Source organism: Balaenoptera acutorostrata, chromosome 8, assembly GCF_949987535.1.
Source record: "Balaenoptera acutorostrata chromosome 8, mBalAcu1.1, whole genome shotgun sequence".
NCBI classification, from domain to species: Eukaryota; Metazoa; Chordata; class Mammalia; order Artiodactyla; family Balaenopteridae; genus Balaenoptera; species Balaenoptera acutorostrata.
The window spans coordinates 86,849,720-86,992,038 of NC_080071.1; the positions used below are offsets into that span (position 1 = coordinate 86,849,720).

The following is a 142,319-nucleotide window of genomic DNA, read 5'->3' on the forward strand; positions in this document are numbered from 1 at the left end:
GGAAGAGCCAGTTGGGAGGCCTGGGGGAGGAGGAAAGGGGCAGGGGAGAGAGAGGGGGAGGGGAGGCTGACAAAAGAGACCAGCTGCTGTTTGCACACAAACCCCAAGTTGATAATGAGCGGAGGGGCGGGGGAGGGGCGGGGAAATGTCTTGGCAGGAGCCTCTGCCAGCTGAAGAGTCTGCCCAGCATCATCGTGCCCCTCCCTCCACCGCCCCCCACTCTGGGCCCTCGCTACTCTCGCTGCTCCTCGCACCCAGCTGTACATCTGCTCCCAGGACTGCAGCAGGGGAGGGAGGAAGGGCCTAGTGTGGGTGATCTGGGCCCCTCAGCCCAAGGCTCAAATCCTCCCCCTCAGCCCACACACACCCTGAGAGCAGCCCTGGGGAAGCCCACAGGAAGGGCTGGAGCCCAGGGGAGCCCAAGGGCGCCCAGGGACTCAGAGCAGGCCCAGACTCCCAGTCTCTGAGCTCCCGGTCAGAATGAAGACCCTTAGAGGAGCTCTGAGAGCCTGGAGCTTGGAGAGGAGAGGAGGCTCCCAGACGTGATGCCTGGAAGAGTTCTCTGGCCCTGGGGCCTCCCCACGGGGGCAAATGGTAGACCAGGGCTGGGGGGAAGGCTGGGAGGCTCCTGGCAGCTCCCTGGCCCCCAGTAATGCCAGGAGGGCCCCTGGGTGGCCCATCAGACAGGGTGCAGATAAACAAGGCCCGAGGAAGACCAGCTGGGACCCTGGGTGTCAGGAGTGGGAACCCCTACCAGTGACCCACGCCTGAAGGGTCATGGAAGGTCCCTGCTCCATCGGCACCCAGGGTCTGGCTGGCCTGTTGGCCTCTCCCCAGGGTGAAGAGCTGCCCCCTCCCCACAGCCCCCTCGTGCCATGTGGGCTGTGGGTGCAGCTGACGTGCTGTGCCTGTACAAGTGTGTGTGCCAGCCTACCAACAGCTCCCAGGGGCTGGGAAAGGCAGCGCCAGGAGGGGATGGCAGCTCCCGTGCACTCCCCTCCACTCACCACTCCTCTTTCCCCCGATGCCTGAGCTCCCTGTCAACACCTGCTCCAAAAGAGGGTCAGCCTGGCGCCAGGCTCCAAAGACAGAGGCAGGATCTGGCAAACTGCACAGCTTGGGGCCTTGGGCTTCTGTGGGCGGCCGGTCCCTAAGGAGCCGGGGGCCGAGCTTCGCCGGGAGCAGCCTCGAGGAAACCTCCACCCTGTGGCCAGAACACAGCTGGGGTGAGGACGGTTCCCATCAGTTTCCTTCTCAGCGGTTCACTCTCCTCTCAAGGCTGGAATGGGAATGGATGCGGTGCAAGGGAAGAGAGGGCAGTGCAGGGAGGTGGGAGAGCAGGGCAAAGGCTTGGCAATGGGACAGGGACGAGCACTGGAGCACAGAGAGCAGGAGGCTTGGGCCCAGGCGACAGAGGGGCCTTGAAGGCCAAGGTGAACGAGGTGTTTGTTCATCCTGGAGTCCGTGAGAAGCACAGAGGATGCCGAGCAAGGAGCAGTGAGATGGACAGGGCAGTGGGGAGACGGCGACCGCAGTCCAGTGAGAGGAGGTGAGGTGGCTCTGGACGCGCGGGAGCAGTGGTCCTGGTGTTCGGATCACAGCAGGGGTCCTGGGTGTCACACAGGCCTGTGTTCCAATGCACACCTGGAGCCTCTCTGGGCCTCAGCTCCCTCAGCTGTAATCTGGGGGCACGATGAGGCCTCCCTTGCAGGTTAGTTGGGAGGGTTGGATGATGTAACGCACGCGGGAGCTCTCCTGAAAGCGAACTCTTGTCACTAGTGGGAGGGAAGAGCGGCTTGGATCGGGGCTCGGGCTCCTGAGTCACACCGCGGCCTCCACGTGGTCAGAGGAGCACGCCATTGCTTACTTCCCTTCCTGTGGGTGGGGAGAGAGGTGGCGCACACAGTGAGAATGTTGATGGGCTGCGGGCAGGCGGGGGGCGGTCCAGAAGTTCAGGCTGTGTCCCTGAGCCCAAGCTCAGCCTGAGCAGGGACGTGGCTGATCAAGAACAAGGGGTGTTGGAGTGGTGGCCTGCAGAGGCAAACCGCTTCCAGCTGCTCCAGGGCCCCCCGTGCACGGCCTGGGTGCCGCAGGGAAAAGGTGGGGTGGGATCAAGAAGGCAGCACCCCACCATGTTCTAGATGGTGAACGGGGCTTGACGTCAAAGGCTGTTGGAGGGCAGAGAAATAAAGCTGTTTTTCTCCCAACCCAAGTGTGTGCACAGGTGCCCGTTTTGTTGAGCCTGAATGAGTGTGTGTTCAGGGATTTCACAAGTGAGCACAGGACCAGCCTTGGCAGGGGGCTTCAGGGGCACCAAGCCCTAAGGATGGAGAATGCCCACAAGACCCCAAGGCCAGTGCTGAGAAGGCCGGCCCGGTGCCACCCCGAGAGGGGACCAGGCTGGCTGCGGCCCAAGCCCTTACCCGGCCCACCCTCCCAGGCCCAGGCCACAGAGGAGGCATTGATGGCAAAAGAGGCTCCCGGAGGCCTCTGCAGCTGGTGCAACGTGGGCACCGCTGGGCCTTGGACGGGGAGAAGGATGATCCCCGCAGCACTCAAGCCTCCATCAGACTTCGGGGCCCGAGTCTGAGCATTTGTGGTCAGTGTGGGTGCCCCAAGCATCCTCATCCTGAGATGCTTCCGTGTGGCAGGCAGGGGTGCCTGACTCAGGGCCCACACACCCCGGAAGGAAAAACCTTGGACCTTCCTTCCAGGTGTTGCCAGGAGGCAGAGGGCCCCCATCTACGCTCATAATGGACAGTCTCAACCTTGCCTAGACTCCTTCAGTGACCCTCCGCCACCAGGCAGAATCAGGGCACCTGTGCCCTGCCCAACTCTCAGGCCTTGCTTTTCCCACTGGACTCCCAGAAGAGCTTCCGCCTGCCTGGCACGCCCCCCGCCTCCCTCTCTGACTCTCTGCTCTCTGTGCCCTGAGCCCATTGGGCCCTCACAGCCTCACCCACCTTGCCTGCCATTCAATTCTCAGGCTTTACCTCCCCCTCAAGCCTCAGCTCAGGCTTGCCCTCCCCATGGAGCCTTCTAGGATTGCTCCAGGCCAGTGTAGGCCCTCCTGGGCTCTCCCTGCATTTTGCAGGCACCTCCAGTGTCCTTATCATCTTAATTATTATGCTAGATTATAATTGCTCACATGCAAAGCTCCTTAGGGACAGAGGGCTCAGTATCTTCCTCTCTTGCTCCTCGTAAGCACCGAATAAACATTAGAGTGGCCAGTGGCCCCTCCCAGCCTTCCGCTGATGCCCACATGAGCTGTCCACTCCAGGGACCACCTGGCCAGAGTGCTTTCAGAACAGGCAACTGCTTCAAGGCAAGCCAGGCTCCATTCAGCCGCACCTGAGCCCAGGGGGACAGACGTGTGCTCGGAACCACACCCTCACACAGACAGGCACCCACCAGACACAGAGACACAGGCCCACTCAGGCACGGACTCAGGCACTCAAACACACCTGCACACACAAACAAATACAAGCACAGGTGTGCACACACTGACACATTCTTATGCAGACACAGATATACACACACCTACACACATGCATGCACAAACACACACATATGCACACAGACCCATCTGCAGACACATGTGCACAAGACCCTCACAGACATGTACGTACACTTGCACACACAGAACACACACTGGGACCCACTAGTGCACACCCAACCAGGCCTTAGGGCAGGAGGAGGGACTGCTGATCTAGGGCCGCAGCTGCCACCTCCTTCCTCCCATAGCCCCCAGGCCGGCAGAGGGCGCCCGAGGCCTCTTCCCTCCAGACCCAGCCCTGGCAGGAGGGAGATTGCGGGGTTGCCACCCACCCTCCCGGGTTGCCACCCACCCTCCCAAGCTAGGTCGCCTTTGTTCCCCCACCCGGAAGGAGGCCAATGTGCCTGGGGAGCACCCAGCCACAGAGTCCTCCAGGCCCTGATCGTTCGCACTCATCTCGGCCCCTAAGATGAGCCTGGGGGGCCACCGGGCAGTGGGAGGACCGAGGCTCAAGGCCGGTGCTGGGCACGGAAACAGCAGTGACCACAAGGAGGGAGAGCCAGCCCATCGGCCACTGCCTGTCCAGGCAGGACCATGCAGCCCCCAGGGCCCGGCAAGCCCACACCCCTCACAGGCCTGCAGCCCTTCCTCCTGCCCCACTGTCTCCTTGAGTGTTTAAGTGTTCTCCCCTGGAGGGGGACTGCCCAGGAACACTGAAATGGGAGCAAGAATCCCAAAGGCAAGCCTTACACCCTCCCCTTCTGCCAGTGCCCAGCTCTTCTGGCCCCATCCAGCCACTGGTAAGGCCTTTGATTTCCTGAGGACAGACGCCTGAGGTCTCCCTCACCTCCCACCCTGGAACCCAGAATCCTGGAGCTGTGCTAAGTAGATTACACATGGGAGTCATTCAAGACCTGCCTCTGCTGCTTACAAGTTAAGGGCCTTGGGTGAGTACTCTACCCTTCTGAGCCTCAGTTTTCTCATCTGTAAAATGGGCATCCTTAACAGTTCGTACCTCCTTGCAGGTGGATGTGAGGACGAACAAGGCAGCAGAGCCCTGGTTTGGGGCCCAGCACACAGTGTGTGGAAGTTGGCTCCCTGCTGTGATTACTGTGTGCCGACCCCTTTCTGGCTGAGCCTTTGGGGCAGCGTTAGGACACCCAGCAGAGAGCCACGCAGCATGTGCTCACTAAACCCTGGGACATGAACAGGATGGGGGCAGCCTGAGGATGCTGCACCTATGCCATCAGCAAACAGCACATGTCAGGGAGAGCCTGGCAAGACGCCAGGCCATGTTTTTCAAGTGGTTGGTTTCTCGGGGAATGTGAGTGTCTATTCCTGGTGGGGCTGAGCTCTCAACCTGGTTCTTCCTCCTTCTTCTCCAGGAGGGGAGGGCTGCGCTGGGCCTCCCCATCCGCTCCTCCCCACCCCCTTCCCAGTTGTCCACCATAATTAGGCTCTTTGCAGCTCGGGAGAGGATGTCCGTGCCTCCCCTCCACTCCCAGACTCAGGCTCGCCCGGAGAAGGGGTCTCCTCTCCCTCAAGGGCAGTGCTCCCCCTTCTGCAGGCAGGTGGGGAGCCCTGGCCAAGCCTGCGGCAGGGGTGGGCCCTCCTGTGCCCTGCTGCCTGGCCCCTTGCTCAGCGGTCAGCCGTGCGTGGGGCTCGGCAGGACCCAGGCAGGCTGCTCTGAGCATTAGCGGCCGGCCTTGCTCCAAGTGAATTAGCTGGTCCTCGGGGAGTGCGCGCTGAGGCCTGCAGACTCCCGGCACTGGCCAGTGATTCATTGACCACAGCCTCACCCCTGCCAGAGGCCAGCAGAGTCCCTGCCCCCCATCCCACCGGCCTGACTGGAGGCTGGGGAGCGGGAGGCCGGTGCCCAGAGCAGCCCAGGCTGCCCGTCCGTCTACCCACCATCCTGTTAATCAGGCTGCTCCCCACGCCCTTGGGTGGCGCTTGCATCCATCCGTGGGCCCCTCCCACACGCAGGCCTGGTGGCCCTGGACCTGTGCCCGGCCCTGCTTCCGCCAACCTGGCCCACCCCACCAGGATCTGTCTCCTGCTCCCTTTGTCCCCGGGCACCTTGAGTGACCCAAGGGAGGCCTCCTCATCCTTTTTCCTCCTCCCTCTGTGCCTTCCTGCTCCCCTCAACCGAAGCCCTGGGATCCACTTAACTGGTCTTGATGAAAAACAGAGGCTCTGCCTATGTATAGGAGGCACCTGGTAACTGCCTGGGGCCAGTCCCTGCCAGCCTCAGGCCGGGGCCCTGCTTAGAACTAAGGTGGGCGGGGAAGGCACAAGCTTGGTCTCTGCCACAGAAGCCCTTAGGAGCCCACACGCATCCTCTGGTGGCCCCCCTCGTCACTGTCATTTACTCAACAGGAGATAGATGTTCAGAAGCAGGTGTTGCTGAATGAATGACTGCCCTCCCTCACGGCAAATGTGACTTCTCTTCATCAACGCATGTGACTCATATCTTGTCAAATCTCTCCGGCTTGAAAACTCCTACTGCAGCTACAGAGTGGAAAGCACCCACATTTCGTGGCCAGAGACCTGAATTCCGGGGCCGGCCTGTTGTCCATGAGCTGGCGGATCACTCCTCTGAGCCAACAGGTCCCCGTCGTCATGTGGGGCTGGTCCGTCTCCGGGTTGCCTGTGAGGATTAGAGGCGTTTTATCTTGTGCAGGGAATGCAGGGCATAGAGATACCACCCAAAGGCAGCCACAGAGGACTCACTCAAAGTGCTCTTCCTGGGGGGCCTCTCTAGCACATATGTGTGCAATTTCCCCTCTATTGTTCTATAATCCTTGATGGTTGCTCTGTAATTGCTCTCAAATGGTTTAATCGTAATAAATAGCATCTGCAGAGCAGTTTACAGTTGGCAAACTGTAACTTTTCCCTCATCCCCTTCCCACCTTTACAAAAAGAAACTGAGGCTCAGAGAAGTTAAATGACTTCTCTAAGACCACACAGTGAGCAGGAGGCCGAGCTCACCCCTCCCCAGGCCATGGGGCCTACTGGTCCCCAGGCCACTGTGTCCTCAGTTCCAGGCAGGGGAGGGAGGCACCGGGAGGGAGCTTGGCAGGAGGCAAGGAGGCTACCTGGGATCTGATAGCCGGTGGGGAGGTGGGCATTTCACTAGGTGCAAGGGCATCCGTGCAGGATTGTGTGCTCACCTGTGTGTGCAGGTAGGCATTCAGGCTGAGACCAGGTGATCCCTAAAGGGGGCTTATTTAGGGATCATGCTTCCCAGGGTGAGATGTGGAACTAGGTTAGTTCCACAGTCCCTTTCTGTTCTTAGGTTTAGGTGAGTCGGCAACTTCTAGAAAAAGACTGGGTCAAATGAAATGCTTCCACTGGAGCTGAGGATCCATTCTCACCCAGATACGCTGCATTATTAGCTGTTTGTTTGATTTGCTTGTTTGCTGTTGTTGTTTTGGTCAGAAAACCAAGGCACAAGGGAGGTACATGGACTTGTCCCAGAGGCGCAGTGAATGAGAATGGGAGATGGAGACAGCAAAACAAGGGGCCACAGGAGGGAGGGTTCTGCTGGAGGAAAGGGGGTGGGGCAGGGAGGAGCGATCAGCAGGGAAGGTCCCCAACCCACCCGGAGCAACCTCTTCATCTTTGAGTCCCAGCTCAGAAGATGCCTCCTCTGGGAAGCCCTCCCTAACTGCTCAGGCAGAGCTTGTCTGCTCTCTCTCCTGGGTTCTCACTGCTGTGGCCTTCGTCACACTCAGTGTGTACCTTCCCTTCTGTGCCTGCCTCCCTCACTGGGTGGTGACCAGGGCAGGGAGTGTGTGTGTGTGTGTGTGTGAATGCTAACAATTGGGAAGGTTTAAAAATACAGAAAAGTACAAAGGAAAATAAAGCAAACACCTGTGTACCTGCAGAGACCAGCTTTGTGCTCCAGCCCCTAGATGGGAGGGATGCTTGCATGACTACAAACATTGCAAGCACACGCTTATGTCTGCACACGTGTGAACACACATGTCTGGCTCACACTACGAAACATGTCACCAGACATGGCTGCGTGTTCACGGTTGCACTTAAAGGCACGTGCACACCCGTAATCGGGAGGTGGAAGGACTGGAACGGGGCCTGGTCCAGAGAAGAGAGAAGCTGGGCCAAGGCCAGGGGTGTGGCTGCAGCCTGCCTGCCATGCGCCTGTCTGCCGAGGGTTTCCAGGCCAGCACCAGGCCTACCCCCGGCTGCCCTTCTCACCCCGTGCTTCTGTCTTGTTAGGCAAGGCAGGCTCCCCCATCACCAGGAGCCCATGCGTAAGGCACCAGGGTTGGGGCTCCCTGACCCTATTTCTGGGGTTTCAGGCTGTGAGACTTCCTGGCCTCTCCTGCTGGCCCCTTTGCCTCCTATCCCCTCCAGCAGCCTGGAGGCAGCAGGCAGCCCTGGCTCCTGGTAACTTACACACGGTTGCAGCCAATGTGGACAGATAAGGACTGAGGTCCCCTGGGAGCGGGACCCCAGGGCAGGGATCAGAGCCTTCAGGGCAGAGCTGGGTGACCTTGGGGCTAACACCACCAACCTCATCGCCACAGTTTCTTAAAAGGCAACAGTCATGAGCTTTGTATGCCGAGAACAAAAATTACCACCAAGTAATAATAATAAAAGTTACCAACAAGCTCTAAATTGTGGGTTGCTTTCTTTTTTTTTTTTTTTTTTTTTTTTTTAAAGATTTTTTTTTTTATTGATTAATTGATTGATTGATTGATTGCTATGTTGGGTCTTCGTTTCTGTGCTAGGGCTTTCTCTAGTTGTGGCAAGTGGGGGCCACTCTTCATCACGGTGCGCGGGCCTCTCACCATCGCGGCCCCTCTTGTTGCGGAGCGCAGGCTCCAGACACGCAGGCTCAGTAATTGTGGCTCACGGGCCCAGCCGCTCTGCGGCATGTGGGATCTTCCCAGACCAGGGCTCGAACCCGTGTCCCCTGCATTAGCAGGCAGATTCTCAACCACTGCGCCACCAGGGAAGCCCCTGCTTTCTTTTTTTAAAAAATTAGTTTATTTCTGGCTGTATGGGGTCTTCGCTGCTGTGTGCGGGCTTTCTCTAGTTGCGGCGAGCGGGGGCGACTCTTCATTGCGGTGCGAGGGCTTCTCATTGTGGTGGCTTCTCTTGTTGTGGAGCACAGGCTCTAGGCGTGCAGGCTTCAGTAGTTGTGGCACGCGGGCTCAGTAGTTGTGGCTTGTGGGCTTAGTTGCTCCGCGGCATGTGGGATCTTCCCGAACCAGGGCTCGAACCCGTGTCCCCTACATTGGCAGGTAGATTCTTAACCACTGCGCCACCAGGGAAGTGCATGGGTTGCTTTCTTATTGAGATGTGAACAAAATGACCGCTGCCCAGTGTCCTGGAAGAGCTCAAATCCGCCCCCCCCATATTCTGCGAGCAATTCCGCTCTCTCTATCTGACCCCAACTCAGCTCCAGGCCCACGTGGGCACATCCGGGGCTTCACGTGCTCAGCTGGACTCAAGGCTCTGAGCCTCAGATGGCAGCTGGGAATTTGAAGAGTGTCCCCTCTGCATTTGACTGAGAATTTGTGAGCCCCTCGGGGTCCTGGGCCTTCCCCAGGAAGCCAGTTCAGGGAGTGAGGGCGAGCCAGGTGGGGAGGTGGCTCTTCCCAGCCTGCCTTTGGGTTCTCTGAGGGACCAGCCCAGGCTCAGCCAGGGAGCATTCAAGTTGAAAGTCCCAGGAAAGGGGCAGGGAGGCTGTGGGTGGCTCCTGTGTTCTGAGCTCCTGCGGCTTGTTCCTGGCAGGGTTGGACCACACTTCCTTGGGCTGAATAGCATGCCAGTATTCGGAACATTCCTGTCACGAGAGAGCCAAATCTGAGTTATGTGGTGTAAGTTCCATAGAGGGGGCCATGGAGAGGGGTGGCTGATTTTTCACTCATCCTTAAATAATGCAATGAATTTTGCCATTTCTTGGGAAGTCCCTCAAAAGACAAAAGAATGATAACAGGGAAATGGAGTGGGATGGAAGGGAAGTGTGAGGGAGGGGCAGAATCACCCAGCCACATCGGGGCAGGTAGGGGATGCTGGGATGGGCTGGAAGAGTTGGGGGCAGCTACATCTGGGGCCAGGGCAGGGGCCAAGGGAGGCTGGCACTGGGCGGCTGGGGTGATGTGGAATGACCTGTCTCTACCCCACCAGCGCCCTCCGGGGGCCTCCATTTCCTTTTCTGTATGATGGGGCACCTACCTGGATTGGTGTGAGGCTTAAAAGGCATAACCTGAGAGAAAGTGCTTTGGTATAAAGGGCTCTAGCTTGTTTAATTAGCATGTTAATTAATTTAGGCCTTGGTTCTAAAGTTCATAAAAATACCTAAAGGCCAACAGGAAAAAAAAATCACTGAAGAAGTTGGGCTAAGGGAAAATAGGGTAGGAAGTAAGAGGGGGTAGGGTTAGTTAGTCCCATCAACCTTGGGGTGGGACCCAGAAGTGCCCTCAAGGTGGGTGCTGGGCTTCTGGCAGCACAGACAGAGAAGGAAATGAGCTTAGTTATCAGACACAGAGGATCTATAAAGAAAAACTGAAGCAAGTTATTCGGGAGAAGTCTTTTTTTTTTTTGGCCATGCCCTCAGCAATGAATGGGAGGAGTCCTAACCACTGGACCACCAGGGAATTCCCCAGGAGAAGTCTTAGGAGGGTGTAATTGATTCCCATTTTACAGGTGAGAAAACTGAAGCTCATGGAGGTTAAATCGTGTCCAAGAACTCACGCTAAGCCACAGGGGCAGGAGAGGAGGAACCCTGGTCTGATGGGCTCCTGCCCCCCACAAAAGGACAGCAGGGGGACCTGGAGTTTGTGCTTCTAACCACCAGGCTACACTGCCCTGCTGAGGCCTGAGAGGAATTTGTCCCGTGGGTCGCTGTAAAAGGAACATTGTGCAATGTTGTGCTTCCACAGCCCAGAGCAAGGCCGTGGTCAATGGTAGCCTGGAGAACTGTTTAAGGCATTGTTGCCAGTTGTCTACTGATGTCATGAAAAAGCTCGATGAAACAGCCTGGGAGTACTTAGTTTTCAGCAGGCTAACTTTCTAGTGAGCCCTTGGCAGCAAACAGTTGCAAAACGCCGTTCCCCCCCGCCAGGTTATCATATCCCACCGGAAAGAATCTTGCCTCACAACCAGAAAGCACTCATCTGGGGAGGCTTCTCTGCTCCTTCTGCAACCTGAGAGGCATCTGCTGGGGGATAAGCGAGCGCCTCAGCTGGTGAAAATAAACTCCTTACCCATCGACAGAGGAAAGCCCAGGATCCTGTCCATGGTTCGAGGACGGGGGGGTGGGCACAGGCTGATGGGGGTAGGATTACCTGTGACCAGTGACTTTTCCCTTTGAAAGCTGGGGCTGCACCTATTTATAAATATACATATATATATATATATATAGAGAGAGAGAGAGAGAGAGAGAGAGAGAGAGGGAGAGAGAGGACACTTGTATTCTTTATTTTTAAAATTTTTATTGGAGTCTAGTCGATTTACAATGTTGTGTTAGTTTCTGCTGTACAGCAAGGTGAATCAGTTATACATATACATATATCCACTCTTTTAAAAATTTTTTTCCCATATATGCACCTGGTTTTAAAGCCCAGCTCTGCCATGTACTTTGGGCAACACCTACCCACTCTGTGCCTCAGCTTCCTCTTTTGTGAGGTGGGGATAACAAGCTGGATAGGATTGAATGAGTTACTGTGGGTCTAGAATTCAGAACAATGTCTGACCCAGACTTTGTTCAGTAAACAGGAGCTGCCTTTCTCACATGGCCTCTCTACCGCTTACACCTCAATGTGCCAGGGTTGCAGCTGTGTCACTTGCTCAGTCCCTGGTGCGGCAGGTCTTCAGGGTTCTAGCCCAGTAGCCATGCCCTAAGGTGGAAGGGCACATTTGGAATGTCTCTGCTTGGTTGGAGCAAGGCAGATTTCAGAAGTACCCTCTTCCCGGGAGGGCAGGAGTGGAGGGACTGGCTGGGTGTGCATCTGCTTATTTTGCAAAAAGAAACACGGAAAGGAGAAACCGTAAAGTGACACCTCAGATCTTTTCTTAATTAAGGTAAAATATGCATAAAATAGACCTTTTAAGCCATTTTTAAGTGTACAGTTCACTAGCATTAAGTATCTTCACACTGTTGCGCCACTGTTGCTACCATCCATCTCCAGAACTGTTTTCATCCCCCAGACTGAAACTCCGCCCCCAATTAAACAACAACTCCCCATTCCCCCTTCCAGCCCTGACAGTCACCATTCTACTTTCCATCTCTATGAATTTGACTACTATAGGTATCTCAAATAAATGGAATTATATTAAAAAAATAAAAATAAAAATAAAAATAAATAAAATAAAATAAAATAAAATGAGAAAAAAAAAAAAAAAAGAAGTACCCTCTTCCCTCTGACCCTCCTGCCCCATGTTCTTGTTCGTGTGCCTGTCTGGCTTGTTTCCATGTTGGAACTGCCCAGACTGTCTCGCCCCTGCTCCCTCCCTCACCTTTTACACCGACTTCAGGCTCTTGCCAAGCCCTACTTGCTCAAGGAAGCACCCCTGACCCCTCTGGTCTGCCCTGGCCTTTGGGTTTTTAGAGCTGGTGTCAGCCAGGGCCCGTCATTCATCAGAAGGAGGGTGGGTGGCATGGAGCCCTGGCAGCCCGGGCCAAGGGGGCTCTAGTCCTGGCCAGGGGCCACTCTGGTGGCAAATCGGGCTCCTATTCTGGGTCCCAGGGTCTCCATCTATAAAACGAGGCTCTTTCCCATCCTCTCCATCTGCAGGGGCGCTTGCCATAACTGTCTGAAGCGTGTTCAGTTTTTCTCTTCTCCTCTGGCACAGGGCAGGCATTAACGCCCAGGATCGGGGCTGGCTCAGTGGAACGTCGGGCCCAGTTCCATTTGATTCAGAGCAACTGAATGGTCATTTCTCGAAGTATAGCCAGATGTATAAGGCACAGGGCCACGCCAAGCGAGGACACAGCCAGACCTGCCCCTGTCACCCCCAGCCTGCAGGGAGGGGAATGTTTCCACAATATGCCCAGAAATCCCCTCTCATTTCAGCCCAGGTGATGCAAACAAGGTGGGGAGGGTAAAGGGACTTGCTTAGAACCAGAGTCCATCAAGCCTAGGAATGGACCCTCCAGCCCCTGGTGCGCCTCACTCCTACTGGTGGCCCCGTGAGGAAGAGAGGTAGGACTGAGGAGAGGAATCATGGAGAATCCCCACCACTGCCAGGTGACAGCCTTCCGCGAAGCTGAAAGCTTTAAAGTAATAAGAAGCTGGGGTTCTCAGCTAAGGATGTTTCTTAAGGCTTGTCCTGCCCTGCTTTGAGAGCTGTTTCATTTCATGCAGGCTCACTTATTAACGTTAATCATTAATTTCTAATTTCCCTTTTATCTGTTTCTACAGGTATTCAGAACACATTTTACTTCCATCATGGAATGCCCCTTGTTTAATAGTAGTGGTGGCTTCTGAAGAACATTCTGGAATACATTTTATCATCCTGAAAATCTTAATTGAGGAAGCCTCCAACATATCACATATGGCCCAAGAGGAGACTGATTACTACCAAGGTGATAAATACTTCAGGGGGGTCTCAAAACCATGTGTTGGCCAAGGACTTGCACCTCGGAGCACTGTGGCCCTGTGGACAACCCAGGACGGAGTGGGGACCAACAGCCGTGCTGTTCTCTCCCTGGGACCTGCACCATATTCTTCCCTCTGCTTAGCAGGTGGGAAAACTGAGGCCTTGCCAGCAGCCGGGTGGATGCGGAGATGTCTGGCCTATGCTTCTGAGGCAACACTCTTCAAGCACCTAAGCGGCAAGAGAGAGTGGCCTGCCCTGGAGAAAGCTGCTAAGAGCCAGTAAACGGTACAACTCCAGGCCTGGCCATGATGCAGTGTGTTGAGAACACACTGCAGCTGAGGAGGCCTGGGGAGCTCTCAGTTCAGGTGCGTGAGCTCTGGCTTTCCTCTCAGGCTTTAAATGCACGTGGAGCTGGCACTTCCCTAGAAAAGGTGCTGCCAACTTTCTTTCCCTTCCCTGGAGAGGTTTGAGTTTTGGGGTAATGGTTCATCCTGTTTTGAGATTTTCCTATAGAATTGTCCAAGTGAGAGCCTCACTTTTTGTCCCCTGTGAAATTCTCAGAAAACCTCTTGGAGGAGAGAACATTTTTTTAAAGGAGACTGAAATCTCCTCCCCCAGTTCTAGAGACCCTTGCTCCCACCTGGATCTGGGAACCAACAGATTCCTATGCTCGCGACCATCACTGCACGTGGCATCTGCAAGCTCTCCTGGGAGGGCGCGGGGAGTCCTGGTCCCAGCGTCACCAGCTTGCTCTGTGATCTTCCCTAAGCCCCTCAGCCCTTCTGCTCTACCATGTGCAAACCAAACGCTCCCAGCGTCACCCTGGCTTCTCCACGGCAGAGAAGCAGAATCCAAGCGGGAAGCTGTTTTGGGATTGAGGGCTACAGGACCCTTCTTCCTGACGGTGCATCATAGGTTTCTTGAGAAATGCCATACTTACCAGTGTGTGAATAAGGATCCGACCAGGGTAATCAGCGTGTCCGGTGGTGCATCCAGGAGTTTCCTGGTTGTAGCACTGAGAGTTCTGCCTCTCTGACAGTTGGTCACCCTGTCTGTACCCCCCTTTGGTGTGAGACAGTGAGCAACTCCAGGCTGGCGGTGGGTCCTCCATCCCTCATACCTTCTCCCCCCAAACAAGACTGGGGGGGCTCCTCCGCCAGGGGTGAAGGAAAGGTGGAAAAGACCCATTTGAGTGTTGTTTTTTTTTAATTTTTATTTTTTATTTTCGGCTGCGTTGGGTCTTCGCTGCTGCACACAGGCTTTCCCTAGTTGCAGCAAGCAGGGGCTACTCTTCATTGTGGTGCGCGGGCTTCTCATTGCAGTGGCTTCTCTTGTTGTGGAGCATGGGCTCGAGGCACGTGGGCTCGGTAGTTGTGACTCACAGGCTCTAGAGCGCAGGCTCAGTAGTTGTGGTGCACGGGCTTAGTTGCTCTGTGGCATGTGGGATCTTCCCGGACCAGGGCTCAAACCCGCGTCCCCTACACTGGCAGGTGGATTCTTAACCACTGTGCCACCAGGGAAGCCCCCCATTTGAGTTTAACAGGGAAGAGGAAAGAGGAAGGTTCAAGGTGTCAAAGAGCCTGCCTCTCCCAACTTCAAGCTTAACTGGACTGGGATTTCTGGCCTGGCCTAGAGCACCTAGACCCTCAGCTGGGGCCCGCTCTTGGCTCCTGTCTTGCTGGGTTTCCATGCAGGGATGGGTGGCAGGAAGGGACAGGTGTGGAGATGCCTCGTAAAATGCCTCCTCATGGTCACATTGAGTGTTGCCTCCTCACACGTGTTTAACCTTTCTTCAGGCGCACTGCTCTCGCAGGCATTCCCAGGCAGGACTACAGGGCGTGTGCCCACACACGTGCTCCCCCAGCTGGCACCTTCACCTGCCACCATGATGCTGGGCCCACGCACTCACAAACGGTACCCAGAGCTTAAGCAAAACACCCACTCGAGCTATGCAGATAGGCCCACACATACTCGATGGATGCAGGGAAGAGGGACTGGGAAATGGCACAGGCCAGCAGAAGATTCCTGGAGACACCATGGCATGAGCGTGCTCAGGGGGTGGCAGTGGCATTGTAGAGAGCACGCACACCTCCCCCTGCCTCCTCAGCTCGTCTCCAACCAGGACTCCAGTTTGGCATCAGTTTGGGAGCAGGCCCTGAACTTCAAGAGATGTTCCACCCTCTCCCTGCCAGGAAGGAGACTTCGGGTGGCCAGACCTGTGTGGGTACCAGGGCCTCCTGGCACGGCTCCCCAGGAGAACAGGCAGGCCCAGGCGTGCGGCACAAGAGAGCAGGCATGTGGGGAGTGCTCTTACACAATCCCATCTGGGCTCAGCAGGGTGGGAGACTTGAAAGGCCCCTGGAAGCTCCCAGGCCCTGATGCCTGGGCAAGGAAACCACAGCCTGAAACTCCTGGGTTTCTAAAGGCGGGATTTTTTCGAGGCCTGTTCCATTCAGGGTGCCTCTCAGACTCTGTCATTCCTCTGAGGCCAGAGGGGCTGCCAACACGTTGGGTACGGAATCATAGGCTTCCAGAAACTCAGCTAGGTTGGTGCCCTCATTGCCCACTGAGTATGGGAAGAATTTTCTGAAGACATTGTTCCTTTGTCCAGAGTCCTGCAAAAACTGTGAAACCAGCCCACTTAGGTACAGATGGCAGCTGGAAAATGGAATCCTGAGAACACTGACAGTTTTCCTGAATGTGCCAGACCCTATTCTAAGCACTTTCTGAATATTAACTTGTTCAGTTCCCACCATAACTGTGGAAGGTAGGTACTATTTTTGTCATCTCCATTTTTTAGAGGTGAGGAGGTAACTCTCCCAAATTCACACAGCTAGCATGTGGCAGGGCTGGGATTTGAACCCAGGCAGCTTTAACAGCATTTATATTCTTTCTGGTCTCTTGGGAATCAAAATTGTGAGATGAACAATTAGGAATATGTTGGAAATGGCTTAGGAGCAAGAATTGCAAACTTATGTGCCTACAGGGTCAGGCAAGGGAAATAAATGTGTGCCTCAGGCCTGCAGAGAGAGGCCTGTTGCCCAACTGAGAGTGTGTAGGCAACCAATCCAGAGGTGCCCCTCATGCAAATTCCCTAAAAACAAAACTTGCCTGGAGGCCATTAGGGTCCCCTGGCTTAGAGCAGCTCTAACCTAAGCCCAGTGCACCTCAGGCTGTAAACAGACCAGGGACAGGAAATGTGGGCTACCAGGGCATACCAGTTTGTCTTTGGGGTGGGGGGTGTTTGAAAGGCCACAGAAGCAGCAAAGGGCAGAGGTGCATCCAGTAAGTGAAAGTGATAGGGGACGGGAAGAACACCCTGTTCAGAAACAGCAAAGGAGGGCAGGGGTTGCCTGTCACTGGAGGAATGAGGCTCTTGATTAGCCTAAATAACTCCTTCACTTAGGAGCTGTCAAATACCACACTCCTATGGCAAGATGGAGGTCCAAGTCCACTTTTTTTTTTTTGGCTGCGTTGGGTCGTCGTTGCCATGCACGGGCTTTCTCTAGTTGCGAGCAGGGGGCTACTCTTCGTTGCGGTGCGCAGGCTTCTCATCGCGGTGGCTTCTCTTGTTGCGGAGCACGCTCGAGGCGCGCGGGCTTCAGTAGTTGTGGCACACGGACTCAGTAGTTACGGCTTATGGGCTGTAGAGCACAAGCTCAGTAGTTGTGGCGCCCAGGCTTACTTGCTCCGCGGCACGTGGGATCTTCCGGACCAGGGATCGAACCTGTATCCCCTGCATTGGCAGGTGGATTCTTAACCACTGCGCCACCAGGGAAGTCCTCCAAGGCCACTTCTGATCCATCGCTCATCTAACAACGCAGATTCCTTCATTCTAGGCTTTTAGCCTCAACTTAGTCACTGATTCACTTGGTTACTCCAGGTCCCTTGCTATAATCCCTTGGTCTGCTTTCCTTTTTTTTTTTTTTTTGGCCAGTCGCCTGGCATGAGGCATCTTAGTTCCCCGACCAGGGATCGAACCCGTGCCCCCTGCAGTGCAAGTGCAGAGTCCTAATCACTGGACTGCCGGGGAAGTCCCCCCTTGGTTGGCTTTCTTGACTTGTTAAAAGGAGAGTGATATCATATTAGAGGCTGAACCTATAAATTTGCCGATTTTCAACTGGTTTTGACCTATAAAAAACATCAATTTCATATAATTCAACCCTATAATTGTCCTACCTACTTTGGAAGGTGTGGAGAATAAATGAAAATGCTTGAAGCATGAGCCAAAGGCTCACTGCCGTGTACACACTAGGCAGTCAGTGAGTGCTCAGTGAAGGTAAATGCTGGTTCCAGAACCAGGTGGACATAAGCCTTCCTTACCCACTTCTAGCAAAGTCAGCTGCATAGGCACAGGGCCAGGCAAAGCTGTTTTTCGAGGGAAATTCACATTCATCCAGTTGGATCCTCCCCCACCCCTGGCCCCCCATAATGGCCAGAATCCAGAACAGTCATGTCCAGTTTTCAGCCGTGGACATAGAGAAGACTGCCCAGTGCCACTATCCAGAAAGGGAAGAAGACTCAATCGCTTAAATGCAGCACAGAACAAGCTCTCAATGCATCCGGGTTTTGTGGACCAAACAATCCCCTCCAGGGTAACCAGAGTTTAATGGTTGAGCCGCAGGTAAAAGGCGCTCTTCTACCCCATTTATGATACCGCACAATCCCTCCACTTCTCGGATAATGTGACACAAAGGAAGGGTCGCGGCTGCAGCGGCCAAGGAGAACCTTCCTCTTCTGGGACGAACGGCGGCCTCAGGTCCGCGTCGCAATGAAGGCAACTGACGGCGGGCGGGAGCGGACCGAACAAAAGGTTGGGACTCGTGGTCCTCACCATTGCGAGTCCCTTGGATTGGCGCGCGCCCGCCCTGGGGAAAATCCCACCTCCAGCCATTGGGGCGCCCTGGGGCAGGGCGGGAACCCGGAGGGCGCCCCCTCCGCTGCTGCGTAACCGGGACGGGATGGCGACCGCCAGGCAGCGGGAGGTGGCGCGGTGCCCCTGCCCTGTCCAGCACCTGCCCCACGTTTCTCCCCGCCAAAGGACAGGGAGCCCGGGCTTCTCTCTCCCTAAAAGACAGTTCGCTCGGGAAAACCCCGACAGGCCAGCGGCCAGACTGGCAGATGTAAAGGGGATGCGGGCCTGAGGCGCGAGGGACAGGCGGAGTGGGAGGGGGCCCAGATCCGGGTGGCGCCCCGGCCCTACGCGCCTGCTCGCGGCTGGGCAGCCGAGTCCGGGGCCTGGGGAAGCAGCCGGGAGAGTGCGGGGTGAGCTCAGATAAGGGGGTCTCGCGGTGGGAATGGGGCCAGTTGGCCCCTGACCTAAGAAAACCATGAAGGGCGACCCACTCAGCCTCTCCTCTCGCCCCCGACTTCAAGCACTGCAGGACTTGGCATCCGTCCCTCCTCCATAATACCACACTCCGGGTTTTCTCCATTCCCAAATCGGCGGCCCCAAGAGACAGACAGCGGAACCTGCCAATGGCAGGACGCAAAGCGTCAACTTTGTGTTCGCCCGCCACTCTCAGCCAGTGTGCACTCGCTTCTCCCGAGTCCCGCCTTCCGTGTCGGGCGCCCCCTTCTGGCAACACGGGGATGAACCCTATCTGTCGCCATCTTGTGTGTGGCACAGGTAGTTTCCTGGAACGTCTTTCCACTTATTCTAATCTTTCCTCCCACACAGCTGGTTTCTTAGTTCGACAGCCAAGTGCGATGGTGATAAGGAGAGTGTCGCCGACGTTTTTCAGATCGTCTGAGTGGGTTGGGTCGCCACGTCACGCCAGGCTTGCCGAGTCCAGCGCCATCTTGAGTGTGGCTTCTTAATGGTTCCCTTTTTCGGGCTCCGCGTGTTCCCTAAATGGCGCCCCAAACTTCATGGAGCCCCCAAGGACTAGATCAACTGGCCTAAGGGACGATTATTACCCCTCGAATAACCCCGCAAAGAAGAAGTTCATGTGCCCTTGGCAGAGTCTTAAGTGGGGTGGGAGAGCGATAGACTCGAAGGCCGGGCCCTGGAAGGATCCCAGTAGCTGTCGCGACGGCACTGAACGCTCGGGGCAGGCGCAAACCAGAAACCTAAAGTGCGGGGACCGTTGTGTGGTGCGACGCCCGCGGGCTGTCCTGTTCGAGGGCAGAGCCTACACAGGCGTTCGAGTCCCCTCGATGCACGAATCCCCGAGTGTGCGTGCTTGGCACGGAACTCACTCGTCGGCTGGCTTAGGCGGCAGACGCCGAGGCTGGGAGTGGCGACGGGGTCACCTCCCCAGACTCCGGGCGCCGGGAGCTGGGCAGAGGGGGTGGACGTGGTAGAAGACGGGGCGCCCCAAGTACGCGGGTCTTAGCCTCACGCACTCATCGCTCGTCGTGGGGCTTCCGCCGACTTGCGCTGGGACAGCTCATGGTGGGATGTGCCAAGGCGCTGGGGGTGGGCATACGGGCAATGTACAGGGCACCGCCCGGGGCGAGCACAGCCCAGCACCCGGCCTTCCCCTCCCCCTCGCTGGCAGCCGTCGTGTGGGCCGGCAGCCGCCTCCTCTTTCCTCCCCCCCTTCTTCCGAGCAAGCGCGGGGAGGGGTGAGGACCGGGGGCTGGGCGCGCAGCTTTGCCGCGCTTTAGCTTTCTGCGTCAGCAGCCCCAAGCAAAACAGCGGCGGGAGCGCGCGCCCCGAGCGCGAGCGCGCGCCCCTCCCCCACGGCGTTGGTGCCGAGGAGACCCAGCAAACTCAGGCCTTGAATGACAGTACGGCCGGCGACTGCGCAGCGCGGGACGCACGAAGGCACTGCCGCTTTAAGCACGCTTGCCCATTGTTCGGAATCGAGCCAATGAGTGAGCGCCCGCTCCCTGCTCTAAGCCAATAGCATTCGGGCAAGGGAGGCCGAGCGCCGCCCACTAATCTATATTAAAGGTTCTGGCGCCGCGTGAGTTCTCCACTGGCTGCTCTGAAAAGCCATCTTTGCATTGTTCCCGTGTCCACCTCACCGCTCGCCGCAGCCACCTCCGCCGCGCGCCTCCTCCGCCGCCGCGGACTCCGGCAGCTTTATCGCCAGAGTCGTCGAACTCCCGCTTTCTTTTTAATCCGTGCATCGGATCACCGGCGTGCCCCATCATGTCAGACGCGGCCGTGGACACCAGCTCCGAAATCACCACCAAGGTGAGGTTAGACGCCGCCCGCCCCTTTGGGGTTCGCGCGCCGCCACCACCGGAGCGGTGTTTGGCGCGCGGCACCTGGGTACCCCGAGCCCGCTGTTGCTCCCTTCTGCTGGGAGCCCGTCCGCCCCCAGCCTAGGCCCCCAGGCAGCCCACTCTTTGTGCTTGCGGGGGAGGGGGCGGGAAGCACCGTGGGCAAACGTAATGCCCGTCGGGGAGTGGGCCGGGGGCCCTCAGGGACCCGGAGGGGCTGACGCGCAGGCTGAGAGGCTCGAGGCGAGGCTGCTCCACGGCTCTCGAAACTTGTTTGTGACTCGTCTGAGTGGCGGCGGGAGGATAGGGGCCGGGCTGGGGGTCGTCGGCCCGCGGGGCGCACGGAAATAACTTTGAAACTCCAGCACGTTTGGAATCGGAAGTGCTGGGGGGGGGGCGCGTGTGCGGGCGCAGACCGGCTGCGGGAAGTGGCGGCTCCGCGGCGAGCGCCCGCCGGCGGCGCTGCTCTTTGTTCGGCGCCGGATCGCTGCGTTTCGCGCCTTGTAGTGGGTCCGAGAAGGCTTATCTGGACTAAGCTCTGATAAGGCGGAGTGGGGCGGCGGGCCGGCGGGCCGCTACGTTGGTTGTCTCCGCGGAGGTGTGAAGGTCTTCTCCATCCTGGGTGCCCTCTGGGAGGTGGGGATGGGCGTCCGGGGTTGGGGGCAGTGTGCCGGGAGCAGCCGCCCAGCTTCAATAATTCTCCAGCAATACCGGGCTTGACTGAGGAGGAGGCGAGCCCACGCGCTGGAGGGGAGGAAACGGAAAGTGAAGGAGCGGCGCGCCGGGGCGATGATGGGCGCCCCCCGCGGCTGCCCGGGGGCACCGTATTTGCGGCTGCTCCGGAGGCTACGCGGGCGAACAAAAGCTGCGGCCGCGACTGGCTTGTTGCGGGGTCGAACCGGGCACCAGAGGCTGCTGGGGCCCGGTGCTGCGGATTTACTGCCCTCGGTTTTGAGGTCCTGCGCGTTTGGCGCAGCTCCGCTCCTGCGCGCCGCATCGGTCCCGCTGCCTGCCCCGGGGAGTGTCTCCGCCCTCGGCGGGAGCACGGTACTTTCAGGAGGGACCACTTTTTTATCCTTCGGCCCTTGTTCGCGCCTCTGTCGTGCCCCTGCAGGGACGAGCGCGAGTCACCTTGGCGTCTCCTTAACCCCTGTGCCCCTGGCGTCACCTCTGGTTCTTTCCCAGGAGCGACTCCCCCGAAGGAGCGGAGATTGGGACCCGGATCTCCGCAGGGGCTTCCTCCGGTCCTCTCTGGGCCCAGCCGGGGAACTAGTTTGGAGGAGAGGGTCAGCCCTACCCAACGCGGGCTTTCGCTTTCCTCCAAGGTAATTTCCCGTTAAGAGCACTAAAGAGCCTTGTGGAGTGCGTTTCCGACGGCTTCGGGCTGTGAGACTGAAAAGGCCCCGCGGACTTCGGGGCAGCCTCCCGCGGGACTTTGCCCGCCAAATGCAGAGACTTAGATACCGCGCATCTAGGCCTGCGCGGGGAGGCGACGGGGGCGTCCAGAGGCCGGGAAAGACAGGAGAGCAACTGGCGCGCGCTCGGCGGTGCCAGGGCCGCCCGCGGGCGCCGGGTCTCCGGGGTCAGGGGCGCACTCGGCTGCTCCGGGCCACGTGCTCCGCGCGCGCGGTGCGTGCAGAGGCCCGCGCGCAAAGCCCGCCGGGCGGGGGTGCGCGCCTGCGCGCCGCGACCTCCCCGCCCCCACAGCTCCCCGGGGCTCCGGCCACCAGGGGGCGGGAGCGGGCGGCGCCGGGGTCCGCTGTGGGCTGGACGGGGAGAAGCTGGAGGAAGGTGCCGGCAGGTGCCCGGGGGCTGTTCGCAGGACGGCGGCTGAGCGCCCTCCGCTCCCGCGCCATTCGACGCCTGTTTGTGATGGCTTGTGATGGCGGCGGAGTCTGCCGCACTGAAAAAGTTACGGGGCTTCGGAGTGTCCGCGGCGGCGCTGCCTTTTGGAACCCGGGCCGTGGCCGCCTTGCGAGGCGCGGTCCGACGGACACAGAGCTGACTCGCGGACGGGCGAGAGAGGCAGGGGCGGAAATAGGGCGCTGCAGGCGGCGCGCCTGAGTGGCAAAAGGCCTCGCTCGGGCTCAGGAGAGCGTCCCCTGAGCCCGTGCCCATTTCCAGGCATCGGTCTGCCACCTCCTGGGACAGCTGTTGGGTATGGAGGGATTGGTGGGATTCCGGTTCCTTCAGATAAAAAAAAAAAGACAAAACGTGCGCTTGCCAGGTACTGCGTTACCGCGGGCTTGGAGCTCGAGCTCGGCTGCGGGGCCTCTGGCTGGTGAGGCGGCTTCCCCGGTTTTGCCGGTCAGCTCCCTCCCATTCCCTTCCCAGGCTAGTCCACCCGAGCGGGAGTCCTCCCGCAGTGTCAGGGCCCTCCCCCCATTGCCTTATTTATTTACGGCACATGCCTGGTGTCTTCCAAGAAGGATTTGTGAGAGGCGGAGCTCCCTCTGGTTGGAAACAAGTACGTGACGAGTGTGTGAGTGAAGTGTTCCCAGGCTCGTCCGCCCGGCCAGACAGGTTTCAGGCTGTGGTGCCACATGGCTCCTTTCCTAAGAAGCAGGAGTAAAGCCGCAGGGGGAACAGCCGTCGTGGGCCCTTTTTTTAAAGTGTGTTTGTTTTTAAGGGTTGAGAAGTAGGACGAAATCCTGACCGTAGACACTCAGTATCCTGTGCTCCGTCCACCTGTAACATTCAGCTTTTAGCTTTGGACATCCAGATCAGCACTGCATCCCTCGTACTTGAAGGCCTGGGCTCCTTTGGCAGCCCTGGGTTGCTCAAAAGACTGACTGGCTTCCTTTTCCTTTTTGAAGGACTTAAAAGAGAAGAAGGAAGTTGTGGAGGAGGCGGAGAATGGGAGAGAGGCACCTGCTAACGGAAATGCTGTGAGTGTCCACCTTGGACATGACCCCGTAGCAGCTCCTGGCTAAGATTTCTTACTTAGACTTTGGGCTTAATCCGGGGGGGGGGGAGGGGGCTGAGGCCTTGGACAGTTATGTGTCAGGATCTCTTGGAGCTTCAGGGGGCGTCTCTTAGGTGGTCTGGTCTGTAGAAGCATTGGGCAGGGTCTGGAAGAAGGGATGGGGCAGAGTGATGTTCTGTCCTCATCTGTAAGCTGGTCTGTTTTCTGTCGAGGAGAACGAGGAAAATGGGGAGCAGGAGGCCGACAATGAGGTAGATGAAGAAGAGGAGGAAGGTGGGGAGGAAGAGGAGGAGGAGGAGGAAGGTGATGGTGAGTAGCTTTGTCTCTTTTTTGGGGGGTACCTTTTTCTGTCTTCTCTAGCAGATGGGCAGGGATTGGGGGCTCCTCGGGGGTGGCAGATCGAATGGACCACCTATGACTGGGCTTGCACCTGCAGAGCCGGCATCTTTTTCCTTGCTTTAGGTTAGTGGTGTGGAGCTGTGCCCCAAACACCACGGTCACACTCCCACTGCAGAGTGCCGTCCACACACTGATGAGTTGGACTGGCTTCTCTGGTTTTTGCTTGCGTCTTCTTTTCTCTGGAGACAAGATGTCTGCGATGGGCAGTGTGGGTACCCTGACTGCCCAGTTTGTCAGGCAGCAGAGAGATCAGGGGCACTCCATCCTGCCAAGACTGTTACTGGGATATTGCCCAAGGAGCTGCAGTTTTCCTGTCCCCCTCCCCATTTCTGGCTGCCACTGCGGGGGAGAATACCAAGACCCTCCCTGGTTGGCTAAGGAAGGCAGAGTGCTTTACCTGGGCTTTATTCTTTGCAGGTGAGGAAGAGGATGGAGATGAAGATGAGGAGGCTGAGGCTGCTACAGGCAAACGGGCAGCTGAAGATGACGAGGTGGGTCTGGTCTGGCTTGACGGGGGGAGAGGGTTGGGATCTGAGGCACTAAAACTGGAGGGGCTGATGGGACTTCAGTAGTTGTAGTTGGCGTGGTGGGTGGTCCCGAGTGGTTCCCTTCTCATCTTGAGCAGGAACAGGAAGGAACATGGGCCCAGCCTCCCAGAGGCCTCTGGGGCTGCTTGTGCCCGTCTTGGCTCTGCCAGCAGGAGCTGAGGCAGTTGGTGGGTGGGCCCGGTGGGTTGAAAAGGGACCTTGACCATCTTTCCCTTCCCAGGATGACGATGTTGACACCAAGAAGCAGAAGACCGATGAGGATGACTAGACAGCAAAAAAGGAAAAGTTAAACTTAAAAGGCCACCGTGACCTATTCACCCTCCACTTCCCGTCTCAGAATCTAAACGTGGTCACCTTCGAGTAGAGAGTCCCGCCTGCCCGCCCGCCCACTGCGGGCAGCGCCACCGCAGATGACACGCGCTCTCCACCACCCAACCAAAACCACAACGCGAATTTGCAACAGGGGAGGAAAAAAGAACCAAAACTTCCAAGGCCCTGCTTTTTTTCTTAAAGTACTTTAAAAAGGAAAATTTGTTTGTATTTTTTATTTACATTTTATATTTTTGTACATATTGTTAGGGGGTCAGCCATTTTTAATGATCTCGGATGACCAAACCAGCCTTCGGAGCGTTCTCTGTCCTACTTCTGACTTTACTTGTGGTGTGACCATGTTCATTATAATCTCAAAGGAGAAAAAAAACCTTGTAAAAAAAGCAAAAACAACAACAAAAAAACAATCTTATTCCGAGCATTCCAGTAACTTTTTGTGTATGTACTTAGCTGTACTATAAGTAGTTGGTTTGTATGAGATGGTTAAAAAGGCCAAAGATAAAAGGTTTCTTTTTTTTCCTTTTTTTGTCTATGAAGTTGCTGTTTATTTTTTTTGGCCTGTTTGATGTATGTGTGAAACAATGTTGTCCAACAATAAACCGGAATTTTATTTTGCTGAGTTGTTCTAACAAAGCTGTCTCAAGCCTGGTTTTTCTATTTTGGTTTCTTTTGGTTTCTGTTTTTCTTCTTTTAGTTTCGGGGGCAAGGAGAAGAGGGGAGGATCTTGAACTCTGGCCCAGCTGTCCTTCCTGGGGACAGTGGATTTGAGGACACCAGTTGGGTGGGAGATGTGCCTTGGGCAGCAGGGTCTGGTGGGTGGCCCTGCTAGTCTAAGACTGAGCTGCAGTTGCCTGCCGGGACGTGGTGGGAGCACTGGGGCTATGGGCTGGAAGGGGAGCCGCTTCCCAGGTTGGTCCCTTCCTGCTGACTTGTACTGGGAGCCTCTTCTCAGGACCCTGTCATTGGGTGCTGCCATATTAACCCGGTTGCCCTGGCAGGAGGTGTATACATCTCCAGGCACTCTGGGGGAATGGGCTACAAGGGGGGCTGCCCTCTGTGGAACTAGGGGTGGGGTGGGGTGTGTGTGTGAGCCCAGGGCCAAAGATCCCAGAGATGTCACCTCCCAGTGTGGGCACCTGGTAGCTGTGCCCTTCACCTCAAAGGCCTCACTGGATTTTCCGGGCCACAGAATGGCTCCCCCTGGTGGTGACATGTGGTACCTTCTGGTCCCTTAGGACATATGTTCCAGGGCAATAATGCAGCCTTGCCCTCATTTTCCAAACTCTGGCCTCCAGGAGAAACAAATACCTTGGTATCTGGGGGAGCGGGGGCGGGGGGCAGCACCCTACCCCTTAAACACAGGGGTGGTAGGTGAGCTGTTTGATTTTCAGACAGGTGAGCCGTGAGTCAGGAGAGCAAACTGGAGGAAGTGTGACCTCAAACTCAGGCCCTCAGGGAGAGAGGTGACCAGAGCACTCTAAGAAACTTCTGGGGTCCACAGATGAGCTTCATGGGCTGAAGCCCTCTGCAAGCACCCATGGTGTGTGGTATGCCTTCTCTAGGGGTCAGGGAGGGTTGAAACCCCAGGGTTGGGGGAGCCTGGAATTTGCTTTGATGTTAAGGTGGAGATGCTGCAGGACCCACCTCTGCCGGCTGGATGACCCTGGCTGCCTCTTGTCCCTCCTGAATGCACTTTCTTCAGCCTGGAGCACCCGAGTCTGTCCTGCAGGCCGTCTGTCCTGCAGGCCGGGCTGACTGTGGGCAGAGGACGGGGTAGGGACCCAGAAGCTGCACACTCTCCCTCCTCACCCCTGCCCTCCGACACTGGCCACGTGGCGTTCCTTGCGTAGCCTTTGAGCTGGCTGGGGTGCGGGCACACTGCTTTATCTCAGGGGAGAGTCCTTGGGACCCCAGCGCCTCCTGATGGGAGGAGACATTGTGGGGTATTTCATCTACACCCTTCTCCCTCCCTCCCTCCCTCTCAGGCCCCCACCACTTGCATTAAGGAGTCATCTGTCTTCAAGACAAGTTGGTGGGGGGGTGTGAATGGCAGGGAGCAAATGTTAATAACCAGGTATCCATTTACAACTCTTTAAGATGGGCCATTGATACGGGTGCTCTGAGCACAAGGACAAGAGGAACTGACAAAGCAGGGAAGGCTTCCCGGGGGAGGTGGCATTGAAGCTGAGACTGGAAGGGTCAGGAGGATGAAAAAAAGATGCGAGGGGGGGGTGTTTTTTGTGGGGGAGGAGCAGTGTGTGGGCAGCCCTGATTCAGGAGGCCACAGAGGGCGCATGGGCAAAAGGGAGAGGCAGGGACAGGCAATCTGAGCCAGGTACGGAGGTAGGATTTGGGGAAGCATGGAGGTTTTAAATAGGAAAACTCCCTGGAAGCACTAAAGTGACATCTTCGGAGGTGGTGTTGGGGAGGGGACTGGATTAAGGGAAGGTGCTGGGAAGGAGAGAACCGGGTCATCATGTGGGGTAAAGCGTCTAGACTCAGGGATGAATTAACTGGATGTTTGACGCAGTTCCCACCAAGGATCCCAGGCTCAGGCCTGAGCCCTCTGGCACACCTGAAGGGGCAAGAACTGAAGGTCTGGTGCCACGTGGTGGCCTCACTGTGTTTGAGGCTGTTGTGTGCACAAGTCTGGAGGGCGGGAGAGAGGCCTGGGCAGGCCAGAGTAACCAAGGCTGAGGTGTGAACACAGTGGGCCAGGGCGAGGGCATAGCCAGAAGAGACAAGCCTAGTCACACCAGGGAGCCCACCAAACTGGGCACAGTCCCTCCCAGTAAGTGACTGCTCCGACACCAGGGCCACCTCTCCCTCTGCCCGGTGCCCGGCCTCCCTTACTCACCAGCCACATCAGCCTCCTTGTGCCCATGGCAAGCTTGGTCCTCCCTCAGGGCCTTTGCACTTGCTTTTTCCACTCCAGGAATGCCTGCTCCCAGACTTCTCACTACTTGCTCCGTGTTAGGCCTCAGTACTAACGTTATTTCCCCAGAGAGGCCTTCCCTAGTCCCCAGTTCTCTCCTTGGCCGCACAGCAATTCTCATACAAGCAATGTGAGCTTGTATATTTACCTGTTTGTGTGTTTTTTGGCTGTCCCCCACTGGGGTCAGGGGCCACTTCTTACTCACCAAGTTTTCCTGCACATGGTAAGTATTCTGTCCATTCCATTCATTTGTTCATTCATCCCTCCACTTGCTTATTTACCAAATGATCTGTCTGTGCCAGGCACTGTTCTAGGCTCCAGAGATCCGGAGAGGAGCAGGAAAGACAGAGCAGGACACCTCCTGGTGGCGGGATGGCATTCCACACCTCGTCTCTCCCACACTTGTGGTTTCTGCCAGGCACCCATGTTCTGGGAGGGCCTCGCCCTTCACAGGAGCTGGAGCCTGTGGAGTGTGGAGTGAGGATGCAGTGTGGAGGCCCCAGGCTGCCTGTGTCCCCCTGAGCTGTCCCCTAACTGCTGAGTCAAGGCCAGACCAAGGCTTTGGTACCAGGGACCCTCTGACCCTGTGTGCCCATCCCACGTGCCCTGCCAGGCTGGGCTGCTGGCCCCTCGAGGCAAGACCAGATGTTCTTTGTCCTGCTGCCCAGGGCGGCTCGTCCTGCGGATGTTCCCAAGGCCCTAGAGGGGTCCTAGAGGCGGTCTCCAAGGCAGGGGAAGGGGTCTAGGAAGACCACATAACAGATGACATATGGAGCTGGGATCAGGTGTAACCCAGTTTGGAACTATAACCCCCAAACCCCCCAGAAAGGAGGACAGAAGCTTAATTAGCCCTGTCCAGACACAGACGTGCAGCCACGTTCGTATGGAGCAAGTAACTGAACTCTGTTGGGCCTCTATCTCCTCCTCTGCAGGAAGGGAATAATAGCATGAGGCATGTGCCATGGCCCAGAGCTGCCTTTCTGAGGGTCTCACGTCTGCGCTGAGCTCCCGGCACCCCCTTTCCCATCTGCACTGCCTCATACCTCCAAAGGTTTGGTCTGGAACAGCCCTTGTTGCCTTCAGCAGAACCCACTTTTCTCTAGTCCGGAGCTTAGTACACCATTTATCACTACCTGGGACCCTCAGGGTCCAGGGTCACCTTGATCCTACTCCTAACGTCCCCTCCAAAGGCAAAGACAGGGCGCCCAAGGAGCCCAAGTTGGAAGATTTGTGAGGAACAGGCGCCCTCTGGTGGGCATAGGGAACTGCATGCGGCTTCCCTGCGTTCTGCTCAGTCCAGGAAAGAGCCCTTCAGTGTGGCCCCTGGACCTAGGAAACGCAGCCACAGCAACTCCCAGCCCCCAACAACAAGATCTTCCTCCCTCTCTGTTGCTGGCACCTCAGTCAGACATGAAAGTCAGTGCTCATTTCCCAAGCCTTCCCTCTGGGCAGCTGATGGCCCACCTCAGGGGTCTGGTCCTTCTTTTCCTGGAAGGGAGACCCCAGGCCTCCCCAGACAGAGCCAGAGCTGAGGCCAGGGTTGGCTCCTGTGGAGCCATGGACCTTCCCTGGGTTCTGGACCCCTGGGCTCCCTCTTGTTTAGTTCTGTTCAAAGGCTTGGTGTGCAGAGCACCCTCCTTGGGCAGGCCCAGCTCTTGGCTGTCTCTGGGCCCTGTGGTAGGACTGCTCACAGTGGCTGCGGCCCTGAGCGCAGCCTTAGGGCCTTCAGCTGCTTGCAATTGGGGGTGGGGATCGGGGCTTCCCAGCTGCACTCCCTGGAACTCTGAGCTGCCTGCAAGTCTGCCCCAGACCTGAGTGTCAGCATCTGGTGTCGCCTCTCCACAGCTCCACTGCTGGCCCAGGGGCCCAAAGCCCTCCTAGATCCAGTCCTACCAGGACCCTGATGTCCAGCCTCCTCTGTGGCTTCCTGTGTCCTGGACGCAGGCCAGCCCTGCCTGCCTCAGGGCTGTGGTTCCTGTGGTTCCCTCCTGGCGGAAGCTGCTTCAGGAGGATGAAAACCCTGGTAACAGCTTTACTTGGGGAAGTCCAGTTCTGCAGTGTGGCTGCTTGTCCCTCCCAACCTCAAGCCTTTGAAGGCAAGGGCAGGGCTGTCCTCAGGTACCTCCTCTCCAGAGACCTCAGCCTGGGTCTGGTCTGAGCTCAGAGAGGTGATGAAAGCTCAAATTAGGAAATGCAGCTGAAACATTCTAAGGCTGCCTGGGACATTGACCTTGTATACTGGGTGAATGATATGTGCATTATTTATGGAGAAGGCCTAGCAGCCAGTGGCTGGTGTGGATTCCATGAAGTCCTGGGCATAGCCAAGAACCCAGCTTGGAAGGGTGTATGCCCTCATGAGCTCTCCATCAAGCCTGCTGCCCATGGCAACAAGAAGTGCCAGGTGGTCATTTGAGACAAGCTCATTTCACAGGCACCCATGCTGGGGCCCAGCTGTGAGGTTCTTGGCAGGGAGCAGATCCCTTGCAGGAAGCAGATGCTGGTGAGAATTCCAGAAGGTACTGGGGACATCTGTTGTTTTTGCCACCAGCAGCCTTCACCCTTCTCTTGGCAATAATTTCCTGAAACTGTCCAGTTTGCCTCCTGGAGAATTTCCTCTCCCCCAATCTTAAGCCCCACAGGCAGGATGTGACTCAGTCCTGGCCAATCAGTACCTGAAGCCTTCCCACGCGCCCCCCCCCATGCCTACTGATTGGCTCAGAGCTGGCACACGACCCAAGTTGATCCAATCAGAGTGAGCCCTGTGATTTTTGATTGAGTTGCTGGGAAGGGAACAAACTCGGGCCTGAGCCTTGAACTTAGGCAGCTGAGTGAGAAGCTGAGGCTGCAGCCCACACAGATAGGAGCAGAATTGAGCCAAGAGGAAGAGGAACCCTAAGTTCTGATGACATCGCTTGAGCCCGAGTCCAGCAATGCCTGAAGCTAGAACAATCTCTGGACTTTTTAATTATACAAGTCAGTAAATTTCTTCCTAGCTTGGGCTGGTTCAGAGTGGGTTTTCTGTGGTCTCTGAGTCATACTAGGAAACAGGAGAATACAGGGCTCCAGGTTCCAGTCTCCAAGGCCAACCAGGCCTCCATGAACAAAGACAGCTTGAAGAGGGAGGAGCACACATGTGCGGGGGATCGCTTCTCTGGTGTGGTTTCCAGGTTGAGAGGGAACAGAGGGAGGTGAATCAGCCGCAGAAGAGGCTGTGATGCTCTCTGCCCATTGCTCAGCAGGACTGCGGAGTACTGCCCCACTCATGCCCAGCCGGGGGGAAGGGAGGGCTCAGGGTCATCTGAGCTGCCCCTCTTGCATCACCAGCCTGGAGCGCCCCCTCCCCTCATCTCTAACCCCAGTACTCTCTGGTCCTCTGATCTCCCAGGGACTCATTGAACTTCCAGTGTTCCCAGCTGTGCCTCATAGCCAAACAGTCTCATTGAACTAACTCAATTGCTCTGGGAGGCTCCTGGATAAGAGGTGAGACCCGTCATCTTTATGCAGCCTGGTGCCTCCCAACTGTCTCTCTGCCCCAAGTTGTGCCTGAGAGGTGAGATCCCCTGTTTGGAGAAGTGGTGGGCTAAACAGTGTTAAAAGTGTCTTCTTTACACGGAACTCACTGGGTTTTTAATATAGGAGTCGTCAAGAATAAGGTTTAGCATGCAGCTCATCCCAAGTTTTTTTGACCTGGATTTTTTTCACAGAAAGCCTATTAACATATTGAAGGACAGTCATGTCCAGAAAACGCTGATCTTGCACAACAAGGACCATCACCAGGGCTCAGGGAATATTTGCTGAACTAAGCAGACTTTGGGAAAGGATTCTTGGGAAGCGGTTCCACAGCCTGGCTCTTAGAGGCCTGCATGAGCCTCACGCAGGCTCCCTCGGCTGCAGGTGGTCAGGTGGTTGGAGGCCCTGTGCTCATGGCAGTGCCCTTTGTCAACACAGCTCAGGAGGTGACTGGTATCTGTAGGTTGAGGGACAGCAAAGGGTGGAAACTGGTACAAACCTTTCTAGAAAGCATTTGACCCTATATATCAAGATTCACAAAATATGTACGTACTTTTCTGACATAGAAATTCAGCTTCAATGCCATTCTGTATCCTAGGAAAACTTCTACCCCTTCTCACATAGTTATTCTCTGGGTCCTTTTTGCCACTCTCCCTCCAATGTCCCAAGTCTGACTCTTGTGGTTTCCACTGGAGCCCGGGGCCGTGACCTGCTGGATAGCGATGCTGGGCAGTCACCTAGCCTTGAAGGGGCTGAGGAAGGGTGGGTTCCAGTCGCAGGGGGAAGTGACAGTGGCTTCTACAATTCTGACCCCTCTGTCAACATTGTCCCCGGTGAGCTGCTCTACTAGTCAGCCTCGCAGTGAGCGTCTCTCCCCAGGAGAAGCTCATTCCTTTCCTTGGAGACAGTGTGGTCTGAATCCATTTTAAAGAAAGAATATTAACTGATCTTGGCACCAAACGTGTCCCAGTATTAGGTGGGTGGGCTTTCTGTTATTTTCCTGCTCTGCTCGGGGCGCCTGCCAAAATCACCAACAGTGACTTGACTTTTTTTTTGTCTGTGTTGTGTCTTCCTCGCTGCGCGCGGGCTTTCTCTAGTTGCGGCGAGCCGGGGCTACTCTTCGTTGTGGTGCGCAGGCTTCTCATTGCGATGGCTTCTCTTGTTGCAGAGCACAGGCCTTAGAGCGAGCGGGCTTCAGTAGTTGTGGCACGTGGGCTTTAGTAGTCGTGACTCGCGGGCTCTAGAGCGCAGACTCAGTAGTTGTGGCGCAGGGGCTTAGTTGCTCTGCGGCATGTGGGATCTTCCTGGACCAGGGATCGAATCCACGTCCCCTGCACTGGCAGGAGGATTCTTAACCACTGCACCACCAGGGAAGTCCCTTGACTTTTGAATGGTAGTCTCTTGTTATGCAATGACATTTTTCAGTGGGCACTCCCAGTGGCTACTTGACTCTCCGGGAGGCGGAGGAGGTGTTTGTGGACAGAGGCAAGGTTTTCCTCTGCAAATGATTGTGTGCCTCCTTCAAAACGCCACCAAATCCACAACTGAGCTCCCAGAATTCTGTGCCATAATGATATCATTTGAGCCTGGAAACGCTTGAGGATCACTATGGTCATAAAACCATTTCAATATCATAAAACGTCTACTTTTAAGTAAATGTGAACCCTCCAAGAAAAACCTTAGCCTAATTCTACCAGATGCATTATAGATCGTTGCTGAATACAAGCCAATTAAAAGAGTAATAATCAGTAGACAATCTGCCAGAAGAGATAATGTGGATTACAATTCTGGCCAAGGGTTGGGCCCCAAGTAACCAATACGTATGACCAACAATGTACCATGAAAGAAAACCAATGACTATTATCAGCTTCTGTAATAACACAAAACAGTGAAATGAAATTCCAGTTCTGTAAATAGGTAGACCACTCCAGTTCTGTAAATAGGTAGACCAATCATGTACGACTTGATTATACAGGGGTGTCCTGTGCACCATTCAGAGAGCGTACTGTATAGCTCAAAATACACACTTTAGCCCAACACAAAAGTAATAATTATAACATATATGAAACATTCAAGTGACAATAATCTTGCTTATCCTCTTGTAATTGAGAAGAGTTATTTGGGGGATGATTTGAATAAACCAAGTCACTTATGAAGTCATTCTAAGAAATTTGAGTAAATGCCTTTTTTTTTTTTTTTTACTTTGAATACATCTCCTTCAATAAGTGCAAGAATTTAAAAGCATTCCATGGTTGGGGACTTCCCTGGTGGCACAGTGGTTAAGAATCTGCCTGCCAATGCAGGGGACACAGGTTTGATCCCTGGTCCGGGAAGATCCCACATGCCACGGAGCAACTAAGCCCATGCACCACAACAACTGAAGCCTGTGCGCCTAGCGCCCGAGCTCCGCAACAAAAGAAACCACCACAATGAGAAGCACGCACATCTCAACGAAGAGTAGCCTCTGCTCACCACAACTAGAGAGAGCCCGCGTGCAGCAACGAAGACCTGACACAGCCAAAAATAAATAAGATAAAAAAAAAAAAAAAAAAGCATTCCATGGGGGACTTCCCTGGTGGTCCAGTGGTTAAGACTCTGTGCTCCCAATGCAGGGGCCCTGGGTTCAATCCCTAGTTGGGAACTAAGATCCCGCATGCTACACAGAGCAGCCAAAATAAATAAATAAAATTAAAAAAAAAAAAAAAAGCATTCCATGGAACCAAAGGCTGTCTCAGAGTTCAGAGCTGGGTGGTCCATATGCATTTGATGCTACTGCTGCACGTGATGTTTGTGTGCGTGTGTGTTTCTTTTCTTTTTTAAAAAAATTTTTATTTATTTATTTAATTCATTTGGATGTGCTGGGTCTTAGTTGCGGCATGTGTGATCTTCATTGCCGCATGCGGGATCTAGTTCCCTGACCAGGGATTGAACCCAGGCCCCTGACATTGGGAGCACAGAAAACCACTGGGAAACCAGGGAAGTCCCTGCATGGGTGTTTCTAACCCTCTGAAAGGCATAATTTTAAACTAAGGGCTTTATCAGAGATCCCCGAATGCTCTTTGTTTACAGTAATCTTTGTGTCTCAGCAATTTTTTTTCACGGTGCAACTAGGTCAAAACAAATAACTAACAATTCTATTTATTAAGTAGTTAGGTCCAAACAACTTATTAAGTATTTATGTCCTAACTTAGTAGCTGTCGTATTATTTTGGAAAAAGAAAAGCCACATAGATTGAAAGAAAAAAATATTTTTATTTCATTTATCATCACAGTGACTTACTAATGGAGTGTGTGTGCCTGTTGGGCACTGCACAGCTTCTCAAACCTGGAATCAGATTGGACACCACTCCCCTCATTTCCTGTTCACGTTGATTTTGAGCAGTGTTCGACAGATGTCCCGTATCACTGCATTTCCTTTAAAAACTAAAAGATCCTAGGGCACCCCTGTGAACTTGCTGCAGTGCCCTGGGGTGCCTCAGCGTATGGTTTGGGAACCAAATATATTTACCAGATTTCTGCTTCTCAGTCCACTGTATTGCATCCCTCAGTTTATTCAAAGTTATAGTTGAAGCTGCTCAGTTTCAGACCAAATAAAAGCACCAAAAAGAACTGCTAAGCCATTTAATGTTTTCACTTTGAGGACCATTTTAACAGTGCATTTTGAATGCTGCAAAACAATTACCAGGTCACTAGCAAGAAATTCTAAAAATAAACTCGACAATACCCAGGAATTGGTGAGCAGATGCACATCCTGGGGCTCTCTCTGGTTGTGATGTGAAGGATAAATCACAAGGGGAGGCCATGCCATCAGCTGGACCGGCCCCAGATGGTTATAGGAACTGCGGCCGGGGTGGTAGGGATGGAGGACACGATGGGGGAGATGGTTATGAAGCTAAGTGAACAGGCCTCTGTCTACTGGATTGCGGGGCAGCCGACCCTCCCCACTAACCTCTAGGAAGTTCTCATCTCTCCCCCACACCTGGGCAGATGTTTCTATCCAGCCTTTCCATCCAGGCCTGAGGGGTGGAGGAAAGCAAGGACATCAGCACTGGGCCTCTTTGCCCTGCTTCCTCCTCTCCATCCTTCGCAGGGTGGAAGGGGAGGCTGTCGCTCCTCCCGCAAGGCAGGGCCTTCCCTGTCACACCCCGAGTCCTTTGTAGTATCAAGTGTGGCACATCTGGTTCTTACTTTGTTGATGATAGGTTAAGGGATTTAAAAAATCTTTTCCTTTGAGTAAATCCTGGCTTTCCAGACTGTTGGCTTGCTGGGGACTCGTCAATCCTGTTTTGGGGTCAAAAGCTGAATGCTGACTTCTTTCCGTTTCTTCACCTCCTCATTTCAGACATGCTGCCCTTGCACTGTCCTGTTTTCTTCAGAGCACTGATTACTATCTGAAATTATCTGCTTTCTGTCTCCTCTCATTAGAATCTAATGGTAGGGACTTCACTCATCTTGTCCAACAAGTGTCTCCACCACTTATAACAGTGTCTGGTACATAAAAAGTGCTCAATAAATATGCATGCAGTGAATGTATAATGCTTAAAGAATTTGCACAAGTGGGAATTCCCTGGTGGTCCAGTGGTTGGGACTCTGAGCTTCCACCATAGGGGGCATGGCTTTGATCCCTGGGTGGGGAACTAAGATCCTACATGCTGCGAGGTGCAGCCAAAAAAAAAAAGAAGAAGAATTTGCACAAGCATTTTCTCAATATATAATAGCTAAAAAAAAAAAAATCCCAAATCCACCAACAAACATTTTAGGGACAAGGCAGCTGGAAGAAAATGAAGAGCCTGCAAAGGGGCAAGGAGCAGACACTCAGCAAAGGGGCTCCCAGAGTTCCAGCAGATAAAGCAAGAAGGACTGGACGGGGGCAGTGGCTCAGTGGAGTTCACTGACGCCTCGAAGGAGAGGAAGCCACAGGCCAGAGCCACAAAGCCGTGGGTTGAGGAGTCAATGAGAGGTAGGGGGTGCAAAGAGTGAGTGGAGACAATTCCGAGAAGTTTGAATCTGTAGAGAAAGAAAAGGAGGGAGCAGGAGCTGAAGGCCACGCGCGATTGAAGGAAAGCCTTATTTATAAAAGTTTATTTTTTTTTAGGGCAACTTGAACATATTTTGTAGGCTGAGAGTTGAAGGATCCAGAGAAGAGAGGGCTTTCCTGATTTTTCTAGAACTGCATGTAATCTCCTCTTCCTTTAAATGCCCACCTTGTCCTTCTCTTATGGCAGGCACTTATAATTGCTCAACTAGGGACAAAGCTCAGGAAAGGCAGGCCTGTGCCTCACACGACATCTTACTGGTACACGTAACAGGCCTGTAAGTGTGGCCTGAATGTGGCTGGATCCTCTTTGGTAGATTGTGATTCCTCCACACCCTCACGCCCAACCAGGGCCAGACTCAGCACACTGGCCGGTAACACAGATGGGAAGATGGACGAGACTGTTTACTCACATCACACAGGAAACCTTAACCAAAACTCTCTAAATAGAAATCTATGTTTGACAGATTCTCTAAGTTCTCCCAAGTCTTTCTCAAAGGCCATGCTGCCTGGGATTCTTCTGTCCTCTCCTCTGAAGACTCTAAAGTTCCTCTTGATTGCCCTGAGCAACTGAAAGCTTCCCCTCACTGGCACAGGTCAGAACTGGGACCACCCTTTGTTCCTTAAGCATGCTTGGAGATCTCAGTTTATCTTACGGCCACCAGTGTACACAGGTATGTCTCTAATATTCACTAAATGCCTCTACCAGTATTTCAAAATACGGTCCACAGAACACCTGTGGCAGAATCACTTGGGGTGCTTCCACAGGCAGATTTCTGGGACCCACACATACTGAGTCAGAATCTCTGGGTGTGGGCAGGTGCCATAAATGTTTGAGAACCGGTGGCTGTACACTGTGCCAGGCCTGATCTGTATGCGTCTCCTTCCAATAACATCTTGTGGCCTCTAATATAGCCACAAACCCTCCAGATTTTCAGGCATTTGGACCAGCACCCACCCTACAAGGGCTGACCTTAACCTACCTAGGGCCCTGGTCCCTGCAGCTCCCGTGTCCTCCCTCTCCTTTTGCCTGACTTCTTCCCTGGCCTGTACCACTTCCCTTCTCCTCCCACCATAGCATTCAGCCATCCTCCCCATCAGCTCAAATCCCACCCGCGCTTGGAACCCCTTCATCAGTACTGTGCCTGAAGCACACGCTTCTCTTGCCTTGCTTGTTTCATGATAAAATGAGCAATATTGCCTGAGCACACGTACCTGGAGAGATGGCAAGCTTCTGAGAACGACTGGACTACGATTCTTTCTGTTTTTCTCAGAGCGGCTAGCAAAGAAGTGTGTCCCTGACTGTTGGCCGGGTGAGTGAGTGGAGAAGGGCAGTGAAGGAGGTCTAAGCGGGTGGAGAAGCCTTCCCTGGGAAGTCCTTTCTCCATCAGAATGTATCCAGGCCCCTGACAGCCTTCCCTGATGGGACTCTGGGGAGAAGATATAGTCCAGGAAAAGGGAAGGAGACAGGTTCACTCTGAGAAAAGACATGGCAGTTTTGGAGAGCAAAAGAAAAGCTTGATTCACTTTTACCTTGTTTTTCTTTTTTTTAATCCAACCTTTGGTATTAAAAAATTAGCTTTTGAAGATAACAGATCTAATGTGAAGAATGGAGTCATCACTGAAAGACGGCAATAGTATACTAAAAATGTACTGCTTCTCCTCCCCACCCACATATGCAAACAGGCCCTTTGCGGTAACAGATGGAAGGAGAGCAGGAATCTAGGAACAGGGGCTACACCAAGGAGAGCCCATCTCTTGGTGTATTTTCCCTCGTCTGGCCTCAGACCTTACTACCGGAGGAACCAGAAAACTTAATTGTTGGTATTTTATAAAGGACAGTGAAGGCTACCGGTAGCTCAGAGGTAAGTTCCTGAAAGAGAGCCCTTTTTAGTTTTCTCTCTATTGTCAGACTTGGAAGCACTGCAGATATAACTACTTCTCTGCTACATGGGCTTCCTCTGACCACTGGTTTTAAGGCCTCTCAGCATCCCACCCCATCCTGGATGCCTTCCCATTGTTCTCCAGTTGAGTTTAGGGAGATCTTTTCTTCATTTTGTAACTTCTAGTTTCTCATTTAGGAATAAGAGTCCTTACTCTACCAACTTAGAACTTCTAACCTTTCTGGAAATCTCTTGAACAAATGCACATTATAAAAGAAGGGAAAAAGTTAAAAACAGTACAAACAAGCAGAGGGTGCATGTATGTTGTGGAAGAGAACCACGAAATATCACATCTAAAAGACAAATGTCAAGGTCATGGGTCTTGTTCAGGTATGTTGTACCTTCTTGGAAAGCAGCAACTGAAGCACTCAGGAACCACAAGATCTATCAGTCGATCTCTGGAGTAAAATATAGCTGTGATCCTACAGTCTGGTCTGTTAAATGTCTTTCTTCCCATCATGGAGCCAGGTTCACATTCCAAAAAAAGGATAGATGAAAGCAATGCCATGCTAAAGACATAGGAATATTTTAATTCATATGTTTTAATTCACTATGTAACAATAATATCACAGTCTATTTTACAAGTTAAATGTATGAGAATGTATGAAATAGAAATGGTAGGAAAAAACTAAATGTGGGTCAGGAACTTGAATTTTTCTAAAACCAGGGGCCAAAGGAAGATGTGTTGCCTGCAGGGCCCAAGAAGGAGGCAGGGAGGGTGACGGGAACAGCTTGTGGTATGTGTTTGTCCCCATGTCTACTCCACGGAGTTGAGGCATGCCCTCTGCCCTGGTCTGGGATTGGGAGTTTAATCTGGTCAGTTGAAGATGGTGGCTTGAGAGAAAAAAGCCATCAGGTTACCTACACAGAGCTGGTCCCCTGGTGGCCGCAGGTGGGTTTTGCCGTAGAGGGAATTAGGGGTGGAAGTGTCAAAAATCAAATGTATAGATGAAAAAAGTACACAGTTTCCTCCTTCCCCCTAAAAAAATGAATTCTTGAAATGCACACATATTCTTCTCTCAAACGTAGAAAAGTCTCACTCTGGATGTGCTTACAAGAAGATCGTCGTCAAAAAACTTTGTCTCTATGATAACATTTCCACTATAAGTAAGAAGAGAGGGCGAAAGAGTGAGCGTGTTAGACAACAGATCTCATTTCCACAAAGTGGTTTCAATCTGGGTCTGCTGGGCCTGTGGACATGCACTCACCTATAACCTTGGTTTGGGGATATTAAAATCTATGTCCATATGGGGTTAGATGTCTAACATGACATTTAACTTATGTGACTAGGTAGGTCTTCTTCAAGTTCAGAAATCATAAGAGGGAGCATGTCTTAATCCACAGTATACTTAAGGCCCTTAGAGTGCTATGCACACAGGGGTGCCTATAAATATGACCGACTTTCTGATTCACATGGAAACCTGCAGACGTATCTTTTCCTACATAACTTACTCTGGTGGACAGCTGTGGGTTGGCCTGTCCTGCATCTATTCTCCTCACTTTGGGTAACAGCACTCTGTTCTTCTCTTGGGGAACCACCCTATCTCCAGTCCATGGGTCAACCAAGTGGCCCCGCCCTCGCCTGGCAAAGGGGTGGGCACAGGATGTAATTTGGGCCAATCAGACTCTCTTCCCTGAGCAAGATCCTTCCCACAGCTGCTCCTTGAGGAAACCATCCACAGTTCCTGCCACCTGCATCTTTCGAGTTTCTCAGGTCTCAGCCCTACCCTTTCAACACTGTCCTGTAAGCCAGAGTCAGTTTCTATGGCTTATGGCTTAAGAACCCCAAACAATACACCTGTATTGTATACAGTGTGCAATTTCATTTTTCTTGGTGGTTATCTCAGTGTTTCCAAATCAAACTACTCTTGTACTGAGTTAAAGGCAACAGTGGTACTACTTTGGGGTTCTAAAAAGTAAGACATAACTTAAATAACCTAAATATGTTATCACAGACTTAGTGGTGTTAATACCTGAAAGAAATCAGGCCTGGCCAAGGATAAGTCAAATAATGGTTAACAAAATCTAAAAAATGCCCTTCTACATATGACACTGTACTTTCCCAGGGTAATTAATATCCAGCAGATATCTTCTTGCTAGTAATTAATTATAAAATAGGTAAATAAGGAACTCAAGATCTGACTGGTTGATGGAATATAAAAATACCTACTATTATACAAATTAAAAATCTATTCAAGACTTATAACATAAATAACCTCTATTTACAAATTCAATGTGGCTTTCATAAAGGACCTGTTTAAAGAGATGATCCAATATTGCACAATTATCTGTGTGAATAATTTGTTACTAGGCAATACTGCTAAAACTTCTAAAAGACTAAAATCTTTTCCCAAGAGAAAAATGGTAGGTAGGCAGTTATTGACTGACTTTTGGGGACAAAGGACAAACTAATTATTCTTTGAGCAGGAAGCATATCTATTAAAATTATAAGCTAGTCTCTGAAAAACTATAACCAAACATTATCCTCTAAAACAGAATTAGGACTTTGCCAGATTCCACTGAAGGCCATTCAAACAAAGTACAGAGTACCAGAAGTTTGATAGTAAGGAAAGGGAGCAAATTAGCATAGACTTAATATATATTATATGCCAGTTTCCTTCCATATCATCTCATTTTATCCTCACTATACCTCTGTGAGAGAGAATTATTAATTCTACATTTAGAGAGGAGGAGAATAAGGCCCAGAGAGGTAAAGTACATTGTCCAAGATTACACAGCTAGTCAGGGTTAATCAGGAATTTAGTCTAAACGTTTACTCTGAAGTTTTTAATTCTTTTCATTCTATCACACTGTCTTTTTCACATGACAAAAGTCAGTAAGCTGTAACTTCGGATACCCCTGGATACTCTTTTACCCTTCTTCTCAACCTAGATTGCCTGCCTGTTGAACGGGACCACGAGTCCCACGTGCCTGGAATTCCTGCTTCTAGACACCTCCACAGTTCCTGCGGCCCGCTCACTCACGTTAGCACGCTGGCTGGCATCATCTGGGACTCGGGCGCTGCCTCTATCAGGGACTGCCAGGTGTTTGTGGAGTTAGGGATCACAAAGCCAAACTCGAAGAACCATTCTGAAGGAAGAAGGAAAAGCAGGTGAGCTGGCGCCCTGGGCAGAGTCTCAGGGCTCCATGTCCCCATCCTTTAGAGCAAGTCTCTTCCTACCCCAAGACCCACCACTGAAGCCATCAGAAACTTCCCAGGCCAGAGGCACAAGAAAGGACATGGAAGCCCCCTTCAGGCTGTCCCCTGAACCACACTAGAGGCCTGCTCCCTATGCTCTGGGATCTAAAGGACTAGGACCAGCAATATTTTCTTAGAAGTAGGCTGGATGTAAATTATATAAACGGAAGTACAGAATAGGCCTTTTCACTTGGAATTTCAGCTCTAAGACACATATGTACACTCTTAGACTTCATGGTAAAAACTCAATGCAGAGTGGCCTTGCCAGTCAAATCTGTACAAGACTGTATGGAGAGCACTGTACCAGGCCCTAACCAGCAGCTTCCTTGTGACCATGTTATAATACCACGCCAGTGACAAAGCAGGCACCAACCTCAGGCCCTCCAGGGTCAGTAACCCTTCTGTTGGGCTCAGAGCCCCTGTAGTAGCCAGCTTTGTTTTTGCTTCTTTTCGCCAGGGCTCCCCAATCTGCCAGGGTGTAGGAACCCTATCACAAACTGAGTTGCAAAATAAATGTTATCAAAGCAGTGTTTTAGTTCACTGGGTCTTGACTTCTGTCCCTGTCCAGATTTTGTCCCTAAGCCCAGATTTCAGGCATGTTGGCAGCAGAATACCTTCTAGGCACTGCCCTTTGAAGTAAACTTTTTGTTCCAGGCGGAATTTTTCCATTTGCTCTGCTGAAGAGAAGTTCAATTCTCGAGACACTGCCTTGCACTTGAGGATTTTCTTGGGAACACGGGCTGGTAAAGAAAAAGAAATATTGAAAGCATTTCTGGGAGCTTCTTAGAGATGATTTAGAGTGTATATTATCTATGTTAAATTTCATAAAATGCCTTGGTAACAGAATTACACTTTAATTAAAGGCAGAGGTCCCAAACTGGTCCAGTGCATTTGACTGAAAGATCTTCAAGGAACAACAGATTTAGTGCATCTAAAGGCCTTACCCAGATCCTCTTATCAGGAAAGGGGCTGAATGGGAACCTTCTTTCTATTCTGTTCCCTTGGTTTTTCTTTTATTTCAAGGAGATAAAAACACAAATTTTCTTTCAGAAAAAAGTTGAGATCTTACTTTGTATATTTGGGTATGTTCTAATGCTAAAATTTCAGCACGAAGTGGGTTTTGGGAAGTAGGAGAAAGAAACATAAGAAAGAAACTAGACATCTCAGCACCACGTGGACTGACGTGCTATGCCTGCAGAGGCCCGTCCCCTGGTGGGTCTCCATTAACTCAGTTCCCTGATGCCTAGGCCTGCTCTGCGTCATCAGCCCTGTGCAGACAAAGGGTGGAAAGTACCTTCATGCTCCACTCCAGGGACTGACAGGTCTTCTGTTCCTTGCCAGAGTATCTTCCCTGTCTCAGCATCCCGAAGGTTCATCCAATTTCTGATCAATATATTAAGGAAAAACAAGGCACTGAAGTGACTCCTACTTTGTACTCTAGGTGTTTCAGATTTGCTATCAACTCTTGTTTATTTTTTAGCAAGTTGGCCTAACTGCTAAGTGCCAAGAAAGCAAATAAGAATGTGTAGGAGAGGGATTTCCCTGGTGGTTCAGTGGTTAAGACTTCATGTTCCCAATGCAGGGGGCCCGGGTTTGATCTCTGGTCAGGGAACTAGATCCCGCATGCTGCAACTAAGAGCCTGCATGCCGCAACTAAAGATCCCGCATGCGGCAATGAAGATCCTGCATGCCGCAACTAAGACCCGGCACAGCCAAATTAATAAATTAAAAAAAAAAAAGAAGAAGAATGTGTAGGAGAGTACAAAAGGCATTTAAAGGAAAAAGCAGAGACCCAGGGGAGATATTTTTGTCTACAACATGAGAACTCAGAGACTGTACACATCTAGAAATTGCAAGAAAGAGGTAGAAAATGAACAGTGCAAAATTTAAAATTTTCCAACAGAATATGACCAGCCAAGATAAAAGACCTAAAGAAACAGATATGAGAGAAATTCCAGTAAATGACTCAGGCAGATTGCCCTACAGCGAAGATCACAGTCCATAAGCTTGACTCACAAGTCCAGACCTCTCACGTAGCTTTTTAGTGGCCTGCTCTTAAATATGAGAAGATAACCAAGGATCACCAGAAACTCAAGAAAGCATTTACTATGAAAGACAGACCAAAACAAAGAGGAAAAAAAAAGCAACTTAGAGGAAAAAAAGGCTACAGAGGAAGATACAAACTTTTAAAAATGAGCATTAAAAACAAACACAAAAACAACCAGCAAAACATAATCCTTACAGGGACTTCCCTGCTGGTCCAGTGGTAAAGAATCCACCTTACAATGCAGGGGACATGGGTTCGATCCCTGGTCAGGGAACTAACATCCCACATGCTGCGGGGCAACTAAGCCCGTGTGCCACAACTACTGAGCTCATGCACCTCAACTAGAGAGCCCGAGTGCCACAAACTACAGAGCCCATGTGCCCTGGAACCCACGCACCACAACTACAGAGCCCATGTGCCCTGGAGCCCATGCACCACAACTAGAGAGAAGCCCGTGCACCGCAACAAAAGATCCCGCATGCCTCAACGAAGATCCCGTGTGCCACAACTAAGACCCGAAACAGCCAAAAATAAAATAAATAAAAAATAAATAAATCTTAAAAAAACATAATCCTTATATATACTGTACTAAAAATTGTATACCATTGAATTTTGTGTATTTTAGGTGATTTTTCTTTGGCTCAAGGTTAAAACTTTTGAGACTGGTCAACTGATAATCTCTTTCAGTCAGAAAATGCCTTCTAACTTACATATTTATATTTTCTTGTTTCTGTATTGCTCATCATACAATAAATGCATCAACAATACCAATTAAATAAAAAAGTATGTTCAGAGGACAAAAAAAACTCTAGGAAAATATACATTTTGATAGCAGAACCAAACAACTCCACGCAAGGGTTGGAAGGCAAAGTTGAGAAATTATTTCAAAAAGAAAAAGACTACAAGGATAGAAAACAGGAGAGTAAAGATGCAAAAACTGGACATCAGTACAAGAGGTCCAACATCTAACTAGCAGGAATTTGAGAAAGAACAGAAAACACCAAGGAGAGGAAGTCATCAGACAAACGAATTCAAGAAAAAGTCCAGCAAGGGCCCAAGTCACATCATTGTGAACTTGCAGAACATCAAGGTTAAAGAGAAGCTTCCAGAGGGAAAATAAGTTGTTACGCAAAGGGTCAAAATCAGAATGAATGAGACTTTTCAACAGGGACTCTGGAGGACAGAAAAAAATGGAGCAGTGCCTTTAAAATTCTCAAGGAAATGATTCCTAAAACTAAAAAAACCTTTACTTTCTCAAGAAACGAACGGTAACATGCTCCTTCAAAATGACAGGGAAGACCAAGGAAGAGGATGACACTGAATCGAGGAAGCAAGGGATCTAAAACAAGAGACAGGTAAAGGGGTCCTTAGAGTGATGTTGAAGGAGACCCCAAGACAATAGCTCCTTAGCAGGCCTGGAGGGTGACTGGTCCAGGGTCCAGACAGGAGCAAGTCAGAACACTTAGGAAGAGATTTCCTTTTAAGAAGATGAAATTTGGACTTCCCTGGTGGCACAGTGGTTAAGAATCTGCCTGCCAATGCAGGGGACATGGGTTCGATCCCTGGTCTGGGAAGATCCACATGCCACGAAGCAACTAAGCCCGTGCGCCACAACTACTGAGCCTGCACTCTAGAGCCCGCAAGCCACAACTACTGAGCCCGCGTTGCTGCAACTACTGAAGCCCACATGCCTAGAGCCCATGCTCCGCAACAAGAGAAGCCACTGCAATGAGAAGCCCGCGCACTGCAACGAAGAGTAGCCCCCACTCACCGCAACTAGAGAAAGCCCGCGCGCAGCAACGAAAACCCAATGCAGCCAAAAAAAAAAAAAAAATTAAAAGAAGATGAAATTAAAAATAAAGACGAAATTCATAGAATATCTAATGTGTTTATATGGAAAGGATTTATTCAGTTAGGGGAGATTTGGAGGTCACATTAGTGAGAAGTATAGAAAATTGAAGCAAATGAATTAAAAAACCAAGACAATTATTAACATCAGGGAAAAATCAAAGGTGGTACTGGGAGAAAGTAGTAGTCACAGTATACTACATGGCTTCATTGCAAACAGTGTTGATGTAGTGATAATAAAAAGACAGGCTATGGATCCAATACAATTACCCTGGGAGGATGGGGGAAGGAGAAGAGAGTGTATGTGTGATTAAGCGTAAAGTGTGGAGAAAGAACAAAACTCATTTCCATCATGGGAAGTTGATAAATAATGCCCAAAACGGAAACATTAAGACATAACCACAGTGTGCTATTTAGAAATATCAAGATAAATACCCAATAAATCAGCTAGAAAGAATTGAAAATAGTTTTCTCTGGGGAGTAGAAAATAGGAATGGGAGCACATGGAATGCTGTTCTTCATTAGACACTGGGTAGAACTATGACTCTAACTGATGTACACACACAACTTTGATAAAGACTAAATTTAAAAAGATAGTCCCGGGCTTCCCTGGTGGCGCAGTGGTTGAGAATCTGCCTGCCGGTGCAGGGGACACGGGTTCGAGCCCTGGTCCGGGAGGATCCCACATGCCGCGGAGCGGCTGGGCCCGTGAGCCACAATTGCTGAGCCTGCGCGTCTGGAGCCTGTGCTCCGCAACAAGAGAGGCCGCGACAGTGAGAGGCCCGCGCACCGCGATGAAGAGTGGCCCCCGCTTGCCGCAGCTGGAGGAAGCCCTCGCACAGAGGCGAAGACCCAACACAGCCAAAAAAAAATAAATTAATTAAAATAAATAAATTAAAAAAAAAATAATGCCTCCAGTGACATACGAATGAATGGTGCTTATCCTCGCTGATAATTAGGAAATATAAATAAAATGAGAGTGAGATCATTTAAAAAAAAAAAGATAGTCCCAAGTTTTTTTGTTTTTGTTTTTAAAAACAATGAACAAATCATTAAAGGAAAATGAAATTAATATTCTCCATGCATGCTGGCTGAGCCTGGGAAAGATGGTTAATATTTATCAAGACACTGAGCTTCAGATAGATACAGTTTACATGCCTTTTTTTTTTTTTTTTTTTTTGCTGTCTAGCAACCAAACCTTCCCAACCAGCACCCTGCAGCCTCCTTTCCCCCACGGGAGGCAGTGACTGCTTTGCACTACAGCAACTAGAAGATCCAGATCCTTCTCTCCTGGTCATGGTGCAGCTGGGGGCAAGCACGTGAGCTAGGCTTGGACACCTGGGGCCCTGAAGCTGTAGTCACACAAGGATTTGAGGAAAAGTCAGCATTTCTTCAGGGTGGGGCAGCAGGTAGTGCCAACCCCACCTTTTCTGCAGTGTTCCCCCTGTTCCTCCAACTGCAGTCAGTTCTGAAAGCACCAGAGAGCCTTTGAGGGCCTTTCCCATTGTTTGGTAGCTTGCAGTGAGGAACCCTGAACAACACAGTTGATTAGCACCATTACGTACATAATGGTACTACATTTAACCCTCTGGAAAGATTCTTTCTAAGTTTTGTTGCTATATAAAAAAAGTCACAAAAGAGAACCAAGGGTTATCCAGTAGTGTGCCTTGAATGTGATGGGTACCCTAAGCTTCCTATGCCCTTGGTCTGTCTGTGCACTGTCCCCCGACATGAACCCACCATTGCTTTGAAGTTGTGTTGGTTGTGCTACTCTCCTCTCCGTGTGTGTAATCCTAACAAACTCTCCTTGTGTGCTCATTGTATTGCTGAATACTGCTGCTCTGCTGTACCTACGTGGTTTTCTCTCCTCTGTTTCATATTTCTACACTCCACTTTTTTTTTTTTTTTTTAAATTAATTAATTTATTTATTTATGGCTGTGTTGGGTCTTCGTTTCTGTGCGAGGGCTTCCTCTAGTTGTGGCAAGCTGGGGCCACTCTTCATCGCGGTGCGCGGGCCTCTCACTATCGCGGCCTCTCTTGTTGCGGAGCACAGGCTCCAGACACGCAGGCTCAGTAGTTGTGGCGCACGGGCCTAGTTGCTCCACGGCATGTGGGATCTTCCCAGACCAGGGCTCGAACCCGTGTGCCCTGCATTGGCAGGCAGATTCTCAACCACTGCGCCACCAGGGAAGCCCGACACTCCACTTTTTTTTAACAACTGAATCCAAAAGCAAGTCAAAAGTATCCATACTTGCTTAGGCCATCTCTTACAATTCTAATTACTACACATATTCTTACCCATTCTAGAGTCTCCATATATTAAGAGAAAGCTTCCCCAACTGGAGAAATAAAACAACAGCTACTACTGCTCTAGCTAGTCCACGCTGAGTGCTGATCTAAACAGAACTGCCTTAGACATTTAAGCCCAAGGTTTTCAGAAGACACAGTACTTATTCAACCTGCTGTGTACACGTTTTTTATTCTTTTTCTACAGATAGTCTCTTATGTACAAATACAGCCACACTGGACACCAAACTTTCTTAAATTAAATAACAGAACTAAAATTACTTCTAAAGTTCCAGGCTCACATGCAAGTAGGACATTCCAGCAAAACTACTGCAAGAAAAGCCTTGGGGGCTTCCCTGGTGGCGCAGTGGTTGGGAATCTGCCTGCCAATGCAGGGGACATGGGTTCGAGCCCTGGTCTGGGAAGATCCCACATGCCGCAGAGCAACTAGGCCCGTGAGCCACAATTACTGAGCCTGCGCGTCTGGAGCCCGTGCTCCGCAACAAGAGAGGCCACGATAGTGAGAGGCCCGCGAACCGCGATGAAGAGTGGCCCCCACTTGCCACAACTAGAGAAAGCCCTCGCACAGAAACGAAGACCCAACACAGCCAAAAATAAATAAATAAATAAATAAAATTTAAAAAAAAAAAGAAAAGCCTTGGGGAAGGGGTTCTCCCCACAAAGCAACAGATGGATCAGACCTAATAGCTTCTACAAAAAGCATTACTACCCCTGACCCAGGTCAGCAAAGAAAAGCCTGGGACCGGGACTTACTCTTCAATCTGTTAGGGGATGAAAAGAAAACAGCCTCAAATTAGAGTATTCTCTCTGATAGTTAGTGGGTAGTGAATTTAAGTTTCCTACATTTTATAACAAGGGAGAGAGGCTGCTAAAAACACATGTTTTGTCTAATATAAGCATCTCTTCTCTTTATAAATAATCAGATTAAGGACTTAATTATCTTTTTGGGAAATATAGTAAAAAAAAAAAATCTTTGGCCAATTCAACAATTAGGCAGCTCCTGCATGTACCCTAATCAGACACGTGGTCTGGTATGATTTAGGTGCAGTCCAGTGCAGGAGCTGGGGACAGACCTGAGGTAGAGAAGGCAGTCGGCAGGTGGTGGTGGAGTGAGAAGGGAAGGTGTGAGGATTGGAAGAAACCAGTTAGATGAGTGGGGTACTAGGTAAATAGACACTATCTATTAGTGTCTACATCATGTGCTTCATTTCATAATCCTAACAAAAACCTATGAGATTTCAGCTTCAGTAAATAATACAGCATTAGGGAAATACAACAGAGCTCTATCCAGTGATGCTGGGATGGAGGCTACTTAGAGCCCCTCCAAGTTCTGTGATTTTAGGAGTGAAAAGGAAGGCTCTTAGTTCATGATAGAGATGCAGTCATTTGGGAACAGCTTTCTACATCATAAAAATACAAATCCATGATAGCCTATCAGTAAAAAGAAATAAAAATTACTGAGGTAAGTGTCTTAAAATAATAACAATGTGAAAAATTGGTCCACAGAAGAGGAAGCATATTTGGCTAAAAATGTTGGAAATGAAAGGCAAGCTCTGAGGACTGATCATCATCCTGCTGAGAACATTTTTAACAGCTTTTTGCCAACCAGAGTTTTAAAAGAAAAAGAGCCTGAGTTTTAAGACTCAAAGGTCAAGTCACTTCCAGTCTTGAGAGAGGAGAGGATTAGGTGGACAAGCTTTAAGGAGGGGGGGCTGGAGGACTATTTATAAATACCACCTTCTGGGTCAGCCAGGTCTTTTCTCATTTAAAAGCTCCCTGGTGATTTATATGCAGGATGAGCACAAAGGAATGCTCGTTACTAAGGGAGCCTCTGCTTGGAAGAGAGCTGTCCCTGGTAGCTGCTATTCGGAAGTAGGCAGGCAAAAGAAGCACTTATACGTAAAAGTAAGAGCAGCTTAAAAATAAGCTTCAGAGCAAAAGCAATAGTTTGTAAAGTATCAAGCCTTAGAAAGGTAACAAAGGAAAGAAACTGAGACAAACATTATGGAAGAATGAGAGACACTTGGCTCAACATGTGGTCTGGTATGATTTAGGTGCAGTCCAGCGCAGGAGCTGGGGACAGACCTGAGGTAGAGAAGGCAGTCGGGAGGTGGTGGTGGAGTGGGAAGGGAAGGTGTGGGGATTGGAAGAAACCAGTTAGATGAGTGGGGTACTAGGTAAATTTCCTCGAGAGATGTGTATGCAGGAACTGGGATAAAAAGATTTAAAATACTTTGTAACAATCATCTATAGAAGCATTTTGGAAGGAGTACACTGGCCCTTGGGAGCCTTAATTAGTTTTAAATGGAAATAGTCAATATCAATTTTTATATATTAAGCCGAACAGATTCACTGTACATGCCAGTACCTCACCGGCCAGTTGAGGGAGGAAGAAAGAATGAGTGAGATTAGGGGAAGGGAAGAGAATAGAGAGAGGGAATGGGGAAGGCAAAGAGGGTAAAGAGGATAGAAACAGAACACACACAAACAGGGAAAGAGACTCAAGGGAGAGAGTTAAAGGAAAAAAAAAAAAAAAGACACTGAGAAAAAGAGACAAATAGAAATGCCCACATAAACTCAGAACCAAGAGACAGGGTTAAGACAGAAGGGAACAAAAAGGAAGGGCCTCAGGAAGTTTAGAGATGAGATTCCACAGTTTTTCCTACTTTCATATTGTACTGTAGAGTTGTCTTGGTTAGTGGCTTTCATAGAATGGTTTGAAAATGATGGGTAGAGGAGACTGAGCACTCCAACTATCAAGCCCCTCTGAAAATGTTAATTGGCTGATTCATAGTTTCCTGGAATTTATCATACAAACTGTGGTTACCAGTGGGGAGAGGGAATAGGGAGGGGCAATATAGGGGTAGGGGAGTTAAGAGGTACAAGCTATTAGGTATAAAATAAGCTACAAGGATATACTGAACAACATGGTGAATACAGCCAATATTTTATAATAACTATAAATGGAGTATAACCTTTAAAAATGTGTATCACTATATTTATTGTACGCCTGTAACTTATATAATATTGTACAGCAACTATACTTCAAAAAAATCTGTGGTACTTTTGAGAATGAAAGAGGGTGCTAACTGGGAAGCAGTTAAATGAGTTGGTTCATGTAAAGTGCTTAGAACAGTCCCTGGGCATTTAGTAAGCAGTGTGTTAGCTATTATTATTATTATTATTAATTATCATCTCCAATCTGGCCTCCTTGCTTCCATTCTTGACTCCTCCTCCAACCCATTCCCCTCACAGAAGGAAGTGGTTTCTTAGGACTGCAAATTAGATGTCAATCCCATTTTTTCCCTTCCTGTTAAAAAAAAAATGGAGTCCTTTCCATGGTTTCCAAGGTCCCCAGTCACTATACTCTGGTCACAGTGGGCTCCTTCCTCTGTCTCCGAGACAGTAGAGTCCCTTCTGCCTGCGTGATGCCCGTCCGAGAGCTTCTGCCCTTACTCTTTACACCCTCAGGTCCTGGCTTCAGTGGCACCTCCTCAGAGAGACTCTTGGGACCACTCAGCTTCCAGCAGTTTCTAAATCCAAATCTGCCTGACTCCTAAGTCAGGGCTCCGTCTGTGCCCCTAGGCCAACACCTGGCCACACCTTGGCCTCCCTTAAGCAGAAGATTTGTGATATCTCCACTTCCCCTGAGAAAAGGCTAAATACCACCCCACCTTTGTGTATTAGCTTCCTGGTCAAAAACCTTCAATGGATCCTCACAGAGTGATCCAGGGCTCTCCATATATCTCAATGATCTCAAACTATCATTCATTCAATAAATGCTTACTGACAACCTACTAGGTGCCAAATATTGACATCAAAGTTGCATGTAAAAAAATTTAGGCAATATTGTTTCATAAAAAGGGACAGGTGGAGGGGAATAATATTTCTAAATTCATGTATTATTTTATTAAAATTATGATCTTAAATATGTATGTAAAAATATTTTTTTATTGGAAAGATAAGAAATTGTCTTATACTCAGGGTCACCTTATATTTGGGCATTATTCTGATAATTTTGTGGGTTTTCTTTACTTAAAACCAAAGAACTTTACTCATTTCCTTCAAGATAATTCATACTCAGGCTGGATAATTTGCAATGATATTGAGATAATTCTCTAATGATATTAACTCCAATCCTGACACCAATCTAAGGATGGAAGATATATAACATTTCGATTCATAGCAATTCACCAAGAAGGGAATTGGTTGACCAAGTGTTATTCTATTCTAGTCTTTTTTAAAAAAATAAACTTTATTTATTTATTTATGGCTGCATTGGGTCTGTTGCTGCACGTGGGCTTTCTCTAGTTGTGGAGAGCAGGGGCTACTCTTCGTTGCGGTGCGCGGGCTTCTCACTGAGGTGGCTTCTCTTGTTGCAGAGCACGGGCTCTAGGCACGCGGGCTCAGTAGTTGTGGCTCGCAGGCTCTAGAGCCCAGGCTCAGTAGTTGTGGCATACGGGCTTAGTTGCTCCGTGTCATGTGGGATGTTCCCGGACCAGGGATTGAACCAATGTCCCCTGCATTGGCAGGCAGATTCTTAACCACTGCGCCACCAGGGAAGTCCCTAAATAAACTTTTAATTTTAGAAGTTTTAGATTTACAGAAAAGCTGTAAAATAGTAGAGTTCTCATATAGCCCACACCAGTTTCCCTTATCATAAACATTTACGTTTGTCACAACTAATGAACCGACACTGATACATTATCATTTAATTAAAGTCTACAGTTTGTTCAGATTTCCTTGGTTTTAATGTAATGTCCTTTTTCTGTCCTAGGATCCCACATTACATTTAGTTGTCATGTCTCCTGAAGCTCTTCTTGGCTGTGAGAATTTCTCAGATTTACCTTGTTTTTGATGACCTTGTTGAGGAGCACTTGTCAGGCATTTCCTGAGTGTCTATCAACTGGGGTTTGTCTGATGTTTTTTCTCATGATTGTGGGTTTTGGGGAGGAAGATCACTGATGTAAAGTGCCATTTTCATCACATCGTGTCAAGGGTACATACTATCAACATGACTTATCACTGTTGATGTTGACCTCAATCGCTTGGCTGAGGTAGTGCTTGTCAGTCTTCTCCACTGGAAACAGTCTTCTTCCCTTCTTTCCATATTTTACTCTTAGAAGGTAGTTGCTGTACACAGCCTAAATTAAAGGGTGGGAGTTACACTCCACCTCCCTATGGTAAGAATAACTATACAAATTATTTGGAATTATGCAGTGGAGATTGGTCTTGTCTCCCATTTATTTTTAAATCCAATTATTTATTTATATCAGTCCAGTTGGTTTTATTATCAAATGACTGTGCTCTGATACCTAAATTTTTATCTACAACATGAAAATGTTTCAACACTAAGTGATCTGTTTAAAAATATTTATTTAAGATGTTCACCTATAAGTCTCAGGGATTCATTTGGATTGTGGGGGGAAGATAGAGACCACAGTGTATATTAGTATATAGTCACAAGGAAAAGCTGACAGAGGAAAACAAAATTGGTTTGGAGCAGAACACCTGGATTAGGGTTCAATTTCTACCACATAATAGCTGTGTGATCTTAGATAAGTCATTTATCCTGCCTGAGTTTTAGTTTGTCAACTACCGATAATACCAAAGCCTTAAGGTTATTGCAGGATTATATGAAATGCCTACAAAAATGGTTTATAAATTGTTAAACATGATACAAATATAGGACATTATTATATCATAATTATTCAGGATTGGAAAAAGCAAAAAAAAAAAAAGGAAGTAAGTTCTTCTGAGCTATTTCAAATTCTCTAATAAAAGCACATTATCTTAAATGCTGTATAATATTCAATAAGGGAAAAATTAAAAGTTAGTTGTATTAGTTAATGTTTGACTTTGGTTTTACTCACTCAAAACCTTATAATTCCTAGAAAATCTGTTGCAGTGCTTTTTGTTGCTCATATATTAATCAGCATTTCTTTTCCCATCTTCATCTGTTTAAGAGAACAGGTAAGACCTAATTCTACTTTATACTTGTAAATACATATATACTAAATATTAGATATACAGAAAGCAGAAATTGTATTTAGGGGTTTGAGTAGCTTAACCTGGAAAAAATAAAGGCAGGGATGGCTCCCTTAGTTTTAGAATTTCAAATAAAACCTAACTTTAATTCCTTCTGGTTTTCTACTTCACTCACATTTTACACTGATATATATTAACTAAGAGTTAGGTAGATTTATTTTTTTATTTGAGAAAAATCACTAGAAAATGATTTTTTCTTCTATTGGCGCTTGTTGTTAAAGCTAGTTCTCTCAAAGTATTTTTTTCTCCTTTATATTGTTGGTACGATAGCCTCCCAACTAATTTTTCTCCTTCAATCTCTGGTCCATTGTTTCTTAAAGTGTGGTTTGATGATCTTGTTAAAAAAGCTGTTTCCGGGGCTTCCCTGGTGGCGCAGTGGTTGAGAGTCTGCCTGCTAATGCAGGGGACACGGGTTCGAGCCCTGGCCTGGGAAGATCCCACATGCCGCGGAGCGGCTGGGCCCGTGAGCCACAACTGCTGAGCCTGCGCGTCTGGAGCCTGTGCTCCGCGGCGAGAGAGGCCGCGGCGGTGAGAGGCCCGCGCATCGCGATGAAGAGTGGCCCCCGCTTGCCACAACTGGAGAAAGCCCTCGCACAGAAACGAAGACCCAACACAGCCAAAATCAATCAATCAATCAATCAATCAAAACATACGCATCTGATTCAAGATCCTCATTAAAAAAAAAAAAAAAAAAAATGCTTAGGAGCAATTTAAAAAAAAAAAAAAAAAAAAAAAAAAAAAAGCTGTTTCCAAGGCCTTATCTCAGACCTATTTAATCAGAATCTTTTCAGGTGAGGTCTGGGGATGCTCATTTTACACTTTAAAAAAAAAATTTATTTATTTTATTTATTTATTTGGCTGTGTTGGGTCTTTGTTGTTGTGCGCGAGCTTTCTTTAGTTGCGGCGAGCAGGGGCTACTCTTTGTTGCGGTGTGTGGGCTTCTCATTGCGGTGGCTTCTCTTGTTGCAGAGCAGGGCTCTAGGTGCGCAGGCTTCAGTAGTTGTGGCATGCGGGCTCAGTAGTTGTGGCTCGCGGGCTCTAGAACGCAGGCTCAGTAGTTGTGGTGCACGGGCTTAGTTGCTCCGCGGCATGTGGAATTTTCCCGGAGCAGGGCTCAAACCCGTGTGCCCTGCATTGGCAGGCGGATTCTTAACTACTGCGCCACCAGGTAAGTCGCAGGGGATGCTCATTTTAAAAAGCAATTCTGGACTTCCCTGGTGGCACACAAGTTAAGAATCCGCCTGCCAATGCAGGGGACACAGGTTCGAGCCCTGGTCCAGGAAGATCCCACATGCCGCAGAGCAACTAAGCCCGTTCACCACAACTGCTGAGCCTGCGCTCTAGAGCCCGCGAGCCACAACTACTGAGCCCACGTGCTACAACTACTGAAGCCCAGGCGCCTAGAGACTGTGTTCCCCAACAAAGACAAGCCACTTCAATGAGAAGCCTGCGCACCGCAACTAAGAGTAGCCCCTGCTCGCCACAACTAGAGAAAGCCTGCGTGCAGCAAGGAAGACCCAATGCAGCCAAAAATAAATAAATAAATAAGCAATTCTATGTGCAATAAAATTGAAGTACCACTTGTCTAGCCTTTACAATCTAATACACTGTGACTAGAGTTACATTCCTAAAGTACGAGCTGGATCATATCATTACTTCCTCTTCATAAACCTTCAAAAGACTTTCACTTCAGAGAAAACTTCCTAACTTCTTAGCTTGGCATTTAAAATTCTTTACATTGTGGCACAAACATGTCTCTAGTCTCCCTTTCTGCTTCACAGCCCTTCCTATCCCTTCCTGTACCCCATTCTCATCTAGGCACAGTGAGTATACTATGCCCCATGAACCTCTATGCTCTCTGGTCAGCTTGGGCACTTGTTTGAAGTCTCTCAGGAGAGGAACCAGAAAGATCAAGAGAGTTGAGTTGCCTTTTGGAGATCTAATCAAGTGTTATGATCACCACAAGGCCACACCAGACAGCTGATAAAAGGAGGTGGGAAGAAACCTTTCTTTAGCTTAGAGGACCCCTGTGGAGGCAACCATGACAGAGGGAAATAGGAGTAACAAAGACACAATAATTATCATTGGCAGAAGCTGGCTATAATTGCCCCAGATGTACTAATTGCAGAGCAAAGGCACCCATATCACCCCAAGAAAACCTCTCTAAAATACATGAAGTGTGACCAGTCTTTACTTCCATCGAGAGAAGGAAACACCCTTTGTCCTTTTCATATAATGCCGTAAATGTTGTACAGCAAAACTTGTTCCAAAAAATGGCAGCTTCTCATCGTGTGATGGGACTAAGAGAAAGGCAACAAAGCAGAGCTGTTCAGTACCCTAACCAAAGTTACACAGTTGAGAGGCAGCAGCCCAGGATTTGGAATGATGGTCAGACTCTGAAGCTTAAGCTTCTTCCACTATTCCCGCTGCCTCCCCATGAAAGGGAATAAAGCAACGATAAAACAACTGTCTTAGTCTTCGTGCTCCTTCTTACCCTTTCCTCCAAAGATTAAAATTCACCCTTGTTTCTATTACAACTTTTAAAATTACCATGTTTTTTTCTTAATGAAATGAAAAACAACTTATTTGTAAAAAGGCCCAGAAAAACTCTTAAGTCTTCAGCACTTCTAGAAACACCAAACTGCTCAAGCCAATGGCAATTCTGGTTTCAGTCATTGGCTCCCATTCTAGGTGAAGCTGACTGCTCATGAAGTGATTCACAGGTAAAATATAGCTTTTAATTCTTTCAATCATTAGTAGTTCAGGTCTCCCTTAGTTTGCTCATTCTCCTATATCCTGAGTTTCCAGTCTTTGGATGATGCAGAGTTGAGGGAGACTATTAGGCTATGGAAGAGGAATATACATTTTTAACAATGGATGAAAAGAAATATTTTGTATTCAAGGAAGAGAATGGGTCAAGAAGTGTTGAGTAAGGAGAAATAAAGATGCTATGTATAAAGTAAGCCATGGGGAAACACTAGAGGCATTCCCTTTAAAGTCAGAAGTAGGACAGAGATACCTTCTAGCACCACTACTATTTACTTTATTCTGGAGGTACTAGACAATACAATTATAAGAGACAAGAATATGAAATATAAAAATTGGAAAAGAGAAAATAAAATTATCATTATTTGCAAGTGATATGACTATATATCTGGAAAACCCAAAAGAATCAAAAGAAAACCTACTGTAAATAATAAATAAGGATGCTTGGCCCAAAATTAATACTATATTAACAAAAAGCAGAAAATATAATGGAATGAAAAATCTCACAAGCAAAAGCAACAAAAAAGTTAAATACTTAGGAAGAAACATATCAAGAAAGTTGTAAGCTCTGCAAGAAAAAAAAAAAAACTCTAAATGCAACTGAGGGACACAAAAGAAATATTAAATAAATGGAAAGACCTTAATTTTGGATGGAAAAATTAATGTCATAAAGATTAAGCTGTACATTTAATGCAATCCAAATAAGTGTAACTATAGGATTTCTAAAAAACCAGGTAAACTGAATTTAAAATTCATATGGACAATATGAGAATCATCAGGAAAATCCTGAAGAGTAACAAGAAAAAGGTAACAAGAAATACATCCTTCCAGATATTAAAACTTATAAAGCTATAGTAATTAAAATAGTATGTAGAGCTGAATGTGACCAGGCAGGTCAATGGAAGAGAACAGAAAATTGAACAATAGAAGAGAACAGAAAAAATCATATGGAATTTAGTATATATTAACAGAGACATTTAAAATCAGCGGCAAAAAAGATGGACTACTGAATAAATAGTGTTAGGACAAAAGGGTGGCCATACAGAAAAATTAAATCTCTACCTCACTCCTTCCATTAAAATGTATTTCAGATAGATCAAATTTTAAAAAGGAAGGAAGGAAGGAAGGAAGGAATAAAGGGAGGAAGGAAGGGGAAAAATACAAAGGGAAATGTGAGAATCTTTTTTATAATCTAGGAGTGGGAAAGGTCTAATATGATGAAAAATCCAGAAGCCTTTATAGGAAGTTTCTTCCTTCTCTGACCAAACCTGCAAACTGCCAGAAATCTTCACTTCCCACTGTCATTGCTTTATTCCTCCCACTTAAAGCCTGTGGAGGCTCCCTATTTCATATGTAATTTATTCCTCCACTTGATTTAAAAAAAAAACAGTCCAGCTTTTAAACTGCAAAAAAGTTTTAGTTTTCACTATATAACCTTTTATACTGTTTGAAAAAATTTTAATCTGTATATTACTTAAAAGTAAAAGCACAAATAACTTCGGTAAAAATCACTTCCTAATTATTAACCAAAGGACAGGCCTAATTTTTCATGCCCTAGGTCACTTGAATTTCTTTCTTTCTTTGGAAGCTTTTCTCTTTAGTGATGACTTGGGCCTGGGTTCCTCCCTACTCTAGTATATAGTAACTTCTGCAGAAGGAGAGAATTCCAGTAGGATCTGTTGAATTTGATCAGATTAATCTTTGCAGCAGCTTCTGCCATGTCAACTCTGGTGTCACTAGTTTCACTTCACTAAAGGCAGTGGTGTGTGGCTTCTTTAAACAGAGGGGCAGAATTACCAGGCCACATGTTTGTACCTCCTGGCTAAAACAGACACTATAACCAGCCATCTCTGAACGAATCAAGATTTAAAAATGAGCTTCTACTTGCCAAACGGCCCTCCTCAATGCCTATTTTTGTCTTCCTCTGTATGGTTTTCTAGTACTTGCTCCCCATTACACTTCCCTTTATTCTGAACTCTCATAGGCTTTTAGCAGGTGTTTTGTGTACTAGTTACTGTTTCCCTAATTTGATTATGGGTTTCTTGAGGGCAGAGGTGTTCCCACTCATTGAGTTTATAGCAAAAACAGGGAAATCTTTGGCTGTGAGTTCCTGGCTTTTGTGTCACATCAGTCAGTACCTTTCCAGTGTGCCAAAAGTAATTAGCAAAAATTTTATTTTGGAGGGGGGGTAATAGGGCTAAGAAGGATGAACAATGAAGAAATCGCTTACAAATTATTAGGTCTAGGGTACTCTACATAAGGGTAGTCAATATTAGTTTTTTATAGGGTACATTTTCTTAGGAAGGATTTTTATTTTAGGATTATGTTTGAATTAAGGCAAAAAAGGGACCTATTTCTTAATTAGCATTTTATTTTTATTCTACTTTGTAAAGTACAATTTATCTCTTTTTCATGGCACTTATTAACAGGTATCTTAGAGTTACTGTACAGTTGGGGTTTTTTTGTTTGTTTGTTTTTGCCGTGCCTTGTGGCATGCGGGATCTTAGTTACCACTCCCTGCAGTGGAAGTGCGGAGTTTTAACCACTGGACGGCCAGGAGAGTCCCTACTGTACTGTTCTTATTTACTTAGAACTTGGTTACCGTTTTCAGTCTTCCTAAAAAAATAATCAAATTCTAGAAATAATCTTTTCCTGCCATTTTAGTAACAGTTTAGAATTATAAACTTTGGAAAATGTAATCTCTTAAAGATGCTACCAAAGTCAAAACAGGGGCACATTGCTAAACTATGCCAGAGAAAACAAAGACCATTAGCTCTATTAGCTTGAAATGTGACCGAGTACAAAGGAATCATTTTTTTTTTTAACATCTTTATTGGAGTATAATTGCTTTACAATAAGGAATCATTTTTAAATGGGCAATTATTATTATAAATAAATAGTACAGTCTCCTTTATATTTTCATACTAGTTTTAGAGATTGGATAATTTATAAAGATAAATATCTGCTTGCTGATCATTTGAATGCACACATTTAACTAGAAAAAGGTACCACATCTAAGATCCTGTGAGATTCCTTAATATAAGAGGAGAGAGAGATTGAAAGGGAGAGAGGAGAGAAGAGAGAGAAGAGGGAGAGAGGAGAGAGAGGAGAGAGAGGAGAGGAGAGAGAGGAGAGAGAGAGAGAAGAGAGAGGGAGAGAGAGAGGAGAGGTGGAGAGGGACGGGGAGAGAGGGTGGGTGAGAATGAGAGAGTGAGAGAGAGAGAGAGAGGAGAGGAGAGGAGAGAGAGGAGAGAGGGGAGAGAGGGGAGGGAGGGAGGGAGGGGAGGGAGAGAGGGAGACGGAGAGGGAGAGGGAGAGAGGGAGAGAGAGAGAGAGTGAGTGAGAAAGAGGGAAGGGGGAGGGGGGAGAGAAAAAGAGAAAGAAAAACAGAGAGAGAGAGTGAGCCTGCTTTTTTATACAGCTGAATTTAATGTTAGCAATTTAAAACAGTTGTGTGAAAACGAAGGGTTTTTTTTTTTAATTAAAAAAACCTAAATGGTTTAAAACGCTCTGCAGGAATTTACTGTTTTAAAGGTACCAAATAAGTTACCTTATAAATGGAGTAAATTTTCTGTAATATTAACGTTTAAAGCCCTAATTTGAGAGTTATAAGTGAATTTCTGTTTACTGTGATTTCTTCAGGCAGGGCACATCCATGGTAAGTCTTCACTGTGATAGGAAAGAATGTCAGTCATATTAGATAACAACTTCTGAAGATTATACCCTGCTTAGATACAATCATATTTTAGATCTGAACCACCTAAAAGCCAGAACTTAATTTGTCACACCACTGTAATATATCTTTCCCTACCACACAAGACCTCTCTCTTAAAAAAAGAATTCCTTTGATGTCTTCATAAAGTTACATTTTTTTCCTTTTTTTAAGCCAAAGAACCTGGAGTGCATTACTGTCACATCAATGACACCGTATAATTTGCATACACTTTCAATATGGCCTCAAGCAAGGGCCAAGACCAAATTATCTATATGGGAAACAACTTCCAGGGCAGCACTAACTTTATTCAACCAAGAGAACCTGAAATTCTCTGCTATATTAGCATTTGCTGGCAGAGGAGGCTGCTGTCAATTTGCTGCTGTCACATTATTTTCCTTTGTCTCAGTCAGAAGCCACAGGGGAGGGCTACAGGGTTTGCTTTTGACTTGAAACAACAGCAGAGGTTATGGATTCCCTCCCCTGCCTAACTTGACTCCTGGCTCCTCCCCTGGAAACAGGGTAAAACTGGGGACAGAACATACCAAACAGGACGAGCAATCTGCTATTCCATGAAACTTTTGGTTGGCCACTTGGGGAACATGGAAATGTCTGTCAGAGGAAGGAAAATAAGGAAATTCTGTAGAGCTGGCTTTAACAAGGAGGTCCACTAGCTTCCTTGTTACCCTCTGTTTCTTTGCTCCACTTCTCACTTCTTTTAATACGCATTGCTGAGTCTGACTGTAAATACGATAGCTGAAAAGCAGCTGGTTCCACAACTGTCTTGCACGGTTATTCACCAAATGGACTCTCAGGGTAATCCTAGAATGTATGTTACCCAGGGAAAACAAGAGCTGATGGTACTGTACCAATGTCCATTTCCTGGTTTTGATAATATACTGTGGCTATGTAAGCTGTTATCACTGAGGGTCACTGGGTGAAGGGTACAAGGAAACTCACTGATCTATTTTCACAACTTCTTGTGAGCTAAAATTATTTCAAAACGAAGTTTAAAAATAAAAAAATAGACAGACACCCATATGTACATCCACACTACTAGTTTCTAAGACAGCATTTAAGACTCTAAGGCTGTGCTTTTCTTTATGGCCTTCAATATCCCATTGTTGTTTTACTTTACTTATGTTTAAACTTTATCACTTAAGTTTTTTTCCTCACTGGTAACAGAGTAAATGATATTCAGTAATATAACAAAGATTTCAATAGGGAGATAAGGCAAACAGAGGGCTTATTTCCAAGCGAAGTTAAAGAGAAACTGTAGAAAGGGTCACAAGGAAGAGATTTCTTGTCCTCCTTTGACTGTGGTTTATCTCTCATGCTGAGAATTATAGGTTTCGGGGTGGGGGAAAGATGCAGAAGAGTTAACCAGTTAACCAGCTGCTGAGTTAAACAGCTGGTGGTGGTTTTGGACCCAGGTAACTAGAAAAGTAATGGTACCTTATAAAAAAATTTAAGAGAAAAAAAGAATTTTATTTTCGAGAGGAGGGGAAAAGAGTTGGTAACAGTATGGCAAAGGAGGATGCAACACGGAGGCCCCTCAAAAACCTCAAGGACGAAAAAACATGCAGAACATGTAGGTGGTAGTAGTAGTGGGAAGTACACTAACGAATACTTCAAGCTACAATAATTAGTTTGGAACTAGCATAAAAATAGGCAGACCGATATACTAGAAAACATAGCCGTGACCCCAGCGTATATTAAAACTTCTATACCATACGCTATATTCCAAATCACTGACGAAAAATGGCTAATTATCTCACATTCTTTACTATAATACACTACAATTCGCCTCAAGAATTAGATATAAAGAAAATATAGGTGAATATTTATGTGACCTAAGGATGAAAAAGCCCTCTAAACAGACATGCAAAAGAAAAAAATCATAAAAAGAGTAAAGAGTGTACAATTTGATAAAAAATAGTTCAAGACCCGAGTGGTTTCAGCCAGAGAGGGAGAGTACTAGGGTTGGGGACAGAGATCAAAACAGACTAGTTTATTCAAACTGTTTTAAGTTTTTACAAGAAGAATATATTTGTTTATTACTTGAGTTAATTTAATTTAAAAAGTATCTCAGAAAGTCAAACCATAGAACACCTGTTACCTCAAAATCATCATAAACAAAGTTAAGTCAAATGAAAAACTAGAAAAATATAATATGACAAGCAAAGGGACAAGGTCTTTACTATACAAGGAGCACTTACATAAGAAAAAGACAAAATGGCTCAAAAGAACACGAGGCAAAACATGGGGGAAATGCAAGTTTTCACCTGTCAGACTGGCCCCCTGAGCCTGGCCCTCAGAGAAGGTGAGGGAGAAAGAGCCGTGTCTCCCCAGGGTTTCCAAGGGAGGTGCCTCCCTGGGGGAGGACAAGGTTTCAGAGAGGCAAGCAGGCGGGAGGGAGGGCTCCAGGAAGAGCTCCTGGAGGGAGGAGACTGGTTTTAGAATGGAAAAGGGTTTTCTGACAGGGTGGTGCTGGGGAGGCCTGGGTCGGGTATAAGGCAAGGGGATGAGACCACCAGAAAGGACCGGTGCCTGGAGGAGCCTGCGTTTGGGGAGGGTACAGGAAGTTTATGGAGTCACTGAGTCATTTATAGCCTATTCTCAAGGTTTCCGACTTTACAAAATTATTTTGGTGCCAAAATTGCTCAAGGGCTTTGTTTCTTTGGGCATTGACCTTTCTGACCTTCCTTTCCAGTCAGTCACCAAGTCCTGCTATTTTCTTCCATTGAAATGCAATTTCGGGCTTCCCTGGTGGCGCAGTGGTTGAGAATCTGCCTGCCAAGGAAGGGGACACGGGTTCGAGCCCTGGTCTGGGAGGATCCCACATGCCGCGGAGCAACTAGGCCCGTGAGCCACAACTACTGAGCCTGCGCGTCTGGAGCTTGTGCTCCGCAACGGGAGAGGCCACAACGGTGAGAGGCCCGTGCACCGCGATGAAGAGTGGCCCCCGCTCGCTGCAACTGGAGAAAGCCCTCGCACAGAAACGAAGACCCAACACAGCCAAAAATAAATATAAATAAATAAATAAATAACTTTAAAAATGCAGTTTCACATTTTTTTCCCCCCTATCCAATCTGCACACTACTGCTAGACTTGTTTCTAAAGTATCACTTGGATCAGGTCTCCTCCCTGCTCAAAAACCTTTCAGTGCTTTCTACTGTCACTGGATCAAGTAAAGACACACACACTCATCCGCCACCTTGAGGTGTCTCTGGTTCACTTCAAAAACATCTGCTCCAGCCAAAGTGGTCCAATCACAGACCTGTTCCTATATGTGACACCACCCCCAAAACCTTTTTTGTGCTTTGCCTAAGCTGATTTCACACTCGGAACACCCTTTCCTTTTTACTTCTCCATAGTGTAGCATCCTTTCACGTTCAGTTTCATTCCCTCATCAGTATACAATGTGGTTAAAGCACAGGCGTGGAAACTCACAGCCCTGGTTATAATCATGGCTCTGTCATTTGTGACCTTGGGCTTAGTTTCTTAAGGCTTAGTTTGCCTCAACTCCAAAATGTAATAAATACTTTTATGACTTTTGTGAAGATTCAGTAAGAACTGATGTACATAAAACTAATACAGTGCCTGGAACACAGTAGATTAGTAGTAGTGCCTGGAAACTCACTAGATTAGTATTCATTGTTATTGTCCAAACACACTCTTTTCTCTGAGTGTAAAGTTTTTCTTGCTAGCTGGTAATAGCTTGTGTGCACTGCTGTTTTCTCTCTTATATTTAAACTTTTTATACTTCTTAACACTCAATGTGCCAAGCCCTGTGTTAGGTGCTTTACAAACACAAAACCACATGAGTTAGGTACCGCTCTATCACTTCACTTTCTGGATGGGAAAACTAAGTTTGGAGATATTAAAAACCTTACCTAATATTAAACAGCTAGTAAAGAGTAGAAGGAAGATGCAGGTGATTCTTTGATTGATCTATTTTTAAGATTGAAAATTGCCTAGGATTTTCATGAATGATCGTTGGGCAGTCCTAATGAGTCAGGTCTGGTCTTCCCTCACCTGGAGATTTCTCCCAGGGAGAACTGAGCACTGTCACTAGATCCGGCTTCAGCATCACTCTCCAAAAAGCCAGAGCCTGGGCTTTCCTCCAGGGACCACCATGACCCTTTGACTTTCAGAAAGAAAGCATACTAGCAGCCCCATGTTTTGTTATAAGAAGAGAGGAAGATCATTTCCAGAGTCAGAAATCATGCCATAAGGCGTCAAGAACAAAAACCAGGTTTCCATCAGCGAAAAGCACCTTTCTGAGGAGAAAAAAAAGAGAGGCTCTTAATAGAAACAGCCAAGCCTTCTGGGTACAGAAGAGGCCAACTTTTCCCAAAGGTAACATTTAAAAGACTGTGAGTCTTAAGAGTCAGAAAGACAAAACCCTAAAGGGCAAGGGAAGGACAGACCCCACTATTAATTTATTCTTCACTCTGATGACAGTGCCAGTACATGCAATTAGAATTTTTTTTTTTTGGTAAGAATTGAAAAAAGACAAAAATGAACCATTATGTTAACTGATACTATAATTATGTTTACAGACTGATTTCCAGTGGAATCATTACACATTAGGCCTCTTTAGGAGCCTATAGTTTTCAGACTGTGAAAAAGCATTGCCTCTGAGTGAAACCTACAAATTTTATCTCCCTAACTCTAAAGATAAAACTGTTTTGGCTGATAAAGGTTAAAGAACTCCTCTAAAACAACCAGACAAAAGAAACCAACAGCAAAACAATAAAACAACAACAACAAAAAGCAAACTTCTCATGTCTCGGAGAGTTAACATACACTGAGCTAAGGCTCAGTGTATGTTAACTCCCTGAGTTGGGAGACTGGGATTGATGGACGACCAACAGGGGTTCTGAGGTTTCGTCCTTCATTCATCCACTTGTCAAATTCTGCTCAGAGGCTCTTTGCTTGTGGAAGGAGGGCAAAGAACTTTTTTCTCTACGATGCTTTTTGTTATTCCCTCCTGCAGATCAAAAGAGAATTATGAGGACTGTTCAAATATCATTAAGATGGCAATATTTCCCAAATTCAACTTGATCACTATCAAAATCCCAGCTGGCTTTTTTTGCAGAAATCGAAAGACTGATTCTAAAATTCATATGGAAATCAAGGGACTCAGAGTAGCCAAACAATCTTGAGAAAGAAAACAAAGTTGGACAAATCACACCTCCTGATTTCAAAACTTGCTACAAAGCTACAGTAATCAAGATGGTGTGGTACTGGCATAAGGATAGACATATATATCAATGGACTAGAATTGAGAGTCCATAAATAAACCTCACATTTATGGTCAAATGATTTTCAACAAGGGTGCCAAGACAATTCAATGGGAGAAAGAATAGTCTTTTCAACAGATGGTGCTGGGACAATGGGCTATCTACATGCAAAAAAAATAAAGTTGGACCCCCAACTCTCACACCATACATAAAAATTAACTCAAAGTGGATCATAGGTCCAAATGTAAGAGTTAAAATTATAAAACTCTTAGAAAAAATATAGGAGTAACTCTTTGTGACCTTGGGCTAGTTAAAGCCTTCTTAGATAATGACAGACTAGAAAAACACAAGTGACAAAAGAAAAAATAAATTGAACTTCATCAAAGTTAAAAACTCTTATGCTTCAAAGGAAACCATTAAGAAAATGCAAAAACAGGGGACTTCCCTGGTGGTCCAGTGGTAAAGAATCCACCTTCCAATGCAGGGGATGTGGGTTCGATCCCTTGTCAGGGAACTAAGATCCCACATGCTGCAGGGCAACTAAGCCCGTGTGCCAAAACTACTGAGCTCGTGCGTCTCAACTAGAGAGCCTGCATGTTGCAAACCACAGAGCCCACGCGCTCTGGAACCCATGCACCACAACTAGAGAGAAGCCCATGGGCCCCAACAAAGAGCCTGCATGCCGCAAGGAAAGATCCTGCATGCCTCAACAAAGATCCCGTGTGCCACAACTAAGACCCGACGCAGCCAAAAATAAAAACAAATAAATAACTAATTAATAAGTATTAAAAAAAAAAGAAAACAGAAAAACAACCCACAGAATGGGAGAAAATATTTGCAAATCATAAATCTGATAAGGGAATTGTATCCAGAATATATAAAGAACTCTTACAACTCAATAATAAGACAAATAACCCAGTTAAAAAATGGACAAGAATCGGAACAGACATTTCTCCAAAGAAAATATACAAATATGGAGAAAAGGGAACCCTCTTGCACTGTTGGTGGGAATGTAAATTGATACAGCCACTATGGAGAACAGTATGGAGGTTCCTTAAAAAACTAAAAATAGAACTACCATATGACCCAGCAATCCCACTGCTGGGCATATACCCAGAGAAAACCATAATTCAAAAAGACACATGCACCCCAATGTTCACTGCAGCACTATTTACAATAGCCAGGTCATAGAAGCAACCTGAATGCCCATCGACAGACAAATGGATAAAGAAGATGTGGTACATATGTACAATGGAATATTACTCAGCCATAAAAGGGAATGAAATTGGGTCATTTGTAGAGATGTGGATGGATCTAGAGACTGTCATACAGAGTAAAGTAAGTCAGAAAGAGAAAAACAAATATCGTATATTAACACATATATGTGGAACCTAGAAAAATGGTACAGATGAACCGGTTTGCAGGGCAGAAACAGAGACACAGATGCAGAGAACAAACGTATGGACACCACGGGGGAAAGTGGCGGGGTGGGATGAATTGGGAGGTTGGGATTGACATATATACACTAATATGTATAAAATAGATAACTAATATGAACCCACTATATAAAAAAATAAATAAAATAAAATTCAAAAAAAAGGGGCTTCCCTGGTGGTGCAGTGGTTGAGAATCCGCCTGACAATGCAGGGGAGACGGGTTCGATCCCTGGTCCGGGAAGATCCCACATGCCACGGAGCAACTAAGCCTGTGTGCCACAACTACTGAGCCTGTGCTCTAGAGCCTGCGAGCCACAACTACTGAGCCTGCGTGCCACAACTATTGAAGCCCGCACGCCTAGAGCCTGTGCTCCGCAACAAGAGAAGCCACTGCAATGAGAAGCCCGCACACCGCAATGAAGAGTAGCCCCCGTGTGCCACAACTAGAGAAAGCCTGCATGCAGCAACGAAGACCCAACGCAGCCAAAAATAAATGAATAACAGAAAAAAAAATTTATATTAAAAAAAAAAATTCAAAAAAACCCCCGAAAATATACAAATAGCCAAAAGCACATGAAAAGATGTTCAACATCATTAGTCATCAGGGAAATGCATATTAAAACCACAACGAGATACTACTTTATACCCTCTAGGATAAGTATTCTCAGGAAGACATAGCGTGGATGATGATGTAGAGAAACTGGAACCCTCATATACTGCTGTTGGAAATGTAAAATGGTGCAGCCACTTTGGAAGAGTCTGGCAGTTTCTCAGAAGGTTAAACAGAGTTACCATACGGCCCAGCTATTCCACTCCTAGGTATATGCCCAAGAGAAATGAAAACATATGTTCACACAACAACTTGTACATGAATGTTCATAGCAGCATTACTCATAATAACCAAAAAAAGTGAAGACAACCCAAATGTTCATCAACTGATGAATGGATAAACAAAATGTGGTATAGCTACACAATGGACTACTATTTGGAATTAAAATGGAATTAGGTACTGATACATGCTACAACATGGATGAACCTTGAAAACAATATCTTAAGTGAAAGAAGCTAGTCACAAAAGACTAAATATTCTTTGGTCCCATTTATATGAAATATCCAGAATAGTCAAATCTATAGAGACAGAAGGTAGATTAATGGTTTCCTAGAGCAGGGGTGGGAGGGTAGAGGAAACGGGGAATGCCTGCTAATGGGTACAGGAGTTTCTTTCAGGGCGATGGAATGTTCCAAAAGTGATTGTGTTGATGGCTGCACAACACTGTGAATACACTAAAAACCACTGAATTGTACATTTTAAATGGGTGAATTGTATCTTAATAAAGCTATTAGATATGTACTTTAAAAAGAACTATAGAGATATCAGAAAAAGCCTTCAAAATTAATGAAAGGGTCATAAAATGTTTCAAAAAGCAAAAATCCAGAAAAGAATCAGAGAGTGGTAAGTGTGTGGAAAAAGGAATCTGTAAGTATGTGGAAAAGGAATCTGTAGGACTAGAAAGGATCTAGCAGAAAGTTAAAATATTCTTGGTCTGGATCTATTCTGAAAAACAAATTAAAGAAACACATGGTAGGAGGGATAAATTGGGAGTTTGGGATTAACATATACACACTACTATATATAAAAGAGATAAACAACAAGAACCTACTGTATAGCACAGGGAACTATATTCAACATCTTGTAATAACCTATAATAGAAAAGAATCTGTAAAAGAATACACACATATATATATATAACTTTGCTGTACACCTGAAACTAACACAACTTTGTAAATCAACTATACTTCAATAAAAAAACCAAAACATATATCAATTCTATCTCAATAAACTTAGAAACAAATTTAAAAAACACGAGCGGGAGAGTCTAACACAACCTGTTCTACCTTTTTTTTTGAAGTTTTATTTTATAAATGACAAAAAAGGGATGGTTTGCATATGAACTCTTTAGATATAGGAAAAGCTTAGTAGTAATTTCTCATGCCAAATCCACCTTCCACCCTAATGTTTTCTGAACAATTGCTTTAATAATAATAAAAAAATACAGAATTAGGCTATCAAATCTACTAAGGCCATCAATGAAATCCATCATTCATTTGCGTAGTACCTTAAAGTTCATAAATCACTTTTATACCTATTATCTCAGCTGACCCTCTTGAAGCAGGTATCACCCCCATTTTAAAGATGAAGAAACAGCCTCAGAGACATTAACAGGCACTTAAAGCCTCACAGCTAGTGAGAAGTATAGACAGATTAGAACCCAGGTCTTGCTCTACTAAGCCACCTTCTAAGTTTATAAAGAAATTGCTTTTTTGTATAGAATATTCCTTTAGTAATATTCCTTTAGTAAATACAATTTTTTTCTTGTTGAATTTTCTCTTACATATAGTGTTAGGAACTAATTTGAAATAGCAATTTGGTACATATTGAAACATAGTTTAATATGTAGTATAACATATATTCTACACTAATCTCAATCATATATTTCATTTTAAAAAACTAAAAAAACAATTACTCAGGGAGTTCCTTGGCGGTCCAGTGGTTAGGACTCAGTGCTTTCACTGCCTTGGCCCCGGGTTCAACCCTGGTTGGGGAACTAAGATCCTATAAGCCTCATGGCATGACCAAAAAAACCCCAAAAAACAATTACTCAGGGGGCTTCCCTGGTGGCGCAGTGGTTGGGAATCTCCCTGTTAATGCAGGGGTACACGGGTTCGAGCTCCCACATGCCGCGGAGCAACTGGGCCCGTGAGCCACAACTGCTGAGCCTGTGCGACTGGAGCCTGTGCTCCGCAATGAGAGAGGCTGCGATAGTGAGAGGCCCGCGCACCGCGATGAAGAGTGGCCCCCGCTCGCCGCAACTAGAGAGAGCACTCGCGCAGAAACGAAGACCTAACACAGCCAAAAATAAATAAATAAATCAATTAATTAAAAAGAAACTGGAAATAATCAGGAAATGAAACAAGTAGATTTAAAAAAAAAAAAAACAATTACTCAGGATGAACAAATTCTAAGCTGACTACCACAGTGTTTCTGACTAATAGCTAAGAAGTCAAAATAATGCTTTTGTGCAATAATTTTGCTAGGCATCCAAACATCAAACATGTACCTCATCCATTTAATTCATCTTATATACTAACATCAGTGGCCAGGGAAATATTCTTTTCTTAATTTGTGTTTTCATATCTTATTTAAGAGTTAAAGCACTATAATGACACGTAGTGCAGTATATGCACATCCTCCAAAACACAATACCATTCTGAACATAAATAAATGTGATCTAAAAATCGAATCCCCAAATTTTGATGTAATTTTAGATAGAAGTTTTCCCAATTATTTCCTCTTTATTTTCCCTCCAGAATGTCCAGAATAGTCATCTACTATACAGTTGTTAAACAGTTACTGGTGTTAAGTAATGATCAACTTACAATTGTTAAAAAAAAAAAAAAAAAAGTGAATCCACATTTGAATGACCAAAGGGTTTTGGATTATAACATGGCTGACGGGACATTTCATCTGCCTAACGTTTACTGAACATTTATGAGTGTTAGGCTCAGGGCTAGGATATACTATGATTAATAAGACATGACTCTGTACATGCGCTCTGGAGTTCTCCTCCAGGTAGGGAAAACTACCAGGTAAAAGAATAATTGCAATGCAATGTGAGAAGTACTATCTATAATGGAGGCTTGTACAAAGTATCATCTTTGGCTTGCTTGTGATCAGGTCTTGTGAGATAAGACAAGTATCAGTGTCTAAAACATGCCTCCAAAGCTGAATATCCACTCACTAACCTGTATCATCGTTCAATACCGTGCCATACCCAGGTGTCGCCTCTCTTCCTGATTTGCATAACCAGGCAAGATAGCCAAGGTCGATAGCACTACTGTCTCAGGTTAGGCACAAACTCAGATCAAACACTACTCAAAGGAACACACATCCCCTCATGACCTTAGTCAGTAGGTACAGCTCCTGAAGTCTTTAGATTGTGAAGTGCTGTGGAATCTTTCTCCTCAGAAGTACTGCTAAGTTTAAAAGCTCTGTTAGTCAGAACTACAAATCTGTGAATAAAACATTAAGCCTATTTCTCTGAAATTAAAAACTGTACATTTCTGAACCTTTTATATATAGATTCTGGTAGAGAAAAGGTTAAATGAAGTAAAAAGATGGCAAGCAGAACTTTTCTCCTGCAGAGTCAGCTACTGTGCATCTTTTAAAAGGTTCCCCAACTGCAGAATGTATCTCCTTTCTTCTGATTGTAAAGAGACCACTAGCAAAATTATTCCTTTCCCATACAGTGCAACTGGACAGGGCTAGGAATAGAACAGCCAAGAGGAATAGGCAGATCATTTTTTTTTTGAAGCTGGAGGACTGGTATTTATTCCCAAGTTCAGGAAAAAAGAGGTACTTGACTTTCTTTAATTACAACATAGCCTGGCCAACTATACACCACTGATGTTTTCAAGATGTTGCTCAAAGGATATTCCAGCTTTTCATATCAAAATGTACACATTAATGCAGAGGAAACTCAAACTGTAATAGATATTAGTTGTCTTGAAGCACAATTCCAACTAAACCAAAAACGATTTGAAGAGGAAGTTCAGAAATATAATGCCCTCCAATAGGACACACAGGTTGCGAGACAAACATCATTAAGGATTCCCTAGGGTACAGCATCTTCTGGGATGGTAAAGTCAAGTTCTATGTGTTAGGTTTAAGCGCTCAGAAAAATGCTGGTACTCAATTGACGACAGTTGCAAAAGCCTCTGGGAAGGACTGATCTGACCTCACTGCAGTTCTGACATCTCCATTTAAACATCTTCCCTTCTGTGGACAAGGAAAGCTTCCAAACACTAAAGGTTTCCAAGAGTTAAACAGTCAGTCTCTCAAAAGACTCTAGTCAGTATATAAACATATCTTTTAAGTAAAAATCCAGTCATCCTGGGTCAAGATTCACTTTAAACAATATAAAAGCCTATGTAAATGATATTTAATGGTATGAGAAAATATTTGTAATATACTGATGTGTGAAAAGGATAAACATTTTTTTAAAACGAGGAGGTTTACAAAATACATATAATGTGATCACATTTGTTAAAAAGTATATATACACATATGAGGATTTTTTACCAAAAGAATTCATGGCTATTATAGAAAGTCTGGAAAATAGAGGACAAAAAAACAATAGCTGTAATCCTATAAACCAGAGACTACCATTTAATATTTTAGTGTTTATATTTCCAATTTTTTCTATGTGTATATATATGTCCTCCCAATAAATGTAAATGTAAAAAACATAGTCTTTTACTTAGTCATTAGTTTTGCACTGATTTACATATAATGCCATTCTAGGAAACTAGGGCAAATTTTAAGATTCATGCACTAGAGTGGTTCTTAACCTTGGCTGTGTATTAGAATTGCCTGGGGAACGTTTAAAATTCCCAATGTCTGGACCACCCCCCAGACCAATTAAACTAGAATCTTTGAACATGGTACCTAGGCATCAGTATTTTTCAAAGTTCCCCAGGTGATTCCACTGAACAGCCAGGGTTGAGAACCACTACTTGACAGCTTTCCCCCTTTTGAGCAAAACATGATTTATAGCAGTGCTTTCTTAAACTTTCATGTGCATACAAATCATGTGGGGATCTTGTCAAAATATAGATTCTGGTTCAGTATAGGACCTGAGATTCTGCACTGGCTCAGGGACCATACTCTGAGTACCTGTAGGGTTCTGGGAAAGAAAACTCTTTCAAAGAATGGAAAGAAAAAATTATAGCCACTGAAGCCCATATTCTATGCCACCAGACAGGGAGGGGTAATCTACAGTGGATGAACAAAGAATTGATATGAGGAGAAAAAGATGTTTCTAGGAAATAAGATTTTAGGGGACTGCAAGAAAGTTTGGAATAACTACATTTTTCAGGGGAAACCAGTCGTTGGAGCTTATATAGTTTGTGTGCACAAAGGAGGGCAAGCAAGCTTAGAAGACAAGAGAGGTGGGCAGTGTGAGAAAAAAAAATCAAATGTGTAAAAACTTGTTATGGAAAAAATAAAATCTTTGGCTGCCGTGCTGGAAATGGATAGAGAAACACCACAAGAGGACCTGCAGAATATTTCATTGTCAAAAACATGTTTGGGAACCAGTACAGCTAATAAACTGAAGTTGGTGTAGATTAATAATCATCCTCCATCATCTCCCTCCTGGGACATAAGAGACCCCAGGAGCATAAGTCTCCCCTGGCAGTGCTTTAGGAACCAACAACAAAAAAGTGGACTATTTGCCCAAGTGCTTCTCTTTGTGTGCAGAAAGAACATGGGAAGCTCAAACATGGGGTCTCTTTGCAGCTTCTTGGCAATACTCTTCTTCGAATTTCTAAACTTCACTAGAGATATAACAAAAAGGGGGAGGGATTTTTTTTTTCCTGAGGGCTTTCCCATGGAAATTAGAAATGTTCAGCATATTTTTTAGAACGACAAAGTAAGTATTTAATATAAAAGTATTCATAAGTCACCATCAGACTGTTATTCCTTCAAAATAATTTCTAAAACCAATAAAATAGGAAAACTTTCACATAAAATTATCTGGGGCATTATATGAATCAGCTGGTACACTTTATCAGACATTATCAAATGGGCCATATCTGAGAAAACCTCTGTTTAAATAAACAGAAGAAACTAAAGGGGAAGACTTTACCAAGAAATGGAAGAATTCTGATGCCAGATGATTCATGTTACACATCTCTGGGATGTAAGAATCTTTGGCAGAATCATGCACAACCATAATAGTCCCACTGATCCTTATATTCAGCACTTATTTACTGTATAATGGTGATAGTTAACATGTGTTGAGTGCCAGATACTGGCTAAGTGCTTTATTCACATCTAAATTAATCCTCACAACCCTATGAAATAGGTATTATTATTATAGCCCTTGTATGGATGAGGTATCTGTGGTTTAGGGATGGCAAGTACCATGCTTAAAGGTCACAAAGCCAATAAGTCATAAAGTTGGTTTTTGAGTACCTGATTTCAACATCCATTCTCTTAACATTTATATGACATAAATAGGCCTCCTGCATGCCCAGTCTGTACCAGGGAGAAACTACTCAAGACTGGGGGACAGAAGAAGAGTAAGTCATGATCCCTAAGCCTGTGGTACAGGACAAGCAGTTCTTCCAGGACACGAGGCTAGAAAGGCACTTCAAACACTGCAGAATACAGGATGCCTTCTGGTGTGGAATGCCAACTCAGATAATGCTGTTAGTGTATTCCACAGGTCAGAACTCATTTACTTTTGGGGGTCCCTGATTCTTGATCTTTTACATATCCTTGATGGATAGATGACATATTTACAGAGGACAGGCTCTGTGCCTAGAGACACAATTTCTTTTAGCTTAGGCAAGCTTTCCAGAAATTACTGAACCACTCTAACTATATCAAATCAATAAAGCCACAACAATGTCCAGATAACAGATCTAGTACTAGTTGAAGGGTTGGTCTCTTCTACATTCAAATGGTAAGGGGTATTGCTGGACAATCCAGTCCAGTCAGGATTGGGGGAAAAGAAATCAGTTTCAGATTGAGGTTCTTGTCTCTCTTCTGAGTTTCTATAAAATCTCCAAAGGCTAAGGGAAACCCCACTGATTATAGTAGCCTAACAATGCTGTAAAGGTCAAATAATTCTTAATCTATGATTCATTACCAGTGCAGACAGATAAAGAAAGTCCTAACTATTGCCTTTCTCAGAGCTAGCTTCCTAGCAGTCTTGTTCAACTTGATAATTGCAGACACAAGGCCAGGGAAAAGGTGAATAATATTTCCAGCCTTATCTGGCATCTGGCTACATCAATCGCTTAAAGCTGGTCTTTCAAAGAAAGAGGAGGCAGGGTAAAAGAACTAATATCTGAGTACCCACATTCAATGCACATGCTAAGCACTGTCCTAAGAGCCCCTCTCTTTTCTATTTTTCAATCTTATCTCACTTAATAATGACACTCACATGAAACAGTACTGCTCTCAGAAGTTAAACACCTTTCTCAGGAACTCACAGCTAGTAAACATAGCTCGCATTCAGGCAGAGGCCTGTCCACACTACATACTCTTGGAAAGAAGTGGCTTCGGGCAGCTGCAAGGTGCTGGGTATCTTTGTGAGGACAGGCCTCCAGCGCTAGAAGAGCTGAGGAAACTGATGAGAGGATGAGAAAGGCAGGCAGATCCCCAAATATTCCACAGAAATTGCCCTTTTGCCTCTCCTAACAATGTTCTCTTGGGATATGGTTAGTCGAGAATAAGGACTATGTATTGAGTTATTGATGCTGTACAGTTGTCCCTCAGTATCTGCAGGGGGTTGGTTCTAGGACCCCTGTCATACTATAATCTGTGGATGCTCAAGACCCTTATTTATAAAATGGCATAGTATTTGCATGCAACCTATGCACATCCTCCCGCATACTTTAAATCATCTCTAGAATATTTATAATACCTAATACAATGTAAACGCTATGTAAATAGTTACTGGCATGGCAAATTCAAGTTTTGCTTTTTGGAACTTTCTGGAATTTTTTTTCCTGAATATTTTTGATATGCAGTTGAATCCTGGGATGTGGAACCCACGAATATGGAGGGCTGACTTTACTGATCCACAATGGAAACAAAACTCTGTTTATGATAATAAAACTTCCCTGTTATAAGTTGCATTCAATTAATTAAATATTTCAAATTAATGATCTCCTTGAAATGCAGCTATGTGTTCAAATACTAAAAAGTACACCTCTTGCTTTTCTATTCCCTGAATGATGCCATGAATTCCTTATTTGAAAGGGATTCAAGACCTTACAATTTGCTTTTAAGTACTGAAAATTTGCAGTGTTATAAGCAATCTGAAATTATCTTAATTGACATAGAAGGCTTATTTATTACAAAGTTTTTGATATAAAGACTTCTTATCCTATTCAGCTAATCTTCTGAGAAGATGCAAAAGGAAATGAGAAAATCTCAGGCAGGGAAAGCATTTGGCAGTATGGTCCACATTATAACACAGAGAAATACTTTCATTTAAAGAGCAGGGGTTAGTATTTGAAATCAATCCTTGCCAACTGCTTGTAGAACTGCTCCTAAAACCTAGTTCAGATAAGCAGGTTGACATTTTTTCTGCAAACATTCAGAGTAACTTTTATATTTTTTGGCAAGATCAAAACTAATATTTCTCATAAATTCACACAGGTGATTTACTAGTACATATTTGCCTCACTAGAGAGCCAAAGGAACAATGCTCAGAGAGTGATGACAAAAAGTTTGTTTTACATGGAGGGTAACATTACTACAGTACTCTTTACTTTCTCACTAAATCATTTCCCTTCAACTCTCCAAAGAGAGCTGCCACTATCATTTTTCCCTTCCTACTACTATAATCACGCTAACCTTCTCATCCACATATTTATTCCCCAAACATGCACTGAATTCTACTGTGTATCAGGCACAAGTTGTACTGGGGATTCTATAGATGTGTTACTCAAAATATGGTCCACAGACTGATGCTGGTTTGTGAAGGCATTGGTTACCAGTTTGCGACAAGTATTTATTTATTTTAAATTAAATGTTATTTTTTTTAACATCTTTATTGGAGTATAATTGCTTTACAATGGTGTGTTAGTTTCTGCTGTATAACAAAGTGAGTCAGCTATACGTATACATATATCCCCATATCCCCTCCCTCTTGCGTCTCCCTCCCACCCCTCTAGGTGGTCACAAAGCACCGAGCTGATCTCCCTGTGCTATGCGGCTGCTTCCCACTAGCTATCTATTTTACATTTGGTAGTGCATGTATGTGACAAGTATTTTAAAATTTTAGTAGCAATTTAGCAGAGTAATTTGAATGTTGATTCTAATAATAAAATTTTTGACTTTTATTTTCTATGTCATTTTTCTAATAATTCATTTTAGTTATTTTATAAAAATATCAGTCTGTAAAGGATTAGAAGTAAAAACCTGGTTTGTTACCAGTAATAGTTTAAGAAGCATTGTTCTAGACGACAGAAAGACCTCTGCTCTTGCTTGACATGGGCACGGTTAATCCTATGTGACTGTTCAAAAATAAAAAAATAAAAATATTTCCATCCTCAGACACACACATTTCTGAGGAACATATAAGTTCAGGCTTTGTAAATAGGTTTGGGAATACTGAGTTTTAAAAAAGGTTGTAAGTTAATAATAGGTTAAAAGAACAATGGAGAAGGGTGAGATAGGAAGGCAGGTCAAGTAGAAAGGACAATTTAATAAACAACAGGAAATCAACAGGCAACCAGGAGGGTAGCAGGTATAATGAACTGCTATAAGTCTGGAGTGAAGAAGTTAAGAGGGTAACTCAAGGCTTACTGGAGGAAGGAAGACACCGAGTCTAGTCTCTGCCTTCCTTTGTATTCTCCAGTCACCTCCTATCCTAGCTCCTAGGCACAGCCTATCCTCCAGCCATCCCTAATTGCTCTACTTCCCAAAGACAATATCTTCTTTTGCTTGAGTATTTAGCAGACCCATGCTCCGCTCCCTCCAGAATGGGCATCCCACCCTCCAGTACTCTCCTTAAGGACCCAGTGCTATTGTCAACCTCTCTGATTACGTTCCCTGATACACCCTGAGGCAAAGTTTTGATTCCTCCTCAGTGTACCTGCACACTTGTTTATACCTGCGTCACAGTACTTATCAGAACATACCGTGCATATAAGTCTGCAAGTCAAATTCCATTGGCACTATATTATTTATCCTTCTCTTCTCAGTGCTCAGCACATAATTGCCTCTCAAATACGTGTTAAACCACACTGAGCATCAGAGAGCAAGTCAGAGGGGTTGATTAGAATTCTCATTCAGGCTGAGCAACCAGAAATCAAGGCTCACTGAAGACTGTCTAGAAGCCAAACAAGGAGAGCTGCTCATTCAGGGTTCAGCAGGCTATGGAAAGGCCAGATTAGAGTTGGAGCTCAGTGAAAACCAAAAAGCAACAAACCAAAAAAACCCCATTCTCCTTAAGGAGAACAGTTAAGTCAGGAAGCTAAATTGCAGGTAAAAACACATTCGAGTTTAAAAGCCCATTCTGAAGTTGGATTCACGACTTGGCAGGGGACCTGTAAATTATACATGGGCATGTGGCTCATTACCTGTAGTCTGAGGAGTTTCAAGGTAGTTAGAATTTTCAGGCAGAATGGCTGACTAAGCACAAATGACATATGCTAATGTCTACTATGGCAGACCTGAGTAATAGGAGGCAAAGCTCCAATACCAAGGTCACAGGCATGAAGAAAAACTTCCCCCTCATTCCTCTGGGGTGGAAGCAGCTGCAATGACCAGCAGTAAACAAAGGGAGTTTCTGTTTAGTGGTATCCCCAACATTTTCATCATAGGAATGTCTTTCTTGGCTCTGCTTACCTAGTTTTTGGTTGTGTTTTTTTCTTTTTGTTCTTGTTCTCTGTCCTTTAACACTCTGCCTTTATGATCTCTCCCCTCTCAAACTCTCTCCTCCTTGTTCGCTCTCTGAACTCACTTCCTTCTCCTACTCCCACTTTCATTAATTCTTAAATATCAAAGCCCTCCTCTTAGGCTCCTCCTGCAGTAGCATTGGTTATACAGAGCATCCTATTTTTTAGTATATTTTAAGAACCAGTTCTAATTGATGGGCATTTAAACATCTTTCTTTGACCAATAAGTTCCCAGTGATTTTTCCCTGTGGTATTTTTCCTATTTATGGGGACAAGGTGAGAAAATATAAATGGATCCCTGAGAAACCTGGTTTCAGTATCCTTGAAACATAATATGCAGCACTGTAATCAGTGGTGATATGCCTGTGAAATAATACTCTGGCCCTGGCAGAGGTACTATGCTTGGAAAGCATACAATCAAAATTCAAACTGGTCTGGGAAACAGTGGAGGCAAGAAATTTAGTAATGAGAAAAAGATCGCTATTTGAAACATAACACAGTCTCCTCACTAGCAAAGTCAAACAATGAAACAAACCTTTCTTTTTCTAGTAGGTCTATTATTCTACTGATATATGTGCAGTTATGTGCCTGAAACTGCTCAGAAACAAACTAGAATAGACATAACCAAAGAGATTCATAGAGACTCCCTTTGCATTTTTATTTGCTTCCCAGAACCTCCTGATCGAAGAAGAGATAATAGAAGGCACTTTCCTAAGGTGCATTCCCAAAAGGATCAGCAACTGTTTCTTATACATTATTCAGATGAATGGGGATATTACCTTAAATCCTATCGAAATCCACATTTGGAGATTCTGAATTTTACCTAGCTTTAAAAATGCTACAGTATTGAGAAATCAACTTCCTCAAATTACAACCATCTTTAAAAAAAAAAAGCAAAGCCAAAGATGATTTTGGTTTTCAAATGGGACATATGTGTCTTGTAGGGGGCTTATTTTGCTATCACTCCAACAGCCATAATTACTTCCCAGAATTGTGAAGAAGGTTTCAAATGTCTAATCTGGAGTAAAAAAAGGATCACTAAGACTCTGCCTTTATCAACACCCCGAAACCTGAAACTTACAAATTTGCAAAATAGAAAGCAACCCTGAACTTCAAAACAAAGATAAATAATTTTAACAATGTAATAGTAAGCATAATACATCTATAGAGCTATAGTTTTTAAAGTTAGTTGGCATATATTATTCCAAATTTCATAACACCTCTGTAAGGCAGACAGAGCAAGCATCTTTGTTTTACAGGTGTTAAGCAACTTGCACAAAGCTGGATAAGCTTAAATAAGTGACTTCCATCCTTTAGTAAAATCTCTCTACCTACTCAAGCTACTCCCCTAATCTCTGCTTTCTCAAGTCACCAGATTTCTTGGAAGAGTAATCTATTCTTGCTGAATTTATTTCCTCATCTAGTATCCATTTTTTAATCTTGGCAAATGATAGTTAATTTGTTTCCCCAAATAGCTACTATTCTCAAAATCTGCTATTCTCAAAAAGTTCACCAGTGACCTACAAAGTATTATGGGACTTTCAGTAGTCTCAAATATTCAATGAGTGAATGAAATTTCCAGCAATTTCAAGGACTTGTTTTTGATCCTCATTCTTCCTCATTCTTGACCCCAACTCCCCTCTGAAACCCTCTCTTCCCTCATTTTTTTTTTTTTTTTACATTTATTTATTTATTTATTTATTTATTTTTGGCTGTGTTGGTCCTTCGTTTCTGTGCGAGGGCTTTCTCCAGTTGTGGCGAGTGGGGGCCACTCTTCATCGTGGTGCGCGGGCCTCTCACTGTCGCGGCCTCTCGTTGTGGAGCACGGTTCCAGACGCACAGGCTCAGTAGTTGTGGCGCGCGGGCTTAGTTGCTCCGTGGCATGTGGGATCTTCCCGGACCAGGGCTCGAACCCGTGTCCCCTGCATCGGCAGGCAGACTCTGAACCACTGCGCCACCAGGGAAGCCCTCTCTTTCATGCCATCACTTTCCTTCCTCTCTTACTCCCCAGTATCTTTATTTTTACTTATGTATGTATGTATGTATGTATTTATGTTTGGCTGCGTTGGGTCTTCGTTGCTGCGTGCCGGCTTTCTCTAGTTGTGGCGAGCGGGGGCTACTCTTCGTTGCGGTGCGCAGGCTTCTCATTGCGGTGGCTTCTCTTGTTGTGGAGCATGGGCTCTAGGCGTGCAGGCTTCAGTAGTTGTGGCACACGGGCTCAGCAGTTGTGGCTCGCGGGCTCTAGAGCGCAGGCTCAGTAGTTGTGGCGCACGGGCTTAGTTGCTCCGCAGCATGTGGGATCTTCCCGGACCAGGGATCAAACCCATGTCCCCTGCATTGGCAAGTGGATTATTGACCGCTGTGCCACCAGGGAAGTCCCTAGAACAGTTTTTTTAACTTTAGAACACTCATATCCTTTGCCCAACTCATCTTCAGGTTAATCCTCCTCAGTTCTCCAGTTATTGTACTGACATGTTTCAAGTGCCTCTCCTCTGGACCAGCTCCACTTTGCTGTACCCCTCTCCACCCACTGCAGCCTAAGCAAATTCCTCTATAAACAGCGTGCTTATTTAGTCCAATCCACTGAGATCTTTATGGATATTGGACTATAAGGAAATATATTTGCTTTTCCTCTCAGCTTCAAAATTATCAGCAGATCAAAAGCAAAAGAAGAATGTTGCTCCTAAAATCTTGATAATTTCAGTTTTAAGCATTTAAGCAATGGTTGGAACAGTCAGATTACTAGACAAGATGGCCTTGCCTTTACAATATCTTCCTATGATGCTAAAGCTCAGGAATAGGGACAGGTCCATACTTTAAGAAGTCAAGGCCTCCTCTAACATGGGGATTTGTGTATGCAGAGTGCTGACAAGTGAAGCCTGTGAGGCAAAAGTGAGGTCAAGTCTAATAAGAACCTAGAGCTGGCAAACCTCAGCCCTACTGACAGTCCTTTATGAAATACAGTGATGATACAACCAGAATTTTCCATGAGAGTCTTACCATATTCTGTTTCATTTTTCCAGAGGTTAATATAATATTTCCCTAGAAACACAATCCTGGAAAGAAATTTAGAAGGTCTAAAGAAGACTATAAGTATCTAATTATATTCCAAATTCCTCCCCCAAATGCAAAAGCAGCAATTCCTGTTTAAAAATCCTAAATAACAAAATCAATAGGACGTTACAGTCATTTAATCCATTCAGGATAACGATAACAACTTCTCGGAGCCCATGCAGGAGGATTCTGGAGAACAAACTACTGATCACAATCTACATGAAGTCTATTACTAGACAATCTGTGATCAACACAATCTGTGTATTTATTGGCTATATGGGTGGTATGTTTTGGTTGCTTTCCCAAAATTTGGGTTGATAAGATAAAAACTATATTTTAGGAATTATAAACCCCAGACTCATTCTTAACACTTGGCCAAGGCACCTCTTAGGCAATACTGACATTCAAGAAAAGTTCAACAGTCTACTATTCTTAACAAGGAAATCTAAGTGAATAGAAGATGTAAAGCCAACTATTTTTGACTGGAGGTAAAGTTAAAGATCAAGGTGCTGTGAGAAAGAGAATGTGGGAGATCCAGGAGCAAACTATGGAGAGGAAATGCAAGAACACAAGTGAAAGGTGCTTTCAGAAACCTTCTGAGCCAAACTGGTTCTTTTTTTGCTCACCTGCCATAAACTGGAATGTGATTAGTTGCTAGAAAACAAGATAAACACTAGGTACACATCAATGCTTCTCAATTGAATCATTTCTTCAGAGGCAAAACAGATATTACAGTTGCTCAGTTAGAAAGAGAATAATAGCATGAAGTCATTGGCTATACCTCAGAAAAATAAGTGGTTTTACAGAAATATTAATGCTATTATTATCGTTAATAATATTATTAATAAAAAAATAATACAGCAGTTAACATTTATTACTGTGTGCGAGGCACTGTACTAAGCATTTTATATGCAGTCTCATTTAATCCTCATATCAACCCTCTAAAGAAATGAAATGGATAGCGAGGTTCAGAGTTTGAGTGCTCTGCCTTGGATCACAGCGGTGGGGGTAATAAAGTCTGAACCTAGAGTCCACTGATGACTGCTCTGTGCTTTACTGCACTTACACGTAAACTTTTGATAGATATCAATTACTTTCCATAAAGGTCTCTCTCTCTCTCTCTCTCTCTCTCTCACACACACCCACACACACACACACACACAGAGCAAATGAAGCATCCCTTTTCCGCAATAGTTGCCAACACTGAATATTATCAGTCTTTTAAATTTTTGTCAGTTAATTGGGAAAAAAGGGATAGTCTGTTGTTTTAATAGGGTTGAACATCTCTGAATTTATTCATTGGTCATTTGCATCTTTCTTCTGTGAACTATTTGTTCATATCCTTTGCCCATTCTGAGTTAAATATTTACCTTATTGATTTGCAGGCAGTCATTTATATTCTGGATATTATATTAATATCTGGAGTATAAGTAAAGAAAGAAATGGAGACAATTAGCTAATCTTTAAAAAAATTAAATCTGCTTCATACCTTATACCCAAGCAAATTCCAGATGGATCAAAAATAATGAAATCATAAAAGCATAATCCTTTCTTATGGCAATGTGTCAGTTTCTTGGTATTAATAAAATTATGGATTTATGTTGAGGAAAAAGTAATCTGAACAGGCTGAACAGGGCATTACAGCCTATACTAAAAAACTAGTATAAGAAGACTTTCAGGGGCTTCCCTGGTGGCGCAGTGGTTGAGAATCTGCCTGCCAATGCAAGGGACACGGGTTCGAGCCCTGGTCTGGGAGGATCCCACATGCCGCGGAGCAACTGGGCCCGTGAGCCACAACTACTGAGCCTGCGTGTCTGGAGCTTGTGCTCCGCAACGGGAGAGTCCGCGATAGTGAGAGGCCCGCGCACCGCGATGAAGAGTGGGCCCCGCTCGCCGCAACTAGAGAAAGCCCTCGCACAGAAACGAAGACCCAACACACCCAAAAAAAAAATCAATCAATCAATAAATTTATATAAAAAAAAAGAAGACTTTCAGTGACAAATCTATGTCACTGAAAGCAACTGAAAGCAACTATCTTCGAAAATTATGAACGTGGTAAATTTATTAAGTTAAAAAGTTTCAAAATAATACTTATGATTCCATTTTAATAAAAGGAAACACATTAAACATTAGCTACATTAGAAGGCTATATTGAAATATTAACAAAGGTCATTTCTAGGTAGCTGGAGTTTGTAAAAGAAAAATTCAATACTATTTTAAAAAATGCATTGCTTTTGAAGATATCCCTTCTAAACAGACACAAAGATGGTTAGACTTCTGGAAAGAAGGGTCTGTGACTCTTCATTTTTATGTCCTTTAAGCGCACAGTGCCTGTTCAGCAGTCTCCCAAAAGACCTTTGTTGAATGAATGAAATGGGGAATGCAGGATTTACAAACAAAATCTCCGTATCAGCTACTTAAAATACTCAAATTCAAAACCTTGCAGGAGAATCATATTTGTTCCCCAAGTAATATTTCATTCACAACTTTAGTTTATAACTACAAAATGTTATGTTTTTAACAAACAAGAAAGAAATGTAAGACTCAATGTGTATGCGCTAAAAGCAGAGGGGTGGAGATGATGTGAAAAAGAAGTCTTGGGAATTCCCTGGCGGTCCAGTGGTTAGGGCTCTGAACTTCCACTGAAGGGGGCACAGGTTTGATCCCTGGTCAGGGAACTGAGGTCCCACAAGCCCATGTGGCCAAAAAAAAAATTTTTTTTTAAATATTTTATTTTTGAAAAGACTTATGACAAATACAAAAGTTTATGTTGAATTCTCTCAGACACAAAGACTATCCCTGATTTATGAAGTATGTTATTCATACTTACTGAGTATCTATTATGGGCATATGGGTAAGCTTCTATTTGTATAAAAAGGGCATGAATATTTACAAGGAACTTATAATATGACTTCAAACACATAACTCTGTTCATGACATATCAATCCTATTGTAAACTGTACTAAATCATACTATAAAACTATAATAATTGAACTAATGCATACAGGAAAGGAATGGGAATTGATAAATAGATCTATGAAACAGAAATATTCCAAAAATAAACCCATGTCTTATGGAGACTTAGTATATGACAAAGATAGCTTTCAAACCAGAGGGGAAAGGATGGCCTAACTACTTAGTAAACAGTAGTGGGCAACTGGCTATCCAAATAGGAAGGAAGTTAGATTTCTACGACATACCATCTGTGTAAATACATTTCAGATGGATTAAAGAGCTAAACATTACAAAGAGAAAAAACATAGGCTATTTAATTAACCTGAAGATAAGGAAGGTCTTCTTAAACGAGACACAAAATTCAGAAGCCACATGAATAATACTGATGAATTTGAAGTGATAATTTAAAATTTCTGTTCAACAAAAAACAGACAGGCAATACATTGAGAGAAAACATTTGCAACATACAATACAGGCAAAGGATTGATACTACAAGAAAGAACACCTATAGGGCAGTAAGAAAAATAAACAATTCAATACCAACAAGCAATTCACGAAGAAAAAGAAATGGCCAAACAGAAGATTCCGTGACTTCTCTACTAACAACAACAACCATAATAGCTAATACATAATGCTTACTAGGCATCAGGAGCTTGGCTACGTGCTTTAGATATCAACTCATTTAATCCTCCCAACAACCCTAGGAGATAAGGTATTATTTTTATCCCTTTTTACAGCGGAGGAAATTGTGGCAGCAGTTAAAGAAGCTGCTCACGGACACACAACCAGGAGTGCAGGGCTAGAATTCCAATGCAGACAGTATAGCTCTACAGGCCAGTATAGCACTGAACCACTATCCTATATGACCTCTCCAGGGACCTAGGCATCAGGGAAATACAAATTAAAACAAGATGTCATCTGTTGTTCAAACTGACAAAAATAAAAAAGACCAACATAGTCAATGTGGCAAATGAGTATTATCAACATTGTTGGTAGAATAAAATGGTGATTTCTTTTTGTAGTAAAAATTCTTCAGAAACAGATGCTCTGAAAGTTCAGAAAAACAATTTATGCAATAAAAGGTGGACAATAGTCAGGTAGTTTCTTACTAAAACGTTAATTTTATTTTCTCCTGAAGGTAGTAACAAATCCTAGAACTCCTTTCCTTTTCTCTCTTAATTCTCAGATGCCAATAAAGGCCACCAGAGGATGAGCATTCCTTTGCTCCCATGCTAACTGTTTTTTGGTGGCTGCTTCCCTTGTGATTTAATCAGCCCAGGTCAAATTTTCCCTGAAAACCTGTTTCTTGATGCACTAAATGACACAGATTCTGCTTTCTATTCTTTTCCATATTTGTCCCTTAGCCTCTTTCTCAAGAGCCAGAGGTTCTCTTGAACAAGGTTCAAGAGCCAAGACTGAAGGTGAGAAGCTCAAACTTTCCCTTTTTGGGGTGTTCAAAAGCCATTAAAAAGACTCTTTCAGCAACAATGTTAACTCCAGACAAAAACATGGCTTGTGAAATCTCTCAATTCTCCATAGTCTCCGGTTTACTGTTTACAGCATAAACGTTCAGTAATAATATAAATTACTTAAGGGAAAAATAAAATCCATGTCATAGCTTTTCTAATACTTCAGCCATGCCTATCTACTTATAGGCACTATTATGAAGAGAAACAGGGGAAGGTACATGGAGCTATAAAAGAGGCTGTTACTAAACATCACTGCATAAAAGTACTGAAAGTTCATCATGAATGGCAGTACGTAAAGGCCTTTTTTAAAGGCCTTCCCTTAAAAAAAAAAAAGCACAGCAGGTCGGCTTCCATTTGAAAAATTTCATTTGTACATCCAAAACTTCCTGTAACTTTTTTGCTGTTGTGTTCTAAAACTTACTACCAACTTGGTTTCTGATTATGACAAAGCAATTAAAATTTGCAGGGGTGAAATGGACACTGTGGAAACACACTGGCAGCTCAGAGAACGGTGCTTGACGAAACCTCCAGGAGAGGAGCCCTACATCGTCACTGAGAGACGAATTTAAGAGTGTTCCATATTGTAGCCATAGGATGTAAGAAGAGATTAAGGTCAGCAGGAAAATGTAAGACTGGAATGGACGAGATTGCGTTTTTTCATCTGCATCATATGGTCACAGATTAACATTCCATTAAAACACAAAGCTTCACTACGGGAAGGGGAGAAGGTTGCACCCGCGGCACCACCACAGGCCTGAGGCAATGATTTCTATATCCTGCTAAATGCTACCGTGTCCCCAACGTCATCAAATAATTGCTGGACAGCTCCACCATGTCTACGCGTTAACCACACAAAATCGAGGGAGCAGACACCTTTGCCAGGAGTCCCAGTGCAAAACCATAACTCCTCAAGGCTTCGCACGCACAAATTTAGGGTTCTCATTTCGCTGGAAAGAAAACTGAGGAGCTGAGGGGGAAGCAGCGACCGTCCCGTGCCTCCAAGGGCCAAGACAGAGTTAAGATGAGGTCCACCTCGGAATTCTCAGTCCCCACCTTCCTCCGCTCCAACCCTGGAAAGAGCCACAAGTGAGCAAGAGAAGTTGTGGAAACAAGACGGGGGGTGGGGGGGGGGAGGGAGGAGGGGAGAGCCCGAGAGAGTTCAACACCAGCGTCTGCATTTGTCCCACACAAGGTCACTCGCTCCAAGTCACTTTTCCCTGCTGCCCTGGTGGGCTTCCCGCCAAAGAGGCAGCTAGGCTTCGAGGCCAGCCCACCGCGCCCCCTCGGCCCTCCCCTGCGGGCCGCAACCCCTTCCCGGCCTCTCTTCTCGGACCCAAGCGCGCCTCCCGACACCTGTTTCCGACGCCCGGCCCCTCTCTCAGCCCAATTCCGCGGCTCCTCAGCCTCTACCCACGGGGCTCCCATCAACGTCCCCTCCCTCTCTCCGGACGCCCCTTTCCCCGCCTCCCGCGCCGGGTCCCGCCGGCGGCCTGGGACGGCGTTCCTTTTTTCCCTTCCCGCCGCCCTCTCCTGGGGTGCCCACCTGGCGCGGCCTGCCCCCGGCCCGTCTCCTCAGCGAGCGGCCGCCTCCCAAGTCCTCCAGGCCCAGCCCCGCTCCCGGGAGGATACAGTTTGAAGCCCCTCAGGATCTCCCTGGCCCGCTCGTCCTTGGTTGACATGATGCGGCGGCCGCCGCCTGCGGCTCTCCCACGCTGGCCTGCCGGAGCCTCGTAGACTGTGCCCAGGAGCCGAGGACTGAGCCGCAGCCCAGCCTGCAGACCTCGGGCGAGCAGCGGCAGCGGCCAGACCTGGACCGGCCTCTTTTCCCTCAGCTCCCGCTCCTGATCCCTTCTTCTTCCCTCTAGCCTCGGAGCGCCCGCTCTGAAGCCAATGTAAAGCCCGCCTCGGCGATTGGCATCTTGATCAACCAATAGAAATACTCAGCGTCTTCGCAGGGGGACGGAGAGCGTCAATGGGAAGGGCCCTCCCCGGGAAGTCCCGTAGGACAAAATTTTCATTTGGTGTTGTTGCCTAGAGTTTGCCCCAGCGGGGGCTTGGCTTCAGATCTGCAGAGGCTCGCTTCGATCCCGCTCCTGTCGCTGGGCACAGTAGGGCTCTGAGATAACGGCAGGTTGCCCTGTGCGATGTGGCGGAGACTACACTTCCCAGCATTCCAGGGAAGAGCCCGGGGGGACCACAGGTCCCAACACGCAACAGAAAGCCCAGGGACTACAAATCCCAGCATTCCCTGCACTCAATTCCTCTGTAACTTAGATTCCAGTGTGCCGCGCAGTGCGCGCAAGTTCATAAACCTGCTTGTAGGTTTCGTGGTTTCTGAATCCCTAGACTTGAAAGCAGGCGGGAAGATCCTCTTCAGCCTCAAAAGATGACAGCCCACAGAGAGGTAACTTCTATTTGCATGGAACTCAGAAATCTCCTGCAAATCATGGTAAGGATGAAACAACAAACACAAACACTGATTAAATTATGAAAGATAATATAACAAAATGACTCCTTCAAGTCGTACTTGTTCGTTGGCCTGGGGCGCCGTTGAGGTGTTTTGCAGGGGTTTCTGGTGTACTCCTGCGTTGGACTGAGAGAGATATCGATTGTATACTCAGAATATCAGCACAGTCAGACTTAAGAGAATTTGCTAATCCAACCCCTGTTATTTTTACATATGAAGAAACTGAGGCCCAGAGAGGCAAAGAGATTGTTGAGGGATCACAGCAAGTTGAGGCAGAGTTAGAATTCGGCTCTAAGTCTCCTGCAGCCTGGGCTTTTTGCACTACACTAGGGTGATGATATTTTTAGCAGCATGGCTATGCGATCTTACTCTCCTTGGTGAAGTCTTCCCATCAACGTTGAAACACCCAGAGGTGTTGTCTGCCATTACAGGTAACAATGTTGCCTGCCATTCCAGTAAACAACAACAAATTTTGGCCACCATCAAGCCATCAGCCACTGAAGCCACCCTTGAAGATGGGCCCAGAGGGGAATTCAGGATGGAGAAAAACAGGGTACTTGCCCCAGATAGTTAAGATGCATATCTAAGGAATAATTTCAATGAGCTCAGACACTTGCATCTTCCCATACATAGAAAAGTACTAAAATCATTTATTTGAGATGTCTGTTTTTTGTTGATTAGCAGTAATCTTCTGATGTTCAATTACATATTTTCTTTTCAGCAAAAACTCCTTTGTATCCTGGTTCCTCTGTTACCTCTTCGGAGCAGTTCCTCAGAGCTATCTGAGAGGCTGTCTCCTGGGCTATAGTCCTCAGTAAGGTCCCCAAATAAAACATAACTCACAACTTTTAGGTTGTGCGTTTTTCTTAAGTCGACATTAGGTCGACTTCTAGGTCAGTCTAGGTAAGACTTGGTATTTTGATTTGTTCTTTGTTACTCAAGGTGACATTTAATATGATTTCAGAAACGAGGTAAAATTGTAGCGTAAGCTAAGGTTTCCTTGGAGATCTGCTATCTCTTTTCCTAGGCCTTCCTTCCTCTTCCTGTACCCCTTTTGCCTATCTGGGCACCCACCCAAGTTTTCCTTCCATGTAATTCAACAAACACCTTTTTCAGCTTTTGTTATTTGCCAGACTCTCTGTTGGTAGAAGGTGAAAGGCATGGTCACTGCCACAAGCAAGATAACCATCTAGTTAGGGAAATAAAGAGACTCCACTGAAATTCAAGATGAACTGTGATGAATGGCACAAAAGAAAGGACATTAGAATGCTACAGAGGCCCCCATGGAAAGATATATTTCAGCTGGCAAAACTTGATGGAGGAGGTGGCATGGGTAGGATTTTTTTCTGTGTTAAAAATTTTTATCTGTAAATCTTTTTTGTTAATGAAGTGTAACACATACAGCAAGAGCACAGTTTTTGCATATGTATACACCTGTCACCAACCCCCAAATCCAGATATTGAACATTTCCAGCACCCTTCCCAGGGTGCCCCTTCCCAGTTAGTGCTGCATCCTTCCATCCTGATAACCACTCTTCTGACTTCTATTACCATAGATCAATTTTGCTGTTCTTGAATTTCATTTAAATGTAATCATACAGTAAGTACAATATGAGTCTGGCCTTTTTCGTTCATCAATATTTTTGTGAGATTCATCCATGTTGTATGTAGCAGTAGCTTTTTTTTTTTAATTGCTAAGTAGTATTCCATTGTATGTATGTAGCACCATTTATCTTCTCTACTGTTCATGGGCATTTAGGTTTTCATTTACCAGTTTCTGGCTTTTATTAACGAAGCTGCAATGAACATTCTTAAATGTTTCTTTTTGTGGACTCATGCATTTACTTCTAGGAGAGGAGTTGCTGGCTTGTGTGGAGGGCATACGATCAGCAATAGTAGATATTGCCAGTTTTCCAAAATGTTTGTACCAATTTTCACCTTCACCAGCAACATAAGAGAGTTCTAGTTGACTCTTACCCTTGGCAATAGAGGGTGGTGTCAGTTTTTAAAATATTAGCCATTTTGGCTAAATGTGGTATCTCATTATAATTTTCATTTACATTGTCTTTGGTGTTGAGCCTTTGTCATATGCTTGTTGACTACTTGATGTCCTCTTCTGTGAAGTACCTGTTCAAGTCTTTTGCCCACTTTCTTAATTGGGCTAATTATCTTATTGATTTGTTGTCCTTTATATAGTCTGGATATGGAGTTCCTTGTCCGATACATGCTTTGTAGATATCTTTTCCAAGTCTGTGGCTTGCCTCTTTAGTCTTGTACTGGTGTCTTCTGAGAAGAGAAATTCTTAATTTTAATCAAGTGCCATAGTTCAATGCTTCCTTTTTATGATTAGTGCTTTTTGCATTGTTTAAATCTTTGCCTACATGGTTGGTGGAATTTTAACAGACAAATATGAGGGAAGAGCACTGCGAAAAGGAAGAGAGAGCAAGTTTGAGCATAGGCCCTGGTGTCAGAGAGGGAAGATGTGAGTCCTGTTAGGCCGGGAAGGCATGGAGTTTGGGCTCTAATGAGGTGGGGCGAGACAAAGCTGGATAGGTAGGAGGGAGGCATACTGAGAAGGGCTTTAACTTCAGCCTTGGAGCCTGGACATTATTCTAGAGGACATGGAGGCACAGCTGGAATATTTATGAACTTAAACAGAACTTAGTTGTTCTCCTTCCACCACCAAATTTGCTCGTTCTCCTCTGCAGCCCCGTTCTCTAACACCACCTCCAGACAGCTCTGGCCTCCCCAGCCAGAATCCTGCGTGATATCTTCCTTCTCTATCCCTGCATTCAACTGGTCACCAGGTCTGATAGATTCTAAGGTATCTAAATGTCTCCAACACTGACCCTTCTATTTCATGCCCAGCTGCAGCTACCTTTGTTCAAGATCTCACAATGTCTTAACTGGAATACATCAGTCACCTCAAGCGTTTCCCAGCCTCCAGTTCTCTCCACATCCAATCCATTCCTACAGCAGCTAGTGTCCAAAATGGCAATTATTCAGACCCCTCCACAGCTTAAAAACCCTAAATAGCTCCCCAGTGCCCTTAAGGTAAAACAAACAAACAAACTCTTTTACATGGCTAGTATTCTTTCTGATTTGCTTGCTCATTCTTCCAGGCTCAACTCAAGCCTCATTTCCTCCAGAAGCCTTCCTTAAATCACCCCTCTCCAGGACACAGCCAGGAGAGCCTTATCTGTACCCCTGGGGCTCCTTGTGGCATCATCTGTCCTAGCCAGATGGACCTGTCTCTCCCAGGAACCTTGAGCTCTCCCAGGTAGGAACTTTGCTGTATTTAGGTTTTTACTGAGTATAGGGCTGTGCATGTGGTTTCCAAGAACCTTGATGACCTGACTCCAGCTCTGTAGCCCTCATTTCTTACCCTTGAACCCTGGGTTCCAGTCACTGTGGGTTTCTTCTCTGTGTTAGTATATGCTGCACAGTGCAGGCCTCTGTGACTATGGTCAATGCCCTCTTTTCTTCCCCTTTTTGCCCATAAGATGCCCACTTTCTCTTCCCCAACGCATTCTCTTCTGTGCTTCCAAAGTGTTGTCATCTCTCTCTCATAGCATTTAACACATTGAAGCTTTTTGAGGGCAAGAACCTTGTCTTATCTTCATATAAACTTCTAGAACATAAAGAAAATTTTAAAATAAATGAATGCATTGGTGCTCGGCTCCTTTGCATCTAATTTCTGCACTCGAATGCACAAAAGGTAAACCGGGTTTTTTTTTCTCATCTTCAAGACCTGAAAGTCTGTGGTATACGCTTTAAAGGAACCAGCCTAAGTGTTCAGTTACGTGGCATTCTTATCCATCTTCCAGGGGATTTGGTAAGTACCAAATGCCACGCCACGAATGTCATTTTGGTCACAGAACCATTGTTGGCTCAACCCATCTTCTGCTTATTTTAAAATATTTTCTGAATAAAGATGAAGAACATGGTCTTTGGCTTCAGATAGCCTGGGTTTCAAAGCAGACTTTTTTTTTTTTTTTTTTTTAATTATTTTTGGCTGAGTTGGGTCTTGGTTGCTGCGCGCGGGCCTTCTCTAGCTGCGGCGAGCAGGGGCTACTCTTTGTTGCGGTGCGCGGGCTTCTCATTGCGGTGGCATCTCTTGTTGCGGAGCACCGGCTCTAGGTGTGTGGGCTTCAGTAGTTGTGGCACGTGGGCTCAGCAGTGGTGGCTGGCGGGCTCTAGGGCGCAGGCTCAGTAGCTGTGGCGCACGGGCTTAGTTGCTTTGCGGCATGTGGGATCTTCCTGGACCGGGGCTCGAACCCGTGTGCCCTGAATTGGCAGGTGGATTCTTAACCACCGCGCCACCAGGGAAGCCCTCAAAGCAGACTTTGATACTTAGCGGCTTTTGGATTTTTTAAAAAATTAATTAATTAATGGCTGTGTTGGGTCTTTGTTGCTGCGCGAGGGCTTTCTCTAGTTGCAGCGAGTGGGAGCTACTCTTCTTTGCGGTGTGAGGGCTTCTCATTGTGGTGCCTTTTCTTGTTGTGGAGCACGGGCTCTAGGTGCACAGGCTTCAGTAATTGTGGCACGCGGTCTCAGTAGTTGTGGCTCACAGGCTTAGTTACTTCATGATCTGTGGGACCTTTCCGGACCAGGGTTTGAACCTGTGTCCCCTGCATGGGCAGGTAGATTCTTAACCACTGCGCCACCAGGGAAGTCCCTGGCTTTTGGATTTTTAGGCTTAGTTATGCCACCTGAAAAATGGGAATAATATTACAGGCCTAGAGTTATTATGAGAATTCAGTGAGACAATGTACAGCACCTGGCACATGGAAAAACGCTCAGTAAACGGTAGTTATTAGGCTTAGTATGTCTCTGTACCCCGAGGGTAGCCACAGTCGCCCTACGGAACTTCTGAGGGTAAAGCTCCGCCAAAGAGGATGGATTTAGGGCCCAGGATGGTGATGGCGATGGTTGGGGGGCCAAGTACTGCCTAGGCTATATTCCTCGCCTCAGGGCCCCCACCCTGTCCTGGGCTACAGCCCGGCTCGGGACCCATTTTCCCCGGCCGGGGCCGCACTGGAGGTCTGAGGCTGCAAACGCGGCGGGGGAACCTAGTGTGGGCGGAACTCGAGTGCAGCGGCGGGAGGCTTCCGGGGGAGCCGCAAGGGCAACGGGTCGGCGGAGGCAGAAAAGCGTCGGACGCCGGGTTGATCATGGACGCTTGACAACCTGCGGGCAGGCGCCGGGAGGCCAAGCCAGCGACCGACAGGACGGAGAGGCGGCGAGGACAGGTAGGGGCCGGCGAGAGGGTGGGGCCCGGCGTGCCAGGTTCGTCTGGGCCGTCAGGCTTAGCGCCAGCCGTGCGAAAAGCCCTCGGCCACACCGCCCCGCCCCCGCTCCAGGGAGCGCGACCCGCGGCTCATCACCCTGCACCCGCGGCTCTGCTTGGAACACGCCACCCGCCCTGAAGTCCACCCCAGTCCGCGACTCTCAGCATTCGCACCGCGGTTGCTCTCGCTTCCCCACCCGTAAAGGCTTGGCCCCTCTGCCGTCCATCAAAATAGCGCCTCCCCCTAGGACGGGAATTCATCTCCCCTGAGTTCCTAGCCGCCTCCTCAGGCTCTCCCACTCCAGAAGAAAGCGATTATCGGCGCCTCCTCATCTCTTTGCCCCCGCGGGCTTTGCTCCTTAGGCCGAGGTTTTTTTGAGGGACCGAAGTTCTGTCCGTTTTTCTACCCCTTCTCCATCTCCACGCCCTGTCATTCAATGTCTTCGCACGTGTCCACTTGGAAGCGAGGTTTTTGTTTTTCCTCTCCTAACCATCACCTTCCCCCGGCATCTCCTTCCTACCCTCTCCCCCCAGTTTCCCCTTCCCTCAGCAACCTTTATTCCCTAGCACTTCATTTTTGCTGTTTCCGACAAGACCTTCTTAGGTAACCCTGGATGAAGCGACATACTTGCTTTTGTAATACTGTGAAAGGGCTGCCACTCTTGGTGCCTGCCTCCAAAGGAAAACTTAGTTTCTCTTGCACGAAGCTAACCTTTTTTGATTTATTGTCTTTTTCACTCTACTATACTTCTTCATTTTGTCACACTGCCCAGTATATATCATTTTTGGAGGAGTAATCTTTTCTCATGGAGAACTCCTGTAGAATAGATACGCAGTGTGTGTGTTCACACACCCAGCTTGTAGTAAGTAGATTATACAGTTGAGGGACCCTCCTGTCCTAATGTCTTCAGGATGGCAATACTATATCTTCATTGTTTTCTCAAACCTTTTTATTGTTTTCTTGAGATTTTGTACAAATTCTGAGTCGTGTTTGGTAAAATGTCACATATCAGTAGGAGGCCAAATAAAGGGATTTTCCTCATGGAATTACACAGCATGTATGTGTGTATTTTCTTAGTTTGAATATGTTGCTGCTTATCTTTCAAGATGATTTCCCCCTTTTTCTATCTGATCAATGACTTATTTGATAAATGGGTCATCTTTCTTGTCTGCTTTTTGTCTTTCCTTATCTGTATCTGGCTGTAGGTGGGATTCTAATGACACACCGAAGCTGTAACTGATTGCTTTTGCTTACATCTGCTGCCTCTGTGTTTTGGCAAGATTCTCTGCTTCTTAACCAGAGTCTAAAAATGAGGTAGATATAAGACACCTACTGAGATACTCCTGTGTGTTTCTTTAGGTCCTGGTTAGGTTTAAGGGCTTAGAAGGTGCTGCCTTTGGCAAAGGGCCAGATGGAATGAAGTGGCTTTTACTAAATGTGTTTCAAACCTCAGAATAAGGACAAAATCCCTTTAACTCCCAGTTAAACGCTACCCATCTCACAAAGTGAGATCTGGACTCAGGAGCTGTTTTTTTCTTTTTGAATACTGTAAAATTAAAGTATTCTGATGTCTGATCCAGCATTAAATAGGTATAGACTTTGCAAAGGAGAAGGAAGAATGACTGAAATACTTTTCTTTGGACAGATCTCAAGACCAGAGAATGGCAGGTGAACAGAAACCCTCAAGTAACCTCCTGGAACAGTTTATCTTACTAGCCAAAGGTACCAGTGGCTCAGCCCTCACTGCTCTTATAAGCCAAGTTTTGGAGGCTCCTGGAGTATATGTCTTCGGAGAACTGCTGGAGCTGGCCAATGTGCAGGAGGTAAGAGCAGTTTCTAAACAATTTTTCTATCTTCTTTGTTCTCAACCTTCCTGTGATTCTCCAGGTTTCCAAGGAATTTCAGTGCTGAAGCATTGTGGACCCATGAGATATCCTTTTGAGGAATTGGTGAGGCAGGGGAAGAGAGCAAGGATGATGTCCTGGGCTCGTTTTGGTCAATATTTTCATCTGAATTTGGGGCAAATTTAGATTGGGTTGCTAGTAATTTGAAAGGGGAAAAATCCAACTGAACCTAATAAATTAGAAAAGTAGAGTATAAGCATGGACTGATGTTTAACAGGGGTAGTTTCAGTCATTCTTAGGGACAAAAAACCTCCAGTGCAAATATAGACATTGAAAATTGGTCAGGTACATACATAGCAGAAAATGTTTGTTATTGAACATGAGATGGGCATGAATAAAGAATATATTGTTGGGCTTCCCTGGAGGCGCAGTGGTTAAGAATCCGCCTGCCAGTGCAGGGGACATGGGTTCGAGCCCTGGTCCAGGAAGATCCCACATGCCACAGAGCAACTAAGCCTGTGTGCCACAACTACTGAGCCTGTGCTCTAGAGCCCATGAGCCACAACTACTGAGCCCACGTGCCAGAATTGCTGAAGCCGGCGTGCCTAGAGCCCGTGCTTTGCAACAAGAGAAGCCACCGCAACGAGAAGCCTGTGCGCTGCAATGAAGAGTAGCCCCCGCTCGCCACAACTAGAGAAAGCCTGCGTGCAGCAACGAAGACCCAAAGCAGCCAAAAATAAAAATAAATAAATTTATTTAAAAAAAAAAGAATATATTGTTCCTGTGAAAAGGGCAGTGTTGTGCTGAAGAAGGTGTGTAAAAAAGATATGACATGAAAAGCTGGGAAGTAGTCCCTTTGTTTGCTTGTTTGATGCTGTTTTTAAAACCTTGGGTATCACTTTTGGTTGTTGTGCCTTAAAAATGAGAAGATCTGGTGAAGAGTAACCAGGTGGAACAGACATGTAAAGCAACCTATACTTTTTCAAACTCTGCTTCCCATTTTGGATATTTTTATATTTATTGATTGATACTTTTATATTGATTGATCGAAAAGTCTGGTGACATCTTTTTTACTTTGGAGGATGTGCTCAGGAGCTCTTGGTGGGGTGGGTTGGCTTCCTCTTCACCATCACAGCTTCTTCCTGGCTGCCCAGGGTGGTGCCCGCTCTGCTGACTGCCACCATGTGCAGATCTGGGCAGTACTTGTTCTTGAGGATCATGTGCACGATGCTACTGAGCGTCGCCCAGGCATTCTTGTTGATGGTGGTCCACACATATGGGGTGGCTGACTTTTGCTGGCCAGTTCTCTTCATGACACTAGGACACCTTTGCCATTGGCTGCCGGCTCCATGCCCGTAGCCCTGCTGTGAATCAGCCCGTTGTAGCAGAAGGAGTATGGGTCTTCACATTACTGGACTTGCTCCTGTACATCTGCTTATTCCTCTTGGTTAGTAAACTTGAGCAGTTCCCCATGATCATCCATTACAGATGTGTGGATGTGGCATCATTTCCTCTCCCTGCAACAGCTGGAAACAGAAAGACCTAGTTTTATTTTTTCATTGTAAGTTTTTATTTAATGTCAGGCTGGCTTGCTAGACTGTAAGCTCTGTGAGGGTAAGGTCTATTGTGCTCACCATTGTTTCCTTAGAGCTTATTATGTAGCCTGACACACAGTAGGCTTTCAGTAAAAATTTAATTACCAGAGATAGAAAAGGAATCCTGTGAGGGAAATTTAAGAAAACTGAGGTTTTTTTAAAATAGGCTTTATTTCTTTAGAGCAGTTTTAGATTCACAGCAAAGTTGAGAGGAAGGTACAGAGAGTTCTAATATACCCTGTGCTCTCATACATGAATAGCCTGCCCCATTACCAATATCCGCCACCAGTGTGGAACTACACTGGCAGTCATTATCACCCAAAGACCATAGTTTACCTTAGGGTTCACACTTGGTGTTTTATAGTCTATGGGTTTAGACAAATGTATAATGACGTGTCCCATTACAGTATCATACAGAGTATTTCACTGCCCTAAAAGTCCTCTGTTCTGCCTCTTCATCCCTTCCTCCCCTCTAATCCCTGGCAACCACTGATCTTTTTACTTTTTCCAGAATGTCGTGTAGTTGGAATCATACCTATGGAGCCTTTTCAGCTTGGCTTCTTTCACTTAGTAATATTGCATTTAAATTGCCTCCCTGTCTTTTCATGGCTTGATAACTCATCATTTTTCAAAAGAAGAGATGACCAAAGGGTAATGTGTTTCTTCAGGTTTGTGAAAAGCCTGAATGAATATGCCAAGTGGTTGTTTCATATGGAAGTTTGGGTAAGAGGAGATGGATGAAAATTAAAGCCAGAAAGACCTTATTGACTTAGGCCAGTGGGAGAAATTTTGGAGTGTCTGCTTTAGAGAAAATAGTCTTTTATGGCTAGTTTTGTAATCGTCTGTCTGAAAAGTGGGGGCTGGATTTGATGGTCTCTTCCACTTCTGATTCAGGGCCTCAGGAGGTTCTCGGTAACCTGAGACAGTAGGCTGGGGTATTCGGATGCCAGAGTTCTCATTGGGGTGCTTAGCAAATCACCCTTATCGTCCCATAGTTTGTTTTTTTCCATATGTGAGCTGGGAATAAGCTAGCTGCCTTTCAGTGGTCAGAAATTACAGACGTAGTTTTTGGAACCTTTTTTTAAAAGATGGTTAAAATCAAGTGGTATTATTGTTGGTGTCCACAGAATACCACTTGGTTCTTGTTTAGACTTTATTGAGTTTGGTAAATTGGAAGAGTAACAGGTACATATTTGTGAGTAAGGGAAACACCCAGTTACGGTATCTGGCAGCAGAGCAGAGTAGAGCAGTTCCTGGCAGAACAGTATCTCTTTCGTTTTTCTTCTGCAGATGGCTCTTTGCCATTAGCATTAGCGAGAAATAAGTAATTTTAATGAAAATTTTTATTTGGGGCTGATATCCTTGTTTCCTGTCCCAGCTGGGCTGTTCTGTCACACCTTATGCTGTGCTAATCTCCAGCATTCACGGTCCACATGTAGTTCTGAAGCTTGGAGCCAACCCTGTACTTTTTTCAGTTTGGATTGATAGTGGCTTGTGCTGTACCCGCCAAGCTGGTATATTGACAAGGCTGCTCCAGTCTGTTTTTTTTTTTTAACTTATGTATTTGATTTATTTTTGGCTGTGTTGGGTCTTTGTTGCTGTGCACGGGCTTTCCCTAGTTGTGGCAAGCGGGGCTACTCTTCGTTGTGGTGTGCGGGCTTCTCAGTGCAGTGGCTTCTCTTGTTGTGGAGCACGCGCTCTAGGCGCCCGGGCTCAGTAGTTGTTGTGTGTGGGCTCTAGAGCTCAGGCTCAGTAGTTATGGCCCATGGGCTTAGTGCTCCGCCGCATGTGGGATCTTCCCAGACCAGGGGTTGAACCCATGTTCCCTGCATTGGCAGACGGATTCTTAACCACTGTGCCACGAGGGAAGTCCCTCCAGTCTGTTTTGGTGGTAAGGGAATCCTGAGAAAACTTGAACTGCTCCCAGTGCTTGCTGCTTTGTGTGTGTGCGCATGCGTCTGTGTGACAAAAGTAGTTCCTTGGGCATGCGATGTGCAGTATAAAGCATGTATTCCTGAGAGAGAAAAATTAAACTTGGGGCCTTAATAACCTTATTTATTTTTTCCCAAAGACTCAAAGAGTTGGAAGGGACCTCAGGGACCAAGCGATAAAACGGTACAGAACTGTGGCACGTGATCACCTGCCCTCTTCCTGAACACTGCAGTGCTTGGTAGCTCGGTCTGTGAACTGCTTTTTTTTTTCCTCCTCAGCTTGCAGAAGGAGGTAATGCTGCTTATTTGCAGTTGCTGAACCTGTTTGCCTATGGAACATACCCAGATTACATAGGTGAGTTGGTTAAGATCCTCCAAAGACTTTTCTTAATTAATGTTGCTCTGTCTGGATATGTTGCCTTCACGAGGGTCACTGAGGTCTGGGATATATATAACATGGGGTGGGAACTTCCTAACCTGGCTGTTTCTCATTTTACTGTGCTCTGTAGCTGACCTCCCATGAGGACTTCTGTTCCCACCTTTTATTTCCCAGTGGGTAAATGGGGACTGTGTTTATACTCCTCCATAAATAGAGCCTTTGTTTGTTTTCCAGATGAGATTCTTGAGGACTGGTGTTTGTAGAACACTTGGAGTGTTGTGAAATGTCAGAATACTTTGTAAAGTATTTAAGCGTTGTAAATATTATCTAAATACTATCATCATATTGAAGAAAGTTTGGAAAACAGGGAAGAAAGTCACTTGTACTACCATTAAACTACTGTTAGCATTTTGGTGCTGGACTTTTCTTCCTTGTGCTTATGCTTTCTGATATGTAGGTGTAATTAGATTATGTATACAATTTTATATCTTGCTTTATTCACTTATTTCATAGGCATTTATCCACGTTTTAAGTCTTTGTAGTCATTTTTAATATTCCATAATCGAATACTCCGTAATCTACTTACCCCATTCTCTTTTGTAGATCATTTGAGTCATTGTATTGATAAATTAGAATCTTAAATGTCAGGAATGAGGTGCATGAATGTCCAAACACTAACTTACCTTCCACCCAAGCCATTTTTGTCTGGCTTCCCTAGTTTATTTTAGTGATATGACATAGGCCTGGCAGTTTATTTTAGTGGTATGACTCAGGGTCTTCTCTACTATGTCCTCGACTTCCCCTTTTTTCTCATTTTCTTTCTCCATGGTCACTTCTACTTACTCGGTGCTGCTGCCAGACTGGACAGTTTGCCACTTGCCAGCTTTTTCTGACCTTCACTTTGTTCCAATGAGTGTATCCTTTGTTTCCATCGTCACTAAAGAGCAGCATTTTACGGACTCTGGAACCAGGATTCTTGCATTATATTCTGTGTCCACTTCAATAGTTGTGTGTTCTTTGGCAAATTAAATGATCTTCTGTACCTCAGTCTCCTTATCTGTAAAATGGGAGTAATAAAAAGGTCCACAATCCCTTATCTGCACTTCTTGGGCTAGATGTTTCATAATTTAGAATTTTGGGGACTTTAAAAAGGTAATATGATGCATATACTTTTTTATGTAACACCCTTGAGAGGTGTGGGCAGCACCGGTAGTCAAACACATTCACAGTTTTGCAGCAAAACAAATGAATATTCACAACAAGTGGGATAAAAAGCCTAACTCAATTTAGGTCAGGAATTGCCACCAAATGAATTTCAGCACGGTGCTCAAGGGAAAAAAAGCAGTGTGGGTTCACCTTTTTGGAATCGAGCATTATGGATAAGGAATTGAAGACATTTGGAATCTGTCTTGTGGGGCTGTTGTGAGGACTAACCGGATGTGTGTATAGATGAATAACGGATCTGTGTGTGCACTTACACTAAGTAAAGCTTGCCGTATATGTTGCCTTGGCTGGTACCATTGCTGTTGCTATTATTGTTATTGCTAAAATTTTGCCTGTCCTTCAAGGATCATCTCATAGTCCACCTTTCTTTCTTTTTGTCTCCTGTACCTCCCCAGTTCCCCAGTGTGACTGCACTCACTTGCACTCTCTCTTTTTTCTCTCCCCCTCTCTCTCCCTTTCTGCCTCTCCCCCTCCTCCTCACCCTCTTGTTCTCTTCTGGTAGTTTGTACCTTTCTTCTGGTAGCTCTCTTGCATTTGTAGCTGTTGGAACATTGGATGGTAAGACTGAGGACAAGTCCAGGGCCAGTGAGTTGCACAACTCTGGGTGGTAGTTGGTGCTCCTGGAGTTGCGGAGTGTAGCAGCCCTGACAAGGCCCGTCTGTTCCCCTTGAATCACTTAAGACAGTGCATTGCACATAACAGATGCTCAGTGAAGACATGTTGAAAATAGTACTCCAGTAAGAGAATTGTCATATCGTTTTGTGCACTCATGCCCGGCTTCTTAGGAGACTAAGCTTCTTGTGTGTAGAGATTCAGTTTTGTCTTCTTTGGAAGCACATGGTATTTCAGAGAAGATGGGAGGTGCTTATGGAACATTTGCCTAGTGAATAAGTGCAGAGTCATGACAGTGATTCAGTAGTAGGTTTGATGTGGGGAGTTGGTGCGCTTATTCCATGAAGAAATCCTAATTTTATTTTGTGTCTTGATTTTTGTGGTGGGTGGGACTGAGCAGCCAACAAGGAGAGCCTGCCAGAACTGAGCACAGCTCAGCAGAACAAGCTGAAACACCTTACCATCGTGAGCTTGGCGTCGAGGATGAAGGTACGGTCCACACCCTTTCCTGTCTTCCTCCTCGCCTCGAGGCAGGTGTCTCGTTGGCATCAGTGTGGGAACTCCCAGCTACACACAGTAGAGTTGCATCATAAGTGCATAAAATTTGCCTGGCAAAGGACAAAAGAGAAAACGATAACAGTTAAAATAGTGTAGATAATTACTCACCATTCCATTTAGGAAAAGTATGCCCAGGAGTGATTGTGAATCAGCAGGTCTCAATGCTGGCATGCCGTGGTACCCCATGTGCTGTGAGCATTTTGCCATGCTTAAAGGAGACTGCTGTTTCAAGATACAGATTTTTCAAACAGCAAGGCACCTCAAGGCAAGTTAACTGCTTCAGCTGTTGCTCAGTGCACAGTGAACTGTTCCCGTGCTGGAGGAAAAACTTGCTATGTTGAACTTACTGAGAGATAGATTTTTTAATATGCTGCCTTCCTCTGGGGATTTTCAAGGTTAATTATACTAATTGGAATTTTTGCCTTCTATGCTAACTTCTGACCCTAACCTTCTGTAAGATACCACTCCACTATATCTCTGAGTTCTTCTTTTTAGAAGAAGACGTGCAACCAACTGCTCATAGCCATTAACAAAGAAGATCCACATTTGATTAATTTATAGTTGATTTTTGGCTCTCTGCCCAATCCCAGCCTAAATGTCTAAGTTTTTGTGGGGCTGTGCCTTTGAAAAAGTTTGCTTTTTGCATTTCCCCTCTGTGATTGAGCTGGAGAGATGTATATTTTTTCTTGGATTGCTGTTTCACTTGCTAAAATTATTTTATCTGGCCTAATCACAAATTTCTGATTCTCAGCTGGGCATTTCAGGTGGGAGGCCTATTTTGTTAGGAAATGAGGACCTGGATTTTTTTTTTGTCCTGATCATGAACTTCTCAAGTGTAGCAAAGAGTAGGAGTTGACTTTTCCCCTCATTTCTGCAACCTGTCATTCTTTTTTTTTTTTTTTTTAACATCTTTATTGGAGTATAATTGCTTTACAATGGTGTGTTAGTTTCTGCTCTACAACAAAGTGAATCAGCTATACGTATACTTATATCCCCATGTCTCCTCCCTCTTGCGTCTCCCTCCCACCCTCCATATCCCACCCCTCTAGGTGGTCACAAAGCACCGAGCTGATCTCCCTGTGCTATGCGGCTGCTTCCCACTGGCTATCTGTTTTACATTTGGTAGTGTATATATTTCCATGCCACTTTCTCACTTTGTCCCAGCTTACCCTTCCCCCTCCCTGTGTCCTCAAGTCCATTCTCTACCTCTGCATCTTTATTCCTGTCCTGCCCCTAGGTTCTTCAGAACGGTTTTTTTTTTTTTTTAGATTCCATATATATGCGTTAGCGTATGGTATTTGTTTTTCTCTTTCTTACTTACTTCACTCTGTATGACAGTCTCTAGGTCCATCCATCTCACTACAAATAACTCAATTTCGTTTCTTTTTTATGGCTGAGTAATATTCCATTGTATATATTTGCCACATTTTCTTTATCCATTCATCTGTTGATGGACACTTAGGTTGCGTCCATGTCCTGGCTATTGTAAATAGAGCTGCATTGAACATTGTGGTACATGACTGTTTTTGAATTATGGTTTTCTCAGGGTATATGCCCAGTAGTGGGATTGCTGGGTTGTGTGGTAGTTCTATTTTTAGTTTTTTAAGGAACCTCCATACTGTTCTCCATAGTGGCTGTATCAATTTACGTTCCCACCAACAGTGTAAGAGGGTTCCCTTTTCTCCACACCCTCTCCAGCATTTACTGTTTGTAGATTCTTTGATGATGGCCATTCTGACTGGTGTGGGGTGATTACTCATTGTAGTTTTGATTTGCATTTCTCTAATGATTAGTGATGTTGAGCACCCTTTCATGTGTTTGTTGGCAATCTGTGTATCTTCTTTGGAGAAATGTCTATTTAGGTCTTCTGCCCATTTTTGGATTGGGTTGTTTGTTTTTTTGCTGTTGAGCTGCATGAGCTGCTTGTATATTTCGGAGATTAATCCTTTGTCCAACCTGTCATTCTAAGCCCCTGTACCAACCCTGGATTTCAGACCTTTAGTCATAGAAAACCCCCCAGGTATGTTTGCCCTCTTCTCTGCATACATCTTTCTCCTGTTTCTGCAGGTTTGATTGCTGTGTTAATTTTCAAACTAATAGTGATGTGTCATGGGATTTACAGAAAACTGGATATTTAGATATCCAGTTGTCTTGGAGTCATGCAGAATGTTGGTACAGTCCATTACGGGACTACTGTTGGGGAATTGACATTGGTTATAAGAGACCAAGAAAACATGTAAACTTCAGGATGACCTCTGAGCTTGCAGTATCCATTGGCCACCTGTAGGTGGATGCGTTAGCCTGTAAGTTTTTTTAATTGTGCTCTGCTGGGCAAGCAGCCAGTTTGTCTCTCCAGTGTCTGAGATTCTTTGGAGTTTCTTTTGATGATTTGGCGTTTTATACAAATTCTGCAAGCTTCCAAAAGGCAGCAGAGTGCCAGATACTGAGGATATCCCTTTCTCCTCTAGAAAGAGTCTTTGGGATCTCTAAGAGTATGCTTCAGAGCATGAAAGCTGGAAGCTGAACAAAGTCCAGGAGGCAGAGGATGGAGGAGAACACATTCCTAGATGCTGTGGGTCTTGTTTGGATCCCACAGGTCTCACAGCTCATTTATCCATCTCTTGTTGCCATAGATGTTAATAATTACCACTAGACTGCATTTCCCAAAGCCCTGAGGCATATGTTGGCTATCTGAGTAATAACCTGAATTTTCTTTAATGTTTAGCAATGGTTTTTGTAAACATCACATGTACCTTATCTATAGTGTATCCCCTACTCCGTGCTGCTGAAGGACCTGGAGATGCGGAATCTCCGGGAACTGGAAGACCTCATCATCGAGGCTGTCTACACTGATATCATCCAGGGCAAGCTGGATCAGCGAAACCAGCTGCTGGAAGTGGATTTCTGCATTGGCCGTGACATCCGAAAGAGAGATATCAATAATATTGTCAAGACCTTGCATGAATGGTGAGGCTCAAAGAAGGAGGTGCCCCCCTCTTTAGGGAGGGGATACCTAGCATGCCCTCTATGCCTCTGTTTGGGGAAATGTGGTCTCCAGGTATCAGCTGGGGCTGCCTGGGAGCTGGGGCCTTGGGACAGCAAGCTAGGGAGTGGGGCTGCATTTGTGACTACAGCTGTGTGGCAGTAGGAATCACTTCAGGCCTCCTAGTGCCATGGTTGTAAAAGAGTTCTTGTCCTATGCAGTTGGGGGCTATTTAGTAGCAGGCTGTAAAATGCCCAGAGTTGGCAGGTGGAGCCTCTGAAGCCTCGCTGTGTGACACTGATCCTGTGCTTTGCAAACTCACCCTAAGTGTTTGACCAGGCTTGGGAATTAGTGTTGGTAAGATTCTTTGGATAAGAGAACCATGTTCAGCATCAGTAACATTGGGCTAGTGTTTGTAAAACATTGTGAAGGATATTGAAGACAAGGAATGGGTTATTCTAAGTTGGAACACAGACTCATATACAGAATATTTGATAACCATATTCTGGTATATAAAAGGAAGTGGAACATTTGCACGTACTCTGTTTTAATGGAATTTGATGTTCGCAAGAGCTGTCGCACGTTCTACATGGATTTGTTATGGCGTTATTCAAGACTGAGCTGTGAAGGAGGGCCAGGGCGAGAGTATAATTGGAGGTGAGGAGAGTGTGTTCCCAGGCAGGCACGTGGCACGTTGGAGGTCATGAAGCAGAGTAGGCAGACTTTGTGCAGAGGGGTGAGGTTCATTTTGTCTTTAAACAGACTGACTCTGGCTTAGCCTCTAGAGATGTGTATCCGGGGATGTACAGACTGACTCTGGCTTAGCCTCTAGAGGTGTGTATCCAGGGATGTACAGACGGATTCTCTGGCTTAGCCTCTAGAGGTGTATATCCGGGGATCTACAGGCTGACTCTCTGGCTTAGCCTCTAGAGGTGTGTGTCCGGGGATGTACAGACTGACTCTGGCTTAGCCTCTAGAGGTGTGTATCCAGGGATGTACAGCCCATCTTTGACCCTCTGGGGGTCCACAGCCCCCTAAGTTTCCCTCACTTCAGCTACTATTGGATCCCCAGGCATGTACTTGCCCACCCTTTACCCCAGGTTCTGTCCCAAGTGTGACTCCAGACACCTTCCCTTTACAACATCTGACACAAGCAGGAACTTTCAAAAGATTTTAAAACAGTGAAGTCAGACTAAATGGGAAATAAACTTAGAAAACACCCCTAACATGCAAATGGTCTGGCATACAACATCTAGGTTTCCAGTCCCACTAAAGTTGGCTGTCTTTTTCCATTTTTGAGGTGACTGACACCGTTTTTCACCTCCATAGTCTGGCTTCAATGTGTTTGCACCCAGAGGGGCTATTCTAGCCCCCATTCCAGGATGTTTATTAGTACAAATTCTTACAACTTGTTTTTAGGCATTGGAGTTAGAGTTGAAACAGAATTGGTATGTAGAGTGGCACCACAAATATGCAGAATGTTCCCAACTGTTGACTCTAAAGTGGAGGGTATGTAGCTATTTATTGTACTATACCTTCAACTTTTTTTTTAATGTATTAAAATTTTCAAAATAAAAAGTGGGGAAAATGATATAATGAGGAGGGGGTGGCAGTTGGGAAGTAACACACTTCTGAGAAAAAGGGCAATCTTCAAAATAGGGTGCTTTTAGAAAATAATTTTTTCTGTTGAGAAAACTGATTAATCAGTGCCACCTGTGAAGTCTCGCCTAATTCCTTTAATTGCACATTCTGTGAAGCTTTCCCATGGCATACAAGGTTGGAAATTAAAGCTGTATTCTAAGAAACCACCCCACATCCTCCATGTTTGTTTCCGTATGCCCTGTGTTATGTATTCAGAAACACCTGTCTTTTGGAAGGAGTGAAGGGGCAAGAGCCCTGGCAGACGGAGTGTTACAGGAAGTCTCTAAGGAATCGGGGAGGGAGATTTGGGAGGCTGGGGGACAACTACCAGGCTTTTCTGCGGCTCAGGGCTGGTTATCTCTTACATAGGTGTGATGGCTGCGAGGCAGTCCTGCTGGGCATCGAGCAGCAAGTTCTGAGAGCCAACCAGTACAAGGAGAACCACAGCCGAACTCAGCAGCAGGTAGAGGCCGAGGTGAGGAAGAGAACGCCTGTCCCCACTCCAGGGTATCCCTGTTTGTCCCTTGTCTTGTGATCTTGGCGTAGATGAAACAGCACTCACTCACTGGTGGGCACTGGGTGAGGTGCTGGGGTAGAGGTGAGTGCGACCCAGGCCCTCCTCTTGGTGCTGTCCGTCTCGTTTCTGATTCCTGGTCACCAGAGGGTGAGTGGGCTCGGAGAGCGGAATGTTGTAATTCCTCAGTTCACACGCACTTTGCAGCTGTAGAGCAAAAGAAACGAGTTTGGGGATGGGTCTTAAAGATGGATGGAGGGATGGTGGTTACCAGGCGGGGCAGAGGGAGGGATGCGGCTGGGCTGGGGCACATGGGGCTTCAAGGCCCCGGTGCCGCTCTGCCTCTTAAGTTGTGTGGTGGGTGCACAGTGTTCATTGTATTCTTCTCTAATCTGTATGTGTATGTTGTAACGTTTTAAAATGCATGATATGTTTCATCTTGAAAGAGGGAAAAAATTCGGTGGATGAAATGCAAGTGAAGATAAAAGTGTGATTGTGGTGTTAGACGCCTGGTTGTTCAGGACACTTTTAGCCTCTGGGAGAGACGCAGGCTCCAGCCCTTGAGTTAATGGGCGTTTGTCTGCCTATAGCCTGGACACCTGTGGAGCCATCTCCCAAGTTGTTCGGAGCCCTGAAGATCAGAATTTTAGCACTGAAAGTCCTTTTCTAGCGTGATGGAGCTTGAAGCATTAATGGTATTTAATGAATTTTAGAAGTCAGGTATCCTAGAGTGTAGCAGAATGGGACTCAGAGTTACAGCTAAGGAACATAAGAAATAAGTAGTTGTGCCTTTCTAAGGGGGATTTGTAAAATTTGAAGATTTCCCCTACTCTGTTGTATGTACTCCTTGAAAATAAAACCTGGTCTTTGTAAGACCAGCTCCTTGTCCCATGCCTAATGAGCACATAATAGGTGCTCAAATGAGTGTTTATATTTCAGGCACACCCTATAAGTGTGAGTGGACTGCTGAACTCTGCTTTCATGAACTAGAGTGCATTTATTTCAGATACACACATCCCTGTATATATATGCATACCTACTCTGTGAATGTTCCCTCCACTGTAAATTTTTAACTCTACTCCTAGCCAAAGAAGTGTGAACTATATTTAATTTAGCATTAATCAAAGACAGATGCAATTAGGAAAGTAAGCCTGCTGCTTCTCTAATAAGCTCTGTGATCCCCCTCTTGAATATTTTGCTCTCTTCTCTGACCTGGGATTGATGTCTGAGCAAAGTAGGACAGTATTCACTGATTCTTCCCTGTACATCAAACCCTGGAAACAGTAGATTTGGAGGCGAAACGCCCACCTGACCTGGGATAGCCTGAAACACTCTTTAACCTGGTTGGTGGCCCAGGAGGAGGAGCCTGATCGCTACTGGCTGCCCCATTGTGCTTGGACTGTTGCTAATTGTGTGGCAGGTGGTGGGCTTGACTGTGGTCGTTTGCAAAACTGGATGATACTAGTTTTAGAATTTTGAATGGCTCAAGTTTATTTCCAGAACAAATGGCATCTGATGAAAGAAGGCACTGCCTAATGTTGAGGCACGACCAATACGTAGACAACAGTGTGGGCTCCTTAAATTATGGTTATTAAATGAGAGCCAGCACACCTGGATTTGCTCTCAGCGGCCCACTGCTGGAAAACACAGCTGCTCCTGCTGGCAGAGCCTGATGCTGCCACCAGGTGGCAGTAAGGATTTGATTAAGTTTGAGAGAAAGAAATTTGAGGAAACCGCCAAGGTCACCTCCACTACCAATTAAAACAGTCTACTAATTTAATAATCTTCTAGGAAATCTAGAACAGACAAGTATGAGAAGAGTGGGAGCATGGTCAAAGCCCAGAGCCTTGACAGTTTTTCCATTCACAAATGCATGATCTGGCTACTATGTGTCGGATGCTGACCTCCCCCAGCTGAAGGCACATGGAAGGTGCTCACTAAGTATTTGTTGACTTGGAAATAAAACAGATCTACCACAAACACAGCTGTAATTCTGTCCTATTCTGTTTGTATTTATGCTTCCATTACTCTTGACTTAACTTTTTTAGTCATTTTCTCAACTGAGTTGATCTTTCATTTGTTTGTCCTTAAGTTAGATTGCTTGTTCCCAGAGGGGAAAACTTGACGTTTTTCTCCCAAAATCTTATACAGCAGCTACCTTCTGATGAGTATTAGCTTTAAGAGTCTTCCCTTTTAACGAAGTCAGCCCTATCACAAACTGCCTAAGAATATTCTCTCCTTTTAGTTTTTCACAGAAATAACACATAATTAGTTACAATTCCAGCGTACCTGGAGGAGGTAGAACAGTAACATTATGAGCTGTTTCATTACCTCTGAGCAAATACTCTGGAGGGGAGGTAATGATCACCTCCACAAAGCACCTCCTCATTTACATTTGATTTTGGAGTGTATTTTTCTTTATATTTCAGTGTGCTTATAAGTCTGATGTTCTCTGGAATGTCAATCTGTAGTTCTTGCTGCATTCACAAAATAGGCTGTGTTCCAGTCAGGTAGGTAATAGAGCATAATTGGACAAAGTAAGCTCTGTTTTTCTTTATGTAGAAAATGCCCCAGGAGTTAAGTTAGTGACAGATCTTGAGCCTGTTGGCTGTGGAGTGCACCAAGAGTGTGCTTCTCGGTGCTTCCTGGAGAGTGCTTCTCTCCATCTCCCTGTTCTTCTTTTCTATGTAGCCCTTTCCCCACTGTGCGCTCTACTTCTGTTGTCTTCCCTTGCCCTGCCCCATAGCTCAGAGGTTTTCCTACCCGAAGACTCTCTTCTTTCTCCTTTTGCCTGAATATTTAAAGTCTCTAGTAGAACTAGGCTGTGATTTTGTTAGCAGGGGCAGTCCCACCTGAAAATTCCTGAGGCCCATGATTTGAGGGGCTTGACAAACTCTAGGTCATCTGGGGTAATGGGATGGGGATGGCCTGCAAGCCAGACTACTCAAGGAAGAAAATTAGAAGGATCAGGGGCATTTAGGCCAAAGAAGACAAGTCTGCGGGATATTAGTCATCGTCTTAAGGGCAGCTCTGTGAAAGAGGAGTTAGACTTCTCAGGATTGTTTCTTGAAGCTGAGACGGGCGGGCTTAACTGGTGGACCTACATGAGTGGCCACTCCTGGGTCCCGGAAGGAGCTATCTGCAGGTAGACCTGCACAGCTATTACAAAAAGCTAGTTGACTCTTAACTCCCCTTCAACTATGAGAGTCTGTTATTGGCTCAGCAGTCTACTTTGTGAGTTCCCTGTGTTTAAAATGCTAACAATCAAATTGATTGAGCACAACATATCCATAATAGGACCCACTGTGAGCCACGTCATTCCCCCCATCCAGGCTGAGGCCTTGTTTAAGATAAAGGGCCTCATTTCTTAGGCTAAGAGACACTTGCCCAAGAAGCCCTCTTTTTCCCTATGGCGTGTTTACCTGGCTGTGGAAGACTCGACTTTGTCAGTACGTAGTCTTACTGGCAGCTGGATGTGAACCCCTGAAACACAGAGGAGACGCAGCACACAGGAGGCCGCCATCCGAGAGTGAGAGGGCGCTGCCAGGCAATATAGGTTGAGGGGAGGCTGGTGGTCAGGACGGGTTTGTGGACGAGGTAGGGTCAGAGGTGGCTAGCGAAGGAGGAGGCTTGCCCAGGCTGGAATAACAGGGTGCAGGAAAGGCAACAAGACAGAAGAAATGACTGCTTCCAGGTGTGAGGCCGGGGACTAGCGTGGCTCGAGTGGAGGGCACATGTTGTGGAAGGGAAGGAAGGTACAGGGTCTTGAGTGGCGTGTCACAAGTGCAGAACAAACCAGGTTTTTCCTTGGGGTAAGTCTCATTTCTTTTTCTGGCTTACCAGGGTCACTGAGCACCTGAAATAATAGCTTACTGGGAGATAGTTTCTGTAAGAAAAAGCTGCTTGAGGAGGTAAATAGGCATTTGAATGAATGCTTAGAAAACATATCAAACTGGACAAACCTTGGAGTGTTATTTTATAAAGCGGTGATAACGGAGAAATCACATTTCGTAATCTCTCCCCCAAGGCCATCAAAATACGCTGAAGTAAAACAAAAACAAATATCTCTTTTATTTATTTATTTTAAAATTTTATTTGTTTATTTTTGGCTGCGTTGGGTCTTCGTTGCTGCACGCGGGCTTTCTCTAGTTGAGGCGAGTGGGGGCTACTCTTCGTTGTGGTGTGCGGGCTTCTCATTGTGGTGGCTTCTTGTTGCGTAGCATGGGCTCTAGGCACGCTTACTTCAGTAGTTGTGGCTCGTGGGCTCTAGAGTGGAGGCTCAGTAGTTGTGGCGCGCGGGCTTAGTTGCTCCGCGGCATGTGGGATCTTCCCAGACCAGGGCTCAAACCTGTGTCCCCAGCATTGGCAGGCAGATTCTTAACCACTGCACCACCAGGGAAGTCCCCACCTTTACTTTCTTATGACAAACATACACCTCACTCTGCACCAGTACACCTCAGCTAGCTGAAGGGCAAAGGCATGAACAATCCATTAGAATTGGTGTTGGGGAATGTGTATAAGTACGGGCACAGGAGTACACAATTGGTAGAAGGACAAGTTGGTACAATCATTCTTCAGAAGGCAGTATAGCAATAGTTACTAAAGTAAAATGTGTAAACCCTTTGATGTGGAAAGCTCAATTCTAGGAATATGTCCTCCACAGGTGTTCACAAAAGTATGCAAAGGTAAACATGGAGGGCTGTTCACAGGAGCACCATACATAAGTGAAAAACAAACTGGGAACTAATCAAAAAATGGTAGAACATTCATCCTAGAACAGTCCACAGATATTGCATAGGATACGTTTAGGAGTTGCTTAAGTATTTCGGAGCCTCTCTGTTAATTGAAGAAAGGAATGCTGAGAACAGTACTGTGGTCGCATTTTTCTTTTACGACATTTTTTGTCATTTGTCGTAGTTGGCTGAAGTTTATCCTCTAGTTGCTTATTCAAGAAGGGCTCGTGGGAATTTGGGAATTGTACTCCCAAAGTTCTGGTGAAAATATCTGTGGTTTCGTATGTGAACAGTAGTGAGCTGAGTATAGCATCTTGTGTCACCCTTTCTTTTTCTATGGCCATTTTAACCAGTGCTTTCTTTCACTTGCTGTGTTGTACCTTTTTGCCAAATGGTCCACTACCACTTGGCTTATTCCCCATTTTCAACCAAGAAAGCATTAGTTCCACTTTTTTGCTTGACTCATTTCCATGTATCTTTCACGAGCAGCCCCTGCTTGTTTCTCCCATCTGAGTTTCTGAAGATAATCTCAGATTTTCTTGCAGAGGATTCTGGCTTCTTCCCTGAGTGGCCCCCCTTATAGCGAGAACAAGTTGCAGTGAGTTTCTGGCGCTTACAAGCTGACCACACCAGTTCTGTGTCTCCCTCCAGGTTACCAACATCAAGAAGACACTCAAAGCTACCGCGTCCTCCTCAGCTCAGGAGATGGAGCAACAGTTGGCTGAACGAGAGTGTCCCCCCCATGCTGAGCAGAGGCAGCCCACTAAGAAGATGTCCAAAGTGAAAGGTCTGGTCTCCAGCCGCCACTAGGGCCGGCTGGGGCAGCTGGCACTCACCAGGCCTGGGTCAGGTGGGGAGGGGACACCAAGGGCCTATTTCCTCCCCTCTCTACCTTCCATGAGTTCCAGACCTGCCCGTCCCCTCACCAGCGCCTCCCCCCACATTGGTACTGTTCCAGAAGAACCGTTAACTCCCTTCCCTCTCCCACTCCCTCTTCCCCAGTTGCTCCCTTCAGACTCAGGGGCTCCACGGATGCCATCCCAACAGGGCCAGACGCTGCCCAGCTTCCCTCCAGGAGGTTCTTGTCTCTGTCTAAGGGCTTGTATCCCTCCCAGTTTTTCTTTTGCTTCGTGTCATTTTGTCAGGCTGGTCATAAGCTGGAAGCAGCTTTCACTGGCCCACAGGGATGACTGCGAAGGAGGCCCCTCTCTGAGTGACGGGAGGCACTCCTTCTCCAGCCCCATGTGCCAGAGTACCCACAGTGGTGCAGGCGCTCTAGCCAGGTATCAAAATGCTTTGTTTTCCCTCTCCTGCCTTATCCCTTGTTGGCAGCTCAGATCAGGCCATGGAGGGATGTGATGCTGGGCTATGTTTACTAAACCTGCGGGTTTTCAGCCTCTTACGCCCAGCTCCAATCTCTCATTAGTTGGGAGCACCGGGCTGATTAACCTCTGGAATCTGAGCACCCGTAGGGGTCGCTGCGGGTCTGCTGGGTGGCGGACGTTTCTTCCGGCTTGGTGTTCTCCGCTGGCCTCGCTCCCTGCTGCCTCTGACTACTCAGACTGGTTTTTGGTGTGAAGGCCCCGGCTGCCCACTGGGGCTGTCTGCCAACACTCGTTCTTCCGAGATCTCTATTTCTTCCCGGCTGCATCCGTGGTGGGGATGGTGGTGTGGAGGCCCCTCTATCTGGTGAAGGATCTGTTGCTGCTTCTGTTTTCTTTCTTCCCACCCTCCCTGGCTGGTGACCCAGAGCCCTCTGATGATGGCATTCTCCTGGCAAGAGAAAAGGACTTGACTAGCCTTTCTGAACTTGAACAGTTTCAGGTTATATTTTAATTTTTTTTTTTTTTTGTACAGGTTCTGATTCTAATACATTTCAACATGCTTTTTTTCCCCCTCGTGTCAATATTTGTTATAGACTGATCGCCGGGGAGTTTCACCTGGTTGGAGGGTGGGGTGTGTGTATGTGTGCGTGTGGTGGTGTTTTTTTTTTTTAAGGGGAGGTGGAGGTCCTGGACTGATATTAAAGAGAGAAGAAGCACATTTTAGAAAAAAAATAAAAGTAGATTTAATGTATGTGACTGTGGAATGTGAGGTTGCATAGCTGGTAGATCTTGAGGGGCTAGAATTAGGGTGGTTCAGGGAAAATGAGATACTGTTTCAGTGCCATGGTTAAAAAATGGATTTCTCCTTTTTCCTAAATGTCCAACAGCTGCCTACCATTGATCGAATGTTAACAAAATACTCTTGTTTCCCTTTTTATGATTCATGTCCCCATATAACATTATGCCCAGCTGGAGGTTTTAATCCCCAAAGTATGTTTCATGAAACCCTTTGATAGATGCTCTGTGGAAAAGGGGTTCTGTTGTTAAATAAATTCGGCACATCCTGCATCCCATATCCTCACTGGAAATTCATTGTTAAGGTCACAAAGAAGGCCTGGGGGAGGAAGCCTGTTCCCAACACTGATTTCACCACCAAATCCTTTTTTGGTAATATTTAGTGGAACACATTTTGGGGAAATTTTTGGAAACATATTTCTCAAAAACACCTCCCAGCCTTATAGGTTTTTCCAACTATTCTTTCTAGACACAAAACAGTCACTCTCACTCTTGTAAGTGGTCTTCCATCCTTATCTTTCCCACTGGGGAGTAGACTAGGTAGGAAGCGTGACTCACTTGTATGAAACGTGTGACCACTAGTTGTTTGACTGCCCCAGGCCCTAGGAAGCTCTAGGTTCACCTTCTCCATGGGTCTGCCGTTCCTTAAAAAGAGTAATGACAGTAATAAGAACAACATTTGTAAAGTGCTCTACAGAATGTCTTCATCTACAGTAAGTCATTGAACCCCTTCCACCACACAGTCTCCTGAGGTCGGTAAGGGTAAGTACTGTTACAGTCATCCTCACTTTACATGTGAGAAGTACCCTGGTGTGCAGTGCTAAAGCGAAGACTCCTGGATCTCCTTACTTATATGCCCTGCCGTCTTCTCTGTGTTGCATTCTGATGTAGAGTTTGCTCCCCAAACTGACCCTTGGTACCCTTCTACCTGCTTATTCCTCTGAGGGCTCATCTTGCTCTTAACTGACACCCAACACATCGCAGCCTCTGCTTCCCAAACCCACCCAGCCGCTTTATATGGAAGCAGAGAGTGTGGCAGTGGGGCTCCAGGAATTGTGGGAACAGCTGGAATGTTCTTTGCTCTGTTGGACTCTGGTAGGAGGCCTGGCCTCCGAGCTCTGCAGTTTCCCGTCTAGCATGCTGTGACAGCTGGGCTTGGGTCTGAAATGTGCATAGGTGTTCTACATAAAAATACAGTGTTCAGAAGAGGTGTCCTCAGCAACAGGGAAACATCTTAGGTCAGGAAGGAGACACTGCAGTATGAAACAATTCGCTTGGTAGCAGTGCTTATCGGCTGGCTGCGGCTACCTTCTTTAAGCTGTCTGCTTCCTGAAGTCCTCTTTGGCCTTCTTTACTTTCTTTCCAGATGAGAGGCATTATGGTTCTTCTTGGGTAACATTAGGGAGGTGGTCAAAGCCACCAAGTACAGGCTGTTGTGTTCCAAATCCAGGATGACCACCACTGGTCAAGAATTTCCATCCCCAAACTTTAGAGTGATAGGAAAGGGTAGTTATCAAAGAAGCTAATATGACAAACAGCTTGTGATATATTACGTATTTGCTGTTTTCTCTTTCATGTGCTGGGTTGCCTGAAACCAAACCACATTCCAGTTTTTGTACTTAAAAGTCATTATTCTAATAGCTTGAGACTTCAAAACTTTTTTTTTTTTAATGTAGCAATTGGTTGATTTTTACTGGACCTGATGGAATGTCATAGCGCTCCTGTGTTTGAGTTTCAATTATAGCATACCCTGCTCAGTACTTGATTGTACCTGTCTTCCTGGGGATCTGTATACAGCCATGAACATCTGACTGCTTTATTAATTCTTTTCTTGTAGTTATGCTTGAGATTTACAGATTGAAATATATGTATATATTTTAAAGATTTATTTAATTAATTTATTTTTGGCTGCATTGGGTCTTCGTTGCTGCGCACAGGCGTTCTCTAGTTGCGGCAAGCGGGGGCTACTCTTTGTTGCAGTGTGCGGGCTTCTCATTGCAGTGGCTTCTCTTGTTGTGGAGCACGGGCTCTAGGCACGCGGGCTTCAGTAGTTGTAGCACGTGGGCTCAGTAGTTGTGGCTGTGGGCTCTAGAGCGCAGCCTCAGCAGCTGTGGCCCACGGGCTTAGCTGCTCCACGGCATGTGGGATCTTCCCGGACCAGGGCTCAAACCCATGTCCCCTGCATTGGCAGGCAGATTCTTAAACACTGCGCCACCAGGGAAGCCCTCCCTGTTCTTTTAAAACCAATTACTCCATACCTCTCACTCTCAGCAGATGACTGTATTCCTACTTCAGAGTGAAAATCACACTAGGTGGGGAAACCCTCAGTTTCTTGTCTTCCACCTACTGAATCATCTACATCCACCCTTTACACTTTTGTTCTTACCACGGTGGAAAAGGCAACCCTCCTTCCATGGGAGTGTCATTTGTCCACCTGTGTGGTATTGATATGCCTCACCTCTTCTCCCAAGGGGTTTCGCTCGTGTCTTTGGCCTCTCCTCTAGTGGCTGTATGTGATGGAGAACTTCACACGTTAAGGAGACCCTCCCTGAGCCTGATGTCCCTTTGCAGCCACCACTTTTTTTCTTCTTATCAAACAAGCTTCTTGAGAGTTGTCTTCCCTTTCTGTCTCTATCTCCTCCCTCATCCACACCTGAATCCTTTGCCACATGACTCCTACTGCCAGCCATCTGCTGATGGTTTTCTTGGCAAGGAGACCATAGATCTCCAACTTGCTAACTTTTTTGGTCTTTGTTTGGCTTGATCTTTATGTTTCAATTGGCAATGTTGAGTCCACTTCTTTATGTGTTCTTCTCTTAGTTTTCACGGCCCCAATAATCTCTCTAGGTTTTCCTTGTGTTTTTCTGCCTATTCTAAAATTTCTTCAGGGGCATCTCTTCCTTCAGAGTCCTGTGGAGATGTTTGCTAGAGTTTCATTGTGACTTTCTTATTTTACTTCTGTGTAAACATCCCATGGTGTTCCACTTCCATTTATAACACCCACATCTCTATCTCTGGCTCATTCTGCCAACACGTATAGTCAACAGACAACTGGGCATTTCTACTTGCTGTCTCCCAGGTCTGCTTATATAGTCAGCAAATGGTGCCCACAGTTCACCAAGTGTATTATTTTATAGGACTTCCACAACAAAACACCACAGACCAGGGGGCTTAAACAACAGAAGCTTATTCCCTCGCAGTTCTGGAGGCTGGGAAGTCCAGGATCAAGGCGTTGGCAGGTTTGGTGTCTCCTGAGGCCTCTTTCCTTGGTTGCAGATGCCACCTTCTCACTGTGTCCTCACATGGTCTTTTCTCTGAGCATGTGCATCCCTGGTGTCTCTTCCTCCTCTTATAAGGACATCAGTCATATTGGATTAGGGCCCCACCTTTATGACTTCATTTAACCTTAATTACTTCTTTAAAGGCCTAGCCCCAAATACAGTCGCATTGGGGTTAGAGCTTCAACATATATGAGTTTGGGGAGAACATAATTCAGTCCATAAAACAGTTACCTGAGCCAGAACTTGGGGTTCATCCTTAACTCCTCCCTACCCCGTGTCTGATTCACCACATCCTGACAATTCTGTTTTTGTATTTTTTGAACCCATCCTTTTTCCATTTTTCTGCCACTTCACGTCTTTGAAAATTCATTCATTCATTCAGTATACTCTTTGGATACCCATTATATACTAGGAAGGCAGCCAAAGAAAGCTAAAAAATATAAGATTAAGGAAAGTATATGGAAGGAAATGATAAAGATAAATGCAGAAACAAATTAACTGGCAAGATCAAAAGTTAGTCTAAGAGGGTCTTTTAAATAATGAAAAAGATATATACCTGGAAAATCTAATTAATAAAAGACAATAAATGAATAAAGGGAACAGTTAGGATTTTAAAACTATAAGATGTTACCCACTATCAATCTATCTGAAATTCAGTGATAAAAAGAATTTTCTGGAAAATTGAGTGTAATTCACTCAAGAAATAAAATACTGGAACTGGCTAAAAATCAAGAAATGAAATTTGAAAGCTACTGAGGATGTATCTCTAACAAGGCTCTGGGTTCATATTGTTTACTGGGTGGATTCTTGTTATTAAAGGATTCAGTGATTCCTTTCATCATCATAGGCTGAACAGGTTTTTGTAAAAGAAGAAGGAATGGAAAACTCAATTTAAAAAAAATGTTTCTAGGGAATTCCCTGGCGGTCCAGTGGCTAAGACTCTGCCGAGGGTCCGGGTTTGTTTGATCCCTGGTCAGGGAACTAAGATCCCGTAAGCTGCCTCATGCGGCCAAAAAAAAAAAAAAAAAAAAGTTTCTAGTTGAGCCTTATTACCAAAATCTAACAAAGATAGGTTTTTTTCTCTTAATCTGGTTTATGAATATAGATGAAAAGAATTCTATAAAATTAGATATACAATCCTAATAAAATCTTTTAGGAAGCTAAGAAAAAGATGCTTCCTTAACATGATAAAGTACTATATATATTAAGTCCAGGGACCACATTGTCATTTCAGTAAATACACCAGGGTGTTCCCACTAAAGCAGTGGTCATGCTGTGCTGCTGGCCATTCAGAATGAGATGTGAATCTGAATGGTGACTGATGGTGCAGGGAAAGCGCCCTTCAGTCACCTGACAAGTTTCTTGAACACCTGAAGTCTTGGGTGAAGCAGGGCCAGTGAGAGGCAGTGTGCCCTGATGGTTAGGAGAAAGAGACCTGTAGCAGGCAGTGTGACCTGCCGCTCTGGCCTCTTCCTTCTTCTGCAAAGGGAGCAGAATAGCAACACCCCTTCTTAGGGGGATTGTGAGGATTACAGGAGGCAAAGCCAGACTTGCCATGAGCACAGGTGTTAGTGGTTGTTAACTGATGTTCGTATTTTTGTTGTAGATGTTTGGGTTCCACTGGTGGTCAGGATCATAGCACACTTCATTTCAGAACCCTCTATCTTGATGATTTTGGGTTAGAATGGAGATCTTTCAACAACATGGACCCCAGGAAATAGGCTGATAGCTCTGCAAGCCCAACTCTGCCACGTCCCAGTGTTCTGTCCCTGTACTGGCTGGTCCTCCCTCCTCCCCAAGCCCTGCACCCTCACCTCCTTGCCTCTCCCTTCCCCCGCTTCCCCCTGTGCCTCCGTCGTCTCTCAGCCCCTCTGTACCTCCCTGCTCTGTGGCGGCAGCCTCTCCTGCAGTCAGTGCAGCCTCCCACTGCCTCCCAAGTCCTCTTTCAATGTTAGTCCTTGATGCACACTCTCCAGCGTCCTCCCCTCCATGAAGTCCAAGTTTGTCAGAGCTTGAGAAATCCCTCAAGCTGTGTGTCACATGTCCCTCTTCTCCTCACCCCAAGTCTCCAGTCTCCCTGAACTGTTGTTCAGAAAGCACCATGCCCATCTGCCCCGTATGACCTCTTTGCCTTTGTGCTGTTTGCCTGGGTTTCCTTCCTCCCCTCCTCCTCATCCACCCGGCACATGCTCATCCATGAAGCCCTATTGTAACCTCTCGTTGCCGAGGGTCATGCCTCCCTCTGCACCATTTGGTGCCCCACATCTTTTTCTGTGCTCCTGCCTGTTGCCTGCAGTATAGTCCTGTGTTCAGTCATCTGCACCCGCTGCCAGAGTGTGAGCTCTTCCAGGGCAGGGGCTGTGCTCTCCTCTTCTGTCTGCGTTGCCAGGCGCGGTGCTCAGCACGCAGAACAATGCCTGTCCTATGGGAGGGAACTAGCGGACGCACAGTCTGGTCCTGCTGCGGGTGGAGGGTGGCGCCTGTGGTTACCCAGAGCTCCGGGGAGTGGGAGTCGCACTTTGCTGTCTGGGGGCTCACCCCGTGGCGCGGCATCCCGTCATTGCCGCGAGCTGCTCGTCAGGGGCTTGGCGCCAGGCGTGCAGCCTCCGCCGGGTGAGGCTGGCGCAGGCGGAGCCGCAGCTCTTGAGCACGTGTTACGCGCCAGGTGCTGGGTTACGTGCTTTTAGGGTAGCTCACTGGATGCTCACGGCAGCTCTAAGGTCGGTTCTGTTATAACTCTGGTTTTACTCCTGAGGAAACAGCTCTGAGTAACGCCATGGTGGAGCTGGGTTTATATCCAGGTCCGACTCAGAGACTAAGCCTGAAGCTCAGGCATGGCCGCACCTCCAGAGGCTGGGAGGCTGGGAGGCTTGAGGTGGCCGGGTTTAGGTCCTGGGCCTAGGTGTGGTTGGACAGCAAAGGGGCTACTAGCTCTGCCAGGCTGTTCACACTGTTCTGTAATTTGCTTTTTTCTCTTAATGTATTGTGAATGTCTTTCCATGCTGTGGTGGTTTTAAAATATGTCAACAAATTTTTGGACACTCCTCCCACAAAAGAGAGAGCCCAATTCCCTTACCCTTGAATGTGGGCCTGTCTCAGTGACACACTTCTATTGAATAGAATGTGGCAGAAGTGATGCTGAGTGACATCTGAAGCTGGACGCAGCTTCCATGCAGCTCTGTCTTTCATGGGATGCATGCCTTGGGATCCCTTGGCTTTGCTGAAGCTACCCTGCTGGAGCGTCACCTGGAGGGACAGGGACTAGAGCAGAGGAGAGAAAGAAGGAGGGAGAGAGACACCCAAAGGGTCTTCACAGTACAGGTGCCACCTGGGAGTGAGTGAGCCTTCAGGTGATTCCAGTGTCCAGCCTTCAAGGCAAGTGCCAAATGGAGCAGAGACGAGTTCTCCCTGCCCAGCCCTTGCAGACTGCAGATTGGTGAGGAAAATAAATGCTGCTGTTGTCTAAGCTACAAGCTTGGGAGTGGCTTGTGACTCAGCATTGGCTACCTGGAATAGTTGTCAATAAGAATAATCCTACTCCCTCGTTTTGAATTCCACCTGTGGATGTCAATTTGTAAAGGGTCATCCAGTATTGTCTTTTATTATAAATAGCCCTGTGAAAAAAATCCCTGTTCACGCAGAGGTTTACACACACATAACACAGAAGTCACTCTTCTGTTTTCACAGGTTGTCACCTTCCTCTAGCATGTTTGGGAGGCGAGTGCGTGGTCCTTCATCCACCTGGGTCACTTTAACACTGTAGCTCCTCAGCGCTCATTTGGCTCCTGGGGCCTCAGGTCACTATCCCGCTGCTGATCACCCCTTGGAACTCCTGGACTGCATCTCTGACTTCACAGAGCTTTTGTTCTGTGGGGAGATGGGCAATAAATAAGAGAAAAATAACTAAAAACTGGCCCCATTCCTGTGAGTGTGGAGGGAAGGTGGGGGAAGGGTTTCAAGCAACAAAGACAGCCTCTCGGAGGTCAGCCTTAAAGAAAGCACATGCCTGGTTGTGAATTTTGACATGACTTCCTGGTTGGCTTCTGGGAGAATGGGGGCACCTTGCCTGAGAACGTGGAGGCATGAAGATTGGCTCTTCTGGTTATAATTTCTTCACTCAATTGTCTGATAACTTCTTTAGGAGAAATTCCTAGAAGTGGAATGTTTGAGATTCAGAGTAGTGTGGATTTTAAAGGCCATTGCTACAGGGAGCCAAACTACTCCTCCAGAAAGCTTTGCTCAGTTACGTTCCCCCAAGCTGTGCAAGCCAGAGCTTCACAACAGGGCGCCAGGGTGCCAGAGCCCGAGTGAGTTACAGGTGCCAGGAGCATAAACGCTTCCCACTCCTGAGACTGTTGAGCCCAGGGTGCCTTGCTGAGGTGATCAGTTCTATGTGTGCCTTGTGACAAGCCATGTGTTCCCAGCCCTGGACAGCACTAGATAGACATTGTCATTCTTTTCCATTATCCACCTACCTGATTGAGGGGAATATTATCCCCTTGATGTTGTAGTTTACATCTTTTTAATTACCAGTGAGGATATTTTTCATATGCTGATTATACCATTGCATTTATTCTGTTGTGACTTTCTTGTTCTTGTCCCTTACTCATTTCTCCACTGGGGTTGTTGCTTTTTTAATATGAATTTTAAAGTACTACCTAGAAACAACCAGCAGAGGGCAGCAGTGCATCAGGGTGCCAAGGGGATAGTGCTGGAGCCTGAACCTGAACAGTATATTTTGGACAAAAACACAGCCTGGGCCCTGGGGCCTTGGCATCAATGGACTAGGGGAACTTAGAACAGATAATGTGGTTAATTTCCTCTCCAAATTGAGTTATTTGTCTGAAAGTCTGTAGGTGGGCTAAGGACAAGAAGATGACTTTGAAAGGATAAAACTGTAGGTCCCAGAGTGGTAAATGAATTCTGTCTGATGGGAGACCCAGGTTGTTGCTAGAGTATGGGATGTGTGTGTGCATACAAATGTGCCCCCACCCGCCAGAAAGGTATCTGAATAAATTTCACATATGCCAACCTCTCTCTCTGAGCTGTCTTGTTCTCTGTCTCATTGGGAAATTGAAGCAGCTTAATAGGCAGGGCCCGGCTGGTAATGCAGGAATGTGAGGTTTTAGAGAGGAGAGAGCCAGTGAATGCTGCCCCAGCCTTTCACTGTAGGAAGCTAGGTGAGCCTCAGGGAGATGCAAAGCCCCCGAAATCATGCGCAGAATTGTCTATGCACTTACATATCTTATTTTAAAAAACACTTAATTTTGAAATAATTGTAGATTCAGAAGTAGTCTCAAAAATAGTAGAGAGGCTCTGTGTACCTTTCACCCACTTGCCCCCAATGATAACATTTCACATAACTTTAACCAGGAAATTGACTTTGATATAATTCAGGCCTTGTTCGGATTCCATGTGCTCATGCGTGTGCGTGCACGCGTGACATTGTTGAGCTATATGAGCGGCTCTGGATCACCATCTTTTGGACTTTATGTTTTGTGCAAAAGGTGTACCCATGTTTGCTTAAGTCATCATTAGTAGAGTTTTCTGTTACTTGAAGCCTCAACATTCCTAACCCTAACATCTAATTACAAGGTGCAGAAAACCTCATGCAAACCGGCTCAATTAAAAAAAAAAAAAGAAAGAAAAGGAAGGGGAGGAATATTGGTTCATGTAATAAAATCCAGAGGAATGACTGAACCGGTGCCAGCGGTTCAGGATGTCATCAGAGAGCTCACTCCTTTTCTCCGTACCGGCCACTGCTCTGTGCACCTCTGAGTTCTGGCTTTTTTCTCAGGCACCCTCCCTCAAGATCCCAACAGTGGCAGTGGCGATTCCAGACCTTTCATCCTCACCCCACATCACACAGAAGAAGAGAGGGAGTGGGGGGAATCTCATCATTCCCTATAGAAGTTGTAAGATTCATTCTGATTAGACCAGCCTGGGTCAAGTGCCCATGTCTCAACCAATCGCAGGGCCAAGAGAATGAGATACATTGGTTGGCTCATGCCTGGACTCCTAACCCCTCCATGAATACCTGGTGATTGGGATAATTTATTGGTTTAATCTAATCTCAGATGGGAAGTGTCCACCCTGACCACATGGGACAGGGGAAGTGTCTGAAAAGGAATTTGAGGTGATGTTACGGAGAGAGGGGAAATAGATGAACAGTAGACCACAGGTGTCCTCCATCTTTGGCATGGAGTCTTGAGTCCCTCCCTGGTCAAATTAGCTATGACCAGGAGGACAGGATCATATAGTAGAGACACGATTACTGGGATGGGTGTGCAGTTCTTGCATCAGGGGGGGTGATTGCTGGACAGGAGGAGGTCTCTACCACAGTAGCAGCTTATGTCTCTAAAACACTGTTCTGCTGCAGGTCTCCACATGCCTCAGGATGTTAACCTGGTCATGGCATCTCTAGTCACTCCCACTGGCCTGGTGTAGGTCTGCAGGGGCCCAGTGGGCAGCAGAGGAGATGCTATGGTTGAAGCAGGATCCTGGGTTTCAGCTGCATATGTTGGGTAGGGCTGGGGATGCATTTCGATAGGACCCCCCCAACCCTACCACTCCATGCCCACTGGCTGCCCCTTGTACCCTCCTGCTCTCCAGTACAGACAACAGTTTCCTGCTGTACTCCCTACTCACCACTATGAAGTCCATCCATTCCAAGTGGACACAGAGGTCTTCAGAGAGAGGCTCTCCTGGGGCAGGGTGGCTTCTAGCGCCTCGAGATACTCAGGTTTATGGAAAAGGTCAGCATTTCTCCAAGCATGCTGTTCATACCATTGTAGTATGTGACGTATTTTAATAGATATGCATCAATTCTTAAACATTCCTTGTTTTAAAAATCTTTTTATTGTGAAATGAAATAGATACAGAAAACTCTACAAGACAAACGTAGAGCTTAATGAAGTATAATAAGGCAAACACCCCAAATGCTCTTGTAACCCAAGAGGTGGAACGTTGCAGCCCCGCCCCCAGCAGCTCCTCCACATTCCCTGTCCCAGTCCAAGCCCCTCTCTGCCACTGCAGAGTGACCACTACCTGGCTTTTACTGCAGTCACTTCCTTTTGTTTCTTTACAGTTTCATCATCCAAGTGTGCATCCCTAGACTATGGTTCAGTCTTGCCCCCTTTAAAAAAAACCCACATATTTTACCTCTTTTAATCCACAGGTTCTTCCTTCATCCCTTTCTTTTCCTTTCATTTTATTGGTTGAAGAATCCAGGCCATTTGACTGCAGTGTGTCCCACAGTCTGGATTTTGCTGGCTGCCCACTCATGGGACCTCTCAGCATGCTCTGCTGCCCTCTGTGTTTGCTGCCCATTGTCAGCTGGATCTAGAGGCCCGACCAGACCCAGCTTCTATCCTTTTGACGAGACTCTAGTGTGATGTGTTCCTTCATCAACTGCCTCTCTTTCTGGGTGTTCTTAGCCTTGGAGGTTCAGCCCCTAGATCCATTACTTCAGTGGGGGTCCAAAATGGTGACATACATTGTTTTCACTGTGCTGTGATTCACATTTTATTATTGCCTATTTTGTCACTCCACACAATTTATGTGTGGAGTTCTTACTAGAACTCCACTAGTTCTTACGCTTTCTTATGCTGAAGTGTCAAGTAATTTTGTCAGTCTGAGGCTTGTTTTCTAGTAAATTCTTCAGGAAGAGTTCATAGGAACAATATTCTCTGAGTTCTTGTACACTGATAACAGTTTGTACCTTTTATACTTGACAGTTTTCCTGGATATAAAGTCAGTTTTCCTTGGCTCACACTTTTGCCCTCTTAGATAGGTCACACCATTTCCTTCTGGTACCAAGGCTTTGAGGAAATATTCTGAGTTACACAGCTGATGGCAGCATTGCTGATACTGTTCCCGTGTCTTACATAAGGTAATGAAAAGAGCCACAGCTACCACTGCTACAAAACGATCATGATATTCTGATTCCATCATTTCTTTTTCATTTATTTGCTGGAATTCTTTATAAACAGATGCTTGCCTTCATCTATCATGAGGTTACCCCATGGTATAGCTCATCTAGGAGAGGCAGGATAAATGCTTTCCTCTTTCCCTCTGTTTGCCAGTTTGCAAAATAATAGACTGGTTCCTTATTATCCTCTGGAGGTGACCAGTTCATTTTTTCAATATCATTGTGAACTCATGGATTTAACTAAATTTGGTGAGTTTTAGTTTGTTGTAATTATTACTATGTTCAAAGCTCAAATTGTCCTGTCTCTGGCCAGTGGGAGCATCTGTGGGTGGGCTCCTGTGTTCTTTTGAGACTACCCTAGTCTACACATAGCCTACCAGTGATGGCTTGTGTGCTGTCGTTTATGTCAGGGTGTTCCAGACTCCTTTTGTACACTTTCTCCTCAGACCAGTAGTCAGTCATTTATCCACACAGCCCTGACTTTTAGTGGGAAATGGCATTTCCTGACCACAATGTGGACTCCAGGGCTGCTCACTGCTACTGGCTTGGTCATGGTTTCTAGGTCATTTCAGTGGTCAGAGCTAATAGGTATAGATAGAATGGTAGATAAAATACCTCGTAAGGTCATACTGTTATTTCCAATTAAATTTCAGGACTATAGATTTTATATTTAATCTTTAAAAAAATTACAGCTGCATCTCCTTTCTTCCACACTGAGAATCCTGATTTTGAGGACACAGGGGATGACAGTTAAAATATCCCATAATTATTCATTTGTTTCAGGCAACATTACACACACGACAGGGAATACTAATGCTGCCACCACCAGAATGATAAGTGAAAATAGTTTTAAAGTTCTCACCCCCATTTTTTTTTTTTTTAATTTATTTTGGCTGTGTTGGGTCTTTGTTTCTGTGCGAGGGCTTTCTCTAGTTGCGGAGAGCGGGGGCCACTCTTCATTGCGGTGCGCGGGCCTCTCACTGTCGCGGCCTCTCTTGTTGCGGCGCACAGGCTCCAGACGCACAGGCTCAGTAGTTGTGGCTCACGGGCCCAGTTGCTCCGCGGCATGTGGGATCCTCCCAGACCAGGGCTCGAACCCGTGTCCCCTGCATTGGCAGGCGGACTCTCAACCGCTGCACCACCAGGGAAGCCCTCACCCCCATTTTTATAGCTATTCTATATTTACATCAGTCGAGCTTATAGCCCTCTTATACCATATTCTCTTCCATTTTATTTTATGTTGTTTATTGAAATATAGTTGATATACAATATTATGTTAGGTCAGGTGTACAACATAATGATTTGACATTTGCGTACATTATGACATGATAACCATGGTAAGTCTAGTAACCATCTGTCCCCATAAAGTTATTACAGTATTATTGACCATATTCCTTATGCTATACGTGACATCCCTGTGACTTATTTATTGTTTAACTGGAGGTTTGTACCTCTTAATCCCTGTTGTCTCTTTTCCCCCCACCCGCCTCCCTTCTGGCAACCACCTGTTTGTTCTCTGTGTCCAACAGTGTATTTTTGTTTTGTTTTGTCTATTTGTTTTTTGTTTTTTTTTTTTTTTTAGATTCCACATTTGTATTCTCTTCCTTTTAAGCCTCATATAGTTTTGGTTCTCCAAGTAATTATGTATATAATGCTCTCCACTAGTTCTTATGCTTTCTTATGCTGAAGTGTCAAGTAATTTTGTCAGTCTGAGGCTTGTTTTCTAGTAAATTCTTCAGGAAGCGTTCATAGGAACAATATTCCCTGAGTTCTTGTACACTGATAACAGTTTGTACCTTTTATACTTGATCGTTTTCCTGGATATAAAGTCAGTTTTCCTTGGCTCACACTTTTGCCCTCTTAGATAGGTCACACCATTTCCTTCTGGTACCAAGCAATGTTGTTGAAAAGTCTGATGATGATCTAATTTTCGTCCTCTCATAAGTCACTTGTTCCTTTCCCCATCGATGTTTAAAGGATTTTTCCCCTTTAATATCCAGTAAATTTACTAAAATATGTCTTGGTGTTGCTCATTCTGAGTCAGTTTTCTCTGGTATATCATGTACTCTTTTAATACATGATATTTACATTAATATGTACCGGTTATTAATCTATTGTGTCTCAGCTCCCAAAGCCATCCTTTACTCTGTGCAATCATGGAGGTGGACCCTGTACCTATTTTTCCTTTTGAGAGCTGGCCCAATGTTAAACTTTGTCAGTAGAGGGCGCTCTAGGAGCAATGGAGGAGGAAGGGGTTTCCCGTCTTCACTCTAGCGTGCCTCATGCACCAGATTAATGCAGCGCATGCAGCTCTTAGCTCCAGCTGTGCCTGGTGATCAGCAGCACAGAGCACTTCCCCCTGGGGAGCTTCCCTTGGCATCCCTTTGGGTGGCTTCACAGCCTCAGCAAACTTCACCATTCAGTGAGTGACAGCTGTGTCCTCTCCCAGGGTCTTAGTCTCAGCCCTGGGATGAGGGACCTTTTCTTGTTCCTCTGTCTCAGCCCTAGGTGTAGAGGCTTCTGCCTTTATCTGCTATTTTGTATTCTTTAGAGTTCCTTTTACTCCTTACTAGCCATTCCCCCATTATTCCAGTCTGCTGTTATAGTTAGTAATTCTTTATGTGAAACTTTCCCTATTCAAATTACTTTGTGGTTTCTCTCTCCTAAATGGATCCTGGCTAGTACAATGTAGGTATCAAATGGGTTTTTTTCCTTTTTCCTTTTTCTTTTTTTTTTTTAATTTCAGGGAAGTTTCCTAGAATTTTAGTTTTTAGTATTTGTTTTGTTCCCTTGCTAGGAATTTCATTTTCAGGACTCCTCTGCCTATTTCCAATATTTATCATTTTCTCTTAAATCCCTTTTATGTGTTCTTTTCTTTTTGATTTAAAAAATTTTCTACTTTTCACATTCTATTTCTCATGAGGCATTGTTTGATTCACTCTTGTGTTTCTTCTGGTTCTTTATATCTGAGTTTATTTTTCTTTTATTTCTAAATTTGTCCTAAGTGCTATCATCTCACTTCTGAGTTTTTCTAATTCTAAATTTTATAACGTCGTTTTTCTTGATTTGGTATAGTTGGTATAGTTTCGCTCATTGTATGGATGTTATTCTGCTCCTTATTCTCTTTTTTTTTTCTTTTTCTTACAGACACTTTGGATGATATTTGACATTGATACTTTGTATTCCTCGTTTTTTATGTGAAATTAGTTCTTTGGAGCTTTGGGAATGAGGTGGGTTGAGGAAGCTTTCCTAACTTCTCCTGTTGTTATCATACAGTGTTAAAAAAAAAAAAGTATGGCAAACCATTAGAACTAATAAATAAATCCAGCACGATTGCAAGATACAAGATCAATACACAAAAATCAATTGTATTTCTATACACTTGCAGTGAACAATATGAAAATGAAATTAAGAAAACAATTTCGGGGGCTCCCCTGGTGGCACAGTGGCTGGGAGTCCGCTTGCCAATGCAGGGGACACGGGTTCGATCCCTTTTCTGGGAAGATCCCACGTGCCGCAGAGCGACTGGGCCTGTGCGCCACAACTGCTGAGCCTTCGCTGTGGAGCCCGCGAGCCATGGCTGCTGAGCCCGCGGTGCCACAACTGCTGAAGCCTGCGAGCCTGGGGCCCGTGCTCCACAGTGGGAGAGGCCACCGCAATGAGAAACCCGCGCACTGCAGCGAACAGTGGCCCCCGCTCGCCGCAACTAGAGAAAGCCCGTGCGCAGCAACCAAGACCCAACACAGCCAAAGATAAATGAAATGAAATTAAAACAAAAAACAATTTCATTTACAATAACACCAAATTATTAGGAATTTAGGAATAACTTTGACAACAGAAGTGTAAAACTTATACTCTTAAATATTATTGAAAGAAATTTTAAAATTCCAAATAAATGGAAACTCATTCTATGTCCATGGATCAAAATATTTAATATTAAAATGCCAATACTCCGCAAATTGATCTGCAGACGCAGTGTAATCCGTGTCAGAATCCCAGCTGGCTTCTTTGCAGGAGTTGACAAACTGATCTTAAAAATTCATATGAAAACTCAAGAACACCAAAACAATCTGGAAAAAGAAGAAAGTTGGAGGACTTCCCAATTTCAAAATTTATTAAAAAGAACAGTGATTAAGACAGTGTTGTAGTGGCATAAGGACAGAAATATAGATCAATGGAATAGAATTTAGAGTCTATAAATAAACCTCACATTTGCAGTCAATTGATTTTTCACAAGGATGCCAAGACAAATCCGTCTTTTTTTTTTTTTCTTTAAAGAAATCTCCATTTTAATTTTTAGTTATTTATTTATTTATGGCTGTGTTGGGTCTTCGTTTCTGTGTGAGGGCTTTCTCTAGTTGCGGCAAGTGGGGGCCACTCTTCATCGCGGTGCACGGGCCTCTCACTATCGTGGCCTCTCTTGTTGGGGAGCACAGGCTCCAGATGCACAGGCTCAGTAGTTGTGGTTCAGGGGCCCAGCCGCTCCGTGGCATGTGGGATCTTCCCAGACCAGGCCTCGAACCCGTGTCCCCTGCATTGGCAGGCGGATTCTCAACCACTGCGCCACCAGGGAAGCCCCGACAAATCAGTCTTTAACAGATGGTGCTGGGACAACTGGAAATTCACATGCAAAAAAATTAAAGTTGTATACCCACATCACACCAAATACAAAATTAGCCCCAAATGAATCATGGACCTAAATATGAGCTAAAACTATAAAATTTCTAGGAAAAAAACATGTAGGGATAAATTTTCATCACCTTTATTTGGTAATGGCTTCTTAGATGTGACACCAAAAGCATAAGAAACCAAGAAAAAATGGATAAATTGGACTTCATCAAAATTAAAAGCTTTTGTGCTGCAAAAGATACCAACAAGAAAAAGACAACCCACTGAATGGGAGAAAAGATTTACAAATTTTATACCTGATAAGGGACTATATAAGAACTCTTACAACTCAATAATAAAAAGGCAAATAATCCAATCCAATTCCTGGCACAGAGCTCCTAAAACCCTTGAAATTTCCCGAGTGATAAGGGTAATAGGAACATCTTTTGTTACTAATGAGGTGACTTCCGGCGCACCTCTATGTAGCTCAGGATGGGAGCTGGTTCCCAGAAAGACCAAGCCTTGATTAGAAACTTGGAACTTCCAGCTTCACACAGAACCTTCAGGGAGGAGAAGGGCTGGAGACTGAGTTAATCACCAATGGGCACAGTTCTCCATAAATACCCCTAAATGACAGCATTTGGAGAGCTGCTGAGTTAGGTGAACACATCCAGATGCTAGGAGGGTGGCACACCCCCATCTCCACAGGGACAGAGGCCCCTGTGCTCAGGACTCGTTGGCATTCTCCTGAGTTCTATGAGTCATTCTAGCAAACCATTGAACCTGGGTGGCATTCTCCTGAGTTCTATGAGTCATTCTAGCAAACCATTGAACCTGGGGCAGGTGGGAGCCTCCAACTTTGTAGCCAAGTTGGACAGAATTATAAGTGACCTGGGGACTTGACACTTGTGGCTGGTGTCTGAAGTGGGCCAGTCTTACAGGACTGAGCTCTTAAACCTGTGGAATCTGATGCTCACTCCAGGTAGTTAGTGCCAGCATAGGATTAAATTGTAGGACACCCAGTTGGCGTTGGAAAGTTGGAAAAGTGAGGTTGGAAAAGACACCATGTGTTTTGTGTCAGGAAAAAACCACTCACGAAAAATGGGCAAAGGATCCAAATAGACATTTCTTCAAAGAAGATATATAAATGACCAATAAGCACATGAAAAGATGCCCAACATCTTTTATTGGGGAAATGCAAATGAAAACCACAATTAGATACCACTCCACACCCACTAGAATGGCTATAATCAAAAAGACAGATAATAACAAGTGTTGGTGAGAATGTGGGAGATATTGGAACCTCATACACTGCTTTTGTAGCCACTTTGGAAAACAATATGGCAATCCTCAAGAAGTTCAACATAGAGTTCTCATTTGACCCAGCAGTTCCACTCTTAGGTATATACCCAAGAAAATATAAAACATATGTCCACACAGAAACCTGTACACAAATGTTAGCCATTCTTTCTGTTGAGGATGGTGGTGGTCAGGGACGGATCAGACAGAGTCCTGATTGGGTATTCTTTCCAGCCTCTTTTTTTTTTTTTTTTTAATTAATTAATTAATTTATTTATTTTTGGCTGTGTTGGGTCTTCGTTTCTGTGCGAGGGCTTTCTCTAGTTGCGGCAAGTGGGGGCCACTCTTCATTGCGGTGTGCGGGCCTCTCACCATCGTGGCCTCTCTTGTTGCGGAGCACAGGCTCCAGACGCGCAGGCTCAGTAGTTGTGGCTCACGGGCCTAGTTGCTCCGCGGCATGTGGGATCTTCCCAGACAAGGGCTCGAACCCGCGTCCCCTGCACTAGCAGGCAGATTCTCAACCACTGTGCCACCAGGGAAGCCCTCCAGCCTCTTTTTGATAATACTTAGAGGACAATCTTTTCCCCCGTCTTCCACATTATTGGGGAATTGGGGAAAGCCTTATTGTAAGCCCCGAGGAATGCTGTCAAACACTAATCTATAACTAATCTAGCACTATCGCAGGGCCTCTGGGTATGGGACCTGAAATGTGACTTTAATCCCATGAAGACAGTGAGTATGGTCACAGGCATGTGCACTTCTCATTGTTTGGTCCAGCATCCCAAAGGGACAGGAAGGTGAATCACCAGTCCTTTTCTGCCATGAGGAGTGAGCCCATGGGCCTCCACATTGGAAGGTAAGTTTTTTAGCAAGTTCTCTAACACAAGAATGGCAGACAGTGGGTGGCTGTCCTCTCAGAGAGCTTTCCTCTCAGAGGCATCTGGGGGATTAAATTCCATCCATGATATAGTTCACCAGAGACATTACTCTTCCCTGACATTCTGTGACCTCGTAAAAATGCTAACACCCTTTTTCTCATCCATATGTAACCCTAGAAAAAATTAACCTGGCCTCAGCCATAATTTATATGGGCATACAATACCCCACTCATACTTGAGCCCTGTCGCTGACAAGCTGCATCATCTTTGTCACTAAATGGCGCACTGGAACTTTATTTTCTGGCACCGAAGCTTTCCTTTTATAGCTCCTTGAAGGTGTATGGCCCTCCAGTGCAAACAGGAGAGTCACAGTGCTACAGAACAAACCAGCCTAACTTTCACCAAGAATGTGCTCCCTTTGTAGCTAAATTCCTTTACAAATAACATGCTTCCAAAACAATGATTCTTCTTTTCACCTGTCCCCTGGGGTCTGGTGTTCAGGCCCCCAAGTGGAGGCCTAGGCAGGGCAGGACTTACTTCTGGGCAGTGGGCTTGTGGCTTGTCTGAGGTCTGGAGGTTTCTTTGCAGGACAGGGAAGGGTTGTTTCTTTGGGAACTGGGGCCAGGGTGTGAGCTTGACCTCTCCTTACACTCTGCCCCCCCCCCCACCCAAGTGTGAATGTCTGCCCTGCAGTATGGCGACCCCTCTCTCTCCAGCTTTATCTCTCACAACACTTCAGCCCAAGTGAATATATTCCTGTCATCTGGCTCTTCCTCCTGCTGCTCGTCTTCCCCTTCCTTCAAGGCCAAGTCCTCCCTGAAAACTTCTCCCCAAAACTGAACCTCCACCCAGGGCATCTCTCCTTCTGTACCTCACCATGGGGCCTCTCTTAAGGCGCTTACCTAAATTCCTAGAGGGCACTTGTCTCATACCTTATTCACCGCCCTCTGGATGATAGGCTCATAGAGACTCACTAGATTCCATTCCTCTCTGTATTACCTCTAGCACCTGCCCTTCACAGGTGCTCTATTTGATAACAGGTGAGAAATAGTCTCTCATTGCTAGATTAAGTTGCAGATGTTTTTATTTCTGGGTGGAATATATTTCCTATACTGTGTTTTCTCTTTTGAGAAGGGTCTGTTTTTATCCCTTGCCCATTTATTTTTAAGGGTTTAGTGTTGTTTGTTTTTTTAAAAATAAATGTATTTATTTATTTTTGACCGTGTTGGATCTTCGTTGCTGTGCACAGGCTTTCTCTAGTTGTGGTGAGCGGGGGCTACTCTTTGTTGCGGTGCGTGTGCTTCTCACTGCGGTGGCTTCTCTTGTTGCAGGAGATGGGCTCTAGGCGGACTTCGGTAGTTGTGGCTTGCGGGCTCTAGAGCGCAGGCTCAGTAGTTGTGGTGCGCAGGTTTAGTTGCTCCACGGCATGTGGGATCTTCCGGGACCAGGGCTCGAACCCATGTCCCCTGCACTGGCAGGCAGATTCTTAACCACTGTGCCACCAGGGAAGTCCCGGGCTTAGTGTTTTTATCAGCATTTATGAACCCTTTACATAATCTTGCTGTAAATATTTTCCATACTTGGATAAGTCTTATAATTATGGTAAGGTAAAAGAAAAATCTACAGAAGTTGTAAATTCCTATATAATCACATCTGTTCATGTTTTCTGTTGTGATTTCTTCCTTTGCATCTTAGCACAGCATATTCCTTCTGCCAGCAGAGTTTACAGTCAGTCAAGTTTTCTTTTGGTTTTTTTGTCTTCATTCTACCTGCATTCCGGGTAACACTTCCAGTGCTGGTCTGCTAATAACCCAGGAGAAGCTCTCTTGGTAACAGGCCTCCCTGCCCTTCTCCCCCAGGAAAAAGGGCCTGGATGGCCCTGGGAAGAGGGACCTTCTTATTGTTCAGGGTTGTCCCCATACTTAACTCTATGTTCACTTCCTCAGTGTTTAAAGGTTGTCTGCATCTTGCCTCAAACCAATAGATTGGAACCTTCTAAAAGCATGGACCATTTTTGCCTTGTTCACTGCTACATCCCAATTGTTGGGCAAGTAATTAAAAATAAACTCTCCTGCTGCTATGGTCTGAATGTTTGTGTCCCCCCACAAATTCATATGTTGACACCTAACCCCCAAGGTAATGGTAATAGGACATGAGGCCTTTGGGAGGTAATTATGTCTTAAAGGTGGAGCCTTCAGGATTGGAATAAGTGTCCTTATGAAAGAGACCCCAGAGAGCTAGCTTGTCCCTTTCACCATGTGAGGACACAGTGAGAAGTTGGCAGTCTGCAACCTGGAAGATGGTTCTCACCAGAACCTGACCATGCTGTACCCTGATCTTGGATTTCCAGCCTCCAGAACTGTGAGAAATAAATTTATGTTATTTTGCTATTGCAGCCCAAATTGACTAAGATACCTGCCAACCCAGAAAAACTCTCCACAAAGGCAGAAGAGAAAGAAAACAGTTTTACTATTGAATAAACATTGAACCAGGCTGCATGCACATTACAGGCATCCACGAAAGAGATTGCAAAGACAGAAAGAAATCTCACCATTTCATGTAGCCAAGCAGATACAGCCTATTACATACATGTTAGCGGTCTTTATCTGAAGGAAAGATAAAACAGCTCAGATCTTTTCAACCAGCAGGAAGTTACATCTGGAGCTAAGCACCTAGGCTAAAACTCCCACAGAGACAAATAGAAGGGGGCCACCCTTCTTGATGTTCATATTTCAGGGATGGCTTCAAGACCCCCTGCAACTGCAAAACTAGCAACAGGCTCATTTGGCTTTTAAAAAGATTTACATACATCTCAGAGACAGAGAAAGCATTCCAATTTCACGTTTTCTAAAGGGAATGCTAAAGAGGATGGAAGTTCTCTTTTCCTTTTGGTACCAAGGGAAATCTAAAATTAATTTTAAAATTAGATTTGTATTTACCCTCATATTGTAGAAGCACCTAGCGGAGTATATGGCACAAAGTAGATGCTTGATGAATGAACGAGTGCACGATGCGTCCCTTCCTTCTGGAGAGCAAGACTTTCCCCGAGCTGTCCAGGTTCAAGGAACAAAGTCCTGGCTCTGGCTGCCGATGTTGCCCTTCTCTAGGGGAATGTGATCCCCTGGCCTCCAAGCTCTTGTCTCCCCACCTACTGTTCCTGGCTTTTCCTCCAGGACTCAGAAAGCAGGTGAGACCAGGAGTGACAGAACTTCTGGGAGGGGGAGTCTGGGTTGGGTGGGCGAAGCCTCTCCTGTGGTCTGGGGGCCTGGTGGAATCTGGAGGCTCAGGTCCGGGCCCAGCAAAGAGAACTTGTTGCCCCTTCCTCGAGGATCTTGGCTTCTGAGAGCCCTCCTGCTGGTCACACAGAGTCTCCTGGGTGGATGCCTAAGGATTTCCAAACAGCTGACCGTCAGCGTGTGGGCAGCCCGGCCAGACCCAGGAACTAAGCCCATGTCCCCCAGCCCGAGGATTCCAACAGGGACCAGCTTGGAACTGGAGGATTTTGGGAATCTCCACCCAGATACTGACAGTGGTTTCTCACTTTGGACCAGCATGAAGTCAAAAGCTGTTCCTTGAGCATTTTCTTCATATATTGAGAGGGGGCAATGGAGGTAGCAGTTCTCCTAGAAACTATTAAAAACCTACCATTTTAATACTTTTCTCAGACAAAAACTGTTTTCTGAAAGAATTTGCATCTTCATATCAGATCACTAAATTGAGAGCATTTCAAAGCAGAAACCAACGTGGATTTTTAAATTAAGACGTAACATGGTTTCTGCACTTGTCCATTGTTTGCTGAGGACAGTCACTTGCACTAAGACATCAGGGTCCACGTGGAGGCCCCCGCGCTGCCCACCCTTTTGACCCGACTCGGCCATCACCAGCCCCTTTATCTGCAGGAGAGAGAACACTGAGGGCAGCTGACTTGAAGGTCTTCCATCCACTCTGTTCACTCTCAGAATAAACCTGCATGAGATTTTGTTGTTCCTGCCAGACTTTCCATTTTTGAAGCTATACTATGGGCTTCTCCCACCACTTCTTTTCCCTCCAAGACAGGACATCTTCTTCCAGTCAGCCTGCTTCTTGAGAATATTAACGGCACACGATTTCGACAGTCACTGCCTTTGTTTTCGGAATGCATATCTCCAGGTTTAGCGTTTGCAGATTGGATTTGAAGGAGACGCCTCAAATGCAGTAACGCTGCCGGAAGACATAGCTCCTTCATTCCTTTAGAATCTGTGACGTGCGTGACAGGAGAGACTAGGTGCTGGCCATAGGGCTTGATATATGTTTCAAGAGCAAAATCGCAGCTGCCCTCCCATTGTTAGCAGCTGTAGATCACTAAACCATAGGATTTTTTTTTTTAATTTATTTATGACTGTGTTGGGTCTTCGTTTCTGTGCGAGGGCTTTCTCTAGTTGTGGCAAGCGGGGGCCACTCTTCATCTCGGTGCTTGGGCCTCTCACTATCGCGGCCTCTCTTGTTGCGGAGCACAGGCTCCAGACGCGCAGGCTCAGTAATTGTGGCTCACGGGCCCAGTTGCTCAGCGGCATGTGGGATCTTCCCAGACCAGGGCTCGAACCCGTGTCCCCTGCATTGGGAGGCGGATTCTCAACCACTGCGCCACCAGGGAAGCCCCACCATAGGATATTTTAAGGGGCAAATACTCACTGGGCATTGAGGGTACAGGCCAACAGGCTCTGCCAGACATTGCTGGTGTAAACTGGTAAAATCCCTTTTCCCCAAGTGGGGAAGTCCTCTGGCATGAACGTTGGTGTTTTAACTTTCTGACCCACTAGTTTCTAGACATTCTATCCTAAGAAAATAATTCTAAACATGGTGAAAGCTCAAAGCCCAATTATATCTAATGTAACATTATTATAATAGAAAGAAAAAGCAGAAACAACCTAATTATACATGTGCGTGGGGTTAGGTAAATATTTCATTTGCTTGTGATCTACTTTGGTTATTCCAGCTGCAAGGAAAAAAGACTCATATGGGGTTTGTTGCAAGGCGGCGGGGGCCTGGACAGGCCTCTCGCCCTTCCTCCGGCGCTTCCTGCAGGCGGCTCTGCTTTCCTTACGTGTCTGCTGTAACCCCCACTTGCTCCTGACAGCCGTTACGTGCACCTAATATCCATCACCCCTTTCTCCGTTGCTCACGATTCTCTTCCCCCTCCTGTCCCAGCCTCCCTGATCTCCTTTCTATTGTCTCTCCTTCTCTCCGTTGCTCTGAGGCAGAGGCAAAGTGAATGTTCCTTAAAATGCCATCTGAAGACAAAATCAAAATTGCTTTCAAATCTTTTTGAAATACATGAAATACAAATTGTTTTGTTCCATGAAATACAAATTGCTTGTCAGCTTTATAAATAGCGAGAAACAATGGGTCTGGTACATCCGTACATTTGCTAAATTCATCAAATTGTCATTCAGAGAAATTGGCACAAGAATCCTAAAGATGCTAAATATTGGTAAAACAGAAATAACTTTTAAAAGAATTCAAGAGAAATCAGTGTAAACTGAAAATTCTTATATGAAATGTTATAAATTTGAAAAATCTTAATATAAAGAGTGAAGTCAAAAAGACTAAATTGGCCTAGTTTTCAACAATTTGAACATTTCTTACAATTCTGGTAAGATATTAAAGAAGAATATTAAATATTTATTTAAAAAGCATATTCCCTAAAACAGTGCTTGGAAAATCAGTGTACTAGCTACGTTTGGTGAATTGGTCACTTGGGGACCAATTGATAAAAGATGGATTCTCATGGAATCTATTGTGAGACCCACAGAGCTGAGTGTCAGGGCCCCTGGAAAGTCATGGGTGGTCTCTCTGTCTCTCTGTTTCTGTCTCTCTCTTGTCCCTGTCTCTGTCTCCATCTCTCTGTCTTTCTGCCTCTGTCCCTCTCTCTCTGTCTGTCTCTGTCCCTCTCTGTCTCTCTGTTTGTGTCTTTGTCTGTCTCTCTGTCTCTCTCCTGGGGACAGTCAAGTTTCTGCTTTTCCCTGAACCCCAGCTCCTGCCTTCAGCTCCCCACTCCTCAGCTGGCAGGTGGTCCAGCCTGCCCACTGGCCCTCTGACCCTCACTCCACCCCCCCATCCCCCCACTCCCACCGCTCAGTGCCCCTTTACTCAAGGACTCCGCTCAGTCAATGGGTCTGATTTCAAATTCCTGGAGAGAGAGTCTGTCTGGCTGCCTCAGGTCAGGCGGCTCACGACGTGGGCGTGGCCACGCCTTCCAGGGCAGCAAGGCTTCTGTAAAGAGAGTGCAGCCAGGAGGAGGGGATGGCATCTGGGGTCCAGCTCAGCCCCTCCGCTGCCTGGCTCCTGCCCGTTCTTCTCCTGGGTCCAGTTCTGGAGATGCCCTCACCCTGCACGACCCCTCAGCAACCAGCCCATCTCCCACAAGTGGCTCCCTGCCTACTGGCTCTGGCTAAAAGTCCTCGTAGCACCGTAGCACCTTGATGTGCTAGCACAAGTTCGTTGTCTGTTGTCGCCTCCCCAGCTAACATCCTAAAGCTCCTCAGAGCAGGGGCTTTGTCTTGTTCAGAGCTCCATCCCTGGTTCCTACAATCGTGCCTGAAGCTCAGTGAATATTTGTTGAACGACTAAAATAAACTCGCGTGTTCCTCAGTGGGAAACACCCAAGTCTCCTCTGAACTTTGAAAGCTCAGGCACGGCAAGGCCCCAAGTGGGGGCCGGTCCTCCGTCCCCGCCTGTCCCCCCAACCCCTGCCCACCTCTCACCCCTGCCATCTAGGCCCGCCTCACCCAGCCCAGCAGGAGAGGTAGGGAAAGGTATGTCTCTTGGTCTCTTTATTTTTCCAGATGAGCTTCAGAATCATTTGGGCACAGTTCCCAAAAGCTTCCACTGAGGTTCTGATTAACATTGCTTTAGATATATACATCAATTTGAAAAGAAATGACATCGTTACAATGTTGAGTCTTCCCACGAACATGACATGTCTCTGTATTTCCTTGTCTTCTTTTATGACTCTCAGTTTTCATATAGTTTCTGCATATTTATTGTTAAACTCGCTTTTAGGGTATTTTACTTACACAGTTGTTATCGTGGAGGTGTCTTCCCCCAACTCTTTTATTTTCTAATTGTTGGTATAGAGGAAAGGAATTGAATGTTTATTTTGTATCCGTTCACTTTAACTAAGCCCTTATCAATCCTAAGAATTTTTCGTTTGATTATCTTAGGAATAAAATCACATTATCAGCAAATGACAATTTTATCTCCTTCTTTTTCCTTCCTCTAGTTGAACCTCTTTTTCAGCTGTTTTTTATTGCGTTTGGCAGAGCAGATCCTTTCTTGAATAAACCTTTCGTTAGGGAAGACATTTAGGACGCCACAGAATATTCAAAGAACAAAAGCATGCAAGTGACATTTCTCGATTTCTGGGATGCTGCCAATGCAGTACTTAGAGGAGATTTATTGTTCCCAGTGCTTATATTAGGGAGGGAAAAAAAAGAGAAACAATAAATCAAGTCGATACCTGATGAACTTTGTTCCCTTTAAGTTAGGAACTAAGAGAAAGGAGAAAAAGGAAGTAATAAATTTAAACAAAATGGAAGAAGAAGAGAGAGAATTGATAAACTTAATCAATAGCATGTGGGAGGAAATGGTCCTTCTGCCGAGTGGGGCAAAGTGGGACAGGATGGAGGAAGGGGCTCAGGTCCCACCAGGCAGTCTGGCTCTCATCACATGCCTGGGGGTTCTGCTGACCTCTTGGCCACCCACTGGACATGGACTCCTGACTGGAGGTCTTGCCCTGACCAGTCCCCGGAAGTACTTGGGGTGGGGTAGAGAGTGCTCAAAATCAGGAAAGCACCCAGCAGACCCTGTATCCAGGGAGAGGGAGGTGCAAATCTTGCAGTGAGCAGTGAGTGCACCCTAGCATGGGGCTCACGCCTGTACTTTGTAAACCCATCTAGCCTTACACTGCTTGTTGTTTCTTACTTTCCCTCTGTCTCGCTTGTTTTTGGTAACAATTTAAAAAATTTCACCCTGATGGAGAATAGGTTTTGCCTGCTCCCAGGCCAGAGCATTTGGGGATCAGGTGCCCTGGGCTGGGTATAGTTGGGGCACCGAGAGGGGAGATTGGCTATGATGGGCTCACAAGTTCTTTTGGGGCTGGTTCTTTAGAGGATTTAACATTATGTTTATTTGCAGGGAAAGTTCCCTTACAGCCAGCCTTAAAAAAATTAATGTCATTAGCCAAATTCTAAAAAGGACCAAATGCAAATTAATATACTCTTGAAAAAGGAATGAACTAATACAAAACATGTTTTACAAACAAAATGAGGGGATCAGATTCTCAGCAGTCTGCTTGCATGTTTTTGCAGCAAAATGGAAATAAATATCTTCCCAGGGGTTCATCATCCATTCCCTCAGCTCAGTGTAATGTGCAGCAATTTTTTTAATGGAGAAGAAAAAGCTCCCAGCTGCTTTTTTGAACAAGCTGAGACAGAAGGACATCTTGGAGTAGACCTGGGTCTGCAGAGAGTCACTGGGTGGCCCCTTTGTTTTACGATGGAAGGAGGGTGGGCTTTCATTTTCCAGGTGGGGGTCGGTGAAGAACAGGCTTAAGAGGTGCTGGTCTCCCTGGTGTGCAGAGTTCTGGCACAAGCAAACCAAGGGCCTCCTGAGACCCCAGCCCCTTCTCCCTGAGATTTGAAGTTAGGGAGGCCTGTAGGGTCATCTAGTGGGCTCTGGCCAAGGTTGCCTGGTTGACAGGACTGTGTGGTTCCCGGCACAGTGTGGGCTGAGGCTGGAAGTCCAGCACCCTGCTGGTGTGGAGGTTTGGGGAGAATTCCAAGCTGGTGAAGATGGCCTAAGGAAACTGAGGCCTTGGAGACCAAAAGAGGGGTACCCTTGGGTCAGGACCAGCAGGGGCATCACTTCAGCGGCCCACAGCATCCTGCAGACTTTGGGACCAGTTTTCAGCAGTGACACTGGCTGGCAGCCTCAGTGGCAAAGATGGCAGCTGACTGTCCTTGTCTGGTGTGTGGTTATCTGTTAGGGGGGTCTCAAGGTAGAAGTACTGAACTTCCTGCTAATAGAAGCTTGCGGACGTGTAATTAGAAATTCAGAGAGATGTGACTCCCTTTTGTATGCTGAGCTGGTGAAGCGAATTGTTCTGTTCCTCTCCATGCACTTAGCACCACAGACTAATTTTCAGTATTTTGCAAAATCAAATTAGTTTGGGCAGATTTTGGAAAGGAAACAGATGTTTACCACAAACACATCTAAGTTTCAAAGTTTTAGAACAGAACGACATTTTCTCTAACGATCAAATATATCTTCCAGCTGGTTTAATTAAGATAATGCTAGTGGCTGTAACAAATAAACCTCAAAATACATTGGGCTCAAACATCTAGAAAGTCCAAAGTGGGTGTTGTGCTTGTCATGCTGGTTCTCTTCCAAGCACTGGTTCTTGGACCCAGGATTCTGCTCTCTTCAGCACGTCGCTTCCGGGGTCACCATGGTTGTCCACATCGAGCTGACTGAGGGGTGAGGACCACACACAGGAGCTTTCCGTGGGCCAGGCCTGGGAGCAGCACGTGTCAATTCTGCCCACATCCCATAGACCAGAACTCAGTCATAGGGCCGCACCTGACTGCAGGGAGGCTGGGCGGTGACAACCAGCGATGCCTGGGAGGAAGGGGACATCGCTTGGTGAACAGGTCACAGTTTGTGTCCCAGACAGCACACTGATTGTCACAAGACACCCAGAGCATCCCTCACAAAATCTGGATTGGAAATGCCAAGTTCAGTGTAAAAATGTCAGAGCCCTGGAAGCACGTGTGTTGGATGAAGGAGTAAAGGAGGCGTGCGTTTCTCCTGTAGGGGAACGAGTCTATGATTGTGCTCCTTGGGCCAAACTCGCTAGCAGTGCTGAAGCTCGCTCCCGTCCTCTGCCTTGACCACCTTTTCAATTGGGGGTTCTGACATTTTTGGGTCAAGGAGCAGAATGACACATTCTCTAACGCTCACGTCTGAACCATTGTTCTGGGGATGTTTCACAGCCCCACGAGTGTCATCGGCGCAGTGGACACTCATGCAGCTCTGGCCCTCTGAGGCATCCAGGGCATCAAAGGCCCTGCTGAGGGGAGACGTCAGGGCCTACCTGGTACAGGTGGGGTGGCTGTCACACACCCTGCAGGAGCCACCTGGAATTATCCAGGAGCTCATGTGTGGTAACCTCCGGGGTTGGCTGGAGAATGCCTGCAGGGAACTTTGCAAAGGGGAGGGTCCTTGGGAGTAGATGGGCGTTATTCCCATGGGAATACGGGTTACTCCCATCCTGAGACAGGGGCTGGGGAAACTTGGACCACGCAAAATCCAGAGCACGTTTGTCTTTCAGGTGGCACCGTGGTCACTTTGAGGCATTTAGCACCTGATGAAGATGCTTCAGGGCCATTTAATTTTCTCCTGACAAATGCACGTGCGCTCTCAGCCCTTGGGTCAACAAGGCTGTTGCTCATCCCGGTAAGAAGTCCCGTCTTTGTTTTTGTGATTGTCACGTGTTCCGCCCAGGGGATACTCTGGAACTGGTCCTGGTTAACTTCCGTGTGATGCGTGTGCAGGCACTGTGCTGGCCGCTCAGCAGACACTGTTTCCCTGGTCCTTGCAGCCCATGGTGGGCAAGGTTCTGGCACAGACTGTTTCAGTGCCAGGAACAGGAGGCTTGCTCCAGCTGCTTTGGGCAGTGGATGTTCGTTGAGTGATCCAGAAACTCTCAGGTGCTCTGTCTTCTGGGGCATCTTTTAAATGGCTATTTTGTACTATTTTACTGAAGGTGTTGGACGGTGAAAGGGGTCTAACTCACGGTGGCACAAACTGTTTCACCGTGAATATTTTTGTAGTCTTAAAGATCCTCTAGGTTTCAACTGAAATTACCTGGAGCCACATGTGAAAATGTTGTCAGGGTAGTTAATATAGATTTCTTTAATAAAATCTGGTCCGTCTTCAGCAATACTT

At 46.1% G+C, this 142,319-nt stretch overlaps 3 protein-coding genes and 1 pseudogene across 5 annotated transcripts; 2 read left to right on the top strand and 2 right to left on the bottom strand.

Moving 5' to 3' along the window:
• The first annotated feature begins 19,981 nt into the window (after positions 1–19,981).
• Positions 19,982–25,084, top strand: PTMA (prothymosin alpha). Of its 2 annotated transcripts, none has more exons than XM_057551837.1 (5): positions 19,982–20,219; positions 23,065–23,136; positions 23,387–23,483; positions 23,991–24,064; positions 24,342–25,084. In XM_057551837.1, the coding sequence occupies exons 1-5, from the start codon at positions 20,175–20,177 to the stop codon at positions 24,387–24,389; spliced, it is 336 nt and encodes a 111-aa protein (XP_057407820.1). In that variant the 5' UTR covers positions 19,982–20,174; the 3' UTR covers positions 24,390–25,084. The 2 variants fall into 2 exon arrangements, with proteins under 2 accessions (XP_057407820.1, XP_057407821.1); XM_057551838.1 differs by having other exon boundaries at positions 19,983–20,219; positions 23,390–23,483.
• Positions 25,085–38,377: 13,293 nt separating this feature from the next.
• On the bottom strand, positions 38,378–87,336 carry PDE6D (phosphodiesterase 6D). Its single transcript, XM_007184716.3, has 5 exons — positions 87,075–87,336; positions 42,367–42,455; positions 41,687–41,812; positions 40,858–40,963; positions 38,378–38,974 (listed from the first exon to the last, which is right to left on the bottom strand). The coding sequence occupies exons 1-5, from the start codon at positions 87,122–87,124 to the stop codon at positions 38,893–38,895; spliced, it is 453 nt and encodes a 150-aa protein (XP_007184778.1). The 5' UTR covers positions 87,125–87,336; the 3' UTR covers positions 38,378–38,892.
• A 404-nt stretch (positions 87,337–87,740) lies between these two features.
• Positions 87,741–113,111, top strand: COPS7B (COP9 signalosome subunit 7B). 2 transcript variants are annotated; one of them, XM_007184718.2, is made up of 8 exons: positions 87,741–87,894; positions 91,035–91,192; positions 94,849–95,026; positions 98,853–98,928; positions 101,189–101,277; positions 104,111–104,313; positions 106,340–106,445; positions 111,869–113,111. In XM_007184718.2, exons 1-8 carry the CDS (start codon positions 87,832–87,834, stop codon positions 112,025–112,027), a joined length of 1,032 nt encoding a protein of 343 aa, XP_007184780.1. In that variant the 5' UTR covers positions 87,741–87,831; the 3' UTR covers positions 112,028–113,111. The 2 variants fall into 2 exon arrangements, with proteins under 2 accessions (XP_007184780.1, XP_007184782.1); XM_007184720.3 differs by lacking the exons at positions 87,741–87,894; positions 91,035–91,192 and adding an exon at positions 93,047–93,164.
• On the bottom strand, positions 95,856–97,249 carry LOC103016813 (60S ribosomal protein L28-like; annotated as a pseudogene).
• Positions 113,112–142,319: the final 29,208 nt, after the last annotated feature.

Excerpts from the sequence above, each read along its gene's own strand:
- PDE6D (XM_007184716.3), bottom strand. The coding sequence starts at position 87,124 with ATGTCAACCAAGGACGAGCGGGCCAGGGAGATCCTGAGGGGCTTCAAA. Across the intron at positions 42,456-87,074 it reads ATCCTGAGGGGCTTCAAACT|AAATTGGATGAACCTTCGGG; the intron begins GTATCCTCCCGG and ends TATATTGATCAG. Across the intron at positions 40,964-41,686 it reads CAAAGGGCAGTGCCTAGAAG|AATGGTTCTTCGAGTTTGGC; the intron begins GTATTCTGCTGC and ends TTCTTCCTTCAG.
- COPS7B (XM_007184718.2), top strand. The coding sequence starts at position 87,832 with ATGACAGCCCACAGAGAGGTAACTTCTATTTGCATGGAACTCAGAAAT. Across the intron at positions 91,193-94,848 it reads GGAACCTTGAGCTCTCCCAG|ATCTCAAGACCAGAGAATGG; the intron begins GTAGGAACTTTG and ends TTCTTTGGACAG. Across the intron at positions 101,278-104,110 it reads GCTTGGCGTCGAGGATGAAG|TGTATCCCCTACTCCGTGCT; the intron begins GTACGGTCCACA and ends CCTTATCTATAG.
- PTMA (XM_057551837.1), top strand. The coding sequence starts at position 20,175 with ATGTCAGACGCGGCCGTGGACACCAGCTCCGAAATCACCACCAAG. Across the intron at positions 23,484-23,990 it reads GGAGGAGGAGGAAGGTGATG|GTGAGGAAGAGGATGGAGAT; the intron begins GTGAGTAGCTTT and ends TATTCTTTGCAG. Across the intron at positions 24,065-24,341 it reads GGGCAGCTGAAGATGACGAG|GATGACGATGTTGACACCAA; the intron begins GTGGGTCTGGTC and ends TTCCCTTCCCAG.